Source organism: Saccostrea cucullata, unplaced genomic scaffold (genome assembly GCF_032062105.1).
Source record: "Saccostrea cucullata isolate Sc308-1 unplaced genomic scaffold, CSIRO_AGI_Scuc_v1 ctg17, whole genome shotgun sequence".
Taxonomy (NCBI): domain Eukaryota; kingdom Metazoa; phylum Mollusca; class Bivalvia; order Ostreida; family Ostreidae; genus Saccostrea; species Saccostrea cuccullata.
The window spans coordinates 109408-218771 of NW_026932411.1; the positions used below are offsets into that span (position 1 = coordinate 109408).

The 109364-nt window shown below is 32.7% G+C and overlaps 2 protein-coding genes, 2 long non-coding RNA genes and 1 pseudogene across 4 annotated transcripts; 3 read left to right on the plus strand and 2 right to left on the minus strand.

Annotated features, from left to right (window-relative positions):
• The first annotated feature begins 19636 nt into the window (after positions 1-19636).
• LOC134235072 (uncharacterized) lies at positions 19637-21597 on the plus strand. The gene is made up of 3 exons (XR_009985321.1): positions 19637-19940; positions 20517-20583; positions 21143-21597. It is a non-coding gene; the product is annotated as an uncharacterized LOC134235072 (long non-coding RNA).
• A 44627-nt stretch (positions 21598-66224) lies between these two features.
• Positions 66225-68645, plus strand: LOC134235074 (uncharacterized). Its single transcript, XM_062717159.1, has 3 exons — positions 66225-66290; positions 67083-67240; positions 67509-68645. Exons 2-3 carry the CDS (start codon positions 67179-67181, stop codon positions 68227-68229), a joined length of 783 nt encoding a protein of 260 aa, XP_062573143.1. The 5' UTR covers positions 66225-66290; positions 67083-67178; the 3' UTR covers positions 68230-68645.
• On the plus strand, positions 67179-92046 carry LOC134235045 (uncharacterized). Its single transcript, XM_062717126.1, has 18 exons — positions 67179-67240; positions 67509-68087; positions 68177-68283; positions 68527-68659; positions 68908-69002; positions 69115-69648; positions 69832-70009; positions 70694-70878; positions 71223-71905; positions 72976-74417; positions 82726-85958; positions 86157-86453; positions 86546-86675; positions 87229-87369; positions 87483-87625; positions 88525-88607; positions 90262-91397; positions 91537-92046. The coding sequence occupies exons 1-18, from the start codon at positions 67179-67181 to the stop codon at positions 91841-91843; spliced, it is 9468 nt and encodes a 3155-aa protein (XP_062573110.1). The 3' UTR covers positions 91844-92046.
• Positions 77582-81952, minus strand: LOC134235075 (uncharacterized). The gene is made up of 3 exons (XR_009985322.1): positions 81583-81952; positions 77972-78078; positions 77582-77769 (listed from the first exon to the last, which is right to left on the minus strand). It is a non-coding gene; the product is annotated as an uncharacterized LOC134235075 (long non-coding RNA).
• Positions 92047-94595: 2549 nt separating the features above from the next.
• On the minus strand, positions 94596-108145 carry LOC134235055 (uncharacterized; annotated as a pseudogene).
• Between the last annotated feature and the right edge of the window lie 1219 nt (positions 108146-109364).

The following is a 109364-nucleotide window of genomic DNA, read 5'->3' on the forward strand; positions in this document are numbered from 1 at the left end:
CTCAACATCAAAACACCATTTCTTGTCAAGCTTAAAATCTATTAAACAAGTAAGGAATATTCTTTTTTTTTGTTTTAAAACCAAAAACTACTTATGAGATATAGTATGATATTGGTGACTCTCAATCACGTTCTTTACAGTCCGGATAAAATTAACTTTTCGTCTATAATCTTCTTTTTACAGAGGTCTAACTGTCTAAAATTTCAATTTGCTATTTGTGGGCGAATGTCACGAGTAGCCTAGTTTACTACATGTTTTATAAAATTTATGCATATTTTGGATCTATGTTGCCGATATCTCGAGCATTACACGTATTTTAACAAAAGTGTGGTGCGCCGTCAATTCAGGAGACGTCATTTTCACAGTCGTTTTTACGGGAATCGCATCAGAGAAAAATCACTATATTTCTGTTAGTACTTCAATTATTACGTCAGAAATCTAAATACATAATAATAGGACAATTTAAAGGTACATTTTAGAAAATTGTTGAAAAATATCTCGAATTTTAGAAATTCAATGAGTTAAATTTTTGAATCCGCATGCTTTTGCTTCAATTTTTTTGTCGTGCGCGTACCTCTCCATCAACGATATCAACATACCGATAATTTTAGTAGATTTTTTTTAAAATACAGAAATTTTGCCAAAAATTTATTGGAAAATTTAAGATACATATTTCTGTGAAATTTTATAACTATATGACGTCTGTAAGAGTAAATAATAGCACAGTTCGCGTAATTTTTGAACGGCCCTCGTATTTTGGGTTTCCCGGTCACAGCAAAACATAGACTTTGCCATTATAAACATATGGGAGGCGAGGGGTATTATTTATTGAGCACATTACTCACAATACCTCTAGTTATTTTTTTTTTGGTGGGGTGTAAGAAAAGGTAGTCACATGGGCCTTGGAAGAAATGAAAATTTAAACTGCATTTATTTTATCTTGGACTTTTTTCACCGCACTAACAAGCACTTAAAACAGACATTTCACTACTCATTCGTGATGTGGATAACATAAAAGATAAAAGGGTTTAATGCTATAATAGTAAATAAGGTAAATCAATCACTTCTAAAGCAAATTCATAGTTTTACAATATTTGACAATTTACGATGTCTTGATGAAATAAATGACTATACCTCTTAAAGTAAGTCGTATCAAAGACAAGGAAGACAAGGTACAAGGTAACTTTGTTATAATTTAAGCTTTTTAATGATTTATTTTCTGTCTGAATAAGTCTGATTTATAGACACTAAACTTTACTGTACGACATCAAAGTTATACATCGCGGCCCCAAGTGTCTTACCATTATTGAACATGACCTAGTGTTGCCCTTGTCCCTAATACAATACATCAGATTTCGATACTTTAAAAGGGAACTGCATATTTGAAAGGTTTAGTAAGTTTATAAATTTTATAGATGGTAAAATATTAGTCAGAGAAAGATCGCTGTAGGACAAAAGATAACATATTTCTTAGTAACAGGTATTTTTAATGAACTTCGGCGTCAAATCGTCCAGAGTTTCGAATTTTTATTGATTTACGCTTTACATTTTAGATATGATTACTTAAAGAACTGTGTCGTGCAGAGGAGACTATAGATTTAATGAGCTGAGTTTCATCTATCTTATTGGAAATATTTTGGTTTCTATTTGCGTTTTCAAAAAAAAAACATTAAAAGCTTTATTTTTTCCAGAATTATATTGACATTTCATAATCATCTCATTACAGTCTTATATAAGTGTACATGAGGCAAAATTGTTTTTGATCAATTTTCTATTCAGTATTTATGTTTAAGGGCACCCTAACAGTCTCAGGTATTAGAGATAATGAAATTTGAAAGGACAAAATGGGTAAAAAGGAATTTTATTTTCTCTAAGTATTGCTAATCCATCCTGCGTTATTATCATGAATCTAGGTAATCCATAAAATAATTTATTAAAGAACAAAGAGAGAAAAAATCAGACAGGGATTTGCCTAATAAGTTGAAACAAGGATATTACAAATTAGAGCATCCCCTCACGAAAGAGCTTAAGGTATGTCACTCGTGAAATTTGTTAAATCAAGGATTTATTGAGAAGTATATTTTGGATAAGTAATCATATATACTAACTCAAAATCGCAGAGAAAATAGGTGGTCAGTGTTCATCTTACTGATCTACGATACAATGAAGTTGACCTTTTTGCACTTAAAACTTAACTCTTTGGTTAATTACTTAAACCTTAATTATATTTTATCAGATGTAACCATGGCAAAAAATATGATCTTGTTTTACAAAAAATATTTTGAATAATATTTATCATTGAAAAAATCTTGCAAATTAATGCGCGTAAATTATTGTGTGACCTTTTTGCACTAAAAAGTAACATATTTTGAGGTATTAAAAAACTAAATAGGCAATAAAACTTTTTCTTTAAACCAAGCTTTTTTACAACTTAAGTGATGATCAGTCACAATTATCGAGTACTTTAAATAATGAAAGAAAAAGTTGGTGTTTGTGATGTTAATTTTGAAATATTGGTCAAAATATGTGATTTTCAGGCAAAAAATGGTGCAAATTTTATATTGACTTATTTGACATATCTTTTTTTTTTGACAAAGTTTGTTGAAGGAAGGTGTAAAACTTGTTCTAAAAATATAAATTAAGACCTATATTAGATATTCCTAGCAATATCCTAATGAAAAATATTCTCCGAGTAAAACTATGTGAGGCTAAAGTTCCAAGATATTAAATTTAATAAATGCAGAATTTGCAGAATTAGCTGTTAAATATCCTCCACCATAAAAAATAGTCCCTCACAAATCTTGCTTTTTTGTAGCTTTTTGAGCAGTTTTTTCGTTGAATGTTAAAACATTAACATTGTTGAAATTAAATATGTTATAAAAACTGAATTTTAATAAATAGTTTTGAAGTAAGAGGTTCTGCGTGAACTTTTCCAAATATCTGACGAGTGACCTACCTTAAATTATGAAATATTCGCTACCTCACTCACTTACACTCCCTCCAATTACATGAGCGTTATATCATCCCATCTAATTTTGTTTGCATAGAATAACACGTTTATATGCAAGGAAAAAACAATTTTACTTTTTATGATTTCCTTGGAGAATACTTTAAAAAAGTTTAATTAATAAAAGGTTGTTAATAGGTTTAGTTTGAATATTGAGCATGTTGAGTTTTGAAATTTTCATTGAGGCATGTGATCATCAACTGGACACACTGTCACAGATAGACTTAATAATCAAATCAAATTTGTTTGAGAAGTGATTTTTTGTATTTTTTGTTTCAGTCATTATAACTGAATGGAAGTAAAATACTTTGCAGGTATAATGGTCACACAATTTTTATATCAGCTATGCTGCAATGAACAAAAACCCATGTTCCTTTAAAGCCGCTTAGTCCGATTATAATCGCGAAAAAATACACATGTATTCGTTTTTCTTCTTGAAAAATAATTGTCCATAAATTGTTTTAACTTTTGTCAAATTATATGCCCAAAGTCTTTTTCTTTTGAAAGATATCAAAATTCAAAGGTTAAAAAAATAATTTTTGTAAGGTCACACAAAAAATAATCCTATGTTGATATCGCGTGAAATCACCTTCAAAAAATTAAATTTATATATCTCTTACATCTCATGAAGAATAAATTCGAGAATTTTTTTTTTACAACGACTAATACCTGTACACGGACAATATTTTAGCCTTCGTTACGAACTTCCTTTATCTTTAAAAAATCTTTAAAAACATCTGATTTTCCTTTATTCTTTAAATATGCATACATGTAATTATTAATATAAAAATTACTATGAATTATATTCAATTAATTTCTTAATTCTTGAAAGATGTATCATGACTTACGCTTCTACTAATGGAAAAAAATACTCGGGTTTGAATTATCTTCATACTTAGATATAACCGATATATTTAATTTTTTCCACGAAGACTTCACAACAGATCTTAACTTTCCGTCAGGAACTTCTGTTTGTCAATAAGGTTTTTGATCTATGTTTTCCTTGTAAGGATTGTTGTAATAAACTATTAAATCAAATCAATGTTATCATTTATTTTTATATATCATCTATGTATTGACGTACTTTTATTGTGTAAGATAACATGTGCCTGTTTCGGATTAAGCAGCTATAAAGAAACATTAAATCTGGCTTGCTGCAGTGAACAAAACGGTCTGGATGATTTTCAATTCTTATAATGAAACAAATAGAGATAACGAAAAGTATTCAAGCTCATGAGTCCATTAAACAATACAAAATAGAAACAGAGCAAACAAATCTCCGAAACATCAGAGGTGGGATCAGATGCCATGGAGGAGTGAGTATTCCCTGCGGACCGGTCACAGCCACCGTGTGCTCTTTGTCATGATCAAGAAATAACAAAACAAACCTTTGACAACTCAATGTGTTTATAATGGCCTAAGAATTAGTATAAAAAGTCTCCAGTTAGCATATCACTTAATGATCAATTTTATTTGCTGACAAGGTCATTGTATCGATTATAGAACTTACGAAATGATGAGTTTAAACGAGACTGCTGATATTCTTGTTTCAGAAACTTATGTGTTAATAATTTACCTCATTTAAGAAAATAATTAAAACGTAGAGCATACTCCCGCGTATTGAATGAAGTAAAAGATATCACCCCGTATACCGGCGATGAATACAAAAATATGCATATGGATACAACAACAGTTCTGCTAATAACGGGACGCAATTGGTACCCGTGAAAAACCAAATCTATTATATCATTTTAATCAGAAACTCAAGCATCTTTTAATATCACCTTCAGAGTACTTGTTTGTACAATCAGCATGTTTTTTTTTTATAAAATGATTTTGCAAATAACTAATGACTAGGTGAGTAAAATTACGAGGTCCATTTTTATTGAAAAAGCAGCTGTAAATGATTTCAAAAAACCTGACTTAAATTTACCTTGGGGAATGGTTGAATATAAAGTTGAAAAGTCTTAAGTTTTTTATGTTGTTGATTTTTGTAAAATTTAATAACTTTTAATGTTCGAAACTAAAGTTCCTTGGAATTTTTAAGTATTTAAATCTGATTTACACAACTTCTCGAGTATATTGGTGCACAGTTCTTCTGAAGTTTCTCCTTCAATACTGTTAATATTTTAGTGAGAAATATAGAAAGAATATTGGTAGAACATTTAATGGAAACCGTGATGTATCTTTCTTTGTAAGAATTTTTGTGAAGCTTTGGAATCTGGCTAGGAATATTAAAAACATTCAAAACTGACATATGATTATTAAGAATTCCCTAAAAGGGGGCTATAGGTTTAAGTTGGATTACCACTACTAGAATTGAATTTCAGTTCTTCAAAATATATTATTCAAATAATGAGCCTTTCAAACAAAGACAATGTTGTTACCTGCTTTGTCAGCATGGAACAGTACATACTGACCGTGTAATCTATCTACACTGGAACCTCATTTATCCGGACGCTTTGATTTCTAGTCATTATGTGAAGGCTCTGGATATCTGAATTACTAGTTAAAAATGACAAAATAACGTTAAAAAATTCCGTTCCTATGAAAAATTGTCCGTATACTGAAGCGTCCATATATCTGGCATCCGGATATCTGAAGGTTCACTGTACTTTTTTTTCACTTCTGAACTATAGAAAACACGGTATTTAATTCATTTTAAAACAAAATCAGTCAACCATCCGAATGTGAAACAGATTTTGCAGACTCATATGTATCATATCGAGCCGGTAAATAAATAAAAAAAAAATAACTATCATTAATGATAAAATATAGTAAATATCAAGAATCTGAAAGTCGAATTGAGGGCCACATTAAGTGTTTTCTCTTCACATGTAGTATTTTTAAATAGTTTTTTTTTTTGCTCCATAGAATAAGTCAGCTTATAAACGATTACGCCGCTGTTGGTATGCAAGGACAAACTTACCCACACTTATTTTCAAGTGCATAACTGTATCCCTTAAAAATAATAAAGTCTTGAAATCTAAGCATGTGTATTATAAATATTTGTTTTTTCTGAATGTATGAATATGTAAATTTAAATATTAGTTGAAAAAAGATACGTCGGATGATGACGTCCGATTCATTTTTGAATAATTAACAAGAGGAAAAGGAATTAACAAAGTTCTCAGAAAAATGAAACGACTTTCACTTTTTAATCTTCAGCTTCTCTTACTTGATTAGCAATACACAAGTATTATCTGCAGATAAGGTTAATGTCTCTCTAAATTGATTCGATATGCAAGAGCATGCTCTAAGCAAAAACACTTTCTAAAACTAAACAAGCTTTTTACAAAAAAGATGATTGACAGTATGTTGTTTAACGTCCCTTTCGAGAATTTTTCTTTCATATGGAGATGCCACCACATGCCGATGGAGAGCTACAAATCTTGTCCTATACTCGGCACTAAGGGACATTGAGCGCACCTACTGCGACACGGGGCCTCGGTTTATACGGTCTCATCCGAAGGACCGGTCTCCACGTTCCACAGTGGGATTCGAATCCATGACGTAAGGATGCACTCCTTACATCGCAAATGAAGAACAGAAGCTCTAACCACTGCACCAAGCGGGCGACCAAACAAGTTGAAATGTAACGTAGGGAGATAACAAATAGTATTCAAAACTAAAAGTCCACAAAACAGTACAAAACAGGAACAGAGCAAACACGGAGCTCCATAACATTAAAGGTGGTATCGGGTGTCATGGAGGAGTGAGTATTCCCTGTCGACAGGTCACAGCCGCCTTGTTCTCCTTTTCATGATCGGATAATAACGAAAAATAACGAAAAAATCCATCGTCAAATCCGTGCATATATAATGGACTAACAATTAGTATGAAAAACGCCAGTAAGCATTTGACTCAATAAAAAATTGAAATTGCTGACAAGGTCATTGTATTGACTATGAAGTTTGCAAAATATTCATTTAGCAAATTATATTTTTTTATTAAGTTAAATGCTTAATGAAGCTTTTTTCACGTAACTGCTATTATCTATATACCGGTACTTTATTGTCAATGCTTTTGACGGTTTTCCCCGATCATGAAAAAGAACACACGGCGGGCAAAATAGGGCTCTTCAATAAATCATGCCCTCGATTCTTGAAAAGAAATTAAAAAAAAAAAAAAAACCCTGCTCAGTAACACATGTCCTTTATATTTTTATTCAATTTTTGATTGTTTTTGAAACATATTTGTGAGTGTGGCCCTTCGTACACGGGAATATGGCATATCCTTTGATTTCCTGGACTTGTATCTTCTTTTTGAAAGATGTCTTGTCAAGTATGGAAAATGAAACAAGTCAAAGATTGAAAGATCTGAAGAATATTGTTGGTGGGACAAAACATTTGATTTGCTATGTACATGTAGTTTGTAACACGAGGTTTGTTTGATTACAGAGTCGGGTGTAAATTTCCGTCCACCCGACCTGAGCCGGGGTGAATAAAACGTGACGTCACATTGCATACTTTCTCTATGATAAAAACCATATAAGATGTCGCCCGATTCATAGTAGTTCGTAGTTATCTTATCGATAGACTGAGGCACAATTGATTAGACTCTGATGTTATTATTTAATATAAAATATTTTATGGGTACGTAGGAATTAAATTCGTTATCCAGGTTCAATTTAAGGGTGTGCGGGGAATAAAACCTGGGGTATGTCCCTGTACACGCCATTAAAAGTAAAGCAGTTTTGGATATCAACCGGCCGAAGGGTGTATGGGATAAAACCCGGGATATATTCCCCTACATCCTTGATTGAAACTGGATAACTAATAAAGTATTTGTTGATCCCAAAAACTACTATACTTTTCATGGCGTGTGGGTTTTGACGCTGACATGAAGAAATTTAATGTAGTGAATTCCTGATTCTACTTCCATCCTCTCATAAACCTTTCAATTATTTTTTGCAAAAATTTGCTTTCTAGACTTTTCCAGAAACTGAAATATCTTCCCGAATAAGAATTTGAACAAGACCACTAATATCTAAAGTCCTACACCGCAATATGAACGCCAAATTTTGTGTGAAACAAAATGATTAATGATTTGAAACACATGAAGTGTAATAAAAAAATAATACTTTCCACAAAATTTTACCACAGACGTACGTCTTTGTAATAACAAAACAATTAAGCAATATACATGATATATGGCAATTTAGAATTCAGTCTTTTCATGAATATTGATGAACGAAGTGCGTAAACAGTAGGCTTATATATATAGACACACATTTCCATGGGAAATCACAGACAACGAAGTATGTTGCATTTTTAAAATAAGTATTAATAATATACAATCATTGCTGTTTTTAGGTCAATACGATTATTTAGACACCTGAGGAGTACAATATTCACTAAGCCCGAAGGGCGAATTGAATGATGTACTTCGAAGGTCGCTAAATCATCGTATTGACCGCAAAAAACAGCAATAACTGTTTTATTATATAATTAAATGATAGCAAACTCCTACAAGATTGTTTCTTTGCTTTAATTGAAAGTTTTAACAAGAAATTCCAACAAGAACCCATTGTAGCAGAAAAAAAATGGAACAGGTCAATAATTCCTTATATTGACTTGGAAGGTAACGTGATTCATTATATTGACCTGCAATAATTCCTTGTATTAACCTGGAAGGTCACGTGCAGGTCAATATAATATAGTATTTTTCTAACATTGTTGGATCTCAGCCAATCAGAGAGAAGGAAATTGTTCAATCATATAATAAAAGGTTAATATGCGTCATAACAGAGTAATTGGTTGAGATTGATTACATTAAAAAAATAAGTATCATTAAGAGTAAGAAGCTTGCCATCCACGTCAAAAGTGAGTTGTATCTCAAACGGCCCATCTTGTTTTCTTCACGCCATGTCTGTTTATCAATCTAAAAGTAGCGACGGCGTCACGTGATGGATTTATTTAACAATAGCCATTTCTCTCCTAGCAGGGTTATAAATAATTATAATTTGATAACTTTATAATGCGTTTAATTTTAATGGTGTAATTTAAAGTATTTTCGTAACTTTTATTGATAAACACAATATATAAATTTCCAACCTTATTTAAACTGGCGCAAGTTATAGCATGTATACTTTTAAGAAACTGATTTTGTGCTATTGCAATTTGTTGCTCTTCTCAAACATTGGTTGTTTTTGTCAAGTGCGTCTTATTGCAAATTTGTTCGAGGGTTTAAAACAATGGACTTCAGCATAATTATCTGTTTGAATGTTAGACAAACGTAGAAAACTACAATTTCTGATTTTTTGATATAATTGTTTAGATATTATTACACCATGTTCATTCCCCTCAATTTTCAAACCATAGGGTGACCTGTCACCATTGCGTTCTAAGCTTTTTTACTGTCAAATGTTTCTTTTAAACAGTGTAAACTACCCCCCAAAATGATGTCTATGAAATTTGATATGTGTCCTAAAGGAAGTCAAACATCATCAGTGATAATTTGATGAATTTTGGTAAACAGCATTTTTGTAATTGCATGTCCTTGTCGCCAAGGACGGTACCCATTTTCGATGCCCATTTAATAATTTTTGTTCATTGAAATCCACCTCCTCATGTGTGTATAAAACAGACATTTGTTGCTATACGAAGGCTGTTCAATAAATAATGTCCTCAGTGCTCAGAAAGAAGCAAAAGACGCTTTTTCAATGATTTAATCTTCATGATTTTACTTATCAATATCTGTTAATTAAAAGTTAAAATACAAATCTGTAACATTTTTTATCCAATTTCTAATTGTTTTTACCCTTAGTATACTGGAAAATGGCAGATCCAATGATTTCCCGGACTTCTTTCTTCCTTCTGAAAGGTGTTTATTTTCAAGTTTGGAAATAGAAACAAGTCAAAAGGTCAAAGATCTGGCGAACATTGTTAATGTGAAAAAACATTAACTTTCTGTTTATCCCGAAAACCTCTTTACTCTTCAGGGCTTGCGGGTTTGGACGCAGTCATGAAGAAATTCAATTTAGTGGATTCCTGATTCTGTGTCCTTCCTCTGATAAACCTGTCGATTTTTTTGCAAAAAAATTGCTTTCTAGACTCCTCCAGAAATTAAACTGCCTCCCCGAATGCGAATTTGAACAACAATACTACTAATATTTAAGAAAATTGCATATAAATCTGTCTTTGTGCTCTTGCATACCTTTGCTCTTGTCAGACCTTCGTCATTTTTATCAAGTACATCTTATGGTAAATTTTGTTTTGAGGGTTTTAAGCAATAGATTCATGTTCCAATATCTGTTTGAATATAAAACAAACGTGGATAACTACAATTACTGATATTTTCAAATAATTGTTAATTTCGTACACGCTGTCGTTTTCACTCATTTTTCAAAATATAGAGTGACCTTTGAGTACCAAGTTTTTTAACCGTCAAACGTTTCTTAAAAGCAGTGTAAACTACTCCCGATATGATGTCTATCAAATTTGCTATGTGTCTTAAAGTCAATCATACATCATCAAATATTATTTGTTGAAATTTGGCGAACAGTACATAAGTTGTTATAATTTTTGTTGGCAAGGACGGTACCCATTTTTGATGCCCATTATATAATTTTTTATCATTGAAATCCACCAGCTCATTTGTCTATAAAACAGGCATTGGTTGCTGTAAATGCCACATGTTTCAGTAAATATTTCTTTGGAATTTTTAACAAGTTTTACAGCAGCTTTAATGAAGCTTTTATTGTCACTCTAGTTTACTGATTCTTTACCATTCATTTATAATGCAGTGTCTCGAATAACCCTTGTTTCCCAGCTTCTCACGATAAAACTATATGATGAAAAGTGGTCTCATAAACTGTTCTAAATTCATTAAAGATTCAATAATGAGAGAAAGTCACGTTTTATGTCATATGATATCTGTATGGTATGTAATACAGTTCAGGACATTATTTATTGAACAGCCTTCGTAAATCTTACATATTTCAGTGAATATTTCTTTGGGATTCTTAACAATTTTACAATTAATTTTACAACTTTTTAAATAGAATGTTTAATTTCAATCTAGTTTACTAATCCCTTACCATTCATGTTAAATGCAGTGCCTCGAAAAGCCCTTGATTTCTAGCTTTTCACAAAGAAACTATGTGATGTATAATGGTCACATAAACTGCGATCAATTTATTAACGATTCAATCATGAGACAAAAGTGAAGTTTAATGTCATATGATTTCTATGTTGTATTTCATAGAGCTCAGAACATTATTTATTGAGCAGCCCTCGTAATCAGTCGGCATCAAAGTTGAACACTTTCATGTCATTTAATCTATCTCTAATGTTTTGGAAGTCCGTGTTTGCTCTGCTCCTGATTTGTATTATTCAAACGGCATTTGAGCTTGAATACTGTTTGGTTGCACAATGACTTTCAAACTTTTAAATTGAGAATTGATTTCAGTTGTTTTTAGTACTCTTCGACGTTGACTTTTAAATGTATTATAGATACTTAGAAAATAATTTATATGAGTGCTTCTCCTAAAACAAATAATAATTTATTAATGTAAAAGTCAAAATATCCTTGAAACGCCAAACAAAAAGCAAACAAAGTTCACTTTATTTTGATTTTCAGCAATTTATCTTTTGGTTCATAAGATAAACCTCTTAATCGAGATAGATTTCTCTTTTATAAATCTGAAACACGTGTCTGTGGACTCTTCTGTGCTTTTTAAAATAAAATGAACAAAATGCATCAAAGTATGTATATCCATTTTTTAACACGTATTGTTTTTCATTCCTCGATTATTCAATATATCTTTTTATTCTCCAGATTACAGATATTACAGTTTGACACATCTATAACCTTATAGCAAAAGTTTATTATAAACATGCTTTTACGGGGGTTGTTCGAAAAGTTCGTGGACGAAGTCAATCTTTATTATATTTCTCACTAAAAATTTAAAATAAGTATAAAATAATATGTAAAAATATTTGTTTTGTTGATGTGTGAAGTTTCATTTCATTCGATTTAACAGAAATCAATTTACTTCATTTTAAAATCATAATTTTTGTTAAACGTGATGACTATATGATAAACGTGATGGCTTTAACCTTTCTATTGTAAACTTCCCTTACTTATGTAGCAATATACTTTCATCACCTGCATACGTAAGTATATATATATATATATATATATATATATATATATATATATATATATATATATATATATATATATATATATATATATATATATATATATATATATATATCAGTTGATTTAATACGCAAGAGCATGCTCTACGTATGAACATTAAATTTCTAAAATGAGGTAAATTATTGACAAGCAAGTTGATGAAACAAGAAGATCAACGGTCTCGTTTAAAAACTAATCATTTCGTAAGTTCTATGGCAGATACAATGACCTTGTCAGCAAATACAATTTATCGTTGAGTCAAATGCTGACGTTTTTCGTACTAATTGTAAGTCCATTATTTATACACTGAATTGACGACAGATTTTCCCGTTATTTCCTGATCATGACAAGGAGCACACGGCGGGTGTGACCGGTCAGCAGGAGATGCTCACACCTCCATGGCACCTAATCCCACCTCTGATGTTTCGGAGATCCGTGTTTGCTCTGCTCCTATTTTGTATTGTTTTATGGACTTTGAGATTGAATATTGTTCGTTATCTCCATACCCTTGTTGTACCCACGGAGCACCCTTAAGGTCAAGATCTAGTAAATGAAAGGTGCCTACAGATTTATCAAATCTGAGAAATAAATTCCTTTATTGATGCTTTACAACTTTAGCTTGGTCAAATAAGGTGTTTCGGTGCATAATTTGTAGATAAACAAGATGAAAAGCTGTATTTTAAACTGTCATTTTCAATGAAAAATTAAGAAAACCAGGCATGAGAGTTGAAGTTTTCTTCATATTCGACAAAAGAAATGTATCCAGATTGCCTACAGTCTCTCAGAAAACGGTAATTAGTATGTTCATGGCCTCTTCTTTAAATCAATATCAAATTTAATATAAGTATCCGGTTTACATTTCATATGATTTCAAATTGAATGTCATGAAAATAACCTATTTTCTACATAATTCTGTTAAAGCCATGAAGTGCGGGAAAAAGAAAGTTGAAATTGATTATGACGTCATAATGGATCTAGCACTAAAAAATTACTCTAAAGTTATTTACTAGATCTTTACGTTAATGGGAATGTGACCTCAAAATATATTGTCAAGAATTTCTAAAATATGCTATTCCTGTACCTGTCACAAAGTTTAATCCAATGCCCAATCATTGAATACTTTTTCTAATGCTTGAAATTCATTTTTTAAGAATTGCTCTCGTTGTATAATTTCCTTTGTTAGGCTTTAATTTCTTTTATTACTTAACTCTGCTTTCACAGGGTAAGCAACTCTAAAGCGCCTATGTCTTTCCTTGACGTTAAAACTTTTTAAAGTTTTTGTTGAGACTTTTACAGATAAACGCTTCTTCACAGAATGTCCTCATCTTATACAAAGTCTCTGTCACTCAAATACAGATTTGTATTAATTAAGTTTTTTTTAAAATATCAATCATTTAGTTAATTTACGTTTAAACTTTACTGTCTATACTATCTGTACACATATGCACATCTCGTTTGTAACATATTTTTTATTCCTTCAACATTTTTTGAGTTTATTCAGAATTTTCCTGAGTAAAAGACAAAATGGCATTGTTATCGGCTGCTGCGTGACGTTAGTATTAGTAGTAGTAGTGGTAGTATTTATTTGGTATCATCTCATCATACATAAAACAAATACACATAATTATACATGATCTTACAAAAGCGAAAAGTTGCTAATCCAGATTTCATAAATAAATAAATCCATCATTAAGGCACTAAAATAATTTTGGTACAATCATTTTAGCATAAACATCTAAATTGAGTTAAAGTATGATAACATTAACATTAACATTATCAATAAAATAATAAAATATATTTTATAAACTAGTACAGAAACATATCACTTTCTTGTTCTAAAATGCCTTTTTGTAAGATAAAACGTTTGACTTGTTTCTTAAAAGTACTCTTTCCTTTTCATTATGCCATTATAGTAAAAAGTGTCTGCTTGACATGTTTTCACATGAGGTATAAAAAAATCTTCATTAGTGGATGCCCTGGTGTTGCGTGAAGACACAGCTGATCTTAGAGAAAAATTTCCAGTTAGAAGATGGCGCATAGCCATGGTATATATTATATACATGGTTTAATCTGAGTAGTCTTACCCGATCTTCCACATTCAACAAATTTAATGTACTAGGAACTTTATAGTTTATGGTATGCAAAGGAGATAGATTAAGTATAAATCTCACCATTTTGTTTTGGCATATTTGTAATTTCTTTTTAAGGTTCTTTGATAAACCTGCATACCATGCACAACTGGCATAATCTAAATGACAGAGCATGATCTTATATCTTAAAAACGAGCTTATCTGTATAAAAAATGGAACCTATTGTTAACATTTTTAACAATGGACTCAATAAAAACATTTCCTTTCAAACATTGATTCATAAAAACTCCTAAGTATTTAACTTTTTCCATAGAATGAATTGTATGACCATTGCACTCAATATGAAAATCTTGAACATTTGTGAGTGTCTTTCTTTCTCTAAAACGTCATCGGTTTTGTCGTTTTCAACGACGACTGCTTTTCTTCTCAAGCAGTTTTTTTTTCAACAAAAGCAAAATATGAAGCCAAAATTTGGAATACGAATTTCATTTTTGTTTCATTTTACAGAGAATATGACTAAAGACTATATTTAGTTGCATTGTTTGTAACTTACTAAGTTTTGACCTAAACAAACAATTTAACACTCTGGTGGTAAATGGAACAGCGTTATCGCAGCATGGTGACCTAATTCGTTTCTCTTTAGAGAACGATCAGTCGTATTTTACTGCTTCTTACTAGAATAGAAATAAAGCCTTTGTTGTCGTGAATGATGCAGAATAACCTCCTCGGTCTCGAAATGTTGTTTGAAACATCGCTTTTATCTTTCAAACAACAATTCTTGACCTCGAAGGTTATTTTGCAACATTCACGAAATCGCGGACATTATTTCTTAAATTCTCTATGATTGCATACTAGAATTACATAAACTTACAAAACAATAAATTGACAGCGAAAACATTTAGCTACTTAAGGGTTATCAGGAAAGTACTAGTCTATTTCTTTTAAATAACATGATTTTCATAAGGGGGGGGGGTGTAAAATTATAATCTACATTATGTCTGCTTTTGTGATAAATTACGATGAAAATTGGAGCTCAAGTGACAATTTTTCCAAAATTCCCCTATAAGCTGTTAGAATTTTCTACTCTGACAGTCATTGTATTTTATTTTTACCTTATATGACACCTATTATTAAAGCGCATAGTGGATTTAGCCACGAACAACTGACCAATCGTTGAATGAAAAGCAACGTTTACGCCAGCTACATGTTAACCTTCTACTTCGAACACGTGGTTCATGTCAATCTATGATTAATATTGAATAAACTGAAAACATTGTTCTTATGAAAAGAATAAAAATATTAGATACTAAAAAAGATGTCACCGGTGATTGTAATTCGTTGTTCACTAGAAAATATATAAAATAAAATTTACTATGTGCCAAGTTCAGAAGAATAGCCCTTCAAGGAAAAGAAAAAGAGGGCGAATCTCTTATGCATTTAAATGAAAAATAATGCTTTTTTGTTTTAATAAAATACTCGTGATCACAAGTGTTTTGGCCAGGAAACCCACATAACAATTGTATAATTCTCCTGTAACTATAAGTAGATAGTACAATAAAGGAATAGCAAAGCAAACTGACTTGCAGAATAGCTTTGAGGAATCTAGAATTTATGTAGGAAAAAAATTGTTAGTAATAAAATTGGAAATTAAAGAAATGTGGAAATTGCTTTTCATTTATAAAATAGATGGAAAGACTGTTCTTTGTGCTCTTCCGATCACCATTAGATTTTGTTTTTCCCAAGTCTAATATTTCTGTAGCATTCGACTGTCGTAACCACAATGCCCACAATGCCATTTTAATTCTCATTCAGCTGATTTGTCAGTTAAAACCGCCTAATTTGCTAATCTGGCGCCAATAAATAAAGTCCTAGTTTCAATGCAAGTATGTTTATCCAAAATGAAATTTGAATACATGTACATGACTGCAAAAAATAATGTCATAATGGATACTTAATTATTGAAGTTTGAATGAATGCAAGAGAGATACAGTCTGTACTTGGGTACTGCAGATAGTATAAGGTGGTAAAGACTGAAATAAAATCCAGGCGCGGATACTGAAATTATTCCAGGGGGGTCCACCCTTGTCAAAAAAAAATCCAAAAAAAAAAAACCTTAACTTGCCCAAACGTCAAAAACGGAGGGGGGGGGGTAGTCTATGACTTCTATTGACTGAAATCTTTCACTCTTTATACCTATTTCACACATATTCGCGTTTACTAGGGGGTCAGCGTTATCCAAGGGGGGGGGGTCCATGGTAACTTTTTTCTTGCTTTAGTATATACATTTTTTAACCTTGAAAATTCCAGGGGGGTACTGACCCCCCACCCCGACCCCCCTCTAGATCCGCGCATGAAAATATAACTTTTCCGTTTACCGTCTGCACGTGCTGGACATTTCCTAGCCACATTTCCTACTTTATCTCGCTGTATTGTTGTCACATATCACAAGACCTACTTACGGAGCTACTCAGAGCTTCTCTTGTTAGTACTCTTTAAACTTTGTATCAATTAACGGACTGAAAACTGTTCGTTGTTGGTCCAGTGAATACACGCTAAGTTGGCGGGGTGGGCTTATTTGTTGTTTCTCGATCGTGATAGGGGGCGCACGGCGCTTGTGGCCAGTCGGTGTAAGGGGATGCTCACTTCTCCGTGGCACCTGGTCCTGACACTGGTGTTTGGGGTCCGCGTTTGCTCTGCTCCTGTTTTGTGTTGTTTTATGGACCTTTGGGCTTGATTTATCGCCAAATATTACAACCATACATTTTATCAGTTTCATATTTTACTAGAAAAATACGTTAGGGGTAATCTACAAGATGTTATAACACATCTGTTTATTAACTATTCTGAGCAATTATTTACGTAAAATTAACTTAACATTAATGATTTCATGAGGATTATACATGAACATCAAAATAAAAGTTCTATTGGTTAAGTTTTACATAAAGATTTGAAAAAAAAATTGTAAATTCGTAACTTCTTATGTATTTAAATTTCTTGCATAGGTTAAGTCAAAACTAGTAACCGACAAATAGAATTGCAATGCAAAAAATATTAATTTAACCATGATACATTTTTATTTATAATGTCATATCGTGCACTCTTTTTAAGAGGATCGAAATTACGGGAATCCTGATTTTTATAAAAGCATCAAAATGAACGTCTTCCCAAGTCAAGAGTTTTTGGTCCGCTCCACATAAACCCTTGACCGATAGAAGTTTTACGGGGTTTCGACTTTGGGAAGATGCAAAATATAATGAATATTATGAACACCAGGAAATTTTCAGAATAAATTATAAGTGTCAGATCGGTGTTGAAAGTTTGCAATATAAAAACCCATTTATCCTTTGTCTTTCTTTATTTCAGAATTAAAATTCAAGGATTATCAGATCAGATTTTAATGGCTTAAGCTTTCAAACATTACAACATTGTCTTTGTTTGTAATGCTCATTTGTATATTTTAAATGTTATTTAGAGAAAGTGGAACAATTGTGAAGATTGTAACATTAATTCTACCCATTGCTTTCTTTTTAGGGTGAACATTAATTTTTAAAAGTAATATGCAAGTTCTGAATATTTCAAATATTGCTAACAAACCAATTGAATGTAAATTACCAAAATACGTACATGTATGTTGGATTATAACTCGGTACAATGTACAAGTATAAAGACAGAATATGGGGTTATTTTTCTGTTTTATAAATTTCTTATCATCAACACTTCGTAGTTTTGTTGTTGCTCGGATAACTGCAGTTTAAAACTTTTTATTTAAATAACATTGATCTTAAAAATACTTCCTGGTCTTTACTAAAACTTGGTCTTTGGTGGTTAAGCCAGTCGTTTTATCGAGACATGATCAATTGGTCAAAACACATAGGAACCCTTGCAGAACAGTAAATTTTACTTTTACGAATGATTTAATGTCTTATTTTGTCGAAGTCTTTAACCATTTTAAAAAATTCAACCCTATATATATTTTCTAAACCAATAGAATTTACAGATTGTCTTAAACTACTTAAGAGCACTATACATCACGATCGGATAAGATTGTAAGACTGGGCGTTTAAGATGAATTATATTTGCTTATCACTTACAATAATGTTTGATATTTATTTGTCTTGTTTCTAAGCATTTATGGGAAAAAAATTGCATTCAGAAGTGCACCTTTCCCAGGAAAATCAAAGAACTGAAAGTCCTAATAGGAGTTTTTTTTATGAAGGTTTCAATAAAATTTAATATTGTAATCTTGTTCACAACTTTTCAAATCAATTACAAAATTAATGCTTCAACTCTCAGTCTACAAAAATTAAATGACAATAGAAAATCTCATCATTCTACACTTTGAAAAATTAAGTTCTTTTACTATGATTTTTGAATGGAGATACAGTATTCAAGATCAAAAGTCCATACAACAATACATAGACAATTTAACCACATATGATCCACATATGCATTGCCTTTCATATGAGGATCATATGTGGATCATATGAGAATCATATGTGTAAACAATCATATGAGAATCATATGTGGCATATCATATGAGAATCATGTGATCATACATATGTTAATCATATGAAGTAATATACATATCATTCTCATATGAAAGGTCCTACATATGAGAATCATATGTATATTTTGGCAGTGATCATATGAGAATCATATGAAACTGATCATATGAGAATCATATGAAACCATATTCACTAATTTGTCCTTGTTATACTCAGGTAAAAATTATACAAATATTTTGACAGTGATCATATGAGAATCATATGAAACAGTGGTCATATGATAATCATATGAAACAGTGTTCACTGATTTGCCCTTGGTATACTTAAGTAAAATTGCAATTTTATATCTCAATAGTAATTAAAATGTACATCAATTCAAAAGAATCTGTCAGCAATTACTTATGTAAAGTTCTACTCTGTTTAACACCCCCCCTTTTCCCTTATAAAAAAAACTTTCACAATTTTCTTTTTCTGTAATAATGCATATCCCGGACAAAATTGATAAAGAATAAATTGATTTGCTTTTTATTTCAAATCTTTTGGGTTTGGTTTATTACTTGAGTAAAATAAAAAAAAATCCGTATTTTTTCCCAGACCGGTTTTGACTTCTATCGGATGAAAGTGTACGTCATGTTTGACGTCACTTCTGCAGCAGAAGTGCTGGGTGTTGGAAAAAGTAAGTCATATTGTTTAAATATCCTTTCATTACGGTTACAGGTTCGTATGAAGTTATTTCTATAGCACTTACATTACTTGTAATTGTTAATTAATTTAATTTATTTCGTAAACCTATAACGTTAGTAATTTAGTGATAATCTGTAAGTAATTTTGGATAAGTTTGTTTCTGAATGGATGTAAACATTACAAATTACATGTTAGGCTAAAGGCATTACTTTGTTTTCTTTTTTGTTTTGACTTTTGTTACGTACTGATTTAAAAGTGAAAGTAGAAACCCTGTACAGCAGTTTGGTGTTTTTGCATGTTGAGATCGTTATCAAGTCAATTCTTTCATCAACTTAATGACAAATGTTTGTTTTTATGGCCTATAGATGCATTCAACATGTTCAACAACTTGAGTTCAGTGTCACAGTGCTGCTTTTTCATTAAGTCCAAGAAGCCCAAAGCTGATAAGACTGGCGATTGATCCAAAAGCCGATTTTGACAGACGATTGCATCATCACAATATTAAAGGTAAAAAAAAAATACTTGCAATAAAAAATCAAAGTGTAAATCTGTAATGACTCCTTTATGACAAAATATTTCTTGATAATTTCTTTTTGTTCCTTTATAATTCTACATTGTTTGCATGGCTTCATCAAAAATAATTTCAACTCAATAATATACACTGATATAGAAGTTTTATTCTACATAATATGAAACAATTTTAATCCAATGCACTTATAAAATATGGTAAGTATGAATAGACTTTGCTAGCTTTAAAAGCTATAAAACTAAACAATAACCTCAGGGGGTAAATTGGATTTTTTTTTCTTAGCAAAAAATTAATAATATAACAGAGGCAACTTTCAAGGTACAAATACATGTGTATGTATTGAAAGCTAATCCATTGAATATTTACATCTATGTATTCATTGACTGACATTTATAAAAAAAAATTTCCAACACTATAGAGAACCTAGTTTCAGGTAAAATGTAAGATATTTAAGAATAGAGAGACCCGGAACCTACAAACTTGTACTCTCTTTTTTTTTGTAGTTTAAGTTTTAGTTATGCTTAGAAAATACTGTGTGAATATTTGTTTTACAGGTTCAATATACAGTCAGCCTCTCATAGGAAAAAAATCCAAAGATCCAAGGCTTGCTTCAAAGTTGAGGTAAATACACACTGTTTAATAGAACTGTGTTATATTCTTACCGACAAAGTTTGGGATATCCAGGAATCACAAAGTCTGTTTTTCTGCCTATATCTACTTGTCTGTAAATTTTTTTGTCCAAAAGTAATATATTTGCGTCAGAATCTTCTTAATTTTTGGCAATTTGAATTAATACATGAATAATACTATTTGAACATTCCAAATTCAATTGACAAAATAATTAAATAAAATTGTTTTTTATGATTTTGATATGAAGCATATCTTCCAATAGTGTACTTGTCTTGCAAAATTCAATTCAATTGTCAAAATTCAAAAAAAAATCTTTTTATAATTTTATTATGAAGCATATCTTCCAACAGTGTCTTGCAAATTACATCATAGGATTTCACAAAACACCTAGTATAAAATAAATAGCATTAGTTTTATCTCGTATTATATCTGTGTCGGTGAATTAGGAATACATTTGTTTGCTGATGATAAGTTACTGTAATATAACTTGTAGAATTGATTTTGTAATAATTTAAGAATTATTTTATTTTCATTTTTGAAATTTTTGTAGAGATCATTCTGTGCCACAAAGAAATTGTTCAGGAAGGGGAGAACTGGTGGATTTGCATTTTTTGTACAGTTCAAAGAGATTTTCAAAATGGTCATGGAAGATGAGAGGGAGGACAGCTGAAAAAATTGAAAGATACAGAAGAAAAAAGAAAGAAAATATATGGAATAATTATGAAATGGGGAGGATGTACGCAATCTTGTCTGAATTTGACCTGTAAAGATTTCCCATTCTTATTTGTATGCTGGAATATCAAATAACTTGATTTTTCATAAATTTACAATAGAGAATACATGACAAATGTTATTGCTGGTATTTCAATTTTGCTGTGGACACTTTCATGTCATATGGTATTTTTATACAAGTGCATGACCTAATTATGTTATTCTTTGTACATGTATACATGTTTAACTACTTAATCCTTTCGCTGAAATCATAAAATTTGTACTCATTTTAGAGTATGTTAAATACATGTATCGACAAATGCTACTGACTTGTTAGTATATTTTCTTGCTTAGAATGTACACTGTGAAAAATAAGTTATTTCTCTTGATGAAAATACCTTTATCAAAAAAGTTGTGTAAGCATTATAAGATATTTTAAAATATTTAACCAATGAAGATAGATCATTGTAATGTAATGAATTTTCATCTAAAGCAGAAATATCTGATTTTTAAATGTGTACAAGAATGTGAAAAATATTGAAAGAGAACACACATGATTGTTTCATATGATTTACATATGATGCCCTTTTCATATGATTCTCATATGTAAATGACTTGAAACACACATAAGTGTTTCATATGATTTACATATGATGCCCTTTTCATATGATTCTCATATGTAAATGGCTTGAAACACACATAAGTGTTTCATATGATTTACATATGATGTCCTTTTCATATGATTCTCATATGTAAATGGCTTGAAACACACTTAAATCATTCATATGAAAATCATATGTAGTTATTTTCATATGATTCACATATGTGGATCATATGTAAATCATATGATTTGCTTCATATGATTCACATATGATGCCCTTTTTCTATGATTCTCATATGAAACCAATAATATGAGAATCATATGTGGCTAAGTTGCCTGTGTACAAATTTGGAGCAGAGCAAGAGCTTAGCCCCCCCCCCCCTCTAGTTTTTTGCAAATATATACATAATATAGACATTGGAAAATCGGGTTTGTCTTTTTTAATGGTTTAGCCCACTCCCCACTTTCAATTAGCCCCCCCCCGTACTTACAATTTGCTTCCGATGCCTATAATCAGAGAGAGCATTGCTAACCCCGTAAATCTTAGTTTATCCGATCAAGGGTTTGTGTGGAGCGGAGCGGATCAGAAACTCTCGACTTGGGAAGATGCAAAATATAATGAATATTATGAATCCGGGGGAAGATTACGCAGGCATAAGAACACCGGGAAATTTTCAGAATAAATTAAAAGTGTCAGATCGGTGTTGAAAGTTTGCAATATAAAAACCCATTTATCCTTTGTCTTTCTTTATTTCAGAATTAAAATTTAAGGATTATCAGATCAGATTTTAATGGCTTAAGCTTTCAAACATTACAACATTGTCTTTGTTTGTAATGCTCATTTGTATATTTTAAATGTTATTTAGAGAAAGTGGAACAATTGTGAAGATTGTAACATTAATTCTACCCATTGCTTTCTTTTTAGGGTGAACATTAATTTTTAAAGTAATATGCAAGTTCTGAATATTTCAAATATTGCTAACAAACCAATTGAATGTAAATTACCATAATACGTACATGTATGTTGGATTATAACTCGGTACAATGTACAAGTATAAAGACAGAATATGGGGTTATTTTTCTGTTTTATAAATTTCTTATCATCAACACTTCGTAGTTTTGTTGTTGCTCGGATAACTGCAGTTTAAAACTTTTTATTTAAATAACATTGATCTTAAAAATACTTCCTGGTCTTTACTAAAACTTGGTCTTTGGTGGTTAAGCCAGTCGTTTTATCGGGACATGATCAATTGGTCAAAACACATAGGAACCCTTGCAGAACAGTAAATTTTACTTTTATGAATGATTTAATGTCTTATTTTGTCAAAATCTTTAACCATTTTAAAAAATTCAACCCTATATATATTTTTTAAACCAATAGAATTTACAGATTGTCTTAAACTACTTAAGAGCACTATACATCACGATCAGATAAGATTGTAAGACTGGGCGTTTAAGATGAATTATATTTGCTTATCACTTACAATAATGTTTGATATTTATTTGTCTTGTTTCTAAGTATTTATGGGAAAAAAATTGCATTCAGAAGTGCACCTTTCCCAGGAAAATCAAAGAACTAAAATAGGAGATTTTTTTTATATGAAGGTTTCAATAAAATTTAATATTGTAATCTTGTTCACAACTTTTCAAATTAATCACAAAATTAATGCTTTAAATCTCAGTCTACAAAAATTAAACGATAAAAGAAAATCTCATCATTCTAAACTTTAAAAAATTGAGTTCTTTTACTATGACTTTTGAATGGAGATACAGTATTCAAGATCAAAAGTCAATACAAAAATACATATTTGGAGCAGAGCAAACACGGACCTACTACACATCACATGTGGGATCAGTTGCCATGGAGGAGCTGACAAGGTCATTGTATCGACCACAGAACTTATGAAACGATGACGTTAAACGAGGCTGTAGAAAATCTTATTTCATCAACATGTTTTTCAATAATTAACTCCGCTTTAGAAATCCTTTATATGTAAAACATGCTCTTGCGTATCGAATCAACTGAGATATATAAACTCCGTATGCAGGTGATGCAGGAATATTGCTGCATAAGTAAGGGAATTTGATAGAAAAGTTAAAGTTGTCACGTTTATCATAGAGCGTGGTGATAAGATTACCATTAACGTCTTTTTCAAGTAAAGTATCCAAATATGAAACAAAAGTGTCAGACTCTGCGGTATCTTTTAACTCAAGCTTACCAGGATATATCGATCGATATAATAATATGCGAAAATAGGTACTACTAGTATTTCTTCTAGTAAATAAAGCAATGTTTCTTCCAAAAGCTTACTTAAACGCACTATAGCAACTATAGCAATTTAGCTTTTCATCAGGGAATGTAAACATAATACAAAATGTGAATTTAACTCCTTTATTTTATATTATTAATAAAATTTTGAATATACATTGAACATACAGAGATATGGTGTACTTGAACGAGCTTGTACATGTAAGTCTACTAGTATATCAAGTAAATTTGGAAATGTTTGCAATTTTCTGAATGCATTCCCATCTTGCGTAAACTTAAGTTAGCTTGTGGAACTTCCACTTTTTGTTTCAAAGTTACTTGTCAAGACGTACCCAAGAAACACCCTCTTTGATTTTTTTTCTTTTGAATTTTATGACGATCATCAACTGTGAATCTGAATGAAAAATTTATAATAAGGAAAGATAATTACTACTTTTTTTAAATATAGAAATAATACAACAATTTACACATGATAAAATAATACAAAGAATACAGATAAAAAATTAGAATTCTAGAGATTAGAACTTTGATGTTTGTCAAAAAAAACAAAAAACAAAATGTAAGCATGAGGTATTACTAAGAAAAAAAAAATAAGTGTAAGTCTGTTCATAAGAAGCTTACTTATTGCCTAAATCTAAATTAAATTACTATAGCAAGTGTGTCAGGCGGTTAATTTTGTTACTTTATTGATTTCTTTTATGATATTTCAAGGATTAAGGATATCGAAAATTCAATCATTTATCCTAGTCATTGACATGTATTTACTCAAAAACGTCCAATCGCTCCTGGCCTGAAATTAAGGATTTTCCAAATATTAAACAACATTACGTACTTTTAAGCCCTTGTGATGAAAACAGAGATAAAATTTGTCTTTGATTTAATTGTAAATATATGATAAGACATTTAATTTCAGAACTGTAAGTCTTGAAAAAAATAAACCGATTAACACATAAACGAAACAATTTGCTTTTTACATTGTCCTATATATATAACACACCATAAAAAATCAAGGAGGTCTTCCTTTATTGATAAACAAGGGGTATTATCTGCTCTTCTTTAACTCCATTATATTAAAACAATTTAAGAGGCAGTCCACCGAAAAACCAGGCAATGGGAGGCACATCGCATGTCATGGATTTTCATTATTTTTTGCATGTAGACTTAGTAAAGCAAGTGTTTACACATGTCAACATCAAAAAAAAAATTTACTGGTCCTCTAGTCCTATTTTTGGTAAATGCCTAATTTTAAGTGCAAAAAGGTCAACATGAGGGTTAAAAAAATATTAAGTTTTTATTTTGTTTTATATGAAACAGACACTCAAAAGCTGGAGGTGTCAATCAATATTATTTATAGCATACACTCTTATCTTTTATTTTATAATGAATAAGACTCCCAATTATATTGCTTTAGAAAAAAAATTATGAGGTCCAAATTTGAGTTTAGCAAGTGACTTTTTGAATTCTGTATCCAATTTTCGATACGTTATAAAATATAGCTATATACGGAAAATATTTTTATGTGTACACTCTCGATCGGCTTTATCCAAGTTTTTTTAACCTGTCATCTGTAAAGCCTTTCCCCTATATTTTCCTATTTTACAAAATTTAATTTTTTATAAATAAGAAAATGTTCTATCATGTATAACCTAATCATTTAAGAGCCCATAAATCGCAATCAAAAAGCAGAAAGAGGGGGGGGGGGAGGCGGCATTGTGGCATCATTAAAAAAAAAAACTGGTTTTATAAATATTATAAATATGAAAATATTTTAGAATTGGTCAACATAGTCACATGTTTTTACTCCAGTATAAGATGTAAGTATGTGATTGTATTAATCGCCAAAATATTGATAAAGAAAATGAATAAAAATATAAAAAAAAAAAAAAGAAAAAAGAAAAAAAAAACGAAATGTTTTATGGAATGCCATATACGACAGCCAACTGCTTACTGCCAACTGCTCACTGCTTACTGCCAACTGTCAGCCGCTTACTGCCAACTGCTACACATATTTGAATAAATTTTCATATTTATATTGATATTTATGTAAATTTTCAAATAACCAGACGCGGATCAAGGCTTTTTTTCCAGGAGGGGTCCACTCCAGTAAAAAAAAAATCCAACCCAGAAATTTCTTCACAAGAAAAATAAAAAAATCTCCTTTCTTAAATAAAATTATTCACAAGAAAAATAGAAAAACAAAATAATCTCCTTTCTTAAATAAAATTTCGGTGGGGTGGGTGGGGGTATGTGTATGCTTCATATCTCAATATCTAAGGGGTACAAGGTCAGTTTTAGTCAGAAATTAATTGAAAATGTTAATTTATTTTCAAATCATTTTTCCTGTTTTTGATCTATAACACATCCCCTCAAGATACAGAGAAGCCTTTGGAAAAAATAAAAAACTGAAAAAGGGATTTGTTTTTGTTTTGCGGGCGAGATATTTTGAAAAATAAATTTTCCGTTAATTCTACAGGTAAATTTTTCATTAAATTAAAGATTTATGTGTCTTTGTTTTAACAAATAAGTTATGTTTTACATGCACAGGTCTAGAGAGAGAGATAGGGGGGGGGGGTGTGGACTACCCTTTTGGAATTTGTAAAGTTGTAATGTATTTAATGTATAAACTAAACCAACTTAAAGTGACCTTGCCCCCCCCCCCCGAAAAAAGCGGATGCGTGTTAAGCTGGTATGAAAAATGTCATACAAATACAAAATATTCAATTGGCACAAACACTATTGCAGTAATTGGTAAAGGCCCATTGAAAGCATAGTGATAAGCATTAATTAAAATACAGTAGAGCTCAAACACAACTAGGATACAAACAATTGGTGTAGCATTGAAATTATGTATTGTACTCATCGGATACTAACTACATACACACAATTCAGTACAATGTAGTTACTCGTTTATAGCTAAAATATTTTTTATTATATCAGCTATTTGACATAAAAATGACGACATTATATTCAATCATTTGTATACCGATATATGAAGATATGAAGTATAGGGAGCCCACGAAAATAGTTTAGGAAAGGAATTAACGGTTTTTTTCTTCTTGTCAAAAGAATTCCGTGTTGTATTTTTATTTTTTACTAGGGTGACCCTCTTGGAAAAAATCCTGGATCCGTGTCTGTTTTTTTTTTTTTTTTTTTTTTTTTTGAAAATTCACATAAATATCAATATAGATATGAAAAATTATTCAAATATGTGTGGCAGTTGGCAGTAAGCAGCTGACAGTTGGCAGTAAGCAGTGAGCAGTTGGCAGTAAGCAGTTGGCTATCGTATATGGCATTCCATAATGTTTCACTATAAATTATCTTCCATTTTAGTGCCCAAATGTGGTGGTGAGTTCAGCAACTATTTTTCTCAAAACATGCATATATTTTTATAACTTATTTTTCAGTTTTTTTTTTTTTTTTTTTTTTTTAAATATATTTTAATCGTAACGGATTGTTTACTTTGATTTGACTGCATAGGCATACATGTATATATTCAAGTTTTTACAAATATCATGAAGTAAACATCTCAACTTCGTTGAATTAAATGTTGGAATGCGTAAATCCATCAACATTCCTAGATATTCAGAAGGAAACAAAATCTCTTCACATCCCAATTTTATAAGAAATGTTCATTTAAAACACTTAATAATTTTTACGCATATCCTGTAATAATCAGTTAAAAAATAAGTTCTTAGACATAACCCCGTGGCGATCCGGGTTAGAATAGGTCCTCAGTACCCCCTTGCTTGTCGTAAAAGGCGACTAAATGGGGCGGTCCTTCGGATGAGACCGTAAAAACCGAGGCCCCGTGTCACAGCAGGTGTGGCACGATAAAGATCCCTCCCTGCTCAAAGGCCGTAAGTGCCGAGCATAGGCCTAAATTTGCAGCCCTTCACCGGCAATGGTGATGTCTCCATATCAGTGAAATATTCTGGAGAGGGACGTTAAACAGTATGCAATCAATCAATCAATCTTAGACATAAAATTACTTCTCAAAACGGACTTGTTTAAATACATCTATCTTTTTCTTTGCACTTTTACGCAAAGAATAAATTTACAAACTTCTCTGGAAAACTTGTGACTATTTAATTGTGACGCACCATTAGTCAGGTATATGACGTCACTGAAACATCAATGGAAACGAGGATTCAACCTGAATAATAGAGCCATTTTAAATCTAAATATTGCATTTGGAGGCGAAAAAAAATTCTGTTTTGAAGATTAAATAGTTATTTTATGTTTAAAAACTTTTTTTTAGTGTATCGATTCTAAATATTTCATTAGGATTCCGGTAGTAAGGTGTTTAGCAGATTTACCGATGCTACGGGAGATAACTCTTGCATCGCAAAATTTCATAGAAACGTCTATATACTTTGCCAGAAAACTACTATCAAAAGTGTTTTTCCCACTTTTTATTTTTGAATCAGAAAGATGAGCTATTTCTTGATTTAGTTAGGCGTAAAATATAGTCCTGTTAAAAATGTATTGGAAATTACAGTTCTTTGTTTCCGACCTACTTTCAATGGTTTATATAGGGGAATTCAAAAACACAAAACAAAAGGATATTTTACTAAATAAGTAATTTTCAAATAAATCTTCAATTACATTATTCGTTTTAGACTACATTGATATTGTTTTCAATAAAATATCAAATATTCCTCACATTCGATGTGCTGCCTATCAATACAATACTGCCTGGTTTTTCGGTGGACTGCCTCTTAAAGTACACTTAATTTATGAATAAAACAGTAAAAAAATATTGAATGATTAACATTATAAAAGGGTATTTGGCGGTATACAAACAAACAACAACAACTAACAAATTTGCAATACTAGCATTTGCCATAGTCCTTTAAATTAATGGTTTACAAAGGTACTCAAGACGTCTTTGTATTTAAAAGAGCAAGGGCCTTTTTGGCCCTTAGAATTTCTGAATAATTGAAACTACTTAGTTTAACTTTAAATGCAGTATTTATCACTTGGACCCTTGGTGACCGTGTTCCTATTAAACATGACGTAATTTTCTGTCTAGTCAATGCGTTATGACGTTATGAATACGCCATGTTCCCAATATTTGGTAAATTTCATTTTAAAATGGCCATAATTGGAGGTATTTTTTCTAAATTCTATACAGAGCACAGCCTTTGATCCAAAATATGGAATTACACCATAAATAGCTGTTTCATATTAATAAGATCATAAGACATGTCTAAATATTTGGATCGTAGGCTGTGCCTATATTTTGATTCTTTGCCGAAGGTAGTCAAATATGCATATTTTCTGCGAAGTTAATGAACATTGCACATTCTCAAAGCCTGTTTTCCAAGTCATTGATTCTCCAAAAAAAAATTATTATGGTAAATAAAAGCAATTTGTCTCTACTTTATATAGATATATGATATGGAACAAAGGGTGATATTCAATTAATTGATTTAAAGACAGTGTTATTTTATGCCTTAAGTGAACCTAGATTTAACCATAATTAGAATTTTGGAAGTGTTTAATGGTATAACTACCTTGCACATGTAGGAACTAAAGTTTTTGCATTCATATTTAAGAAGTGTGAATTTGTTTTTTTTTAATTATAATAGAGGAAAGGAAAAAGAATAGTAATGTGAGAAAGCAAAACCAAAAATGTTCGTGTATCCCCTCTTTGCAGACTTGTTTTGTTTATATAAATTTTGACAACGATTAATGTTTACTATCATCACCCTTTCACAATTATTCCTATTTAGCAATGCATCTGTACGATATTAAGGAGGCTGGGGGTGAACAAATTAACCACAGATTAACCACCAGATTTAATTTACTTTTTTAGATATGCTATTTTAAGCTATCAACTATCATTTGGCAAAGAAAAATTTCATACATTTTAGTTTTAAAATTTGAACTTTTTTGTATATCTTGATATGGAGCTATTCTTTGAAAGGAGGTAAAAATAGTCTGAAAATCGCCAAAAAACCCCAGTCCCTTTAAAAATATAAATACGTCCTTTTACACTACATTATCAATAACAGACTGATAATATGCAGGTGGTTGGTGTAATGCTCAACTTAAAAAAGTAACTTTCACAAATTCTTAAGGAAGGATAACCCAAAAATTAATATTTAAATTGAAATGCGTAAAAATGAAGCAAGAAAATGAAATTTTTTCTTGCAAATTTCATTTTATTCATCTTTATAAGATTCAAGGTTTTTGGAAGTCTTGGAAACGGTCTTTTAAAAGTTGACATTTGTAACCTATAAAAGGAAAAAAAACTAATACTTTTAGAGAAATAAGATTTTCTTGAAAACAACCTTAGATACCAGTGCTTGTTAGCATGATATGAAAAAAGAAGTGATTTGTGGTGTCTTGCAATGATAGCAAAAGCCTTTTACACTATGTATTTTAGAAAACATGACGGAAATAGAAGACAAAAAATACCAAATAAGAATAAAAATTATGACAATTTCTCTTAATGCCTGGATGCCTATCGTTTTTTAACATAAAATATATTTGTTGATCAATTTGCAATAAGAAATGCATTGCTGATATTCCAATTCGCTTTTTCTGTAAAAATATTGGAGATTTGACAATTTTCCCTATATAATATGATTGACTTAAATTAATCTACTTTTATGTGTATATTTGGATACTTAACTGCTAATTTTATAAACTTGAGGATCAAACTACCTTAACAAACATCTTTTGAATGATTCAATTTAAGGGAAAACCGTATATTTACGCCAAGAGAAAATAATCTTAATTTTAAAACTCTAAAATATATATACAGATAGAGGCCACCGGGGAGTTTCTGTTTTAGTAAAATCCAATATCGTACAGAAATAATCTTTTGAAAACTTGATCTTAAAGGGGTGGAATAGTTATATTATATCACGAAATCAATATTCAAACAAAACTGCCAATCAAAACTCGTTATCTGATGCGTAAATATATCTAAAGAAAACTTAGACAAAGGCTTAGTATGAGACAAGAGTCGCGATGTAACTCCTACGACGACATGTTGTATTTCCTTCTCTTCCTGCTTTGCCCATCTTTTGGGTTCCTCTTTGAGCCTGACTATGTCCATCACTACATTTACAATGCAGAATCTGATTACATTGGAACTCAGAATGTCACCACGACTGTCAAGGTAAGAAAAGCCTTTAGTACCGACTTATCATTACAAGGAGGAATAATTCATAACGTGTCTGTAGCTGCTTATCTATTTTTAATTTTCATGTAAAAAAAATAGTAATTTTACAATCCTTACAATAATGTTTTCAAGGTTTGTTGGTTTACAAGGATTCTTCGAAAGATATGATTTCTTGAAAGAATATAAAAAAAATCATTTAAAGAATTAAATCCCCTCTGACCCTTAATAAAATTACTACAGTTTATGCTGATGTAATTATACTGTGAATCTTGTGTTAAGAGGTATTTTCAAAACGTATAAATGAAAAAAATATCAATTACAATGTACATCTCATGTCAATGGAGATTTACTCCTTATATTTCTTCTCAGAAAATATAAATGCAATTTGTAATAAAGCAATTTTACTCTCAGTGCCTGCTAAATACGTATTTGGCTTATTAAATTTAGCTAAAATAACATTATGTGTTTATACTGGATGGGGACTTTTTTTCTTTTCTGATAAATATCAAATGATTTTCTATTTACAATATTACAAAATTTTACGTTTTAGTTTCATATTAGTCAGTTGGACATCCGGGATGATTATAGGTTGATGGCGCTAGAAATTGACAGCATTGTACAGTTCTCAAAAGATGGCATCTGTAAGAAAACTTTATCTAGGCACTTACATAATTATCTATGATCCAAAATATGTCATATTCAAATATTTAACACTACTGCCTACAATTACGTAAAAGTTTTTTACTCTATAGTTGTAGATAATCCTCACAACTGGGATTTGACAAAACGGTCAGTATTTTTTCTTTTTCTTGCTAGAAAACATTTAAAAATAAAAATAAATATATGTTGAAAACTACCGAAATTATAAATAATCATAAATGGTTTATCTTTTGCTATACCAAACAAAAGAATCAATAGTCATTGCAGTTTTTTTTATTTAATTGTATACAGTTATAATTATTGTTTTATGCTTTTTCCTTCTTATATCTTCTTAGATTTCATTTTCGTCTACAACCCCATGGAATTGTGTCGTTTGTACATTACCATCCCGAAGATCCAGAGGAAGCTATTCTTCTCAAGAAAGCACTGGCGAGCACACTTAGTGCTAATGTTAAGGTTTTATAACTTTTTCATGTTGAAACCTTCTCCAGAAAGTAAAGATATTTAAGTAAAATTGCACAAGAAAAGACTTCGCTTGAAAATAATAATGCCAAGAATATGGCTACAAAACAAAGAAGCATGTAATCGACCAAAGACATACAAAAAACACATACGAAAGATTTTAGATTTATATTACACATTGTTTTAGGCAATAATTCAAGTAATGCAAAAAATTGAGCTTTATAATGTTCCTTTTAATACATTCAGATTCTTAACGACAAAGTTTGGACCTACAACAGCACAGACACGGATCATCTTGGTTTGTATATCGAGCTCGATAACATTTAAAATTTAAATTAAAAATATATAGAAGGATGGTTAAATATTTAAAATTATATATATATATATATATATATATATATATATATATATATATATATATATATATATATATATATATGAAAACGTATTTTAAATCAAAAATACCGGAAGTAACTTTTATTTAAAAAAAAAAAAAGAGAAAAGACTTCTCTAATGATTTTAACCTTCCACATCTATGTTGAAAATTGCAAAAAGTAAGCCATTTTTAGTTACTTCCTGTTTGATCGGAAGTGACGTCGACGGACGGAAAATTAAGTTTCATGCTTCCAATGACAAATATTTCCCCAAAACATGTTAAAAACGGCAAAAATATGCAGTTTCGGACTACTTCCAGTTTGGCCGGAAGTGACGTCACAGGACTACTTTAATGACATCAGTAGATTTTACCAGAGACTTTCAACAACTTTGCTTCTTTGATGTATAACAAATTCTCAATACTTTTTGAGATATCTGGGAAAAACTTTTGGCCCCTCTAGATCCCGTAATTTAGGGGTCAGCCCTTTTTCCGAGATATCATTTGAAAGACCTTCTAATTCTGTTCAAATTATGTTCGATATATTTTAACAAAATATTTTTAGTTTAGAAGATAAAAAGCAAAATATGAGTAATTTTTGGCTCTTTTAAGCGTTCAAATTTTTTACCCCTATATAGCGCCATTTTGAATAGAGAAATCGAAAAACAAAAACCGATGTGCACAACTTCAATCCTTCTATTATCTAAAATCAGTAGAATTTCTGCTCCAGCTTTAGACGTCTCTTTGCCTTTGTCTGGAAACGAAAGCCTATACATTTTCGTTTAAAGGGAAATAACTCAAAATCGGAAGTGACTTTTCGAAATTTTCGACAGTATTCTGATAGAGTTTAGTAACTTCTAGTACCTTTGAAAATTTGAGCGAAATCAATTGAGAAATGAGTGAGATATGAGGGTTCAAAGTTGGCGTCTAGGAAGTAGAAGGGAAAAAAAAGAATAATAATCTTTACCAACAGAATCAGTAGAAGGTCTTCCGTTGGAAACGGAAGACCTTAATTAAATAAATCACGAAATATACAATATTTAACCGAAACATAAAGGCTCAAAAATCATAAAAGCAAGACTTATTGTGGACTATTTCTTCAGACAGAAGGAGTTTCAGAAGAATTTCTTCAAATGAACATTGCTTAAATTTTGTATCATGGAGCACGACTTTGCTTTTACAAAGATATTCTTATCGTTATTATGTGCCAGTAATATCTTATACAGTTTTCGATTAATATTTGAACAACAAATTATACACGCTCTCCACTGACTTTGCCAAGAAATGAAGATACATCGAAGATACTGTTCAGAATCTCAATATATTTCATTGAAATCCCTATCACTGGCATGAACTTTTCTTTTCTAGTATTTTATTAAGCCGACAATGTTCTCAGCAAATCAGTATAAAAAATCATAAACAGTTTGATTGAAGAAAGTATTGCATTGCCTATTTAGATTTTTTTTACATTCAAAATATAATAATCAATAGTAAAAAGCTCAAGGTTTCAGATTTAACGTGCAAAAAAATTGCAGGATTTTTTAAACAAATAAATATTTAAAACTACATGTATTTAAACCATTTTACACCAATACGTGATTATATGCATTGCCTTAATTAAGGCCGGTAAAATATGAATAAGATGAAAGTTATTTAACTTTAAAGTATAAAAAGACTTGTGCTCACAAAGATTATACAACAATCCCAATTATTTTTGCAATATAGATGCTATAAGAGTATATATAGTATGAACTGTCCCAAGGTTATTTTCAGGTTTATAAAATTAGCAGTTAATAATAGTACTCTATAAAAGTATATATGAATCCACAAAGTTATGTAAATTTATACAGTGTTTCTTTAAAGTTCAAGATTAAATTAAATCATATTATATAGGGAAAATCGTCAAATCTCCAATATTTTTGCAGAAAAAGCGAATAGAAATATCAGCTATGTATTTTCTAATTGCAAATTGATCAACAAATATATTTTAGATTAAAAACTGATAGGTATCCAGGCATTCGGAGAAATTGTCATGCTTTTTACACTTATTTCGTATTTTTTGTCTCCTATTTCCGTCATGTATTCTATAATACATAGTGTAAAAGGCTTTTTCTATCATTGCAAGACACCACGAATCACTTCTTATTTCATATCATGCTAAAAATTATTGGTAACTAAGGCTGGATTCAAGAAAATCTTATTTCTCTAAAACTGTATTAATTTTTTTCCTTTGATAGGGTACATATGTCAACTTTTATAGGACCTTTTCTAAGACTTCCAAAAACAATGAATCTTATAAAGATGAATATAATGAAAATTGTTGCATGAAAAAAAAATCATTTTCAAGCTTCATTTTGATGCATTTCAAATTAAATATGTATTTTTGGAGTTATCCTTCCTTGCTTAGGATCGGATATCCTTAAATATAAAAAATACTCAACCAATGAATCAATCCAATCATTACCTTTTACCTATAAATACACTAAAAAAAATAATAGATAACTGCTTCATTATATACTAATTGTTAACAACATCATCATATTTTTCAAGGCAAGCTGCAACACGAATACCACGGCAGGACGGTTCCTGATGGAATCAGACTTTATCGGCACCACCGAAGTATAGACAAAGTTGAGAGAAATCACGAAAAGGTTATATAAATATTTCATAAATATTTACTTCTCGATCTGACATAAAAACTTAGAGAAGGAAAAAATCATTCCTACTTATATTGCATGGGCGTCGAAATCAAATTGAAAGTGAGGGGGGGGGGGCTAAACCAACAGAAAAAGGTAAACCCCATTTTTTAATGCATATATTATGTATATATTTTCAGAAAAAGTGGGAGCTGAGTAACTGACGCCTATGCTTGAATATATTTTTTTCATATATTATCAATCATACATTTCCAAAGATTTTTCTTGCTTTCGATATACATTACATATAATTATTTTTACCTATTTTAGACCCTACATCTAGATTCGAAAGGAACAGTACACAAAGTTACAGCCCAAGATCATATCATAATAGAAAATCGCTTGCCCAAAAGACAAAAACGGTAAATTAAGCATGGACTAACAAGCACAGATGTATATATTTTGCTTAAGATATTTGATAGTTTGACTGTTTGCAATGCAAAAATTGAACAATTGTTCTATACCAAAGACTTTGGAATTCATATTCAAAAATTGTATTTTTCCTGTCAAAAAGTATTGATATTGCATGTTTATCGATTTTAAGATATTGTTCTCCCCAGTACCTAAATATTGAATGTATAGAAATAATGAAATGTTGCTCTTAATGAAGAGTGTGTAATTCAGTTCTTGAATTTTTTTTCTCACCTGCGGTTCTTCAATTTTTTTTTTTACATGTATATATGTATATCATTTTCCAAGGATTCCATCGAAGGGAGAATATGTAATTGAAGACTTCACTGAAGGAGGTAAGTTTGGCATTACACGGCATAGAATATGTAACAGTTAATGATTTTAATTATCAAAATATGTTTGATTCCAATTCTTTGAATAGAAATTGGTCCAGTTCATGCAAAAGCTAATGTGGAATTAAGGCTTACCGCAAAAAGGTATGAAAAAACAATTCCTTAAAATCAGGTATGAGCATCTTTTGACTCTCGATGAAGTTTTATCCGAGTTTTACTCTGGTCATTTTTATGATGAGAGAGATAAAAATCATGATAAATAATTTCTCGCTGTCTTTTTATCATTTCCACAATTAAAAAACCCTGAAACGGTAATAAATTATGCTTCAATATTACGTACATATAAGGCGAAACGTTTAAGAAATAAAAATTATTTGATTGATTTTTAGAAGAAAAAATAAACCTCCCATTGTGGATGAACAACGTCTTCTCATGGATGACCTAATTTTTAAGAAGGTAGGATTTACTATCAAGTAAATACTAATTTTTTTTTTTTTTAGAAAGTTAAGCACTTTGGATTTTATTTGTGGAAATGTATATTCATTTAAAACTTACCTTGAAGACTATTGTTGATAACTTTGTTATTCAAAGAATTGGTTTGTATTTAGATACCAAAGAAAGTCAACATCTCAGCGGTGTTGAGAAATATCACAAAGGCATTTCTCTGTATTCACAACTACACAGACAAGTGTAAGAAATAATTTTCTAATCTTTTAATACTTAAAAAAATAGGTAAATAAATATTAAGAAATGTTGTTAAGTCTTTTATGGATATTAATGCAAGTTTCTGAAAGAGGCATATTTACTGACATGATTTTTAAAAAATCCCTTTTGCATTGATTTAGTTTTTCTCACCAGATTTTAAAATGAACAAATTGCAATCTCTATTCTCGAATCTGCTTTTATGCTTAATTTACCTAAGAGTTTAAGTGATCAATGAATTTATGCAGATTTTTTCTTGTCCAGAATTATACAATCATAGAAACAGTTCTTACAACAGAGAGGTCATTACCTCCTCCTTTCTCAGAAAGGAGAGCAGAATTTTTACAGTTTTATACTTTTCTGTCTAACTTTCTATGTATGTGTCCATCCGTACCAAAATTTCTGTCACAGTTTCCTTAGTACATGTAACTACTCATGCATACCTTAACCTTAATTCTCGCCGTGCCAGGAGGCACACAAGGTCTGGACATCTCTTTTCCTTTGGGGCCGGCCTGAGGCTGCACGGCGTGCCGTGTTCCAGGAGTTAGTTCCATCTAGCATTGTCTTCTCCACCTGCACTATCCCGTAAGCACTTGGCCCATGTTTCCTCCTCACCTCGCCACTGGTGCTTTCTGCTTCTACCATCCCCAAAACTGTCTTGTTTGAGATATGCTGCTGCCATCTGACCTCCTTCTGAAAAATGTCAATTTTTAGGCTGCCAGCCGTGTGTTAACAGGGCCAAATTTTATATACAACACAGTCATCCGTGGGATCCTTTCTAAGCACCTGGCCGATCCAATTCTATCTCCTCCTCCTCACCTCGCCACTAGTGCTTTCTGCTTCTGTTATCTCCAAAACTGCCTTGGTTGAGATATGCTGCTGCCATCTGACATTAAAGATCCTTCTCAGGCACTTGGTCTAAAAGATGTCAATTTTCTTTTCCTCTGTCTGTGTAAGATTCCAAGTCTTGCATCGGTATAACAATACAGAGAGGACCAGGCTCTTAAAGAGGGACACTTTTATCTTTCTTTGCTCCGTTTTGCCAATGCCAATGATCCAGATATATATATAGTGTTTCAAAATGGATGTCGGCTGAAAATAAATTATGCTCTCCATTTTATGATAAAAGCATGCACCGGTCATTGTTGTACTCTTTTTGGTGTCAACAGTTCCTCCTCTAAGTTTATAATTACCGATATGATATCCCTGGTGACATTGGCGCCAGTTTTAATTGTTTGGAAGTTGTTACATGAACATGAAGGTAAAGCATGGGTATAACCAGGCTCTTAAAGAGGGAGACTTTTATTTTTCTATCGATGTTTATAGTGTTTCGGTTTCGGTCATTGCGGTTTCCACTTGTCATGCTGCATGATTTCACTTTTGCTATTAATCTTTATCACTTTGCACTTCTTGGCATTCAGTTTCAACCCAACTTTTGCGGTGTTTTCTTACAGTTTTGTTGTCTTAAACTGGTGATGATTCATTGCTGATGACAGTAGGGCAATGTCGTCTGCAAAGTCAAGGTTTTCAAACATAGTTGTGAAGTCCCATCTAATTCCTGTTCTCTATTCTTTGACAGCCTATTGCATCATCCAGTTTATCACTAGGAGGAACAAGAAGCCTGACATGCTGCATTCTTGTTTGACACCAGTCATCACAGAAAAATGCCTGTGGTCTCGTTGTCATCAATCACAGAAAATTGATATACAGCTGCAGGGCTTTGACCATCGTAATGATGGGTATTTTATATTTCTTCATAATGACCCAAAGGCTGTCTCTGTACACCGAAATGGATGCACAGAGTAGTATTTTACTATTGACTTGTTCCAAGATGCTCCTGAGGATGAAGATCTGGTTGACAGCCTCCCTCCCTCTCCGGAACACTTCCGAAGCGTCTTCAGTACAATCTTTATTTCCTGTGTGGTTGTACATATATTGTAAATCCTGATAGAATCGGTCTTTCTCCTCCTCTTCATATGCCCGTGTGCTTGGATCACCGACACTCTCCTGTATCTTGAATACAGTCTTGCCGTCATAATTCTCTTACTGACGGGTCTCCATTCCATGACTGATAACATTGTCTGCTGGCTGATCATTATGGCAACTCCTCCCTCATGCAGTTCTTCAACCTCGCTGTATATGACGGTCTGGCCAAGGCCAGTCTCATCTTCCCAGCTCCTGTCCATCTGTACTTACTGATTCCCAAAATGCCCAGTTGGTATCCTTCCATTTCTCTCGCATCTGTGCGGAAGCTCCTCCTCCTGTATACATTGTTCTCACATTCCAGTGTCCGATGGTGAATGTTTGATTGGGTTTTACAGGGGATCTAGTCTTCCTGCTTTTGGTAGTCCCCGCTTCACCCGGTTGTTTGCTCTTTGTAGTCCATTGTTTCTGTAACTGTGGTTCTTCTCTGGGAGGAGGTAGTCGGCCTCCTGCTCAACCCCCAAGCTTGGAGAATCAGCGGTTTTCTATCAGGGTATCCATCTCTTAAGCTGGTTGTTCCACGACACCTTCTTCAATCTATCCAGTGACCCCTCATTTAGTGAGGGACCCCCTATCCGCCACCCAGGGGACGCGCCTCCTAGCTGAAAGTAACTACTCATTGCAGATCCTTAAAATTGTTCCATACTTTCTCGTTTTGAATACCATATTTTGGGATTCATTTTTTAAAAATCCGATGTGTACTTCCTGTTCAGCTTTGCATCTATCCCTACCAAGTTTCTGTAGCAGTTTTCTCAGCAGCTACTCAAGACAGATGGTGTTTATTTATATTTACATAAGAATGGGCATATCATTTATGAGGGTTCAACTTGGCTCAAATACGTCTTGTTTTATTTGTACTAGGATGATTTTGCATACATTTTTAACTATGTTTTATCTGTGGGATTTTGTGTTCTCTTCTGCATTGAATCTTTTTTAATGAAAATATAAAAATGTGTATATTTTATTTGATGAAATGATATTATATTATTTCATACCTTGCTGGCATGTCTCGTAATTATTTTTCAGCGGATGCGAATAGAACCTTATGTGTTAATGATCTACGGAGCTTGCTTATAAGTGTCAAAACCGAGCAACTTATTAAATTTTGCGATGCTATTTTTGAAAGAGACTGCAAATCTACCGATGTGCTTTGCACAGATGAAAGGTATCTTCTCGTCGACATTTTATCCCGATTCGACAACCCAGACACACAAAAATTAATTATAAAGCACTTCTTCAAGAAATATCACGGTGACGAGGAAGCTATGAGGAGAATCTTTATTCACATTTCAGCTTTAAAGCAGCCAATCAAGGTATATATAGCATATCAGCTTTAAAGAAGCCAATTAAGGTTATAATGATCATAATGTTAAATCAGTGCTAATGTTAACAAAAATGTTCATTTATAATCTTAAAAAAACACATTTTACATTTTCTCTGCTTTATATCATAATGATAAATCAATCTTCCGTTGTTCTTACCTCACCTGAGCCGAAGGATCATGTGAGCTTTTCTGATCAAAATTTGTCTGTTGTCTGTCGTTGTCTTCGTAAACTTTTCCCATTTTTTTTTTATTTCAACAAAACATGCCACAAAGCATCTTTATGTGAAGGAGATTCATTTTTGTTTTCAAATGAAGGCTAAATCTTCTTCCAAGGGGATATAGTTATGAATAATTAGAAATTTAATGCCATCTTTTAAAAATCTTATGCTCAAGAACCACTGGAACAGGAAAGATTAAACTAATGTGGAAGCACCCTCTGGTAGTGAAGATTCAATTTTGTTCAAATTATGACTCTGTGGTATATAGGGGCCATAATAGGGTATCAAATTTTAATATAGGAATACATAGGAAAAATCTTTTTAAAACTTCTCTAGAACAGCAATGCCATGATTGGTCATAGTTATATGGAAGCATCCAATGATAGTGTAGATTTAAGTTTGTTCAAATCATGACCCTTTTTTCGTCATGTACATAATCCTCTTGTTCCAATCAATTAAAATATATATGTAATTATAACCCGATGAACACAGACATACATATTCCCTATATAGCACTTATTAATGATGACCATAGAACTGTTATGAACATATATTGAACGAAAAGCAAATTGGTATACATATAAACTTTCATTCTTGATGTAGGGGTATAATATTGTCACCTTAGCATAGAATTTATGTTGATGAAATGTGCAAGATGTTTTTTAAATAGCAAGCTATTGACAATTAAGTTGATAAAATATGATACCAAGGATCTTGTTTAAAGTTAATATTCCGGAAATCCTATATACAATGACCTTGCTTGCGAATACAATATTTCGTTAATCCAATTAATGTTTATGTCCAGTTTTGCCTGTAGTATTAGTAAGTCAAATTTAAACGTAAATAATAAAAGACTCAAGTTCATCTTTACAGCAAGTGCGAACTGTTGACGGATAATTCTCACTCCTCCATGGCATGAGATCATACCTCTGTTTTCAGGGAGCTGTGTTTGTTCTGCTCACGATTTGTATTGTATAAAACATGATTACATTCTTCCATCAAATGTTTTGATATACAGTTTCATGTCTTACAAAACAGGAACTGGTCAGCTGGGTTTCGATCACGTGCTTTGGAGAGAATAGAACACATCATGGTAATCATCTTAATGCATGCAATATTATATCTGCTATACACCCAGTCATTAAAGCCTGTATGTTAAGATTAAAAATTCGAATTCCTAAGGTTAGCTGTAAGAGCAAACCAAAATGTTTCATCTCTAAATCAAATACTTATCAAGATATATAGATCTATATTATGTATATTTTATATAATAAAATTGACTGGCTTTTAAATTTGTCAATGTACTTTAATTATACTTCAAACAATCAAAGAGTATATTTCTTAGCTTACCCAACTCTTTCTTTAATTTTTTCGAGCCAAGGAATTAAAAAACCTAAAATAAAGTCAGTCTGATTGATTGATTGATCGATAGTATGCTATTTTACATCCAATTGATAATTTTACACACATATTGAGACATCATCATACACTGGTAAAGGTCTCAAAATTGAACCTTTAGAAAATGTACTCTGCAATCAGGGACAATGGGCAATGTGATTCTTTATCGTTCCAAAGCCTACCGCGATATTGTGTTACTACTTTTAAGGTTTCATCCGAAAGACCCGTATTTATTTTAATTATTTCTTTTAAAAATCATCAAACTTGTTCTTTTTGTAGGATCGAAGAATCTGACACGTTTAACACAACGGGCGTGTTTGGCACTTGGAAATCTTGCTCGAACGATATCTCTAACTAATCAAACAAAGGGGGACGAACTTATGCAGGAAATTACATTATGGCTGCACATTCAGGAAGTTGGCGGTTAGTTATTTTTATCTTGAATATTTTATCATATTATTTATGCTACCTTTGGCATGTGTTTATCAATAACAGTTCATACTATGATTGAAAATCTTTGCGAAAATTACTCATAAACTTATAACTTGTAATAACTAAAAATTGCAAATTGAATGCTAATTCAATTGATAGACGAGCAAGTTGAATTTTCGTCCAAACATTAATGATTTCTACGAGGGCGGATCAATAAATAATGTACTCGGTGGTCGGAAAGAAACAAAAATGCTTTTCAATGATTTAGTCTTAATGATTTCACTTAAGTATTCTCTTTTAATTTAACCACATGTTTGTAACATTTTATCCAATGTTTGATTGTTTTAGAACACAATTTTTGATGCTGGACTATGACAGATCATATGCTCTCTAAACTTGTTTCTTTTTTTCTGCAACGTGTTTGAGAATGAAAAAAGTCTAAGGTTGAAAGATCTATCGAATATTGTTGGTGTGAGAAAACAGTAACATTCTGTTTATCCCCAAAACTCCTTTGCTCCCCATGGCCTGTGGGTTTAGACGCTATCATGTAGTGAATTTTCGATCGTTGTTCCTTCCTCTCATAAACCTTTCGATGTATTTCCAAATATTTGCTTTCTAGACTCCTCCAGAAATTCTTCTGCCTCTCCGAATAAGAATAACAAGACTACTAATATTCACGAAAAAGGCACATATAATGTTTATGCTCTTACAATTCATTCCTCTTCTCAGACCTTTGCTGTTTTTTGTCAAGTGAATCTAATTGAAAATTTGGTTTTAAGGTTTAAAGCAATGAATAGAAGTTTCATTATCTGTTTGAATTTCAAACAAACGTGGATAACTACAATTTTTGATTTTTTAAAAAAAAATAATTGTTTAGATATTCTTACACGCTGTCGTTTTCACTCATTTTTCAAAACATAGAGTGACCATTGAGTACTAAGCTTTTTTTTTTTAAAACAGTGTGAACTGCCCCAAAATGATGCCTATAAAGTTTGTTTCATATTTTAAAGTCAATCACACATCATCAGTGATAATTTGTTGAATTTTGGCAAACAGTACATTGGTTGTTATAAGTCCTTGTCACCATGGAAGGTACCTATTTTTGATGCCCATTATATCATTCTTGTTAATTGAAATCCACTTGCTCATATTTCTATAAAAGACCCATTGGTTACTGTAAATTTCACATATTTCAGTGAATACTACTTTGGGATTTTTTACAAGTTTTCAGCAGCTTTTATAAAGCGTTTATTTCACTCTAGTTTACTGATTCTTTACCATTCGTTTTTAATGTAGTGTCTCGAAAAGCCCTTGTTTTCCAGCTTCTCACAATGCAACTATGTGATGAAAAATAGTCGCATAAATTGTTAAGAATTCATTAAAGTTTCCATCATTAGAGAAAGTCAAGCTTCATGTCAAAAGATTTCAATGTTTTATGTCATAAAGCTCAGGGGCCCGTTTCATCAAAGGTCGTTTCATTAAAAGCATTATCTTTACGCCTGACTAAATTTTGGCCAAAATTTTACGTCTACTCATGGGTAGGCGTAAGTTCGGGCGTAAAATTAAAATTAAGCAATTTTACTGATTTAAAAACAATTTAGAGAGTAAGAAAACTACAGTTCGAAGAATAATGCATTATATTTAATCATACATGTTAAGAAGAGGGGATCGCTGTTAAACCCACTTGGGGACGTAGTTGATGGGAGTAATAAAGTACTGTAAAAAAAAATGAAATATTGTAATAAATTTCTTAAGTTTTGACAATCTTACATTTATACACATTGTATTGTTGCTTCGTGTGTATAAATTATTGTAAATCGACTATACATGTACAATTCTTATTCATTCACTGAAAAGGAACCCATTAAAATTATCTTTTTTGAAAAAAAAATAATAAAATATATCTTTTGAGTGAAAACAGTTGGTTTCAAAAGCACGGTAATTCTGTTTAGATATGGTAATTTTCCACATTTTACAAAAAAATTAACTCATCTTGAAACCAAAAAGGCTTTTTTATCATTTTAGAAAAGTCGATGTATTTTTTATTTACACCTCTTCCACATGCGTGGAACTAGAGGGGATCGGGGAGAGGGTCACGTACCTCCCGAATTGTCGGATTAATCAACATTTAATGTACATAGTTAGGAGTGAAGGTGATTATTTTTCTTGGGATCTTGTACAAATGAAGTCCCCAAAGAATCTAAGACGGAAATCTTCCAACAATCTGTTGAAATTCCCATGGGTACCAATTGCGCCTCAATATTAGAAGACCTATTTTTGTATTCATATGAAGCAGAATTCGTGCAAAATCTTATGCGTGCAAAGAAGAAAAGACTTGATGCGGCCTTCAACTTGACATTTAGATATATCGACGATGTATTGTCAATTAACAATTGTAAATTCCATTCTTATGTCGATACGGTATATCCTGGTGAGCTTGAGATAAAAAATACCAAAGAGTATGACATGTGTGTTACATATTTGGATATTTTACTTGAAATGAACATAAATGGTAATTTAACAACCGAGCTCTATGATAAACGTGATGACTTTAAATTTTCTAGCGTCAAGTTCCCTTACTTATGCGGTTATATACGTTCAACACCAGCATACAGAGTTTATATCTCTCAAATAATTCGATACGCAAAAGCATGCTCTACGTATGAACAATTTCTAAAACGAGGTAAAATATTGACAAACAAGTTGATGAAAACAAGATTTTCAGCTGTCTCGTTTAAAGTCATCATTTCGTAAGTTCAATAGTCGATACAATGACAATGTTAGCAAATACATTTTATCATTGAGTCAAATGCTGACAGATGTTTATATACTAATTGTTAGTCCATTGTTTATACACTAAATTGACGACGGATTTTCCGTTATTTCCCGAACTTGGCAAGGGGCACACGGCGGATGTGACCGGTCGGCAGGGGATGCTTACTCCTATCCTCTATGACACCTGATACCACATCCAAGTTTTTGGAGGTCCGTGTTTGCTCTGCTCCTATTTGTATTGTTTTGTGGATTTTTTAATCTTGAATACTGTTCGTTATCTCCATATGTTTCTTGTCTCCTATAAGACCATATAAATCCATGCATGTTTCTTTTTTAATTAGTGCAAGTATTCATTAATCTATAATTTGTGTTTTTTGTATTTTGGCTTACTTCAAATACAATGTTTGTACACAATGGAAATTGTTTATTGTTTTGTGCATGCGCAATACAACGTTGTCCAAGACATAGTGCTGCGACTAAGCGTATCGTTTACGACTAGACTTAAGCCACTTGGTGAAACGCAAATTACGCCCGACTAAATTTTGACGCAGTCATGTAGCAATAAGGGGGGGGGGGCAGCAGGGGGGCTGGCCCCATCATTTTTTTTTCAGACATAATTTTTAATATTGAAAATGTTCATTGACAGGCTGGTTGTCCCCCCCCCCCTCCCCACTTTTTGCTTCTGTATACTGGAGTAAGAGTATTGTAGTATTTTGGGCAATTAATGTGATACTATAAGAAGTTGGTATTGGAAAAAGTAGGCCTCTATCCCCCCCCCCCATCCACGAAATAGGATGGGCAATCTTTTTTTCTTTTGCTTTTCAACTTTTTCAGGTTAGTAATTTTTTTTTTCTCTGGCTGCCCCTTTTAAAAACGATGTCACTTTGGCATATATTAAGTCTCGGAAGTACAAGTTAAGTCTTAAATATACGACTTTTGATGAAACGGGCCCAAGGACATTATTTATTGAACAGCCCTCCCTCCTACATTTCCCACTATTTTTTTTTTTTTCTTTTTTTGCATCTAGTGAAATATCGGTACAGACGTTCAGCTGGAGAATACAATCCTGCCGTTGAAGATAGCCACATACTTTCAAAAATGGCCCTAATCTATACTTTAGGAAATGCAGGGTTACAGAGCTCTAAACCTCATATTTTAGCATATATGGAACCGAACGCCAAGCATTCGGCTTGGAGAAGGGCCGCTATAGAAGCAACGCGCCACTTTGATTGTCATGAGGTAAAGATGTGATTTTCAATAGAGGAAGCTTTTCTTCATCGTGATGTTCTATGAAGTATTGTGAAATTAAAAGGCATTTTTAAAAAAATCTATTATTGTCTGTCATTTGTATTCAGTACTTTTTCCTTTTGCAGAGTGCTGCTGCTTTGTTGAGGGTTCTTTACAATGACGACATCATCAGTGTAAGACAGTCAGCGTTAGAGAGATATAAACAGCACCCAAAACGAAACAATCTGTCAGAAAAAGAGGAAAATGAGATTCTGCGGTAAATATTTATTTATTGAATAAATAATCATTTCTAATGAAAGAGAAAATTTTCCCAAATTTCCCTTTTTGTTCAAATCATTATAGATTTTTGTAAATGATTTCCCAAGATTTAAGTTGACATTTTACGTCCTTGCCCCAATACAACTGATTTCTGTTAAACGCCATCTACAGATGGACGGCAAACTTCGTGAAACTTACAATATTAGTCATTTTGTTGGTATTTCTAATCAATCATATTGTAATTTTTTTCTTGGTGTTGATAGATTTTCGGGAAAGAAATGGTAAACTTATATATGCATGTACCAAAATTAGATATACTTGTATTATATATAGAGAGATAAACGTCATTGTGTACTTTTTAAACTCCAGTTTTAAATTCTCATTCAACGCTTACAAGAATACTTGTACTATAGTTAACTACAATTTCTTGCTATAGTTAATCAAAGTATCAAAGTAGAAGCTTTAATTTACATAACTGAAAATTTTAAACTTTGATTTACTTAAGGAAAACAATTGAAACTTAAATATACTATAGAGAAAATTTTAAAAATTTGATTAACTACTCTTATATAAAAAAAAATTATAGTAACTATAGTCATATTTTGAATGACATTGTTGCTTATTCATTGTTTTAAATCATTTGTCTACAGTGTTCATTTAATATCTTTTACATCTAGTGGATGCCTGTGAGTGTTTATTTAAAAAAAAAAAAACGATTGTGCTATTTAGTAAATCAACACATATAGCGCTCATTTAGTGTGAGGGTCGACAGGTCAGAACACAACTGTACAATACTTTTTTCTCAAAATATTTATTTTATGCCTTTTGCTTTGATCTTATTTCAGAAAATCATATACTTATCCTGTCGTTGCTCGTGTTCGAAGAGGTGCGTTTTTAGACATCCTGTATGAACCACTCGTAGATTTTCTCATCGCATTGCCGGAATATCATTGGAAAAAGGAGATTGGAGGCGCAGCAGTCGGTGCCAGCTTCGGAATAGACTTCCTTAATAGGATTCACCTTAGAATAGGTTTTTAACAGTATATTATTTCTTGTAAAGAATGAGCACTGTCTCTGTTTTTGAAAGTGTTTGTATCTTTCAATTTTAAAAATGTCTTTTTAGTATTTTTATATTTTAAGCTCCGATTCAGGGATTCTTTCGAATTGACGTGCACGACCGACTGTTTGCAGAAGCACACATTGGAATCATAAACTTTCAGACCAATATTCTTTTGATAGACGTTTGCTACAAAGGACATATTGAATACAACTTAAATCTGTTGAAGGTAAATTAAAACAAAGAGATTTATTATATTATTTTTTGCTCACGAGATTCAAGCATTAAAACAAAAAATGTGTTTGTCCTGTTCGTCCGTCTGCCTGTCTGTCAGCAAAAACTATGCTAATAACTTTTAAATGGATGGGGCTATGACTTTCATATTTCGCAAGTGTATTCTTTCTGACAATACTTTTTTTGAGTATCACCAAATTTGACCTTTTGACCATGGAGCTTGACCTACTTTTACAAAAAATGCCAAAACTTTTAAACTAGTGGAGCAAGGGTTTTTATACTTGGAAAGTGTATTTTTTTTAGACCTTTCAGTTCGTATAAATATTTTTGACCTTAACCTTCGACCCATTTTTTAAAAACATAAACCTTTGTCATAATTTATTAACAGTTGCTACCAGGGCTTTCATAATTAACAAATGTGTTCCACTTAACAAGACCTTAGCTTTGGTACCAACACTTATGACCTTTTGACCTTGAGTGGAGTTTGATGTGCATTTGAGAAAGTTCATTTGTCGCCATAAGCTGCCATACGGGGGTATCAGTGTTTCACAAACACATCTTGTTTTTGAATACATCTTGCTTCCTAATTATACAGAAATAATGATGGTTCTCTAATAACGAGAAGCAGTTTGTGTCCATGGAAATTCAAATAGATTGTTGCATGGAAGATCTCCATAATTTACAAATATAGATATTGTCTTGAAACTTAAACATATTTAAATTTTTGAAATAATTTTGACAATAAAACATTTTTTTTCAAAAACAAGTCCTGCATGAATCAAAATTTAAATAAAACTCAGTTAAGGTATTCAAAATCAGAAGTTTGACTTAAGCCTGTTTTTAGTTTTTAGCGTATGGATGTTAAGCCAAATAAACTTTTTAGATGCTGTGTTATTTTATATTGTTTTCTGTTTGATCTATTCAATCTAGATTTGTGTTCATAGGTCTTGTTCATAGGCGACAGACCCTCTGAAAAACCAGACAGTTCTACTTCGTACTTTATTTCGTAAATTTGTATTAAGATATGGCTGTAATCAAATATTTTAAAATGTAATTATAAGATTATTCAATTTACGTATTACCTTGGAAATATTTTGTAAATATTTATTTGCTAGTGTCTAATGCTCTTCTTCTTTTCTCTGTTTTTCGATCACACTACAGAATTTTTATACTAATTTTGCCTCTATTGTATCTCAATCAAATGACTCAGAAAAAAAAACTCCAACTGCTCATAATGGACAAAGTTTAACAAGAATACTCTTTATCTCTTGTAGGATTACGTTTTTGACGCAACTGGCAATATGATGAAAGAATATGATAAGCTTGCTCGAACCATCGTATCACCTATAGTGAACTCTGCAAAGGAAATGGCCGACATCTTTGAAGGCGCCAGAGGACGTAAAGGAATATTTGGGGAGATTTCCGAGTCCGTCAAGAAAATTCCAACACAGATGGATAAACTCGTGAATGCATCTACAGAATTTGTGACTAAAATCAACCTTCTGAACGATTTTCCAGTTTTGAGGAATGCAAAGCAGCTGGCAAATAAAATACAATCCTACTCGGAATCTGTGAAAAGTGACGCAGTCGAATTCTATAATGTACGGTTTAATAGTTTAAACAAATTCTTGTATAATTTTTGTTTTGTTGTACATTGGAATTAATCTTTTGATTTCTGTAGAAATTCATAATCAAAACTTGAATTTGCGCGCAGAGTGACTTTTTCAAATAATACCTTGATGCATTTGCAGAGGGTTTCAGATGCAGCAATGATTACACTGCCATATGCTGAAAAAGAAATGGTTGACTCTTTCAACAACATTATAGAAGCTCAGAAAAAATTATCAGATTATCCAAGACAAAGTTTTGCAGAGATTGATGAATCAAAGCTAAGGTGAACATTTATTTAAATAAAAGGATATCCACCTCGTTGATTTGTAATATGAGAACAAACGATAGCAAACGAGAGGGAGAAAGAAAGTGAATGATTTTCAAAAATATACACAGCTAATGGTACCACGAACGTGTTGTGTATGGTTACACATAACATATGTTACATGGGGTTTCTAAACCTACGATTCACATAATTCGTATGAGCACTGCAAAAACACGTTTTCAGAAACATATACATATCACATATACGTTAAACGTACCAGGCATTTTGCTGTGTTTGTGCTTCAAAATCACAATTTCAATTGAATTTTATGTGCATTAACATATCTTTATAATATATATACTCTTTGCAGGATGAAAATGTCTCTGTCAAGATTGATTGAAGCTAAGACAGCAATAATTGAGACTATATCTGCAGATCAGGGTAATTATGTATATTTGTACCTTGTGTGTGATGTGGAACTAAACATAATATGAAGTGTGGATAAAATACCTAGCTAGATAAATTAACAAATAATAAAATACATAACTTTGAAATTGTTCAAATCAAAACGCTCAACCTTATCTGATTAAAGTTAACTTAGCAAGAAACAATCTGCATTTGAAATATTCTATAAAATCTTTCAGGGTTTTTTCATCATTACGCGACAAATCCCAGATGGGTAAATTTTGATAAATTGTTGAAAAAGGACATGTCTATACAAGGGAAAATTTTTTTTCGGTGGGCTTTAGATTTAAGATTTATATATACTGAAAGGAAAAAGAAACGCATGAGAACATAATACATGTAATAATATGCAAAAATATTATTGCTGCACAAGGGAGATGATGAGAACTTTTATTTTAATTTTTGGGGGGAATCAACATATCAATTTCAATAACTCATGAATTATCAGTCAAAGTCAAATAAGATTTTGGTAACTTTTTGATTAAAGATGAATTAAATGTTTGATATCAAATCTGGAAATCATATTCGAAAAAAATAGTTTTATTTTCATTCAAAAGTTTACTATGCGTTTCTTTTTTTTTCCCTTCCAGTATATTATTACAGTTTTATAAATAAGTAGTCTTTCAAATTTATGCATTGATTGGATTTATTTCACCGAATTCAAATTAATTGACAGCGGATTTTGGAATTTCCTATCGGTAAGTCAATACTTTATCATAGAATAAGTCGAGCTGACTTTCACTTTTCTTTTGTCGATTATCTTTTACTATTGTCATCCTGGTCAAATTGCATAATGTCTCTAGTTGATTCTAAGCGAAAGAACATAATCAATCATCGAACAATTTCAAAACTCTGGCTTTTTTGATCACATTTTGTCAGTTGTTTGTCTGTCTGTTCGTCTGTAAAATTTTCACATTTTCGACTTCTTCTCGTGAACCACATGGTCATGATTAAAAATCTTCTTCTCAAGAACCACTGGGTCAGAAAATTAATACGGAATCCTCTTCAGGTAGTGGTGAAGATTCAACTTTGTTCAAATCATAACCCTCGAGGGTTAGGTTGGGGCAACAATGGACGATCAAAGTTTTGCAAAGGAAGATAGAGGAAAAATCTCTAAATATCCCAAGATCAGAAAAGCCATGATTTGTCATGTTTATATGGAAGCATCCTCAGGAAGCATGATCATGAGTAGTTTGATCAAATCATGACCCCCGGGGGTCGGATGGGGCCATAATGGACGATCAAATTTTGAAAAAGGAATATAAAGGAAATATTTTTTAAAATTCTTCTTCTCAAAAACAAGGATGTCATGATTAGTCATATTTATAATATATGGAAGCATCCACGGGTAGTGTAGATGCAAGTTGTTCAAATCATGACCCCATGAGGTAGGGTTGGGCTACAATGGACGATAAAAGATTAACAAATGAATATATACATGTAGGAAATTTTTTTTTTAATCTTCTTCTTAAAAACAACAAAGCCGCGGTTATATTTGTAATGAAACATCCTCAGGTAGTGTAGGTTCAGGTTTGTTCAAATCATGAAACCCGGGGGTAGGGTGGAGCAAGAATGTTATATAGGGAAAATAACCACAGTAAGTAAAAGAAATCTGTATTAAGCATTCTTCATTAATATAGATTCAAGTTAATTCAAGGAAGGATATGGAAATAACGAACAGTATTCAATATCAAAGTCCATAAAACAATACAAAATTGGAGCAGAGCAAACACGGACCTCCGAAACAAATCGTACCACCACCCCCTTTTAGGAGTAGGTTGGGACTACAAATGCATTAAGAACAGAAGATACGTTCCTCAAATATCTGTTTGTAAATCTTCATAATATATGAAAAAATATCAAAATTTTTAATTACTTTTTGATTTCTTAACAGGTTTCTAATTGTCTTTAAAAATTCAAAACACAAAAAATGTGATATTGGCAAGTTAAATATTTTCCCCAAAGGGTTATATCATCATCCTCTGCTATCTTGCACAGATCCCTGGTAATGTACCTCAATTTTTGGAGAGTAATCATATTAAAGTAGTAATAATTCATTGACAAAACCTCGGAAAATTTTTCATATTATTGAGGAACGTCTCGTCTGTCCTTACAGCTTTTCTGTACTGGATGAATTTTTGATTTTTTCCTCGCCACAGTTTGCAGGTGAGCGATGTATCCCATGAGCCTCTTGAATATAAATAAATCTACAACCTTGTCGATACAACAAACTTTTTATTAATACCCCCCGGTACGTATTAGCAGCTTAAGGGGACGAAGGATGTATGGTCATGTGACTCAGTTGAATTACGTCATAATCTCTGATAAAACATGTACAAAACGATATTGAAACCACAGTACTTGTATAATTTTTTGACTGTTTGTTTGCGTTCACCATCTAGTATAAAGATATCTTAAAACATTTAAAATTTCTGGCAAATATTATCAAATTACGGAATAGATTAATCCACTCTTCCGTTCCCCTACACTGCGCGTCCAGCGCGCCTATGACGTCATAGTGGATCTCTTAGTACAGTAAGATCATACATGGTGAAAACAGGTAGTATAAAATCATAAAAACGGGCCATAATCTTTACATGGTGGGGTATTTTGTGAATTTCAGAACGCAAAAATATTTTTTACATGGTTGTTGACGGAAATCTTTTGTGGGTATGTCTTATTTCGCTTATTTCAGAAATGTGTGACGTCATAGTTGGGTTTTCCCGTACTCGAGAAATGTAAACATGACACGTTTTACTCATGATCATGTCTCGTTTAACTTTGCCCCGTGCAATATTGAGCTTAGCTTCACCAATCGATATATTTACAGTTAATCAATACAATGACGAACTTGAACTTCGACGTAAATTTTCAAATATTGAATGATAGGATTTTTTGCAAATTAATTTTTTTTTATTGTTTAAGTTGTCTTAAAAAGTACGTAAATTTCCGTCTCCAGATGTGGTGTTACAAAAGAATCTTGCTTTTTCGAATGTTTAACCCTATTCATACTCTAAAATATTTTAAAAGATACATTTCCGCTGGTATTTTTTATCTATGCTGAAAAAATTCAATTATCGACCGAGTAATGGACCCAGAAACACGGAGAATCAAAACTCCGCCCAGACACTGTGGGGTATGGTATTTGTCACTCAATATCTCAGAAATAAGTCTAGAAACCTATTGATATGTCTGCTTTATAGTATGTGGGACATACTAAATAAGATATATACAAAATATGAAAAAAATTAAATGACAGGTATTTTTTCAGCTAAAGGTCCTTCCTCCCCTTAAGGTAGGGTTCTTCTCTGGTTTCTGACTAAATGAAATATTCAAAGTCAAAGTACATTTGCTTACCGGGGTATATGTTTCATAAATTTAGGTATAAGAAATTTAAAAGACCATATTTTTCTTTCCTCGTCACACTTGTACAACTTTAAATAGAAATACTAAGCCACGTTTGAAAACAAGCAGGGACTTTTTTTATGGCGGAATGGTGGAGTATGAAAATATCTTCTTTTCTGCCTCTCACAATCATAGCAGAACAATGAATTAAGTTATAATTTTTACACAATCAAAGACTTGAAGAACTTTTCAAATGTAAGTTTGATTAATAAAAAAGGACTGAAAACCTTAGATTAATCAAATAAATGCGATTTTTCCAACAAACAAGAGCTATGTTAGTTTTTATAAGGCTCCAATCTGAATACAGAAAAAAGCATTTTTCCTCTTAGTAAACGATCAAAGCTTTTTGTTTTTGTATAATTTTGAATCTTTATTTCACAACTTTACAATGTGTGAAAACAAGAAAAATTTAAATATAGGAAGCATATAAAAATAACTCATATATCCTAAAAATTTAAGAAAGTGGAGAAAATTTGCATTAGACGATATCTATTTTAGTTAAATTATTTTTGTCAATTTAGTAGTATAATCTTATAGCCTTTTATGGAAAAATCTTTTTATGTAAAAAGAAAAACATTCAACTTTTTTCAATACAGTTTAGGATCACACAACTGGCAACAGTATTTTTTATTATCAATGTTCAGGAAAAAGGTGTTGTTCTTGACCTTATCTTTTCTCTACTATAAAACGGTCAAATTTAATTTCACTGCTTCCATCAATAAGTAAAATAGTCTTCTTGATTCTGTGGCAATTTCATTAAAATTGAAATATGAGAGGAATCCTACCTTAAGCACAAAAGTAAGGTCTTTTTTTTATTTTGGATTCTCAACGGATTACAATCATGATGAAGCATTCGACACTGGGGCATCTGATGCAACTCCTGAACTAACAAAAGGTTGCATTTAAATCTTCAATCAACAATAATTTGATGATGGAAGGGCGACATTTTATTACATTTTAGGATCTCTGCCAGAGTGGCTTTCAGTATCAGAAAATATGAATGCATTTCAAGAGAATTTGCAAGACCTTCTCCCATCAATAAAAAGTACAAGACAACATTTACTGGGAGGAGACGACTTTGGTCTGCAGGGAGAGGTACATGTTACTAAAGTATTAAAAATATCCATTGCCTGATATATACGTTATTTTTGTGTAATTACTATGGATTTTTGTAATTTCAAAATTCATTGTTGTTATTTACAAAATAAAAAAAACACTTTATATAATTATACAAAAGAATAAATATTTCATAATTTATAGAAAATATAATAAATGTATATCAAGAGTCATTCATGTACATTCTAGAACTAGCTTTAAAAAAAGATTAAGTACCTATCTCAAAAATTCATTTCGAAATGAATTAGGTCGGTCACATGATCAAATCCTTTGAAGGACAAAGGCTTTTCCATTTGATTTGATCACGTCATCGTCCCGCTTCTTTTCCTCCTTAAGTTTTTAGCTTTGTATATATATATTTTTTTAATATTTTCATTTGAAGTACATCAATATTGCACTCTTGACAATATTGGACAAGATACAAATCTGCTTAAACAGAATATAGTAACGGATTCAAAGTTCATTTTAAGAATTATTTTTATTTCTTAACACAGACTGAGCAAGCTTTAAAAGACATCGAACAGAGCATAATAAAGCTTTCACAAAACCTAGATGATGTTTCACAAACTGTGTATCCTTTCATGAAAAGTCTTAAAGTTGCAATGGATGACATGAAGAAATTGAAGATTAAATATGATTCATTGCAAGACATGTAAGTAAAATTGAAATGAATATTAATATTACTTGAAATTCAATCCCATTTCAGATTATTGTTTACTGGGTAAGAACAGGCCTGGGGGCCATAAAACTTAGACGAGCTCACTTTTGATCTCAATCTCACTTTTTCCAAAGGAATTGATAAGGGAAAAGTGTAGCACGTTTTTGAAAGTAGATCAAAAGTGAGCTCAAAGTCGAAAATCTTTTTTTATGGGGGGGGGGGGTGTTGATCAGTGTCTATTTATACTTATATTTCATGTATCCTTATATGTTTTATAACAGTGTATTTTTACATTTTAAAAAGGGGTCGTGAAAGTCATGAACGAATTCATAACCCAATGTTTTGCACTTATCAAAATTTTTTAAATACATTTTGCTATGATGTACCAATAGTTTTCTCATAATTTTCCAGAACCAAGACCGTAAAAACAGACGTCCAGAAAGTTTTTGGAACAAAATTTCATAAAAAGTTTCCATCCCAGAGACGAGTTTGCGATGACAATTGTGGATGTGGCGTCTGGCCAGCAAAAACAGGCTCTAAATATCAAAATAACCCTGGAATAGACATTTCACTATTTAGAAACTGGGATGTATGTCGTAGTCTATTTTACGAATACTGGTACACTAGTAATACCAATGTATTTAAAAAACGAAAAGCAACCAAGCTTGAATTCAAAAAGTGTCATACTAATTTTTTTTTTTAAGTAAACGTGAAGTAAATTTGATACCTGCAACCTCTTACTACCTAAAAGTGTACTTTCACCTCGAAGATGGATATGGAGATAACGAACAGTATTCAATATCAAAGTCCATAAAACAATACAAAATTGGAGCAGAGCAAACGCGGACCTCCGAAACATCAGAGGTGGGATCAGGTGCCATGGAGGAGTCCCCCGCTGACCGGTCACACCCGCCGTGTGCTCCTTGTCATGATCGGGAATAAACGGAAAGATTCGTCGTCAATTCAGTGTATAAATAATGGACTAACAATAAGTATGGAAAACGTCAGTCAGCATTTGTCTCAATGATAAATTGTATTTGCTGACAAGGCCATTGTAGCGACCATAAAATTTACGAAATGATGAAAACGCTGCTTATATTTTTCATAAATATTGCCTACATGTTTTATTTCGAATTTTGAATAAATGAGGATGGTTATGTTATAAGGAAAATATCCTACCGACACAGAACTTTATGTAATTTTAATGAAAGCTATTGTCATTTTTTAAAAATAACTTTATATTTTATTTCTTCCAAAATAACCTAACCTAAAAAAAAGTTAAATCTTTAATTTGAACTTATGGGGAAAAAAATTTATTTTGAAGCGGAAAATATCGACCAAAACTGAACAGACTGCTTACTTTCATATTTTGTTACTGCAAATTTCTAGTAGTCTGTTCATAAAATTTAATAAATTTCCAAAACTCCTGTTGAAAGTCATTATTTCGCAAGTTTTATAGTCAATGTAAACGTGATCAATGTAAACGTGATAACTGCGATGTTTTGATTTCAACGTCCATTACGTATGTATCAGTATAACATCATAACCTGCATTCGAGGTTAATGTCTCTCAAATTATTTGATACAGAAAACATGCTGTGATGTAGACTACATTTCTTAATCAAGGCAATTATTTAAGAAACAGGTTCATGAAACCGGACTATCAAGATTTTCGCTTTAAATTCTTTGTTTCACAATTTCGAAAGTAAAAGTTTAAGATTTAAATTAGATTATTTAATTTTTTCCAGATTGTGATGCCTGTAAATGGAATGATTTTTAGAGGAAATAGATCAGATGAGATTCGAATCAGACCAGTTGTTGATGATTTGCGAGAATTCGAGATTTTTCTCGGAAACATCATAATAAAGACACAAATAAATGAATCTGGAACGTTCGTAAAGGCTGGTGTACCGATTGCTAGTCCTGCCGGTAGAGATGGATGCAAAGATGAATATTTTCATTTGGCTATGAAGAAGATAAAATCCGCTAATCACATTGATCCGTCCTCTTTCGTAGACAATGTTGATTTAAAACCTGAATGGAAAGAAGAATGCAAAGACTTTACTTTTAAGCATATTGGTGTGAATGATCTTGGTAAATTGGGTGAAGGATTTAAGGAATTAATAAAGGATTTTGCAAAAAGGGCACTTGATTGGGTAAAATCCCATGCAATTGATATTATAATGAAAATCTTGCCGGACAGTCCAATACTTGGAAAAATTGGGAAAATTGCAAAAGCTTTTATGGGTGTTATAAATACAGCTAGTGATCTTGGAAATATGTTTCTTGATATGGCCGATAACGACGGAGCTTTCTCTGATTTTAAATCAGGCATGGAATCACTTTCCACCATATCAAAAGGGTTGGGAGACATAGGCGGAAGTGTGGGAGTTTTGTTAACGGAAGTAGGTCTACCTAAAGATATTACCGACGACTTTGCTACATTTTCTAACGTGGCTAATTCTGTTGGAAAGGGTTTAAATATTGCTGGAGATTTAGGTGACATTGACCTGGGTCAAGGTGATGGCCTTGACATTGCCAGCGATATCATAAAAGATACTGGTGAAATTGTAGGCACCATTGGAAATGTCTTGACTGATGCTGGAATATCGAATTCTTTCACTGATGCTTTAGGGACTATCGAATCTGTTACAAATGGTGTTGGTAGTGTTTTGAATACTATAAAGGACGCAACATCGGGGAATTCCTTAAACGGAGATTTTAAGGATACCGTAAACACTATCGCCTCCACAGTCGGGGAAATATCGGGAACAACCAGTCACCTTTTACATGATCTTGGTGTGTCTTCTGACGTAACAGGTATATTTGATAAAATTCAGAAGGGGGCAGATGATGTTACAGGCATTGTTGATACATTGGCTGATTTTGGTTCTGTTGGTAAGGATGATGGTTCATTTTTAGGTGGTCTAAAAGATGTCTCCACAAATATTGGTGTATTATCTGGAAAGTTAGGTTCATTTTTAAATGACATAGGAGTTTCAAAAGAGAATACTAAGATATTCAGTCAGATTCAGAAAGATGCTAATGGTTTTTCTAGCTTAACTTCCTCATTGCAAACAACTATTGATTCTTTTGATGGTGGATCTGGAGACTTTTTTAAGGACGCAACAAGTATTGCAAGTGGAATTGCAGATACTTCGAAATCTTTAAACTTATTTTTAAGCGGGGTTGGGGTGTCTGGTGACGTCACAAACGTTTTGGGCCAAATTGAGACCGGTGCAAAGACAGTAGCAGAAGTTTCGCATACAGCAGGGTCTATTGTGCATGATATTGGACGAATGGAGGGTAAAAGTTTCGACCTGGAAAGTATTTCAAAGAATATTGCTGGAATGGCAAAAAGTGTAGAGTCGGGTGTTTCTGAAATGAGTGATTTATTTACAGAATTAGGAATGTCGGATGATGTATTAGCCACTATTGCTCAAATAAAAAAGACCACAGCAGGGATTTCAGGCTTAGCGTCAAGCGTTGAAAAAACATTCGGTGATATAATGAATATAACTAAGAGTGGAGGAATCGATGGGATAATGCATGGTCTCTCAAGTGTCGCATCAGACATTCAGCAAGGGGCTGCATCAGTTGAACAAATCACTGGAATATCCCTTCAAATGCCAAACAAGTCAATTTCATCTGTGAGCTCTCTTCTCAAGGAAACATCCTTTTCAGGTGTTGATGACATTATTTCAAAATTTCAAAATGTTGAATCTGTTGCCCAGACGATAACACAGTCATTTAAGGATTCACCCCTCGTTTCAAGAAGTCTTGACGGGTAAAATTTTGCAGATACATGTATTAGCAAAATTCACATTGAACATAAAAAGTATATGCATTTACATAAATATCACTTCTTTTATTTATCAGTTTCTTAAAGTCTTTTTAATACAAAATATGACTAAAGTCTTGGATGATACATGTTTATTTATTTTTTCAGAGGTCTGCTTCGGAAACTTAACATAGGTGAAATGAAGGTTGAAGACTTTTTATCGTCAGCAACTGATGCCGCAAAAGAAATAAGTTCAAGATTGCCAGAGCTGAATAAATTAGTAAACATCTTTTCGAACACGACTAATATATTACCAACAAAATCACTAATATCCGCTTCCTATGAAACTTTTCAAGATATCGCAAAAAAATATCGGATAGAATTAAATGGTGATAAAATGTCCATGACCTCACTTTTGTACAGCATTCCTGAAAAAGGTAATTTTAGTTACGGTTCTCTCTCTTTCTCTCTCATATTAGTTACAATGAAATTTTAAAAAAAAGACCATGAATACTTAAGTATACTTTTATAAAGGTTAATATATTGACTCTTCATATTACTTTTTTAACTGTTTTTAAAAAATATGGCGGAGTTATACGTATTTGAAAATGTTGTTAATGGGTACACAATTATGCTCATAAGTATTCAGTTTATTTATAATATCTATGCCACACTTTAATTTAAAATGGCTTGTCTTTCATACTTTTTGTACAGTTTGTGACAATTTCGGAAAAGGCATTTCCAAAGGCTACGGACATACTTGTATTCCAGTTGAACACTGCATGGGATTACAGTGCAATCTCAATATACCTTTCGGTATGTCATTAAAAATTTTGTCTTTCTCGATCCTTTGCAATCCACAGAGAGGAATTATTTCCATTACGCTTCAAGATTACAGACAAGAGTTGCGTCTACAAGGCAAGTATCATTTAGGCTTACTATCTTGGTCCTAAACGTCAAGTTTTATGTAACTCCTGTAAAACAAGTAATTGTACATGTCTCATTGATTAAAATGTATGTATATTTATCTAGTATACGTACATAACTACGTGATTTTACAGGTTGACAGGCTAGGAAATTCACAGATATTTTTGTTTAAATATTAAAGGTGCAGAGACACAGATTTGAAGTTGATACATAATATCACTACTTATTTTTTTTAATAGCATTTCACACGAAAATAAATTAAAAATCTTATTTCATCTAAAAATTATTGAAATATAAATATTTGGATGGGTTTGATTGACACATCCGTGCACTTTAACGAATTTTAATTTTAATCTTAATACTTAGGAAAAGTGACAAACTTGTTGTTTAGTAATGAAAAATATTAAAACTATAGTCCAGAAAATTCAGAGTGAAAATGTTTGAAAGCAAAACATAAACACAGTATATTGTCGGTTCATGCAGTTGTGGTGAGCAGACTTTAACAAAGGAACACACCCGTTGAATCGTAAACATCAACAATAACAGAGCTTGTGCTCTGTTTACAAATACTGTGTAACTTTCACGGGTGTGATCAATTTGCAAATCTCTTTACATAACACTGAGCGCGGAATGACGATACCTGCAGAGTTTCAATCACTTTTAGATGTAATAAGATTTTTAATAGATTTTCTTGTAAAATGCTATTACAAGATATCACTCGTGATATTATACAGAAAATATTGACTTCAAATCTGTGTCCATGCACCTATAATTATTCATGAAGCCTGTGGAATGATTTACCTTTTTGCCTTTTTAGCTCACTTGATTTTTTTTTTGCCTCACTTGAGTTAAAAACTCAAGTGAGCTTTTCTGTGTTGTCAGGTGTCAGTCAGTGACATCCGTCTGTCAGTCAGTCTGTCTGTTTATCTAAACTTTTCACATTTTCAACTTCTCAAGAACCACTGGGTAAATTGTAATTGAAGTTGATAGAACATTTCGACGAATTATTCTCAGTTTTCCGATGATAACAAAGAGTACTCGGCGGCTGTACCCGGTCGACAGGGGATGCTCACTCCCCCGTGGCACCTGATCCCACCTCTCTGATTTTTTGAGGTCCGTGTTTGATCTGTTCCAATTTTGTATTGTTTAATTGACGTTTGAACTTAAATACTGTTCGTTATCTCCATATATTTCATTTCAGAACAACTTGATCAGGAAAAAAAACGGTAGAAGGGGTTTAGCTATAAAATATGTAAAGAATCACAGTCTAGTTAGTATAGTATGTCATGCATAGTGGGAAACATGGGATAATTTGCATATCGGGCGAATTTTGTTATATATAAATTATCCCATGTTTCCCACTATCGTTGATGTTCCTGGTATATACTATACTAAATAGACAATGATTCCGTATATTTCCATTTCATTTTGAAATAAAATTGTACATTTAGATTTTAAAAATGTAGGCATAGATTTAAGTTACACGAGGACTCCCATATCAGTTTCAATAGTCTTCGCCCACTGACGTCAAATACAAAGGCAGCCGCACGAGATTTACATGCATATTTGGTCTCCTTAGTGTCAGACACAGAGTCAGATGCGAACGAAATTTGCATGCATATTATGCCTCCTTAGCTCCTGACCTATCGATCTGCCTACCGGGGGTAATTTACATTACGGTAGAATGATGAAGAAATCAACTCCGCTAACTTTCAAGTAGTTATCACAGAGGGAAATAATTAGAAAGGGAAACATATTCAATTTAATGATCCCAAGGGAAAAAAATAGGGCCACAATAGAGAAGTTTTACATGTACATTAAAATGAATGGGGAAAAAATTTAAATCTTAAATTCTTCGGATTTACTGGGCCAAAAAAACTTGGATACCTGCAAGTTACCTCTGTAGTGTAAAGTCAATATAATAATAATAATAATAATAATACTTTATTTATAGAAGGTAACCCGATTAGTGCAAGCACTAGTCTTCCTCAGGGCCTTCTTTATAACATATATACAATGTTTTATACATTAAAGACAATAATTACAAACATGAAACAATAAAATATAAACACTTTGTTACAATAGAATAAATTAAATATTGGCATTTCATTGAAAAGAAAGGAAAACATAAATTTCATGTAGAACCAGTACGTTTCATAAGTAAAAAATTTTCAACACTACTTTTAAATATTGCAAGGGATTGGGAATTCCTAATACTAATAGGCAACTCATTCCAGATAATAACCCCCGAATATTGTAAAGAATTTTTGAATAAATTTGTTTTATATTTTGGTAAACGAAGTTCTGAATTTGTCTCTGAGCGTAATGTGTATGATCCAGAACTTTGAAATTCAAAAAAATCATGCATATAATCCGGAGACATATGATGAAATATTTTGAACATTAGAATGCTTTTCTGTAAATATAGAAGTTCGTAAACTGTTAACCAGCCTAAAATGTTAAACAATGGCATTGAAGGTGAATCATATTTTTCATTTAAAATAATCCTAGCTGCTCGTTTCTGAAGTTTGTATATTCTATCGATGTGAGTTTGAGGAGAGTTACCCCAAATAGAAAGGCAATATAAAATTGATGGTAAAATAAATGCATTATAAAATAGCTTTCTAGTATTCAATGGTAGAAACTTTTTAATTTTTCGTAAGGTAAATAATTTATAAGTAAGGGTGGGCCACGGATACCATAGTGGTGAAAATTTTTAGCCAGCCGCTGGTGTGGCACTTTGTCGAAGGCCTTGGGGTTGGCATCAATTTGCAAACTGCATCTACATGCGAAGTATATTGAAGAGTATGATCAATGTGAACACCTAATAATATCTCTGTTCTAACATTTTCAATGGGATGGCCAGAAAGTTGTAGTTGAAGATTAACGTTTTATTGTTTATATATATTGTCCCGGGAGCAGGGTTTGGCCAAATCTTGGGAGAAATCTTGTAAAATATTTTTCTCAAGTATCAATAGGTCAATAAAACTGGTATATAGGTGGAAATTGTAGTCTTGGAAATGGTAAATGTTCAGATCATGGTCCAGCGGTAGAATGGAGACAAAATGGGATTATATATTGGGGGGACACCTGTAGAACACTTCTTTAACTAACATAAAAGCATTAAAGAATATATATATATTGATAATTATATATGGAAGCATTGACAAGTAAAGGTGGTTCATTCATGTTCAAACCAAGCCCCTATGCATATGATAGTACATGTACCACAAATGACGATAAACATTTTGAATAGAAAAACATGCATATTGAAAAAAATGTAATGACTAGACCAACAGAACATAATGATTTAGATGAGCATTGCATCAATGTATTTCTTTTTTAATTTTAAAGACGGACGAGTACAAATACCGGGAAAGACAATCGACATAAACAAAGAATCCAGTGCCATTTTATCGGGATTTTTTGAAGTGACAAAAAATAAAACCGTAAGGACGAGTTTGTCATTGAAGATATGCAGTTTATCCACACAGACCTGTTTTCCAAGTGTACATCTTCTGGATAACCTTACATTTAAGCTGAACATTACGAACTCAAAAGGTGAAAATGCTTAGCATTAAGGTGTGAATCATGCCAATTTCTTCATTTAAAAAAAACAACAAAGTGTCGCTTTAGATTTGTGTGTATGGTTATTTAATACATAAAATACTTGTTTATGTTCACATTAATCATTAAGCGTGTAGTGTTTTATTTTCCTAGAAAACGTTCGAAGGAGGAAAAGAATGGAACCTTTACTCACAGGTAAATGAATGATTGATTGATTGTATGCTGCAATTCTCAAGAATTTTTCACTCATATGGAGATGCCACTACTTGGTCATGGAGAGCTGCAAATTTTTTTCTTCGCACTCAGGGCCATTGAGCAGTAAGGGATCACTTTCCTTCCAGTACCGTCTGCAACACTGGAACTCCGTTTATACGGTCCAATCAGAAAAACTTGTCTCCACGTGCCACGTCGAACACGCGACATTTAGGATCAACTGTTTACTTAGTATATAGTATTTTTTTTAGGATAGAGCAGACTCTCTAACCACAGCGCAACGCGGGCGACACCACGTTAATGTAAATGTAAACGATAAAAAATCGAATAGCGATTGATCTAAATTCATAAACAATGTGAATATGTAAAGAGGGGATAAAACTTGGAACCTTGAGAGTTCTAAGGTAGAGATCCAGCGTTTAGGATGTGACCCCTGATCCCTGACCCTACGTTTATCAGGTAGGCGAAACTTTCCGTTGTCATTTTCAGTATTAGAATAAAGGCTTGACAATGAACATGTAACAAGTCAGCTAAAATGCGATCGTTTGCTTTCAAGGTCATTATAAGGATGATAGAATTATAATGGGGTCTACCATCAAAGGAAATGATGTAATAATTCAACAAATGAAGGTTCCAATTATTTATTGATAAATGAAGGTGACATGTTATGAAAATGACAAACTCATAAAAATTCACGCACTTATATTAGTAATATAAGTTTGATTTCAATAGTTTAAAATCAATATTGATATCAAATTCTTCTAAAATTAATCACGATAAAAACATATACACTCCCTACTTAACCTTGAAATTGCAGACGGGAAAGAGAATAAAGCATAAGCACTGTTATTAACATGTACGATATCAAGCGTTTATTTTTTCCTGTCCTTTACAGGGAACATAATGGATTCTGTTAAACAGTTACCTATGAAAGATTTCATTTCTGGACTATCAGGAAGAAACATAGATGCGTCATCTGTTGTTGATACTTTCAATCTAGCAAAGGAAGGAATAAAGGATAAGGTTAAAAATATACTCAAACACAACAATATTATCACAGATAATTCAATTTATGCCGCTATGAGAAATATATTTTACATCTTAGGATAATTCCGCATATCTCTGCGCAGTCTGCAGGATATGCGCCTTTATCGCAGCGCAATTATCAAATAACCTTTCATTGCGAAATCGCAAGCTTTGCTTTTCTTGACAGAGTAACCCAATCAAAATCCTTGATTTTGTTGCGCCATTTTTGTTAGCCTGGTAGTGCCTTGAAAAAAAAACCCACCACCCACCCTTTTTTGGGTTTTTGGTTTTATATTATTTTATAACTTGTCATACGTTTCTTGGATTGGCGCAATTGTTTGGACGCCTCCAAGGATTTACTCATTTATGTTATACTTTTATATGCATATTTACATGTACTCTGATATGTTCACTGCATGTAAATTTCTAGTCAGTCTCAGGGGGATCACACTTGTACCTTTCACCTATGTACTTGTAACCTGTATTGTTTAATATTAGGTGATCCACCTTAATGATTTGTTTTACCTTTTACTTTATGTCATTGAATTCAATGACATATTCGACAAAACTGCATATCTGTGTTTGGTTATTTTTCACTGCACTATCAGGCTGATATTTCTCATAGGAGGCATAAAGTTTTTTTTTTAAAACAAATATTATAACATATAGTATTCTACTAATTTAGAGCTTAAGACTTAATTAAAAGGACATGTTTTGTATTCTCCAAATATATTAGGGAATGAAATATATTGAAAAGATACGGAGAAGAAGAATCTTCAGCTTATTTTCTAATTTGATTTTATTTATATTTTTGTGCAGTTAAACATGAACAGTTTGACCCCAAAGAGTACAACAACAACAGAATTTTTCAAAACATCAGACAAGAGAGATCTTGGTGACGATCCAGAAAAACATCTTGATTTGACGATTTTTAAAGTTGGATACACTTTTGGAGTGGGTCCAATAGGCATACGTCTCGGTAATAAATCTATTAATATGGTATGGAAAATTTGAAATAAATTTTAAAATTATGAGAATCCTAAAAGAAATAAGCCCTTGGCTCTCAAAGATTATCCACATACGAACACGATTTATGGCTATATTTGTGTTTTTCAAGCCGATAAAAGGTGATTGATATATTTTACTTTTAATTCCAATTTTAGAATTACATTTTATATTTATTTCTTAATATTATCTTCTCAAGAAATATATGGTACCAAAGTATGCAGTATATACTACAGTAAAGTAATAATCTATTTAACCTTCGGACTCATTTCCTCTGAATTTTGTTTACATCTTTTCAACTTGGTTTTAGAATTTGGTGCAGGTGGAGCCATAGGACTTTCTATTTTCTGTGATGTTCGTTCAAAAAGTGGCACTTCAATAGTAAGAAACGATTTATAAATGCCAATTAACATCATTGGAATCTTTAATTTTGTCTTATTCATGTTTGACAACTAGTTCAAGAATCTGTTATTTGTTTTTCTTTTCAAAAATTCGAGAAAAAAAATATAGTCTTTGCCTTTCAAAAGTATAACTTATCCCATATTAAATTACATGTATTTATTTTATAAAAAAGTAAAATTAATATTGAATTCTAATGCAATTGTTTTGTAAAACACGTTTTGATTGGCTAATGTATATGTTTAATATTAACGAGATGAAAATTGTATCGTAATAAATGGAAAAAAAATTCGTATTTCATGTTACAAAATTCAAAATAATAACGTTAAACAGTATGCACAGATCATTTTTTTTCACTTCACCGTTAATCTGATTTTCACATCATAGGCTAATTTTATATTTGGCTTGAATAATGTCATTATAAATCCGAGAGAGGAATTGGCGATTAATTACATTTAAATAAAATTAACTGAATATTCATTTCTAGCTTTAGATAATCACTCTTAACAAGTGAAAAATTTTGAAACATGTATTTTAGATTGATTGATTAATTGTATGTTGTTTAATGTCCCTCTCGAGCATTTTTCACTCATATGGAGTCGCCACCACTTGTCTATGGTGTATGTCAGATAAATTGCACTCTTTAAAGCGTATCAAATTGAGGCTTCCTTGGTTTTTTTATTGGACAATATCGTAATACACATAACTCATGTCTATATCACAGGGATCGTAAATTGTACTGTATCTGAATAATTTATAAATCATATTTTTCAGGTCACCATTGCTCCTTGGATTTCGGGTCAAGTTTACGGTGGGGTGTCAATTGAACTTCTCATTGCAAGCGGAGGAATAAAATTAATTGGATATATCATGAAAACAAAATTTCCTTTTACAACCGAAACTAAACAGTCCAAGTCCCCAATTGAAATTGTGTAAGCAAAATCCTTTTTAAAATCTCCTGTTTTCATTAATTCATTTAAATTTAACACCTGCAGAATAAAGACTATTTTTCTGTCATTATTTTAAATTTGATTTCTCTTTTATTTTAATTTAAGTTTTTCGTTTTTTTTATTTTAAAATTTTTTTTGTTTTTGAATTTAAGTTTTTCGTATATTTTTGTTTTGTTTATCTCTACCAATTACTATGTTAACTAATTACGTATTATTTGCTTTAAAAACTAAACTTCTTAATTTTTGACAGCCAAAAACTGGATGTTGAATTAATTCCCTTAGAGTTAAAACTCTGCGCCTGGGCAAAAGTATTTGGAGGAATCATCTTTGAGAAGTGTTTTTGGAGTTGGAGTTGCTCTCCTATCAAGTGGAATATTTTCACAAAAAGAAAGTTTGGTAAGACAGGTACACCACCAAAATTTGACAGAGAATGTCAAGTTAAACAACTTTCCGGTCGACATGTCACAGATACAGCTTTCCACCTGGAGGCATACGCACAAGATGATGGAAGCGATCTAAAATTATCTTATGCCATTGGAACATATATAGGAGGAACTGATGTGTTGAATTGGCAAAGTTTTCAGGGCACAAGTCTGGTGTCACCTGCAAGACTTATAAATGGAGTCCCTCTTTACTGGACGGTCAAAGCCAAAAACACTGAAGGATTAGAAACCGTTGCGAAATGCAGTTTGCAAACATACGATAATACAAATCCTGATGGTCGCATAGAGGCAGCATATCCCTTTACATCTCATCCCAGTTCTCTCCAGGCCGATGTTATAATTCTAGATGATTCACCACTTATAGATTATAATGTGAAAGCATTGGGGTATAGTCCTGGTCCGTATGGCAGCGAGGTGATTCCTTGGGATAAGTTAGATTTAAGCTCTTCTGGTTCAAATACGAATATTTTATCAGATCTAAAAATTTCTCAAAAGGAAGAGAGGGTAAGTTATCAGCAAAAGCTCTGAAGAAAACTGTCGAAAACAATGAAATCTCGTGTGCAACAACTTGTTTGAAATATGGTGAGAAGTGCGTTTCAATCGACTTTGACGCTTACACCCAAACATGTAACCTGCATTCAGTAATCGAAGGACCCTTTGCCTCTCTGCACAAAATGGGAGCATATAGAAATTATGAGCGCATAGACGTTGGGTTTAATGGCCACGTGGCATACAAAAACATCTCTCTTGTACATGGAACTGTTTATTACATTAATATACTCGTAACAAACACTCTTGGATATAAATCCATTCTTTCCACCAAAGGCACCATTATAGATTTCACGCCTCCTGAACCAGGAAATCTTGGATTAAAAATTCTAGATACTATAAAGCCCGATGGTTGTAATGCTGCTATTACGCAACGATGTAAAGATGTTACCTGGAAAGAGAACCATAGGTGAGGGTCAATATCAAAGTACTTTATAGGTTAGAAAGTAGTACTTATTGACATTCCAAATAATTATCGTCCATTCTTGAAAATTGTATTTGTTTAATAGGTGGGAGAAATTATTCCTTTGATTACACAAAATGTGGAACAAGTAATTCCGCAGATTTGAATTAACCAGCAATTTATAATGATTGAAGTGATATTAACATTCATATGATTTTAATCATGTTTCTAAATGTATTTAACATTATATCCAGGCTTATTATAGATGGTGTTGGCAGTCGAACCGTTTTTAATGGTCACCACCCAGCAGTGGAACAGAAATATACAATTTCTAATCATTATATATCAGGTAATTGTTTAAAGATACACGGTGAAAAATTTTAGGGAATGCATAATGTAAAGCCAGTACAAGTTGAAAACACTAACACTTTTTGAAATACACTACATATCTTTTTTTCAAGCAAACTGGGACGGGTTCAAAGACAGGGAGAGTGGGATATTTGGCTTTACTTGGGCTGCTGGAAGAAAGCCATGTGGAACCGATATTGTTAAGTATAATGACCCTCACGCGACTCTCTCAAGTCCAAAGTTTTGGACCAACACCGGAGTTAAAAATAATTTACATTTGGAAGATGGGAAATACTACGTAACTGTACAAGCTTTAAACAATGTCATATATGGTGGGTCCCTCGTAACTACAGTTTGTCATTCTACACCGCTAATCATTGATACTTCCCCTCCAATCTTTCACCAAGTTCCAGATGTAATGTTTGACGAAGATTTCGACATCTTGGCCGTTTATTATAACGTGTCGGATGACGGATCGGGTATTAACAGAATAGATTTTGGACTAGGGAAATCTAAACACGACATTGAAGTGCGTGGATACGTCAGAAGAAATCACATGAACAGATTTGATCCATATTTTGTGGTGGAAAACTTGGATTTAAAACCCGGAGTTCCGGCTTGGATAAGAGTTAGAGCAGTTAATAATGGTAAATAAAAGCACGACTTAGCTTAAGATTTGATTGTTACTTATCTGATTGAATATTCTCTCGCATACATGTATTAATAATTCGTCTTTACAATTTAAAATTCTTATTTTACATGATTATTTTCCAATTTAGAGACCATACAAACTCAACTTCCTTTGCCTTGAACATTATTTTCTTTTTCAGTTGATCAATTTGCTTCTGGGCATGCGCCACAGCCAATCATGGTGGATAAAACTCCGCCTATTGTTGGAGTAGTTAGTGATGGAAACAAACTACGACGTGATCTTCAATATCAGCACGAAACTAACAAAATTTGTGCGCAATGGGCTCATTTTTATGATCCTGAATCTGGAATCAAAGAGTATGTTAATTTTTATTTTTACCTCTATTATCTTTGAAATTAAAGCACAATTTTACAAATTTAGTGGAAACTTTTTTTAAAGTAAATTCATTAAGTTGACATTGAACATTGATACATTTTTTACTAGTAAATTACTGTAAAGTGAATTGTGATTGGAGAGTCCTGAGTTCAAACTATGGTCATTACCCGACTGACCTAAGTCGATAAAAAATAGGTTGCAACTTTTTTTTGTTTTTTGGCCAAAAGCTTGCCACAATGAAGTAAAAATTGCTGGTCTGTAGGATGAGCCCTTGTCTGGAGTTGCGATGGCACAAAAATAACACCTTACTGTTCAATGGCCTTTCTTTTAGGCAGTAATGTGGAGTCCATCATCGATAAAATAGTGACCTGTCATTATATTTTTTTTAAATCTTGAACGGGAAAATAAACAATATCCGATCAATTTGTCAAAAATGGAACAAAGCAGATACCGTAACGGTAGGAGAATCGGAAAAGTGCGAACACTTTACTCGGGAGTTTGTGGTTCGAACATCTGCTACTTTAAACCTAAGTCGATACAGATTTGGAAGCAAATGTCCCTTTACCAAGCGCCCGACTTAAGTTGGGTACTTTTAGCAAATCAACTGAATAAACACACAACGTACACAAAATGCTACATTAAGGAATTAAATGAACTTTTTTCAGGTTTATCTGGGGCGTTGGCAGCATTCCGGAACAGGATGATATAGTTAAATTTAGAAATTTTAGTCACCACACAAAAATGGGATGTGCAGAAGCAATCTTGAAGCACAACAAAACCTACTATTCTACTGTGATTGCATTTAATGATGCTCTTAATTCCAAGAAATCAAACGGATCCTCAGACGGAGGTATGAATTCTCCTTACTAGTAACTCAATTATTGTACCCTCAGTTTTAACGTGAATTTGCTCGCGCACGTAGGCATTATTATTAATTCAGAAGTATCAAAATTAATTAGATTCCTAATAAAAGAAAGGTTAAAATGATGATATATTTAATATGATCATTACATTACATTTAGAATGTATTAAGCACTTCTGCAAATCATTGTAAGGTAAAGTAGGATCACCTTAAGTAATCAAGTTTGATAAAGGGATTACGGGAAAATTTAAATGCTGTGCAATTAGAACTTTATTTCAAATATAGCCCAGCAACACCCATTTTAACATTGTTAGAAACATTTTCCTTTACAGTTTTAATTGATATAACACCGCCTAATCCTGGATTTGTAAACGATGGCATTGATCTTACTTTCGACAAAAATTTTACATCCGAGTCGGCAACTGTACGCGCATGTTGGGATAATTTCACCGATCTAGAAAGCCACATAGCAGATTACAAAGTGAACATCTATGTCAATAAAGAGTTGAAAAAATCGTTTAATATGGAGCAGGAAAAAATATTCGAAGATCATTCTTTTTCCCTTCATCATCTTGATTTTGTCTCTGTTGAAATTGAAACAAAAAACGGCGCAGAACTAAAATCATTGAAATCTTCTGATGGGGTTTTAGTTGATCATACACCGCCCAATGTCCTCCTTATAAATGACTGTCTGTCTGGCAACGGATACCAGGCTGACGATAAACATATCTCTCTGCGTTGGAAATTCGAAGACCAGGAGTCAGACGTTAAAGAATACAGAGTTGTTATAAACCGTTTGGAAGCCGGACAGAAATTAAAGATATGGCCAGAAAATACGGATTATCACGTTCATGATAGGAGTTCCAAAGGATTTGAAAGATACAATATATCCCTCTCTTTGACATCTGGTTATAAATATTTTGCGCATATCACAGCCATAAACAAAGCCGACCTCTCTACAACGCACGAATCCAGTGGTGTTGTGATTGACATAACACCACCAACACTTATCAAAGTAAGTAACAAAATCATCATGTAAAGCATACATTTTTGTTGGGGGAGGGGGGGTTTAGATTAGAACCTCTTTTCAAGTTTTCATAGATCATTCCTTGTTGTTTAAATTATTATTCTAAAGAAAATCTCGTTCTTGAACTTTATGAAAAACATGATCTTAAACGTCTTTCCCTTGAGATAATTATACCATCCATATATATGTAGGACTCTAAAGTGCGATGGGACTCGAAAGTCCGATGGTCACGCCGAAGGCCGATGGTCTGCGCCAATCCCCGATGGTTTGACACGCCAGAGTCCGATGGTGCGGAAAACAATTAACGTTTATGACGTCATAGTACCACTGCGCCAAACCTCAATGCCGCGCCATGCCAAGTTCTTAAAAATAAGTATAAATAAGTAGATTTGCGAAAACTAACCCTTATATCTCTCAGATAGGTGCGAGACTAACCCTAAACGCTCGAAAAGTGCGTATCAACAATAACCTAGATATCTTGGGTGGGTGCAAGATTAACCCTAATCACTCGACTAGTATGCGAGGACTAACCATGAATCTCTCGGGCTGTGCAATGCAAGGACTAAACCTAATCAATCGAGTGGTGTGCGAGGACTAAACCTTATATCTCTGGAAGGTGCAAACAATAAGCAAAATCAATAAAATTGTTTTCGAGGACAAATTCAGAAATGATTGCTTTTTGAATGCTGGACAGTGGCGTCAAGGATCGACGTCGAATTATTGTGACGTCATAAACGTTGATTGTTTCTCCACACCATCGGACTTTGGCGTGTCAGACCATCGCACATTAGTGCAGCGTGTCTCATAGGAAACGAGCCATCGGACTTTGGCGTTACCATCGGACTTTGGCGTCCGTGAAGACAGCGAGCCATCGGGGTTTGGTGCAGACCATCGGGATTTGGCGAGACCATCGGACTTTGGCGTCACCATCGGACTTTGGAGTCTTACATATATAACTCTCTATTTCCTCAACAACTAGAAACATGAATTCATAATTTAAAAAATACAATGCAACTATGTCTGGTTTGCAAAACTTGAATCATTTTCTTTAAACTCAGGTTCACATCGGTGAAATTAAAGAGGAAGAGGAGCTTGATGAAAACGGATATATTTTGCACGATTCTCCTTCAAGCATGACCATAAGCTGGAAAGCTCGTGATTTTGAAAGTAACCTGGAGAAGATTTTTGTTGCCATTGGGACTGAAAGTAACATCGAAGAAGAACTCCCTTGGTTCACCATTGATGGTGAAAAAACCTCTGCTCTGATTGAAAATTTAAACATGGTACCAACCTCAAAATCAAACAAAACTTATATCGTTTCAGTCAAAGTCAAAAATCGTGCAGGACTTGTTTCAAAGATTTTGAAATCTAAGCCAATATATGTTCAAAGAGAAAATGTCCCCGGTATAATTTTCGACGGTAGAAATCTTTTGAAAGACGAAGATTACCAAACAGATAAAACATCTATAGCGATGTCCTTCATTGGATTTGAAAGCGAGGCTTGTAATATTATAGGCTACAACTGGGCTGTAGGTTCCAAGCCATATTTCACTGATATTCTTCCATATACAGAGTATGGAATTATCATGAGAAACAAAACTGTTGGCCATGCCCAAATACATCTGAAGCTCTTTGAAGCTGAAAGATACTTTGTTACTGTAAGGGCAAAAACAGGACATAATTGCCGCGAGTCATACATCGTTTCCACTTCAAATGGAATAAAAATTGACACCCGTCCTCCCAAAATTTCATTTATCCACAAAACCAAACCTACATCACTCAATACAGCGATATTTCAAAAATCTCTCGACTCCATTGATCTTACGTGGGAAGTAAATGACCTGTCATTTATCGCAAACCAGTCAGTATCTCTGCGAAAAGAGCCATTTTCCGAAGACCTCTGGCATTCAAGTGACAGAGTTCTTACGTCTTTGCCTGCTGGAAGTGTCCAACTGGAGACGGGACAGGTTTTGTTTCTAACAATTAACTCCACAGATAGTGCAGGGCTGAGCAATTCTGATATTTCTCCCCCGATAATGATAGATAGCACAATACCGTCTATTGTCGATTTTAAATGCACGCCAGTGATATCTGTTGCAATGTCTCTTGTCAAGTGTTCTTGGCTCACGCTGATAGAAAATGAGAGTAAAATATCAAACGTGCAACTTGCAGTCGGAACTCATCATCTGAAATATAACATTATGAATTTTACTACCATTCCAAAGTTTAGATACACGTGGATTCGAGATCTTAAAACAATCTTAAAAGACCGTGAAATTTCAAAGGTCTACATTACAATAAAAATTTGCAACATCTTGGGTAGTTTTCTTAGATTAGAATTCCCAGTTGATGTTGACAGAACTGAGCCAGAAGGGGGTGACATTTATTTTGTAACGTCAACAAAACTAGGAAATTTGAGAAAGCAAGAATGCCAGCAACCTGAATCCTTTGCAGAAATAGCTCTTCAAAATTTTAAAGATCAAGAAACTGCGTTGGATAAGTAAGAAAACTCTTATAATTTTAATAGTCTATTTTATATTACAATATTCTGTATTCATTTGAGGCTATCAAATCAAAATGAATAAGATAAGAAACAAGAGGCCCAGGGGCCACATCGCTCACCTGAGCAATTGGCTGGGAAAAATCACATCAGATTGGAACTGAAAGTTTGCTGGGGGGGGGGGCTTTAATTTTAACCCCCCAGGGGGTCATGATTTGAACAAACTTGAATCTACACTACCTGAGGATGATTCCCTATAAATATCACTAAGCATGGCTTTAAAGTACTTGAAAACAAGATTTTAAAAGGTTTCCCTTGATATTCTTATGTAAAACTTTTATCGGCCATTTTGGCCCCACCCTACCCCCGGGGGTCATGATTTGAACAAGCTTGAATCTACACTATCTGAGGATGATTCAACATTAGTTTCATCTTTCCTGTCTCAATGGTTCTTGAGAAGGTCTTTCCTATATATTCCTATTTAATACTTTGATTGGCCATTTTAGAGCCACCCTTCCCCCTGGGGGTCATGATTTGAACAAAATTGAATCTACACTACCTGAGGATGATTCCGCATGAGTTTCATCTTTCCTAGTCAAGTGGTTCTTGAGAAGAAGATTTTTAAAGATTTTTCCTGTATATTCCTATGTTAAACTTTGATCAGCCATTTTGGCCCCACCCTACCCCAGGGGGTCATGATTTGAACAAACTTGAATCTACACTACATGAAGATGATTCCACATGAGTTTCATCTTTCCTGGTCCAGTGGTTCTTGAGAAGAAAATTTTTAAAGATTTTTCCTGTACATTCATATGTAAAACATTATTCGGCCATTTTGGCCCCACCGTACCCCTGGGGGTCATGATTTGAACAAATTTGAATCTACACTACCTGAGGATGATTCCATATGAGTTTCATCTTTCCTGGTCCAGTGGTTCTTGAGAAGAAGATTTTTAAAGATTTTTCCTATATATTCCTATTTAAAACTTTGATTGGCCATTTTGGCCCAACCCTACCCCTGGGGGGGTCATGATTTGAACAAACTTGAATCTACACTACCTGAGGATGATTCCATATGAGTTTCATCTTTCCTGGCCCAGTGGTTCTTGAGAAGATTTTTTAAAAATGCCATTAATTTTTTTCAATTCATAATTATCTCCCCTTGGAAAAGGGTGTGGCCCTTCATTTGAACAAATTTGAATTCCTTTTACCAAAGGATACTTTGTAGCAAGTTTGGTTGAAATTGACCCAGTGGTTCTTGAGAAGAAGATGAAAATATGAAAAGTTTACAACAACGACAACGCCAACGAAGCCAACGACAACGACAGACAACGGACAAATTTTGATCAGAAAAGCTCATTTGAGCCTTTGGCTCAGGTGAGCTAAAAAAAGATTATAATTTTGACGAAAGATTAATGTGTGATATATTTAATCATATATGATTGCATCTATTCGGATGAAATTCAACATTCTGGTTACTTCATAGGTAAAGCAGATATAAAGTTTACAATGTATTTATTTTATGAAAATGTATTTTAAGTACGACTCCGTGTAAAAATCATGCAGAGGGTGATTCATGGGGGGTCTCAGAATTTTTTCAAACTTTGCATGTTGGTAGGGTATGCTAAGATACTCCAAAAAAATTGTAATTTTTTTTTAAATTCTGCCACTGGTATCCATGGCAACCGATAAACTGTTTTGGGCAAAAAATGGCTGAAATTTCCTCTAAAAACAGGCAAAAATACTTATAATGAAGATTAAATGAAAAGAAAACTAAACAATAAAACACATTTATGTTTATTTCTTATTAAAATACAGCATAAGTAGTTACTATCCATATCTAGTCAAAATATTTTTATGACCAGTAATGTGTTCTAATTTTAAGCTAAAAAGGGGAGATAATCCATATTGGCAAAAAATGTAAAATATCCATTTTTGAGGATTTTTCTCTATCAAAAATTTCTAAAAACCCTACAGCCAAACTAAAAAGCCATGCTAGTTTCATAGAGACTATAGTCTAAAGCCAATAAAATTATTAAAACATTTTTGTGCAAATGATTATTAATTTCCCAAAACAACTGATGAATTTTGTATAAAAATGGTAATTTCACTTTTTTTGTCACAGTCCAATATATGCCATATATGTTTGCATGTAAAAAATAAATAGCATTTCAAAACCATTTTTTTACATTTCCATTTTCAAATACAATTAAATTATTTACGTTTCATAATTAATCCAAATATTACCAGGTCCAGTAATAGTTTTTAATTTTAAGCTGAAAAGGGGATATAATCCATGTCGAGAAAAACTGAAATTTTCAATTTTAAAAGGATTTACAGCTAAATTCAGCTATATGATAAAAAAAATTAAAGAAAAAAAACACTTCAGCCAAACAGAAAGGCAGTGTTTATTTTATAGACCTTATGGCAAATAAAATATTAAAAACATTTTTGTGCAAATGATTATTAATTTCCAAAAGCCATTGAAGAGTTTCATACAAAAAATGGGAAATTAACTTTGTCAAGGTCGAATAAATGTCATGTATATATTTATGCATGTTAAAACATAAATAGCATTTCAAAACAATTTCTTTATAGTTCCAAATCCAAATACAACACAATTATTTATTTTCATTAATCAAATTATATCTATGTACAGTATTATTTCTAATTTCAAGCTGAAAAGGGGAGATAATTCATGTTGACAAAAAACAACAAAATATCATTTTTTGAGGATTTCAGTTATCAAGAAAATAATATATATCTATGATTTAAAAAGTAGCCAAACAAAAAGGCTGAGTAGATTTCATAGATACCATACCCTATGGAAAATTTCACAAAAATCATTGTGATTAATAATTTCACCATAAAAAGAAGTAGCATCATCTTTTGTCAGAGTCCAATATATACACCATGTACACACGCCAGTACATGTTTACATGTAAGAATATTAGTTTACATTTCAAAATAAATTCATTTACATTTCCAAATTCAAATACAACACAAATTATTTTTTTTCATTAATGAACAGAAAAATTTGTAAAAAAAAATTTGAAAATGTTAATCATATTAATATTGATTACTAGATACATTTATCATATAATCATTGTATATGTAAACACAATTTCAAAAGTTTTACATCTTTGTAAGGTGCAGTCATACCACTAATCCCCCCTGCTTCTCTTCTGTAGTAAGTGACTGTCCTTTGTTTATTAGCCTCTTCTAAAAGCACTTAAGATCCTTGGGAAGAGAATTGCTGCCTGATTAACATTATCCAAAGTACCATCATGGAATCCACTGAACTCTAATCTTTGCTTTTTGACAGCTTTAAATATTTTATTTTCCATTAATCCTAAAATGATTATTACGATTATTAAAATGATTATGTATTTATCATTCATCAATTTAGAACTCTTTAGTTTATGCTACATTATTATTAAGGTACTAAATGGTTATTTTGATTTTATAAATTACTTTACATGGAATATAAAGTTGATACAATGCAGTAATTTCATTAAAAATCTAAAATGGTTGCATGACATATATTCTCCCACCTTTGGAGTCTTATTAGTTGGTGGTGTTCAATGATGTTTTCTTGCTGTCTGTAATAAATAGTATAACCTTTTCCTTCAAAACCATTATGCAGCCCATCGTGTACATTCTGTGAAAATAAATTGGGGTATAAAACAAAGTTATAACAAAGTCAACGGGACCTATGAAATTACTTCGCTACATCCGTTACTCGTTATATCCATATAAGGAATTTGTTAAATTTATATAGCTGGGGATTTAAAATAACTTCGCTATATCCGTGAATTCGCTATATCCGTGTTCTTAGTAAATGAGTTTTGCTGTATGTGAAATATCTTTTCTACTAGTGTATTTTTCATCATTTGCAATATGTCTCCGGTTTTAACTTTAGTACAATTTAAACAGCATTATAAACTTGAATCTACACTACTTGAGGCTTCTTCCAATGACTTCCATATCAGTACATTATTAATCATGGCTTTGCTGTTCTAGGGAAGATTCTCCCGTATATACAGAGTGTATTGCAATATGTGAAACTTTGATCCCCATTGTGGCCCCATCCTACCCAAAGGGGGGTTTAACTTAACCAATTTATTTATACACTACATCACAAGAGAATGCTTCCATATCATCACTTTGCTGTTCTTGAGAAGATTTTAAAAGATTGTTACTTAAACCATTCCAAGTTTTCTATCTATTTTTTAAGATCCATGTGCGCCTTGGTTTTGAATACCAATGAGAAAAGCCCTTTATTTTTCATTCAAAAGTCATGACCAAGGTCAAGTTTTTGAAAAGTTTTTCATGTCCAGTCAGGTGTCAAATCTGTAATCTGTTACAAATCTGTTTGCCTGTGACAAAATTTGTGCATCTCAGGCAGTTGAGCAACAGTTATTTTAAACACTGCCTTAACCATACAATCATACTTATTCATGCCTCATCGCACACAGGGGAGTGCACAGTTATTTAAACAGGTCTAGACCACAAGATTATCTGACGACACGTCAGCATAAATTTGCATGTAAATTGGCTATCAGTTTTCTTTACATAGTTTTAGACAGCAGTACAAGGTGCACAATTATCATTTAACCCCTCAATCAAATATCAAAAGTTGGACATGCAAACGTCATCACCCAAAAAAAATATTACTTACTTTTACTCAATTCAAGTAAACGAATTACTTAATTTAAGTAATTTTTAAGTAAAAAAGTTTGTCACCATAGCAATCATGATAAGTAATTTATCATATTTATTAGTAATTTTAAGTAATATAATTTTATGGTTATGGAAGCAGTAACGAGTAAATAAATTACTTAAAATAAGTAAAAAAAATGAATTACTTAGTATTTGAAATACAAAGCATTCTGGGTAATTCAGAAGTGGTTTTGAGTAGACATCTACATAATTATTGATCATAAAATTTGAATTATTATGATGTTCTTTAAAAGCATTATTAAGGTGTAAGATTCCTCTGAGTATAGAGCTTTTACAGATTTTTAATAATAAGGACCATTTCATAGTTAACTCATTGTTACCTATATTTCCGTAAGGATGTTGATTTCTAGTTTCGATTGCTAATATTTTCATTAATTATTATTAATAGCTTACCTAAAACATTTATACTAGGTTTCTTTAAACGGTGTAAATTGAGATATTTATATCTCTTAATGTATAAGTTATTTAATTGTTACAGAAATTTCAGATGCAGAATTGTTTATAAACATTTTATTAATATTTTGTTTTATTTAAAAATATTTTCAAGGGCGATAATGGATATCTAAGTAAATTATTTTACTGAAAATTACTTAAATTAATTTTTTGAATGAATTTTAATATACTTTAAGTAATTAATTTACTTACAATAAGGAATTTTAAGTAATTCATAAATTACTTAGTAATTTTTAGTAATACTCAATCATAGTCAGTAATTGACAATCATAATAAGTAATCATATTACTTAAAATAAGTAAAAAAGAATTACTAAGTAATTTTATATTTTGAGTGTGCACAAGGTTTGTACGGTACGTATTGGAAGCAACTACAGTGGTACCTCATTTATCCGGATGCTTTGGTTCCTAGTCAAATTGTCCAGATAGGTGAAGTGTCCGTATACCTGAATTACCAGTTAAACAAGACAAAATAATGTTAAAAATTTCCGTCAGAATGAAAAATTGTCTGGATACTGAAGCATCCCGATATCTGGCGTCCGGATATCTGAAGGTCCACTGTATTTATCATCTAAAAGTTTTAGACTAAAACTACAATTTTAAATGTGAGCATTGAGCAGTGTCTTTGGAAAATAATCTTTCAATTTTGGCTGTATAAAGTAAAAAAGAAACTATATTGTTTTTGGTGATGAAGTAAATAAAGTATGCAGTAAACCGACGAAAACTGTGTGTCGCTTTTGATTTGTATTAACAGATAGTAGACTGTCATGCTTGGGGACTCATTCAATTAATTGTAGAATGCTAGAGACAAAAATATTGTGCTGAAAATTGCCTTCCATTAACGGTAGTGTACCCGTGCTGTTAAGAAAATGTTTTTTAAGACTCATAATGCATTGTCATATAGGACTTGTGAAATACTTTTGACTGTATATATCATAAGCTTTAATTACCACGCTATTTTGAATAGATTAATAGCGAGTGCAGCGAGGGTTGCAAAGCAATGCACGTATTTGCGAGCTCTAATGACAACGCCTGGGCAAAGAGAGAATTCGGACAACTATACATTCATTCCATAGAATTTTTTACTGCAGTAATTTAGACCCACAATGCATCGCTTCGTACACAAACTCTAAAACATCGGTCTCGTGAGAATAACAACGAAAGTTAAACGAATAATAAACTTGTCTTGATTTAATGAATTTATCTGTTTATTGCAGAAAGATAGTCATAAACTGATTGAAATCAGCCTTGTTCAGGCTTCGGTTTGGTAAAGCAACATGCAAACGACGTCATATGACGTCAGAGTCTAATACGCACTAGGGCCGTGTATTGAGCAAAAAATTTTGATACGATACGATACAATATTTTTTAAAGCGATATGCGATATATTGGATTCTAAAACAAGTCCATCAAAAAAGGCTTATTAATCATTTAAATCATGGATTTCATAAAAAAATTAGTGTTTTATTACCCATTTCAAAGTTCTTATCCCATAGTCAGTAAATAAAACACTTCCAATCGAAACTTTTAATGACTGTAAAATCAACATGTTCAAATAAAATTGTTATGTATTTTATAATGACTATAAAAACTGTGTTATTTCTTTTATTAATCTATAATAATTGATCAGTTTTAATTCAAAAAAGTGAAATTTAATCTTTGCTGATTAAAATTCCCATCTTTTTAGCAGAATTAATAAAAAAAACTTCTTGTACAATACGTATTGGATGTAATTTTTCGATGTGATATTTTTCTTGAATATCGATACGTATCGATATATCGATATATTGATACGGCCCTAATACGCACTTAATGTCACGTGCGGATTTACATGTCCAATCTAAATGAAAATGGATAAGTATCTGCGCCCTCCTTAACGGTTGCACCGTCAACATATTAAAGCTTCATAGCTCTTTCAAGCTACAAAATTAATTATCTTAATCAAGAAATTGTTCTAGACCTGATCTTACCTGGTCAAATGTAACTGTCCAAATGTACATTATTTTCCCTCTCCAAGTCGAGTAAGCTGACAAGATCGGACTGCCACCCCTCTCTGAGAGTTTACTCTTGAACTCTGGTGGATTACCGTAGAAGTTAAACTTCCGAGATAGATCACAATGGTGTCAGTAGGCGAGTACCATTTCGGGAGAACGTCAACATGGTCAATATACTAATCAACACGACACATGGCTATACTTTTGCCCGAAAACTATGCCTAATCTGTTCTTGTAGAATCCTTTCAACCAATTTATGTCACTTCACACATATTTTTTGCAATAAACATCACAAGATGCATCAAAATAACTTTGCAGCGTACAGCTAACCATGGAGGCTGCCATTTTTTTTACTAGCGCCCCCTATGTAAAATTGCAAAGGGAGATAACTCATTTGAAGAATCTTAACAAATTCTCGATTTTAAATACCTTGTATCTTTTCAATACTTCGTTTGCACAAAAATATTAAAGTAAATTTTTATCAAGCCTTCCATTTTCACTTTAACTATATATTAAGTTTTTGTACATCTTGGGTTTTAAAGATATTCTTTTTCTGAAATAGGCATTATTTGCACACTATCTATACAAAATTACACCTCAAGTTCTTTGTCCCTGGCTATATGAAAAAAGAAGAATTATAACAAAATCAACTGTTTATATTCATTTTAGACCCAAATGAATATATTAAACCCAATTTTATTGAATTTGAAGATTATCGATGAATCACCTTTTCTGTACTATCTGCATGATTTTTACACGGAGCCGTACTTAAAATTCTCCTTAAAATAATGTAATATGAAGCATTTGGAGATAACGAACAGTATTCAAGATCAAAAATCCATGATAAAAGAATAAGAGTAGAGCAAACTGGGATTAGGTGCCATGGAGGAGTAAGCATTCCCTGCCGACAGGTCACACTTGCCATGTGCTCCTTGTCATGATCGGGAAATAACTTCAGTCAGCATTTGACTCAATGATAAATGTCATTTGTTGACAAGGTCATTGTATTGACCATAGAACTTACAAAATGATGACTTTAAAAGAGACTGCTGATGTTCTTGTTTCATCAACTTGCTTTTCCAATAAGAGACATAATATTTTTTCTCCTTTTTACACCAGAATTCAAGTAGGACTCGGGACATCACCTGGAATCACGAACATAATGGATTATACTTCAGAACCCTACAGCAATTATACGTTTTTAAATGGCGTAGTTTTACCAGTCGGGAAAATGGTATATGCGACAGTAAGAGTGTTTAATAGTGTTGGACTTTTTAAAGCAGTTGTCTCTGACCCGGTTGCAATAAGTCCAAACCCTTCATTGTCAGTGATTGATGGATATAGCCCGATTTATGATGAAGATTTTCAGCATCGAACTTCGGAAATGAGCGGAAATTGGATTTATTCAGACTTGTGCCGAGTAGTGAAAGCTGAATGGGCTATTGAAGACATTGAGGGCAATGTCGTTCAGAATTTCACAAATATCCCGGGAGCAAGCACTCATTTCTTTAATGATGAACTTCTCTTACGAAATGGAAAAACGTATATTAATTTAATTCGCATAACTGATGCTCTTCAAAGAACTTTTCTGTCACGATCAGATGGAATAGCTGTTCGAATACAACCACCGGATCCTGGATTCGTTCGCGATGGACTAAGTGATGATCTAGATTACCAGGCATCATTTTCGGAAATATCAGCAAACTGGGATAAATTTGGAAACGACATGAGAAAGGATCCTACCCAAACAATAGTAAAGTACATGGTGGCCATTGGTAATGATCGAAGATACAGTAATACAAGGAGTAATGTTCATACTTTCGTTGACGTAGGTTTGAATAGAACACACACATTTACCAACCTAAATTTGACTGAGAAAACAGTTACTTATTACGTATCAGTAAAGGCTATCAGTCAAACTGGAAGTGAACAGGAATCTACATCTGATGGAGTGAGGGTTGGTTTCAGAAACGGAATTACACCGGGAAAAATACATTATGATCGTTTTCAAGCAATGACAGATAAAATAAATGTATTTTGGAGTAGTTTTGGTTCAGATCTTGGCATAAGACAATATTACGTGGCTGTTGGGTCTTCTAAACCTTTCATAAATAATGAAACATCTAACTGCTCTGCATTAGGTGATGCATATGCAAGACATTTTGATGTACTCTTGCCTAAGAGTTGCGGATTAGATACGTATGTAACAATAGAAAATTTGCAGCTTCGGCATGGGTCAGAATATTTCATTACAGTTATTGCTAAAGATGAATCTGCATTATGTTCCGTGGTGTCTGGAGATTCGTTAACAATTGATACTACTCCTCCGTTACAAAGAAAACTTTTCATTGGATCCTTCCAAGAGACGTCTGTCATTTACGTTCATGATAATACTAGCCTAGAGGTACACTGGGAAGACGGATTAGATAACGAAAGTGGAATAAAAATGTATATTTTAACTTTGTATTCAAAGCCTCAATGTACATCTGTAGAGGAAACCATTATCATAAGAACAGAAATTAAAAATGAAACAAACTATAGAATTTATCAATTGAACCTCCAGAGTGATGTCCCCTACTTTGTTCGATTAAAGGTTGTAAATCGAGCAGGGTTAAGTACTATAATAACCAGTGTACCTATATATGTTGACATGACGAAACCCTTGCTTGGAGATATAAAACCAGGATTAGACTGGACTGGATCAAAGCCATTTCAATTCTCCCAATCAGAAATTCAAGCTGTCCTTGCAGTTGCGAAAACAAAACGTGTTTATGAATGTCCTCGACAGCAAAAGTTTCCTTTCAGTGCATTTAGCTCAATTTCAAATTTTTCCTCAGAATGTACAGATATAAGCTTGGAACATCTTGAGATTGCTATTCGACACGACGATACGTTGCAAAAAATTATAAAAGGGGGAGTTCGTTCAGATTCACTAGATATTAAAACTGGTGTGTATTCATATAGAGTTAACCCCTTACCTGGTCAGAACATGAGCACAATTATTGGTCTTTCTTCTGATCTTCTCCATATCCCTTTACATTTTACAGAACGGATTAATATCGATTCAAATTCCTCAACCAGCACCGCCACCAGATCACCCAATGTATATTCAATAGGAATTGCAATTCGAGGATATCCGAATGCCCGCATTCGAGAAATTGTCCTTTGGGCTATGGATAGATATGAGATTCATACTAGAGTATTGAATTTTGAAAAAGAAAACAGTTTTGTCGACATCGACTTCGAATTGGAAAGCATATCTGATCAAGGCGGACATGAAGTTAAATGGAACGTAAAATATTTCATTGATCAACAGGAACTAGTGCAGTTTACTGGCCTTGTATTTCAAAAAAGCTGGTCCATGTTTTTACTAACAAATAATAATGATGGTTTTTTTCCTCCAATAACTGATGTATTTCATCCATTTTATGGTGTCTCCAGGTTTACGAACATTCAGGTGCCCTTAGATATTGACCATGATTGCCAACATGGGAAGTCGTTCTTCGATGGAGAAAGTCATATCAAAGAAATTTGGGCAGGCATATCGGATAGCATCAGTAGAACGGACAATATCAAACCTTTTCAGTTGGTGATGGAAATTTGTCAGCCTTGCATTGAAATTTGCCCTCATCTATGCGACAAAAATTGTTCTGCAGAAGAACAATTTCAAATTATTCCAATTCAGATAACCAATTTAACACTGCTATCAGCATCAGTTGCAAATGAAGGAGTACACAACAGAATGTTTGATACAAGCAACGGGAATAGTGCTTTTGATTCATATGAAAGTCCTGCATACTTCGTAAATGCTATAATAATAAACCGGGCCGGTCTTGAGGTTCTTGTCCATAGCCCTGCTATAACTATTGACACTACAGCACCAGAATTCGTAAAGATGAAGTGTGTGGATCCTGACCATTCTATGACAGAGCCCGCTAATTATCAAAAAAGTTTGAGAAGTTTAGGGGCATTTTGGGAATGTAACGAAGATGTCAGTCAAATAATCAGATATGTAATCTCTGTTGGGGTATCAGTAAATGACACTAGTGTTCTCAACGAAACGAACATCGGCCTAAATACAACTTTTCGAGTTGACAATCTCGAAGGAATACTTCAGAACTTTACTACTTACTTCATAGCAGTACATGCATATAACTCGGGGGGTTTACATGCGAAAGAGTTCTGCAATGTTACCATTGATTTACGTGCACCGGATATATCAAAGACAGACACAGCTGTCCTGTTCAAAAGTTCATCAATCATCAATGCACCTCGAAATGTAACATATCTATCGTCTCAGAACAATATTGGTGTGCAATGGAATCCCCATACAACTGACGCTGAATTTTATGGTAATTTTTTTTTTCAATTTTTAAATAATCGCAAATATACAATGAAAAATATCTAGTTCAATAGCCGAGCAATCCTTATTTTTTTGATGCAGAGAACCAACATTTATAAAAAGAAATAATAATATAAAAAATGCATTTGAAAGAAACTTCATATATGAGATTTATGGATTGAGCTCTCGTTATTATCATTGTTAACAGAGTGGCAGATTGGTTCTCACGATGGAGAAGGAGATCTTCTAGAAAAAGTGAAAGTTGGAAATAGCAGATCGCGCTCAGTTGCTATTGTGAATGGGAGAATGTGGTTGGATAACCAGAAGACTAACACAACTCTCGCAAAATTTGTTCTGAAAACATGGGACAATAAATCTATAGCTGAAGCAAAAAAGAATGCCTTCTATAACATTGAACCTGGAAAATGTGTTCACATGGGACTGTTTGCCGTAAGCAGATCTCACTTGTCAAGCCAATTGCCGCTAGATGCAAATTGTTATATACGTACGAGTTTATTGTTCTTAGATTTCTTTTTTTTTCGAATTAATTAGTTGCCATGTGATAAATGTATTACAAAATATTTTTTTTTTTGGCAGGACCAGCTGACCACTTAGTCTCATTTCATAGCAGAAAGATTCACACAGTGCATTTGACTAATGATAGATTTGTAGATGATGCACATCACAACACAATGAACAGCAATCTGACAATAAAATTACAAGGCAAGTCTCCCAAATTCCTGTAAGTTTTAACACTGACAGAAAACTATTTGATATTTATGTAATGGAACCCTAATTATTATTTTCCTGCAGATTAGTAATTAGGTTTAGCTTCTAGTTTCTGCAGGTTTGTAGCTTTGCCTGTCTATGTTTTTCATTCAAGTTGAACAACATTTAGACTTAAGTAATGCGCATTTCGAAATGACGTCATTATTTTGAAATAATTTACATATTTTATGTGTATAGTGAAGGCACATCAATGTTATTTGTTTCTAAAAGTAAATCTGATTCAATTAATCAAAAGTGCGTACAAATAGTGAATTCTGATTTCTTCTTGTTATAAATATTCAAAAATGTTTCCCTAGAATGTAAAATGTAACATTTTCAAAGTCACATTAAAAACATTATTCCACACAGAATTTACACGTAAACGTTAATTCGATGCAAACGGAAAGGAAAAGGAATACTTTTTGAAAATAGGTATATAACACCATTACTAATATAAAAATTAAAAGTTGAGAATTCAGTAGAGTTTTATTTTCTTTATTTATTGCAGGAAGCAAAGGGGACATATCTTTTGGAGTACTAACTAGAAACGACACCAGAATGAATTATGGTTCTGCTAGTGGGCCCAATTATAAACCGTATATTGTAGATCCGATTATTACTACTTCTCAAACATCCAGGACACTACAAAGAAGGTAGGGCATGTAAAACAGCTTGTAGAATCCAAGTCTGATCAATAATTCAAATCTCTTCAAGCCAGATATAAGCAACAAATGTTCTATAGACATCACCTTTTTTTCTTTCACAGAATTTTGAAGTTTTCTGACTTATCCTTCTTCATGTCACCAAACAGCGAGGCAGTTATCAATCGCTGGATAGACTTTACTTTGACTGTCAACAAATCCGACTTGATGGAGTCTACACAACCTACGCTGGTCATATGGAATAGAGGTATCATTGCCTAATTCTCAAATAAGCAGTTGATTCGGTTGATTGATTGAATATTGTTTTACGTCTCTCTCGAGAATTTTTACCCGTATGAGGACGCAACTATTTGCTGGTGGAGAGCTGCAAATTTTGTCCTATACTTGGCACTTATGGCCATTGAGCATGCAGTGAGGGATCTTTTCGTGCCAGTACCTTCTGCGACACGGGACTCCAGTTTATAAGGTCTCCAGGCCTAACAGTGGAATTTGAACCCGCGACGTAAGGATCTGAACTCCTTACTTCGCGACTTTATATCAGACGCTTAACCACAGCACCGCGCTGGCGACGATTCGGTTTGAGTAAGCAAGCATGACCGTAACCAAATAATATCATCTTTAAATTAACGTCTTATAACGTCTAAATTTATGCAAGAGCAAACACTGTCAAATTCAGCCATGTAGCATCGTTTTTTTAAAGTGGGGGGTGGCAGCCAGAGAAAATACTTTTTTGACTTACCTGAAAAAGTTGAAAAGCAAAAAAAAAAAAAAATAAATAAATAAATTTTAAAAAAAAAGGGGGGGGATTGCCCAAACTCCAAAATCCTATTTCGTAGAGGAGGGGGGAAGGGGGGGGGGGCGGGGTTCAGGCCAACTTTTTTCAATGCCAACTTCTTTCAGTACCAATTTTCCCGCTTTCTATACTACATTTTCCTTGATATTAACTTACTGTACTATAAGGTGTGTGTGGTGGGGGGGGGGGGGCAACCATCCTTTTAATGATCATTTCCAATAGTAAAAGTAATGTCCCCCCCCCCGTTGCTATGTGCCTGAAATTTTCAAATGAGAAGTCAAATTACGCTTTCTTGAAAGAATTTCCTTTCCTCTGTTTGTTAAAAATCAAATTATGTCTTTATTTCTTTTAAGCTAAAGAAGAATGGCAAATGTTCGATGACCATTGTAAACAAGATATCGAAATCAATCACGAACAGGGCACATTAAAAGGAAAAGTAAGTTTCGTTTAAGCACATCTGGTCGAATTTTGTCCCTCTGACTAGATCTGTCCGTCTTATAATTCTTCACATTTTCGACTTCCAACAAGCACCTGGTCGATGGGGTAAAAGAGAATTCAAATGAAGATAATATAGATAGTTAAGAATCGTAAAGTGAAAAGGCGGCTTCTTTAAGAAATCCTTCCAAGAACTGCTTCAAATACTGAAACCTACATTTAACTTTTGCAGGTGGTGTAAATTGATTTTTTTTCTTTTCAAATCATGACCCCAAGAATTTTTGTTGGATCAAGAGAATTTCCGGGGAAAAAACTTTTTTTTTAAATTAAATAAAAAGCAGCAGCAAGCAGGGCGACCAATTAACTCTCAGAGTTTAACATATGAGGATATGAAGAACGAAAAAGGATAGGAGAGCCGTGAATATTCAATTGATATTGAAGTTACTTAAATTAGTTTAGATAAGTTTTGTTCAAAGGATATATAAATACATGTAAAATCCCTTTCTTAAGAACAGCAAGACCATGATTAATCGTATGAATAAGTAAGCATTTCAGATAGAGTCACTTCATTCTAAACCGTCACTTGGGTGTGAGTGCGGTCAAAATATGCATCTTTTCTTTTACATAACAACACATGTATATAGACAAAATCTGATGAGAAACAGAAATTTCATATTGACTCCTGTGAAGGTTGTTGCTAATGACCTCTTGATAGACACTCCTTGTTTATGAAACAAATAATTTATTTTGATCTTAATATCGCCAAATTCGATTAATTTCTTCATAAGAAATGCGAAAAAGTGCATAGAGATATGTCTCATAGGAGATTTTAGATAGCAATCTGAATCGTTCATAGAAAATATTTTTTAAAAAAGTTCATGAAATAAGAAGATAACAAATACCGTATAAGTGGAAATTTTAGCGAGACGCAAATTTAGCGATTTCTACCTAAAATCTGGTATTTTATTTTTAGCGAGAAGTAATTTTAGCGATTTTAAAATGCTAATTAAAGTCTATAGAAGCTATTAGAAATAATACGCAATGAATTTTTAGCGATATTCAATTTTAGCGATGTCATCACTATCGATAATAATGCCAAAATTAAATCCTCGCTAAAAATTCTACTTATACGGTAGTAATCAGGTTCGAGCGTCTATTTATATTGAAACAATTCTTTGGAGCAGAGCAAACACGGGCTTCTTAAAATATCAGATGTTTGATCAGGTACCTTGGAGTAGTAAGTATCCCCTGTCGACAGGTCCTACATATGAATATAATTGCCTTACAATTTGTGTGAAAAGTGTCAATTAATATTCGATGTAATGATATATTGTTGTATTGGCTGACTAAGTGATTATATTTATACATATTAACCATATAATTTTGGAAATTTTGACTTTAAATTATACTGTTAATATCCTTGTTTCATCAAGTTAGTTGTCAGCCGCTCACCTCTTTCAGAAACTGTTCGTATGTGGAGCATGAATCGAATATTTTTGGAGACATAATGATAATGATATATTATGCTACATACATACATGTAGGGGAAGCTACCGATAGAAAAGTTAAGTCTTTAAGTTTATCACGAAGATTGTAATTGTGTTAACATTGATCTCTTTCATCAAAATGTTTGTCTTTAATTTGTACTTCTATAGATTTGCATAAATGATCCTGACCATGAAAGAATCAAAAGGCAAACATTCCAGATGGTTACCCTCACAGAACCACGCCAATATGCACTGGTGATTATCAAGAAAGAACTCCAAAACTCATCGCCTATCATAAAAAAGACCGAAAAGACAATCCATGAGGACGGATTTCTTCATTATAACATTGAATGGGAGGACAGCGAGAATGATAACATCACTTTTAATTTGATAGGTGGTCCTTTTCACGGAATTGCCAATATCACTGAAAATGGAACGATAGATTATCAACCAAATCCAAATTTTTTTGGGAAGGACACAATACATATTGGCATCACAGAAACCATTTCAGAGTACTCGCAAGAATTAGTGAATCAATTTAATTTAACATTTGATATTTTGATAGAAAATGTTAATGATGGCCCGTCAATGTTCTTTGGCACTTCATCCAACAAAACATTTGACTCAAAGTCACAGAACAAGATTGATGTGATAGTTGAAGCCAATAATGCCGAATATTTTATAGGATCCTTCGTTGCTTTCGATATTGACCAGAACGATTCCTTAACGTATCAAGTTTATAGCAATGGATCTAATAATATGCTTTTTGATCTACAAGAAACAGACAGTCCGAATCCTTTCTTGTTAGACTTCCTCACCAACTCCACAGCTCCTCCAACCGTAGTGAAATCATTTGACCTGTACCTTAAACTAAATGTCTTAGCATACGGATATGTAGAATATGGACTTTTGGTGTACGATTCTGTCAAATGGTACAGTAAGGCCGTATGGTTTCAAATTTTTGTTTTACAAAATCCATGCGTCCATGGCAGTTGCGAGCGAATAAATCCAAACGGACCTGATTGCAATGACAAGATACGATCCGCTTCGTTTGAGAAATTTAAATGTATTTGTGACAAAGGATATGAGGGCCAGTTTTGTGGAAATGAAATCAACGAATGTATTCCAAACCCGTGTCCTTTAATGTATGACTGTCTGGATAAATTAGCCGGTTACACATGCGCAATTAACCCAGCAAAACTTGTGGCTATTTTGATATGCATATGCATTGCCTTTTTGCTAATCATTATTGTGTATCGAAAGAAAAAGCAAGCGAAAAAGAGAATGAAAGTATCCGATTTTTGGTACGTTGTAAGACACAATAAAGAACGAATTAAACAATTACAGTATATATTTTTAAATATTAAATTCTGTGTGTTTCCCTTGATGAATATGCAAATATTTCCTGAAATACAGCTGCATTGTGTACTGTGTTTGTTTTAGGCAAGCAAACCAAATGGCAGGTCCATCTAGAACATTCCCCGCTGAGAGGATTCAACAAGAACCAGACACCGATGAGGAAGATCAGCCTCTTCCTCAGAAGAAACCGAATCAATCAGGAGACGAACACCTTGGGGAAGCTATCAACATTTTGGAGGTGACGAGTATGTTTGCTTCAAGATCCGAGAAGATACATCCTCCCCACCACGTAGGAAGAATACGAAACCAGGACTGCAAACCCGAGACTGGCTCTCCCAAAAAGCCTTCCATACATTCCAAAGATGGCGGTGTTCCAAAGGTTAATATATAGCTATAGCTGACATTCTTCCATTGATGCTATTACGTACTTGACGAGTAGTATTTTAATTCATTGTTTTAATTAAACTAGAAAATGATTAAATTTTCTCCAGCATAAAACAGGATTTAAATACTTTGAAATAAAAAAAAAAGCATTTTGAACAGCCTGATTGTCATACCTTTCATTTTATGTAGATGACTTGATTTGTCAAATATCTGAATTATTAACTGAACATTCTAATACTTATTCAATTAAAATTGTATTATTCAGAATTGTTGTAATCAAAAACGGTCTTATCACAAGGAATACACCCGTGAAATATGATAGCCCTAGTGCTAACTGTTCAAAAGTCACACAAAGTTAAAAGATTTTTTAAAACTGGTCTAACTCTAAGCCTAAATTCAAAATATATGCACCTATTGAAAGGTTACAAGGGCTTGTCACAAGAATATCTACATTTGTACACTAGAATTTTCGATTACGGGGGCATATATTTTGTATTTAAGGCAACAGATTATTACTATATTATTTTATTATCAAAACATTACAAATGCATTTGTTCTAAGGACAGAGCTAATTTATTATTTGACCTATCTAACAAGTTCTACCAAAGATATCAAAAAGATTGTACTTAGTTTCCAATATTTCCTAATTACTTGGTCTTAAGCGAAGACGTAACACCGTTCCTTTTGAATAAAATAAATTCGAATCTTTGTCAACTTAATTTGTGACGTTGTACATGTAAGGAGTCACCTGACGCCAGACAATGGATTCAGGGAAATACTAGAATAGTTAGTGTAAGCTACAACTTATCTAGAACAAAGGTTACGTATAAAATCCTTTATTAAAATGTAAAAAAAAATTCATTTGACAAATCAGCATAACATAAAACAAGATACGTTATCACAGCAACATGCAAAAGAAGGAGCACATGTACACATACATAAACAACATGTAGACATACACATACATAAACAACTCTATTGTATAATAAAAAAAAAGACATGAAAACATCTGAATTAAAAAATCTACACTAACTAAATTTGAGCTGGTTTATCGTTATATTTAACGTGCATATAGTCATCCTTAGAACTTTTATTTCTCATGGCACATTTAATGACACATATGATTAGAACTAGAATGATGAACAGGCTGATCATATAATGATCAAAGCACTTTTCCGAAATCCTCATAAAACACAAATATATAGTTTCACAAAATGCTACTCACACAAAAGATGTCATTGTCGTGTTCGATTTGTATAATAAAACCACACATTCTGTTTATAAGTCATTTTTGCTGATAATTTTTATGCATATAATTCATGAAGTATATATATAACATCAAAGGAGAGTATACATTTCTACATTAGGACAAAAGAAAAATCTACATTAAAAATGTAAATTTGAGCTCTAAGTGATTTTATCGTACATATACACTGTAAAAATTGCATATAGTCATAACAACCTTCTAAACTTTTATTTCTAGAAATTGGCACATTTAATGACACATATGTATTAGAACGTTAAGAATGAACAAAGTACTTAGTAAAACAGGCTTAAGAGAGGTATGATGAGAGATACTGACAACCCAACGGATAACCATGAAGAAATATTGAAAATCATTTGAAAGGCATCTTTTTATGCAATATATTAATATGTTTTCTTTTTATTAAGATTTGCATTATTAAACCACGATGAGCAATGTAAACAGTGCCTTTGAGGTCGTTTATAGACTTGTAGGCGAGGAGGTTACATTGAATTTCATCAAAAATAACTATTTTAATTTAAGCATAGTTCCAATGCGACTTGAAAAATTGATGTCATCCAATCATACAGTACTTTTATAAAACACAAAACTCAAAGCATGTATGTATCAAAGTACCTGCATCTGTTTCACAGTGCAAATGCATGATCAACACAACAATTTTTAAGATTGGGTTCATCAAAAATGTCGTGGATTTGAATACATGTACCTAAAATTGTCATTTTGTGATTATCCTTGTGCATTTGAAATGGATTACCACAGCTGATGGGATATTATATCATGTTGCTATGTAGTGCTTTAATGCTGAAAGTTAATCAATTTTTGATGACTGACATATGATAATTGATTGACACTTAATTAATCATATGCAAAATATTATATAAAATAAATATTTTATAATTTTAATTGAAATATCTTTAATAATGCATTATTAAAGGAAGTTTTGATATAAAATTGCTAGCTTATTTTATTTTTGTTGCCCATACCTGCATTATAAATACAATGTATTTCATGCTGATTAAACTTATAGAGATCAAAATATTAAATTTGAGTAAAAAGAACATCACACAATTATAAAGTATCTACATATCTAAACAACCAGAGGCCTTATGATGAATAATTTATATCGGTTAATAATTTGAAAATTTTGACAATATTATGTGTATTAAAAATAATATGCTCTTTGTGCCAAAATTTACAAGTGTTTATATTTTTCTGCAGTAACACTTGTTTTAATATGTTTAATCTAGATATGTTCAATTTGTAAGCACATAATTAAGAAATGTGTTTAAAACTCAAACACTTTTCTGATTTTTGTCACCTTCTTTTTTATATGTTTAATTCCTAAACATGTAAAATTTCTAAACATGTATGAGAAAGTGTTTAGAATCTAAACACTTATGTGCTTCCATTCTAAACACTTTCTCATACGTGTTTAGAAACTAAACATGTTTAGGAATTAAACATATAAAAAAGAAGGTGACAAAAAAGTGTTTAGAAAAGTGTTTGAATTCTAAACACATTTCTTACAGTGTATAAAGGAATATTGTGTGTTCTCCTTTAGCCCGCTGTATGTATAATTAATAAGTCCGCCCCTATCAGGGGACACAAAACTCTCGATTGTGGTCCAGTTCTCATTGTTCACAGCTACGTGGAGGGAATAATTATGGAACTGTTCCTCTTTGTTGTAGGCCACTCCCCAGGTCAAGGTCACAGAAGATGATGTCTTATTTGTGACCTTGAAAACATATGGCCTGTCAGGTACCCCTGTTCATAATTGTGATTGGAAATTAAGATTTGACATTGACTGTGAATATCAGAAAATTTTGTATGACTTAGATTGACAAATTTGAGACAGTGTGGTGCTGTGATTACCTCGAGTTACAAATCTAAATGGTTTTGTATGACTTGGGTTACAACCGTAAACATTGCACGTCTTCAGCGTCACGTGGTACACTGTTTTGGGCTGAAGAGCATCAATGTCTACCCTCTACCCTCTACCCTCTACCCTCTAAAGCTGTGACAGTATAGGGAGCCCCTGGTGGCAATATACCTCCTTCACTTTCCACACTGATCATCACTTTAGTTGGCGTGTTTAAGAAGTTTGAATTAAATACTACTCTTGCTGACGTATTGGTTATTTTGGAGACACGAAGATATCCGGGAAGGTCCGGGTAGCCTGGGAACATAATGGGTTTTAAATATTTGCAAGCCTTATTGTTATGAAATTATTAATTTTTTTTCAAAATTCGTTGAAGAAAAGGAACAATACTAGCCATATCAAGATTCTTAATTTTCAAAAAACTGCAGCCAATAGCTAATTTTTTTTTACCGAATGTAGTGACCAGTAGTATTTCGGGATCCCTTGGGTTACATCCATAAGCATTACAGGGTCTAACCAAAAATTCATATCTTGTACGGGGTTGTAAACGGGACACCTCGACAAAGATTTCGCCTGAATCACTTCTCATTTTGGGCTTGAATTCCGTGAATGACTCCCACGGTCTGCCCTGATTCCGGACCAGAACAACCAATGTTACTAGGTCAGCTTGTTTGTAATTTGGGAGTGTATACAGAAGTGTAGCCGTTGTGTTGGTCACGTTAAAAACATACGGATTAACTAATACTTCCGGGTATCCTATAGGCAGACAAAAGAGTGTAATTATATAAAATGGCGTCCCCATGCAGGTTTAAAAATGTAGTAATTATAATGAACTGACTAACTGTAAACATTCTATACAAACATTCTAATTTTTTATTGTTAATGCACTACAAAGGTTCCACTGAAATTAAAAGCAACAAGCTAGTATAGTCTATTAAATCTTTTAAAAAAAGATTAAATGTCTAATGAAAGGAGAAGTGATGAAGAATATAGATTTAGAAATGGAAAGATTATTGAAAGAAAGAGTAGTACACATTTTCAAACTAAAGTATATTGAAAGCCTACGGTACCTTTCGTTTTGAAAGAGAGTACAACATCGAACTTCTCCTTGTTGCATCCTTTCGCTGTGTTGCATGCTCTGATCCGGATTTCATAACTCTCATTCGTAACTAATCCGGTTACTTTCTGGTTGAATGATTGTTGATTGTTGGATGGAATGCTTTGGCCCAGGAGCTTCCACCCAGTTGACGTATTTCTCTCTATTCTGAAGTTTTGAGATGTTCCCCAGTCGTATCCAGCCTCCCACGTCAGGGTGACAGTTGTGTTTGTCACATCCATTACTCTAGTATCTATTGGAGCTCCTGGAGCGCCTGTTAAACACAGATTGCGCAGTTTTATTTTCAGATAAAATCTACATAGTTCTAGAAAGATGATTTTGTAGGTATAAAGTGTAAATCTAAAATCCGTTCTCTTTAGAATGCCTAACAAATGTTAGTTTACATTTGACTTTCAAAAAGTTTTTACTGCTTAGCATACCTCTTGACATTTTATTTTCCGAGGCAGTCATATACTTATTTATTGAAAGACATGTAACTCTGAAAACATCCAAATTATGACATGCAATTCGAATAAAGCACGTCTTTCTGTTTATAATTTGTATGAAGTAGAATCGAAATCTTCATACCGGATAAAATATTACTCACAAAGTAAATCATTGGCCTCGACCTTCATGGCCTTGACCTCCAATACGTCGCCGACGTCCTTGAGGAGGATATCTACTGTTTTTGGGTTGTTTATGCTCATGCGTTCAATTCTCTTGAGGAAATAATTTTCCCAGTATATATAATCATCTGAAACCAGTATTAGAAATTTAGACTTCTGTTTCATTGAGCACTAGACTATATACGTTTAAAACTTATGCTAAAGTAATAAAATTGCATTTCAGATTTCAAACATCTGTATATATAAGAGTTATCTACTACAAAAAGGGCAAAATCCCATGGAGTTTTTATTTATGAAAACAGATTTGAAATAGATCACGGAATCAATATAAAACAAAATTGAATTTGACATACTTTACGGGCTTAATTTGAAATATGTTATTGTTGAAATGGAAAATGAGTAAAAGAAGTATTAAATAATTTAATTTTTAAAAAATGATTCATCAGTCCTAGATTTTCTTTCTTATTAGACATTTTTAGAGAGTCATTCTTTTCGTTTAATGTAAACGGGTTGAATAAAGGTAGCGTCATGTTACATGTTACTTAAAATAGATAAGCTACTCGAACATTGATAGTGATATTTATAAGATAATCGAACAATAAAGTAGGCATTATTCCCTCTACCTAAAATAGATAATCCAATCATGCCTGGAAAGGGATGAACTGATTTACTAGCTAGCTGTCGTTTGCTGGATCCGTCCGTTTTGCCGACCCACATAGACGGGTCATTTTTATCATTCCAGAACAGTTCTTGTCTGCTAACGTCCAAAGCGAGGGCGCTAGGGTAGTCATTCTGCAAATCGAACACGACTCTTCTGGCTCCTCCGTCTAGCTGAATTCGTTCTATTTTGGGACGTAATCCACCGTCCAACCAGTATAGGTACCTTGAAAACCGAATTTTAACGGAGAATTAAATAACTCTCTCGATACAAAAAAATCAAATCTGACAAGAGAGTGGCTCTACTGGGTCAAACTAAAACAGTCTTAGAAGAAACTCAGATTTTTTTCTCATACATTTTCTTTATTAAAAAGAACTAAGCTAGGAATATTTTAATTAAGATAGAAGGGGCAAATGTCAAAAATAATGAGGGGATTAGTTTCGGAGACTGGTCTTCTAATTTTAGTGATAGTCAAATAATATCAACAATTGCGTTCTATTCTAGTGTTTTAGCAATCGCCATATAGAATCAAATTTCTAAATGCATAAAGTATACAGCCATTATCCGATAATAATCTATAGACACTTATGGTAAGTTCAATATTCTTTTGCTCTTCGACATGACGAGAAAGTTTGAAAACGCAGAGACTCCTGAAAAGCTTCCGTATTTTATTAGATTTCATGAGATGTTTTAATCATTGAAAGTGCATGCTTTCCATGCAGATAAATCCTCTGGTGTTTATAATCAGTTCTGTTAAAGAAATGAAAAAATGAATTTTTGGGATGAGATGTCAGTGACATTCCCTAGACTAACGGTACAAACCCATTACTAATGTCTATCGCTAGGTCTGCAGGTGAGCTAATCCGTTCATTTACTATCTCTATGTGCCCATTTCCGTTCAGATTTGCACGCTCTATGACGTCATATCCGGTATTGGTCCAGTAAATTGTACGCTTTTCATAGTCAAGGGCCAGACTAATAAAGTATGTAGAAGATGTTGCGTTAAGACTGTAAACTCGATGTTGCTCTGTAGAAAAAATCATGTAAGAAAAATGTCACAGAACCGTAATTACACATATATGTAAAATTCTTATATATGCTATGAGTATCCTTTATTCATAATATAATTGTATTATTATTTTAAAAGTACAATTATATATAAGGAAAAAATACCTGTTAACGGGTCATAGAATACGTAATATGTACCAATGAGTACCTCGCATATATTACCGCTCTTTTGCGGGGGAGGAAAAACTAAATTTCTGGGGGCAAATGACATTGTTTAAGTAGTGACCTGTAATGCCGAAAACATGTTTTGGATATTGAACTTCATCGTCAAATAAGGAAAATTACCGATTTTCGCCTTAATAAAAATATCGTTAAAAATGTGACAAAGCTCCTCTCAAAAATATATCTGGTTCAGCGATTGTTTGAGGATTTTTTTTACTTATCTGTCCTTATAAATGCTACAATGATCGATCTTGCATTGTATTGAATAGCACATTGCCCCCACCCAACAGACGATTCCTACCTCCTTCGCGAAAGAGTTCCGCTAAGTTAAGTAATCGCGATATCAAGTATTACCTTCGCCACAAAGATCTGAGCGCCATATTTCTCTGGTTCCTATGTCTGCCCAGTAGATCTGTTTTTCTTGAGGGTCATACTCCACAAACTTGGCTTTATTGATGTTGGACAATGGGATCACGTGCCTCTGGGAGCCATCCAAGAGAGATCTCTGGACACTTGTTCCATTAGCAAAGAGCAGTATGCCCACTGCATAACAAATTCAAATATGATTAGTATAGCATTAAATTTGTAATACTCACAACAACTTTACTCAACTTGCATTTCTGTCTGTCTGTCGTTTTCGCGCTATTTCTCGAGAAGCCTTTGAGCTTCTCCGAAGTAATTCAACATCAACAAATCTCTGAAGCCTAAGACCCCTATTGATTTTGAGGTCAAAAGGTCAAAGCCATTCATCTCTATGACCCCGCCCACCCTTCTAAAAGTTTCCCCGACTCTCAATCTAGATCCGCGCATGCTCTTCAGCAGGGGACACATATGTTCTGAATTAGCTTGTGTTCTACAGACCAATGTGTCATTCTCACTTCAAACATTAATCAACATCTTTGGAATTTATAAATTGAGTCGTGAATCTTACATTCCTGAAACATATGAGAATTTGTTGTCAAAGACCTTTACCCCCCTAAGAACAGATGTAAACCAAAGGTTGAACTATTTGCTTTGAAAGATCAGCTGCTTTGAGATTCAGTAGACCATCAGATAAGACCTCCTGAAATAGTTCTGTCTGTTCAACAGTTGTAGTCTGTCCTAGATACTTAATGTTATATCTTGATACATCAATATTATAACGTCGGACAATTCTTAATAGCTGATGAAGAACGTTTGTTGTCCATGGCTTTCGAAATCTGGAAGCATAAATTTCAAAATTAGCCGATTTCATAGTGAAAGACAGTGATCATTAATTAGAGTTCCCAGATGCAGAGCCCCATTATGTCAACTCTCTGTTGATGGAATTTGTTGTTACAAATACTCATGTGCATTTATCAGAGGTTTATCGGCAACATTCACATGTGCCTGATCTTCATTTTTCAATAAAAAAAATTGTCAAACACACGCTTTGAAACAAGATATAATCTAAAAACATTAGCATTCTTGCATTCTCGGGGATTTGAAAGAAACATCGTACAACATCATGCACATACTACTTCATCCTATATATCGTAGGTGTCTTTATGACTTATTTTCTATTTCACTATAAAAAAACTGAAATATATATGTGACTACTTTCATTAAAAATAGTCATCATGCAGATTTTATTGGCAAATGACTACTACAAAAACCATTATAAAGATTTTTGTAGATAAATGTAAAATTATTTTTAAAAACACAGTTTAGTATTATATACTGAAATTACTCACTTTACTTAAATCTTATATAATAATTACTTAATATACAGTGTGTCAGATTATCATACGATTATAATGGAGAAGCGGCTGAGAATGATCTTTTAATAAACATTATTTATTTTGATTATTTTAAGTACGGACATATGGTTAATTAATTTCAATTTTTTATTTCCTTATGCCATATGGCAACATCAGTCAATCATTATAAACAAAATATACATATTCAAATCTTTCAGTTATACAATAAATATTTACATAAATATTATAAGCTACACACATTTTAGTAGTTCTATTCTTCGTTGTGAAGCGCTGAACAAAAATCTTCCCAATTTAGACATTTCTTTGACATTTTGAACACATTTATAAACAATAGTATTAGTTTGAAGACACTAAGTTTTTAACAATAATTAATTAGTTCGCAAAGAAGTCCTAACGATATCATTAATAAAACGCTCTTAATGTAGGGACATATTTTGTTTTGCCTCGAATTACAGTTACCGAAATGACATTTACTATATAAAGCAATAAATTAACTACTACTCACTAAGCTAGAACAAAGGAAGTGACAATGCACACAGCGACCTAAATCAATGATTTCTACAATTTAGCGCACTATAACATTATCTTTGTCGGCTTCATAAATTTAATACGTACAAGCTGAAAGCCTTTTATTTGAGGATCTCTAGAGCCATCGACTGGATTTTTTACATCCTTCTCTTTCAATTATTACGTACACTCTTGTGTTCTCTTCCTCTTATTTTAACTAATTAGGTCAGTAAATGAGAATTTGGAAAAGGATGGGGGGGGGATAACTACATCAGTAATTTCATTTCTATGTTAATTTAAAGTACTTTCCGAGTTTGGGTGGTCCAATCATTAATTAAAACATTGAAACATCATTTCTTATTGGTGATTCATTTAGAAAGAATTCTAAATTGTATCAGAATCGATCTTTTTAGGAAATGGGTCTCTCTCCCCTATATCTCTAAGCTACTATCGGTGTCTTTTCCGTGACATCCCTAGCGGGTCACCAGAATCTGATACACCACATCCGCTGGGTTAATACTCATAATTTAGAACTTCGCTGCAGCTAATTGGAAAAGTGTGCCTTTTTAAATCTCAAAACACATGGCTGTGTGCTAATTTACCACAATTTTCATTTCGTACAGTATAAAACCACTTATGTAAGAAAACGCATCAACCCACCTTCTTCTCCAAGCACCACGCGAAAGAGAATTAAATCTAAAATCAAAACGATACTCCAACTAAATCCATGTTTTTCCATCCTACATATCACACTTGCAGGAATTGGGCAGCTCTCTGTATCAATGTCTCAGCCAAAACACACACAAACGAATCAAACATTAAATCACCGACAAATATCTGTATACTATCGGACAATAGAATCGCAATCGACTTAATTAACAGATCACATTATCATCCGACAACGATTTAATCAGTGCCATTTTTATTGATCATTGATCCTCGATAATACGGAAGTCAGGTGTGCAATTCAAATCGCGTGGAAACAAACCGCCTCCTGGACTTCAGATCGATTGATGCGGTCCCCTCCTACATAGGATGACACAGTCTTTGTTTACGAGGGAAGATGTTTGTTAAATATATATATTGTCCGGCTCTTCACTCTTCCGAGCTGAATTTCCTGATAAAACCAAACACAAGTTTAAGAGGGACGCAGATTTGTTAGATAAAATTTGTTCCTCCATTCATTTTCCGCGGGTGATTACAGCTTCGGCTGTGTGGGGCGTTATGAGTAATACCAGAGTTTATCGATTCGTACGGTTCGCATTACTAATGAAATTCGTGAATTACTGACAAATTCCCAGTTGTCCCTGCACGGAAGTCGATACATGCATCCCAAGCATATGGAATAACACATGCCGATGCAGCTGCCTTAATTAATATCTAAGGCCCTAGGAAGCCCAAGGGAAAAAATAAATCAATGTAGGATTTTGATTTTACTTGCAATTTTTGCAAAGTTATTAAAAAAAACTGCTAACAAGTGCCAGTAATAAATAATAGGGGGAAAGGGTGTCTATATGCTAGGTGTACGTGTGCTCTATATGTTCACCAAGGTACATATTGTACGTATTGACTTGTGTAATATCAACTATTCTACCTGGAGCAAATTATTATAATAATTATACAAGGTTTCATAACACCTTATGGTGCATTACATCCAGTACGCCAGAGAAATGAGGAGAAAATATTCCATCCCATCTAGCACAGAGGAATAACTTTATTATTATACATAAGTAAAGGAAATCCCACATAATATACATGTACATGTACATGGATGGGCAAAGAATGGGGTAATTGTACATAAATTTATAGTTTAAAGTGATACATGAGACAGGTCAGATAAATAAATACGACAAACAATTCATTTGTACATATTGAATTCATAAATACATATGAGGTAATACATAATCATGTATTAATTATATATAAAAAGTACAGGTACAGATGTTAATGAAAAGGTCATGTTCAATGTAAGATATGCTGTTTATTTTAACTTGTAAAAAGAGTACAATATAAAATGTATTGATAATACACTGGATACAAATTTTATATTCATATTCATATTTTATAATGATTTATTAAAATTCTTAAAATAAAAATAAAATCCTTAAAAATTTCTTAAAATATCAAGCCTTAAAAGTTGTAGTAAAGAGACTCAATGACTGTGGGTTCTCGTTTTATTTGTTAGGTATTTTCTGTATGCTTAAATATATTCTTTTAATTTTATTTTTCAGAAAATGAACAAAACACCTGGTTTCGAATTTGCGATATTCTGCATATATATAAAAGGAATTTTTAAAATTGTAGATTGACATTGAACCAAATAAGAAAAAACACTCTATTTTTACATTATTCCATCGAGTTTTATCTGACATTATGCAATAGAACTGAAATTAATTTTCACAACAGGAAATTGTCTTTAAAAAGACCATATTCAGTAAAAATAGATACAGGATTGTTGACCAAGTCACAAATAATTGATCAATCTTTCAGAGAAAAACAATTGTAACCCAATGGCCTAATTCAGTCATTTATCATCAAAAACACGTGTTTTGATACATTTTATAGTTCCTTGTTTTATCTATATATTCAAAAGAAAAAAAATGACCCTTTAATCTTTTATTTCCTTATTAAAACCTGGAAATCTATTTTCTGAAAGATATTTATTTAGATAATTGTGTATTTTAAAATCGGGGTTATTCACAAAGTAGTATTATAAGCATTAATAAATATAATTGTTTCCTATTCATCCAATGCAATAGATTGAAAAGGGGGTCGATAATTATTTTGGGGTTTAGAGGACTTGCCATTAGATTATGTTACCACCCTATCCATTTTCAGAATACCGGTAAGTATAAGGTATTGAAATCCAGTCAAATTATTCAGGAGTAATAACATTCATATACGGTTACACTTTAACTGCAACTTCTGATTTATAGAGGATGATTGTTGTTGCGATACAGCACATTAAACCAAACGTTTAGAAAATATGTTACAATTTGTACATCACGTGTAGTTTCGGGTCAAGTACAAAATAAGACGAAAATAGTCCCATTCACATAATCTGCAGCAAATCGGTTTTGTTTTTATAATATTTTTGAAAGTTCATAAATATTCATGTATGATTATATCAATTGTATTCTTATATAAATATATGTACAACACAATAAATGCAAATTACTTTTTAATGAATATTTACAAGCACTTTGATTGAAATAATTTAGTATGATAAAAACCAAGAATAGATCTAAAATAACAACACAAACTTTAATTTTTTTTTACAGTTTGACAGGTCGACAGGTAGACAGATCGACAGGTCGACAAGTTGACAGATCGACAGGTCGACAGGAAGACAGTTTTTTTTTTATAATTCAATGTATATTTATTTATTTATATCACTACAAGTATCATCTTATGGGTGGGTGGGTGGGGGGGGGGGGTCACTCATATCATAAGATACATGTACATATACATGTACATTGAATGCCTAAAAGTGTAATTTCCATTCTCTTTTCATATGCGCAATGTCTGATAACAGTTAGATGTATACATCTCCAATAAACATGTCTACCTGTCGACCTGTCAACCCGTCGACCTGTCAAACCGTCGACCTGTCTACCTGTCGACCTGTCAACCCGTCGACCTGTCTACATGTCGACCTGTCGACCTGTCTACCCGTCGACCTGTCAACCTGTCGACCTGTCTTCCTGTTTACCTGTCGACCTGTTAAGCAAACATAGTAACATTTGTTTGAACAGATAATCTTCATCTTCGCTAGCCAAGGGTTTCTGATACGCTACTCTCCTCATAAACCCTTGGCATACGGTGTTCATAGAAATAGGGATTTTTTTCCAGAGTTCTGATTGGATTTCAGTACACCCAGGTCGACCAATCAACAATTGTTTTTTGTAAATGACGATATTTGCGTTCTGGATACAATTCACTCTTTAATCTCGGAAATGAAAAACGCAAGTAAATAACGATCCGTAAGATAACATTCAATTCTATGAATAGTCATGGTGTCATCCAATATCTTCTAAATATGTGATTAAGAATCTATATTGAAGCTTCAGATTTGTTCTATACATAATAAATAAACATAACTCAATTATTGCTTCTTAATTATTCTTGAAAAAAATTTCGATTTAATTTTTTTTAACGCGTGTCTTTATTTCTGGAAATCCATCTGTGCGTACTTGATAATTTATATCAGTGAAAAAAAACAATCCCGTCTTTTGATTCACCGTACAAGGGTTTATTACGTTATCAGAAGCTGCAATCTTTTAAATTAATTTATTTGCAAGATTAAATATCTTGTTTTGTACATTTATAATCCATTGATATAATAATTGGTTGACGATATAGAATGCAATAAAGAATGCAATCGGTTGGTATGATTCACCAACAATGGCTCTAAATATTCATTAAAATAGCAGACATTTAATTCATATACAAAATATGCTAATTTATATTGTTTTGTACATTTATCAATATAAATAAATATGCAAAAATATATATTCTTACGAGGAAAAAATGGAACTATTTTCGTCTTATAATGTACGTTTAGTTTCTAATACATTTACACCAATACTTTATGATAAACACAGAACATTGTGCACCATTATTGGGAACTACGTTTCTGAATTCATCAAGGACCATCACAATAGATGATATCCTACTATAAGTTATCCGTTAACAGTCCTCATCCATCCACACGCTGAGAATCTCCCTCCTGGATGGAAATTGTATGGCGGCGCATCCGTACACAAACTGATGATGTTACAGTACTCATAAAAATTTGAAAAGGAGCCGGTTTATTTAGTATTTACAAATATATATGGATGATGAACTCCATGGTGAATTAAACTTTAGTAAGTCCACGTAATTTCTTCTGCTCTTTGAAACTTGGACATGACGTTCACAAGACAAACATACACACATAGCTAAGAAACGAATATAAACAGCACTTTGCATTTCATATACACGCAGGTCTATACGCATTCACGGACTTTTGTAGATACATTCTATTTGTATTTTAGTGTTTTAATTGATTGTTGCATACAAAGAACTACCGGTCACAAAAGCCGTTTGGTAGTTCATCATGTATTCGATCACACACGTGCGTCTATATAAACATAAAAAATACAGTCGAACGATTTTATCGTAGATCACTATAACTTTCCTGTCATATGGCGAACATATTCTGAAAATAAACAAAACTTTATTTGTAGGGTTCTACATCTAAAAAAAATCATCATCTCTTATTGATATGCTTCTTGATAAGACGTTAGTAATATACCTTTGTAGTCGATTCGTCCGTCGCCATTTTGATCTGCTTCTTGTATCATTTCTTCTGCGTCTTTTGCGGCCATTTTGTCTCCTGAAATACCAAAAGTCATATGTACTTTTATAGTTTATAAAACTTAAAAAAGTTCTTAGATCGATCATGTACATTTGGTTGAACAAGAGGGCCATATGGGCCTTGACGGTCATCTAGCTATCAGAAGTTTGTGTTATTCCATATCACTCGGTCTTGATAAATAAAATGTTACTATAATTAACTCATACCAAATTTTGTCATGTAGTAGATGAGTTCGTCCTTGTCTATGTAACCGTCATTGTTTTTGTCCAGAATCTGGAACGCGTCCCTCAGGCTCTCGTCCGTTTCGTCAGGGATTTTGTCCAGGACGCCACTGGTCAACATAAAATTCTCAAACTCGCTAAACTCAACAGTTCCATTTCCTAAAAAAGAGATAGTAAATTCATAAAAATTTTGAGATATTTTCAGTGTATCAAAGCTGAGTTCCTCTATTATCTTGTTGAGAATGTACAACCACATACAGTATTTCTATCATGGTGTACGAACTCATTCTATTTGGACAATGTTAATCCTTTATTAATGAGGTAAATCTTTCGCATAGTCTCAATCATACTTTTCACGACCTATCTTTTAAATTTATCCAAAACGATCTTGGCTTACAACCCCACAATTGAAAATTTTAAATAGCCTTTCCTGTAAAACATTGCTTTGTTCTAAAAATCAGAAACCCTGTATGCCTACCGTCAGCATCTAATCGCGCCACCATTTTCTCCATTTCTTGGTCGGATACCAACATTCCAAAGGATCTCATGATGACGGAAATCTCCTGCGTGCTTACCCGTCCATCTCGGTCACTATCGAACAACTCAAAGGTCTCCCGGATTTCTGGAGAAGAAGAGGCATCGGTGATATAAAATAAAATTATTCTGGGAGATCTATAGTAAGAGTCATTACAAAACACATAAAATTAGTCTCCTGCATGGCACTTGATCCCACCTCTGATGTTTTGCAGGTCCGTGTTTGCTCTGCTTCTATTTTGTATTGTTTTATGGATTTTGAATACTGTTCGTTATCTCTATAAGGCTAAAGGCAATACAGTACGGGTGCACAATATAAATTCTGTGGTTATTCGAGGATATGTTGAATGTTCTTACCTTGTCTTATTCCGTCATTTATCTCCCCATTCTGAAAAGAAAATTATCAAACTTAATGATAATGTAATGGATGGAAACGGGTATCCAATTCAGATTTCCATATTTCCTCCATTCCAAGAGAAACATGTAGATAAAATACGGAATTATTAATTTTACAAGTTTTATTAATTTTCAAAATAAAATTGACACCAAATAGTATTTAATGAAAACAATCCGGCAGATATCAAAGAATTAAATAATTTTTTTTCACTTTTCAAGAGTAACAATGTTATAGTGTATGAAAATATCGCAGCTTCAAGGCTGCATGTGTTTTCATTTCAAAGATGTTTGTAAAAGACGAATTAAAAGTACAAGCGTATATGGTTGGTACATTTCGTATAATGATTGCAGGTTTGGAGAACATTAATTTTAGTTAATTTGTTGATAAAGAACTTCATGCAAGACTTTGGTGTATAGAAGAACTTCGTCTCTCAATTAAGTTAACAGCATAAATGTAATCTTTGAATAAGTACAAGTAGGTATTATGCTACCTGGTCAAAAATACAAGTAAATCAATGTCGAAACAACTTTCCAAAAGGAAATTATATATGGATACTATAGTAAACCAATGTCGAAACAACTGTCCTTAACGAAATCATCTTTCGATCGAACGGAATAAGAATTCTTTAACGTCCCAAAATTTCTTGAAGTTAAAGGAAAGGAATAAATTTTTAAAGGAATGACTTACCATCAGAGATGCCATTATTTTTTCATCAGAAAATTCCATTTTAGTTTCGGCCATCATAATAAACTAAAGCGAACTTAAATAATTGGTGTCAATAACTGAACAGTTTCACAAATTTAACTCTTGTAGGACCGTCTCCCAAAGAAAGATCGAAAATATTTACTCCAAAGCTTTCAAAATTTAAAAGTCCACTTCCTGCAAATAATGCCCCGAACTTACAGATGAAATCAAGCAGACGGGGTATAAATCATACAATTATCATATTACATTACGGTGTTTGAGGAGTAATTATTTTTTACCTATTCTGTTGATTTGTGTTCGATATTTATATGTTATCCGGGCAGGTAAGTAGATTATCTTCATGCAGGTGACAAAAAGCATTACAAAAACAACCTCAAGATTTCATTTGCTTATTTGTTTATCCCACTGGTCAATTGGGGATTGATAATTAAAGTCCTGTACCCTACAGATGTGTTACCGACATTCCTCTCCTAATTCATCGTAAAAACCACACAAAAGGCATTCACTTGATTTGGAATTTTTTTAAACTAATATTTTTCTTGATAGTCAAATTGGAAAAAAATAGAAAGGTACTTACATGTTCATGGTGTTCTCAGAGTCCTAGTTTGACACTGTGTATTACATGTATTATGAATTTAAATGCTATGAATCATTTTGTTATTGAACACTGCTGTTGTTAGACAATAGATACATTATTTGTATGAACATTTTCTAGCTTAATGTTGGAGAAAAGAAATTTTTTTTCATGCAATTTTGATAGTAGCTTAATTTTTTCAATGGCAACTTGCATAATAAAGCAAATTTAGCTAAAACCTATCAGAATGTTCAACAAGATGCTAGTATCAAAGTTACTTCAAGGAACTATGGTTCCTTAGAATAACGAGCTGTAAAAGTGCTGGAACCCGTCATTGTCAGTCATTAGAGCCGTAAACAGTTACATTATGTCATAAGAGAGGCGCCTCTACACTGTAGAAGTTGTGCATTGTTATCATAAAAGCTTCCCGTCAGCTAGGCATTGTCTTTATTTGTATTTCGTTAACAGTTGTTCATGATCATTACAAGAGCGTCATAAGCAGTTGTTCATGGCCATTACAAGAGCGTCATAAGCAGTTGTTCATGGCCATTACAAGAGCGTCATAAGCAGTTGTTCATGGCCGTTACAAGAGCGTCGTAACCAGTTGTCGAATGCCATTACAAGAGCGTCATAAGCAGTTTTGCATTGTCATAATAAGGGCGCACCAGCAGTACGTCATAGTTATGCATTGTCATTATAGAAGCGTTGAATAGAACCACTTGTACATTGTCATTAGAAT

What these genes read in the sequence shown, in the direction of transcription:
- LOC134235045 (XM_062717126.1), top strand. Translation starts at nt 67,179, where the DNA reads ATGAAAACAAAATTTCCTTTTACAACCGAAACTAAACAGTCCAAGTCC. An exon ending in TATAATGTGAAAGCATTGGG is followed by an intron (nt 68,088 to 68,176) that starts GTATAGTCCTGG and finishes ATATTTTATCAG; the next exon opens with ATCTAAAAATTTCTCAAAAG. An exon ending in GCTGGTCATATGGAATAGAG is followed by an intron (nt 87,626 to 88,524) that starts GTATCATTGCCT and finishes ATTTCTTTTAAG; the next exon opens with CTAAAGAAGAATGGCAAATG.
- LOC134235074 (XM_062717159.1), top strand. Translation starts at nt 67,179, where the DNA reads ATGAAAACAAAATTTCCTTTTACAACCGAAACTAAACAGTCCAAGTCC. An exon ending in AAGTCCCCAATTGAAATTGT is followed by an intron (nt 67,241 to 67,508) that starts GTAAGCAAAATC and finishes AATTTTTGACAG; the next exon opens with CCAAAAACTGGATGTTGAAT.